At 36.5% G+C, this 144,179-nt stretch overlaps 1 protein-coding gene and 3 pseudogenes across 7 annotated transcripts; 1 reads left to right on the top strand and 3 right to left on the bottom strand.

The window, feature by feature from the left end:
* Positions 1-35,132: 35,132 nt before the first annotated feature.
* On the bottom strand, positions 35,133-35,618 carry LOC306651187 (myosin light polypeptide 6-like; annotated as a pseudogene). The gene has a single exon. The product of its transcript is annotated as a myosin light polypeptide 6-like (transcript).
* Positions 35,619-75,146: 39,528 nt separating this feature from the next.
* On the top strand, positions 75,147-125,317 carry PHF6 (PHD finger protein 6). 4 transcript variants are annotated; one of them, XM_079124607.1, is made up of 11 exons: positions 75,147-75,309; positions 79,229-79,412; positions 79,654-79,755; positions 94,728-94,861; positions 95,117-95,160; positions 109,753-109,922; positions 110,081-110,224; positions 111,424-111,528; positions 114,529-114,662; positions 121,707-121,836; positions 122,671-125,317. In XM_079124607.1, exons 2-10 carry the CDS (start codon positions 79,275-79,277, stop codon positions 121,834-121,836), a joined length of 1,101 nt encoding a protein of 366 aa, XP_078980733.1. In that variant the 5' UTR covers positions 75,147-75,309; positions 79,229-79,274; the 3' UTR covers positions 122,671-125,317. The 4 variants fall into 4 exon arrangements, with proteins under 4 accessions (XP_078980733.1, XP_078980732.1, XP_078980731.1 ...); XM_079124606.1 differs by having other exon boundaries at positions 122,620-125,317; XM_079124605.1 differs by having other exon boundaries at positions 122,168-125,317.
* Positions 97,352-103,110, bottom strand: LOC306651786 (ATP synthase F(0) complex subunit C2, mitochondrial-like; annotated as a pseudogene). Its single transcript has one exon. The product of its transcript is annotated as an ATP synthase F(0) complex subunit C2, mitochondrial-like (transcript).
* A 5,938-nt stretch (positions 125,318-131,255) lies between the features above and the next one.
* Positions 131,256-132,032, bottom strand: LOC306651017 (large ribosomal subunit protein eL29-like; annotated as a pseudogene). Its single transcript has one exon. The product of its transcript is annotated as a large ribosomal subunit protein eL29-like (transcript).
* Positions 132,033-144,179: the final 12,147 nt, after the last annotated feature.

The following is a 144,179-nucleotide window of genomic DNA, read 5'->3' as shown; positions in this document are numbered from 1 at the left end:
AGTGAGAAGCAGCCTTGACTTGGGCTGGGGGTCCAATATTTATAGAAGGACTGCATCAGGGTCCAGACTGGAGGTGGATTCAAGGTGGAGCTGCACAATATGGAGCCATTTTTCCTGCACTTATATATTTCCCTCATTTTACGAGGGCGTGGGCCAATGTTTGCAACTATGTTTTCTGCATCTCAGTGGCTTGATTCTGCATTTCAATGACTTGAGAGTGTTTCCCTTAATATTCTGTACTTCTCTCTCCTGATCCTAAATCCCTATCTCATTCCCCACCCCCCACTCTGATCCCTTAATCTTAAGGGTTGGTGAAGGGTGATGATCTGTCTTCTATGGCTGCTTCGGGCTGACAAGAGGTGATAACCCTGCCTAGCCAGGGATCACAAGTCTCATCCTGACTATTCTAAAGGAGATAGACACTGGTTTCAGTTGTAGGGATATTCTTATGTTGCCATTTTCTTACACTAATTTAATGGAAGTTATTTTTGTGACAGAAGCGTCCAGAAATGAAGATGCAAAGAAACAGAGAAACCAATATATTTTTATGCTTATGTTTGATGAAGAGAGGATGGTCATTGGGACACAGGGTTGGAAGGCAAAGGGGGTGACCTAATGGTAATTAACTGGAACAAACTTAGCCAGGCCTCTTTATTCAGAATCTTCAGACCTTTCCTCTAGGTATAGGGAGGGTTCCTCCAGAACAAGGCTTTGATGACCTCCTTCAAATGAAGAGACAAGCGGAAGTTGAGAGTAACCACTGCCATTTTTTTTCCCTCTGAGGCACGGGGGATTCGAACCACGACCCTTGCAGATGCAAGGCGAGCACTCTCCAAAGCGAGCTATTTCTTCATCCCCGCACTGTCCACTTTTTACTTACACCTGCATACTGACCCAATCCATCCATAAATCAAACTTTTCCCTCCTCCTCCAGTTCATCTGATGAAGTCCCAATAAAGCTGTAGGCATGAACCGAAGGAGGGACACTGGTACAGCACCAGGAACACCAGGACACCTGTTATTGCCTACATCATGATTCTCCCATGGGGGTCTGCTATGGATTTCATAGTACATATTTTCTCACCACTGATATCTCCAACATCATATGATCTGTTGGATTGTATATCTCAAGTGGCAGGGCAGCTTGTATGGAAGCCTGGACCTGATGCATTACCCCTTTACTTCTCTAGGACCCAGTCATAGCTGGCAGCTTTTCTTGTCACCTAGTATAAGAGACAGAGCTGCACTTCTAGGTATGGGATACATGCCTCTAGAACCTGAAGAGATCCACCAGGTGTTGATTCCTTTATTGTTGAAGAAGGTGCAGTGTGCAAGGATTTGTCTTTTACTTTAGAGGGACTACCCCAGCATGCTCCTGACCACTGGAACTCTCAAAATTGAATGGGTATGATAAGCCTCTGAATCTCTGTGATGTTTATCTCCTACCCTCAAAGTATATGTGTCATCCTAAGATGTGGCATGCTAGTTGCCTTTTGCTCTGTTCTGATCAAATAGGTTAATATGATGCTCTGCAGGACATCTAGATGGTTCTACCTCTTCAGACAAAATCACGACATGGTAAGGGAGTGTTTTTTTTTTTTTTTTTTTTTTTGCCACTGTGATCAAAAGACCTGACAAGAACAATTTTAGCAAAGGAAAAATGTATTCAAGTGCTTATGGTTTTCAGGGGTCTCAGTCCATACACTGTCAGCTCCATTGCTCTGGATCTGAGCTGAGGCAGATTATCATGATGGAAGGGTGGGGAGGAGAAAAGCAGCTCAGGACATGGTAATCAGGAAAGGAGAGTTGCGGGGGAGTGCTATTCTCACTAGAGACAAAATAAAAACCCCAAAGACACACACCTCAGTGATCTGCCTCCTCTAACAACACTCTAGTTACCTACAGTAACCATGCAGTCAATTCCTGTCTGTGGATTAATGCACCTATTATATTAGGTTAAGGCTCTCATAACCTAATCATTTCACATAAGCTTTTGGGGGACACCTCATATCTAAACCATAACAGGGAACTAATACAGCCCTGGGGCAAAAGTGTAAACATATACTCTTTTTATTTATTTATTTATTTTTATTGTAAACAAATGGGGTACATCTTGTTTCTCTGTACATGAAGTAGAGACATACCTATATACTCTTTTCTACTCCATTTGAATGCTCCTTTTTCTAATCCTCTTTTCTGATAGGGAAAGAAAAAAAATGAATTGGCAAAATCAATGGCTGCACAGCATGTATTTGAGGCTACATTAATCGGTTCTCACAAAGATACCACATCTGACTGACTGATGAGACCTACTAGCTTGTTGATCTTGCAGTAGTTTACAGTCATCTCCCAAGATCTCTCTGATTTTGTAAACACAAGACTTGAAATGAGAGATATGATGAGAATGGACATCCCTTACATTTCTTAGATACTTAAGGGTGGCACTAATCTGCACACATCCCAAACACAGGGAAATGTGATAATTTACTATCTTGGCCAGTAGTGCTAATGGCTTAGTATTAGAGGTTTCTGCTTGACCTGTTATAGTTGGTATCCCACTAGTGAAAAATCACAAAATATTGATTGTGCCAACCACTTGTTTGTCCACTTGAAGACTAGGGTAAGGACCATTACTTCTGGCACCCAATGGACTTCTCATGTGATGGATGTTGGTCAGAACGCTATTTATAACTTGGTCCCCTTAAGTTCCCACTCCCACAGTGGACCATGATGATGTTTTGGATCTCTGGTTATCTATGTCAACTTAGATTCTAAGTCCAAAATAGCCAAGAATTCTTTGTCCACTGCAAAGTTACCCAAATGAATGTCAGTAACTACATTTGCTAAAGAACATTTGAAGAAAAAGGGGAATCATGGCGGGGTCCTTTCTCTTAGGGACATAATCACCTTTTCTATCACTGGGTTCTAAGTTTGAAAACTGGCTCAGATCTGGAAAATATACAAGGAATCATGTTTTTATTGAAGTGACTGCCCTAGGTCTTTCAGGCTTTTCTGCTATTACAAGCTAATGCCCCTTTTAGCTACCCATAAAATCTGCCCCGGAAGATACCATGTTCTGTTAGCCATCTCCATAAGTCTCTTGGATCAGGCTCTCTTGACTTCTGCAGAAACATTGTCCTATTATAATACTTGCAGCCTCCTGACTTCTGGCTATTACTGTCACCTGGTCTCTGTTGTTTTGGCCTCATCACCTACAATGTTATCAGTGAGGTAAGTTCATAGTAGCCTTTTCTACTGTCAGTCCTAGCCTACAGATGAGGTCACCACTGAATTTTCTTTTATTGAAAAAAAAAAAAAAAGACTACGCTAGCCTCGAACACCTGGACTCAATAATACTCCTGCCTCAGCCTCCCAAGTAGCTGAGACTACAAATGTGCACCATTCAGTCCAGTATACCACTGAGCTATATGCCTCCAGCCCTTTCACCACTGAATTTTTGAGTGATAGAAGTGACCTTCTTACTAGTGCATTCCTGATGGCTTTGTTAAATAGTGTACTCCCTGGATCTTCCCACGGAGTGGAATGTTTGGGTGTGGCTGGGGCTGTACATGTTAATATCCATTCCAGCTTGCCCACTTCCCTACAATCCCCCCTCTACTATTTGCCATTCTTTTTTTTTTTTTTTTTTTTTTTTTTTTTTTTTGATGTTGGGGATTGAACCCAGGGTCTTGTGCAAGTGAGGCAAGCACTCTACCAAATGAGCTATATCCCCAATCCCTGCCATTTTTACTATTCCCAATTATAATGTTTTAACTTTCCTCATCATAGACTATCACATTTTTCTTACTTCTTGGTGCCATCCTAGTGGGAAATTTGACCACTTCCTGGTGTCCTTAACAGAGCATTCGAATCCTATGTCTCAGCAAATCACTCCCAAGTCAATACTGTTCTAGGTGTATGGTTTATCTCCTCCTACCCTCAGAATCAATACGTATTCCCCTTTCTCCTGCTGGTACATGTTAGTTACTTCTTTCAGTTTCTTTGGAGTATAATTCTTTTCCTTGTTTATCAGGTCGAGCACATTCCTAACTGGATTACCCCTACCAATGACTAGCATCCTAAAAGAGACATGGGGGTGGGTCATGAGAGGGAGTATATATTGCCTTGTGAGGAGAGGTCTCTACATAGCTCTTAATAGGGATGGGGTGGGCCATATCTACTAACTCTGAAGGTTTAAGGCAGTATGAGGAAGTCAAAATTCTTGTGAGCAGTCACCTAGATGACCCCATCCATATGTGAGGGTGCCAGATTTCCAAACCAAGGCTATGTAATAGACTGTGGACATGCCTCCCTTTCCATTAATACCACTTTCTGCCCTCTCGTTCTGTCCTTGGAAGGTAATTTCAAGCCACTATAAAGAAGTTCTATTCTTAAGGCCTTGCTCAAAAGTGCTACTTCCTCTCTAAAGGCTGGGCTTTAAGGAATTTCCCCTTTCTTTCCTACCAAATAAGTTCCTTGAGTGTCATAGCACACATATTCAATAATATTTGTTGACTGATTGAGTAATTGAATGAAATATTTTTAAAAGGCACTAAAAGGGGGTCTTTCTTGCTGAATTGAAGGCTCATTTGTCCCTACTCTGTTGAATGTGCTGATTCTGAAAGGAATGGAGCTAATTTTCACTCTAGGTTTTCCACAAGTGTGATAGAACTTTCTGTAGAAACCATTTTTTCTTTTTTGATAATTTCAGTTTTATTTAGGCTACTAGTTTAATGCACACAAGTGTATATATGTATATATATAAATATATGTGTATATATAAATGTATATATGCGTAATGTACAAAGCTGCTCTCCCGCCCTTTCCGTTGCAGCCATTTCCCCGCCTCCCAACTATTGTCAATCTGTGGCCATCCTAGCTAGCTATTGGTTCATCAGTCAGCTTGCAAGTATCCTTCTCCGTTATTGGTCCCCTGTTAGCCCGGCGGAATTCACCTGCTTCACGGTAGCTTCCCCGCCATCTTTTCTCTTGCTTTTCTCTCCTACACACTTGCTTACTTTCTCCTCCTCGCTTTTCACACTCTTTCTTGCGCGAGCCCTTTCTCTTTCCCTTTCTTTTCCTCTCATTTTCTCTCTCACCCTGCAGGGAGACTCTGTTTGCTTAATAAACTCCCCTATGTGATTTCTCGAGTCTGGCGTGGTTTTCGTGGGATTCCTTACAATATGTGTATATTTATATAGTCCATGTTATAGTCAATACATTCATGACTTTTTTACCTAAGTTTTCTATACAAAGTCATTGCCAATAAATATACCTGTTAATGTCATAGGCCTTAAATAATAAGAATACATTTTAAAAGCAATAGTTGTGGTGGTTTGGGAGGCTGATGCAGGAGGATCTCAAGTTCAAAGTCAGCCTCAGCGAAAGCGAGGTGCTAAGCAATTCAGTGAGACCCTGTCTCTAAATAAAATACAAAATAGGACTGGGGATGTGGTTAAGTGATCTAGTGCCCCTGAGTTCAATCCCCATTACCCCCTCAAAAATCTATAGTTGTGGACCCTTCCCTCCCTAAAACTGAATAATTAGCACTGTCATGTCTTGCGTGCATAAAAAGTATCTGAAAAGTTACATCTTTCAATTTGAGTGTAAAAATACTATGCCACCTACTTTGAATTGCAATATTTCCATTCTCTGTACAGTATTTAACATAAAATTTAGTAGCTTCTGAAACACTATTTACTTATGGTTACCTTTGTAGAACAGTGTGACAATTTAGAAACTATTTTTCTTTATTATGGAAACTTTCAAGTATATACAAAGTGAAATAATATAATGAAATTCCACATAATATAATGAACTTCCATACACACATGCCACTCAGTTTTAATAATTACCAACTCATGACTCCACTTGTCTCCTCTATATTCCCTTCACTCTTCTGAACCCTACCCTACAACCTACCATAACCAGAGTTGATAGGATCCAAGTTCAAAATGGTCTTCAGTGCTAGCTCCAATCACTCAGAAGCAGAGTTACAAAGACTAAGAGGTGAGTCTTCCACTCATCCAGTCTACTGAACTAACAGGTGTTTTCTGGCTACTGTGTGAAATATGCTCATTAATACTTGAGGTTTCTGCAGGCGGGAAGGTAGTTTTCTCTCAGAACAGTGCTGAGTACTTGTCTCCTCCATTTGAGTGATATGCCTTCTACAAGTCAGCTAAGTCAGTCCTCGAATGTGGTAACACCAGTTTTTGTAGTCATAGATGGCCCCTTATTTATAATAACTCAATGTAGGATTTTTCAACTTTACCATGGTATGAAAGCGATACACAGTCTGTAGACACCATACTTGATATTTTGAATTTTGATCTTTTGCCTGGCTGGTGATCTGTGGTATGATACTCTCTGGTGATGCTTGGCAGTGGCAATGAGCCACAGTTGTGAGTTAGCCACGTAATCACAAGGTGAAACAACCTGTACTCCACAGTGTACTGTGTGGCCAAAATTCTCTGGACATTGTGCTCCGTGTTTTCCTATCTCATCATATCTACAAAATACCCATCTGTACCTCCTGCTGTATATGTAAATGGTGAATACCCATACAACCATTTTGTTTTTTACTTTCGGGAAAATACACAATAAATTATATGAGATGGTCCAAACCAAAGGATGAATGATCTCACTGATAAGTGGATGATGATACATAATGGGGGGTGGGAGGGGGCAAGAATGGAGAAAGGAGGGACTGTATAGAAGGAAAAGAGGGGTGGGAGGGGTGGGGGGAAGGAAAAAATCACAGAGTGAATCAAACACCATTATCCTATGTAAACATATGATTACACAAATGGTATACCTCTACTTCATGTACAGAGAAACACTTTATTATAAAATAGGCTTTGTGTTCTATCATTTCACATAACTATAGGCTGATGTAAATGTTCTGAGTGTATTTAAGGTAAACTAGGGTAAGCTGTGATGTTTGGTAGGTTAGGTGTATTAAATGCTTTTTAAACTTTTTGATTCAGTGTTTATTGATTGATGTATCCATTTCTTAATTTTTGCTAATTTAAATTCTTTAGATAAATATAATTCAAGCATATACATACACTTACATACATATTTAAGTATATATTTGTATACTATATATATATTTAGTTTATATTTGTAAGTTTGTTAGAACATTTGAAGGTCTTACATTTTAAAGGCTTCCCCCGCCCATTGCATTTTCTATTAAAGGTAGCTGTGAAGCCAGGTGTGGTGGCACTCACCTGTGACTCAGGAGACTGAAGCAGGAGGATTACGAGTTCAAGGCCAGCCTCAGCAATTTAGTGAGACCCCGTTTCAAAATAAAAAATTTAAAAAGGCCTGGGGATGTGGCTCAGTGGTTAAGTCCCTCTGGGTCCAATCCCTGTACCCCCCACCCTCCAGAAAAAGAGAAGAAAAAGAAAAAAGTGTATGTGAAAAAAAATGGGTTTTCTTTATATATATATATATATATATATATATATATATATATGCCTTTATTTGAGTGCATAGATAAAAGTACAGGGTTAAAAGAATAATATTGAAGATCACAGGTTACAATGACATAGTAACAGTAATGGTAGGCTTTTCCATGATGTGACACCAATAGAGTATTTTTAATTTTATTTTTATACAGAAGTATTTATTATGTTAGATGCATTTTTGACTTAAGATATTTTCTTTTTTTGGGGGGGGGCGGGTGCTGGGGATCGAACACAGGGCCTTGTGCTTACAAGGCAAGCACTCTACCGACTAAGCTATCTCCCCAGCCCCTTAAGATATTTTCCACTTAATGATGGATTTAATGGAATGTGACTCCATTTTAAGTCAAGAAGCACCCATTCACTACTGTATGTCTAAATATTGCACAAATTGAGAAGATATGGTAATTTTATTAAAAATTGAGTTTAATGCTATAGAAATTAATAAAAGACTCAGTGGGTAAAAACATCATTATCAACTTAGTTGTAGTGGAGACATCTGAAAAGGTGGGGGAAAGGATAAAAATCTAGGATTCTGCTCTCAAATTTCTTTATCCATGTCTCTAAGGTCTTTATCCATTTTAAATAAATAAAAACTGGAAATGACATAAAGCATGAATGTGCTGTTTATATAAGAAAGATGAGGAGAAAAGTTCATCAGCATGTTCGTAGTTGGAGAAAAGTGTGAGCCTTAAATTAGTAGATTGCTAAGTGTACAGCTACAGGTTTTCAGATAGAATAAAAGTTTGTGTACAATTTTTCTTTTTCCAAATAATTTCATAGTTAGCATTTATTGATCTCCTGCCCTCTTTTTTTTTTTTTTTTTTTCCGGTGCTGGGGATGTGAACCCAGGGCCTTGTGCATGCAAGGCAACCACTCTACCAACTGAGCTATATCCCCAGCCTCCCAGACCTTTTTAATATTTTATTTAGAGACAGGATCTTACTGAGATGTTTAGGGCCTCACTAATTTGATGAGGCTATGGGCTGGGGGTGTAGCTCAGTTGGTAAAATGCTTGCCTTGCATGTACAATGCCCTGGGTTCAATGCCCAGCACCACTAAATAAATAGATAAGTTTCAGAGGCTGGCTTTGAACTCACACTCCTCCTTTCTCAGCCCCCTGAGCTGTTGGGATTACAGGTGTACACCACATCCAGCTATTGCTTATATCTTATCAGTTTTTGTTCTGCTGTTATTTCAGCAAGACAGTCAAAGGAAGTAGTTGGTCTTTAACAGGTTTTGTAACTTTCTTTCAGCTGCAGTCCAGATTCCTGGCCTCTCTAATTTCCGGTACTATTGCCTGAGTAATCTCCTTTCCTGAGCTGTCCTCACAAAGATGTGCTTGAGTTGCTTTGCTCAAGATGGTTTTTCTAACAGGAACATAAAAGGAACTGGCTGGATCAGCCAACAACTGACCTGCTCTATTCTCTTCCTACCTTTACCCCAACATGAGCACAAAGCTCCATCTTTACCCCAATTCTAAAATCCCCTATTTATCCACAATACCACTTGAGAAGAGGATGAGAGGAAGATAAGGGAATGCATAAAAGAGCCATTCTGGGGTAGGTTGGCACAATAGAAAAATATTGAGTAACTTCATGCCTCAACTCCCATCATTAAGCTCCAACCTCTCAATAAGACTATTTAGGTTTTACCCATTTCCTGTTAGTGAATCTTTGTCTCACTAAAGTTTTATCATAGACATTTTCTTAGACTGTCTAAACAAGCAGAACACAAACTGGATTTGACAGATACAATGATTATCCTGGTAATTCAGGGTTCTTAAGTAAAATGGAAATTGTTGTGATTAAATTTTTCTATACTACCTAAATACAAGGGCCTTCTAGGCCTTCAGGTCTTTTAGTAAATAGAATCCAGTTGATAAAATAAGACTTTTACTAAACTCCTCTTGATGTTAAGCAAAGCAAAGTTTCATAAACATAGCAGATAATTGCTTGACTTTTTATTTTACTTTATTTTAGAGTTGTAGTTGGGAGAATTCTATTAAAACAAAGTGAATCTTAACAAATAGAATCTTGAAATTTGATCAAAGCAAAGTTTCAATTTAAAAACAAAAAGCATATTCCTCCCAGACATGTGTCTCTGTGTGTCTGAGACCACAATGACTATAGTTTACAATGAACTAGTCATTAGAAGTCACCATGATCTATTTTAGGCCAGGCTCTCTTCTTTTGACTCTCATGGAATCTGAAAGGTTAAAAACTTGTATCATACATACTACAAAACACTAGAAAAGCAGGACCTTTATCACACAGTTCACTTTTGGTTTATTTTTTTTCTGATTATAAAAGTTATACATATTCATCATGGAAAATCTAGAAAATAGAATGTGCTATTTGACCCACTGATTCCATTTCTAGGAATCTATTCTTGCACATGGGCTTGATGATTTATTATGGCCATGGGTGTTTAGTATGGCATTGTTTGTAACAACAAAATACCAAAAAGTAACAGAAATGTCCATCAAAAGTGGAAATAGTTTAATTACTGTATCTCACTGCTATGGAATATATTCAGCAGCTTTAAAAAGTAACATTAAGGGACTGTGGCTGTTGCTCAGTTGGTAGAGAGCTTGCCTTGCAAGTACAAGGCCCTGAGTTCAGTCCCCAGCACCACAGTAACATTAAGGGCTGGGGAGATAGCTCAGTTGGTAGAGTGTTTGGCTCCTGTGTACAAGGCCCTGAGTTCAATCCCCAGCACTGCAAAAAAAACAGTAACAATCTATATGAACTGATATGGAATGGTTTTCCAGCACGTGAATTTCTTCATGATGAATTACATCTTTATCACAACCAGACGTTGCTCTTCCTGGTGAAGAGGCTGAGTCTTGATTGCTCTAGTAAAGTACATAATCTTAACCCAGAACTAAGGAGACAGTTTGGATTAGGAAAGATGACAAATAGTCCCTCTCTTTATACTTATTAGTTTCTACTTTGTGCCACCTTTTTGCTGGGATAGGGGGGTTGAATATTCTATTTTAATTTTAAACCAAATAACACAAGCATCGGGTTAAAAAAATGTAATTGTCCAGGATTTTAACAAAATGCAATATGCCATTTGCATGTGACTCCTCTTCATTTTTATACACACTTCCTAAAAGTAACCATTTTAAATCAGTACTCTTTAAAATTCTTCCAGTTGTTATCAGTCAATGCTAAATAACATGCACATGATTTAAAATTTCAAATTGTACTAGAGTTTTTTTTTTTTTTTATGAGGGTTACCAGAGATTGAACCAAGGGGTGCTTAACCACTGAGCCACATCCCCAGTCCTTTTAAATATTTTATTTAGAGGCAACATCTTACTGAGTTGCTTAGGTCCTTACTAAATTGCTGAGGCTGGCTTTGAACTCACAATCCTCCTGCCTCAGCCTCCCAAGCTGCTGTGATTACAGGCATGCACCACTGGACCTGGTTACACATTGCTTTTAAATTTTTTTATTTTTTATTTTAACCAACACAAGAAACATAAAAATACCATGTAATATTTGTAATGTTTGATGCATGTATACACTGTGTAATGTTTTAAAATCAGGTTAAATGTATTTATTTCTTGAAATATTTATCATTTCTTTGTGGTAAAAACTTTCAAAATCCTTTCTTCTAGTTTTCTTAAATGTATAGTAGATACTATTACTGTGGTCACCGAAAGGTCATGCTACAGAACCAGAACTTCTTGTTCCTGTCCAACTGCAACTTAGTAATCATCGATCAAACTTTCCCTGTTCCTCTCTCTACCCTACTCTCCCCAGCCTATGCTAACTACCATTCTATTCTCAACATCTATGAGATCAACTTTTTTAGATTCTATATATTAGTGAAATAATAAACTATTTATCTTTCTGTGTCTAGTTTATTTCATTTAACATAATTACCTCCAGTTCCATACATGTTGTCACAAATGACAGGATTTCATCCTTTTCATGACTGAATAGTATTCTACCATGTATATGCACCACATTTTCTTTATCCTTTTATCACTTGATGGACACATAGGTTGTTTCCATTTCTGGACTATTTTAATATTGATTCAATGAATGGGAGTGCAGATGTTTCTTTGATATACTGATTTTATTTCCTTTGGATCTAAACCCAGCAGTGGGATTGCTGGATCATATGAAAGTTCTATTTACCATAATGACTGTACTAATTTATAGTCATACTCTCAATATTTAAGGATTCCCTTTTCTTGTCATTCTCACCAACATCTTTTATCTTTAATCTTTTCAATAATAGCCATTCTTATTGGCATGAGGTGATGTGTCATTGTGGCTGCTCTAGTTGTGGACCTTATCTGTTAATCAATAGTTTATACAAATCAAACATAAAGTAAAACTACAGTTCACAGAATGGGAAAAAATACTTGCACACTATTTACCTGAGAAGGAACTTCTATCTAGACTGTAAAAAGAATACATTAAAAAAGTAAATACTTCTTAAAACCTAGTTTTAAAACAGAAAATAATCTGAAAGGACATTTCTCCAAAGAAGAAATACAAATGTCCAGTAAATACATGAAAAGATGCCCAACTCATTAGCCATTAGGTAAGTGCAAATAAAAATCCCAATAAGATACCATTTCATACACACTAGAGTGTTTATAATTTAAATAAGTTCTGTAGTGTGGTCGGGGGCATAGTTTGGTGGTAGAGCACTTACCCAACATTTTCAAGGCCCTGGGTTTGATTCCCAGCACTGCAAAATAAATACACAAATTAATAAATAAATAAATAAATAAATAAATACACAAATAAACAAAAAACGACAACTACTATTGATGAAGATGTAGAGAAATTTGAACCCTCATACATTATCAGTGGGACTATAAAATGGCATACTCACTTAGGGAAAAGATTTGGAAATTTCTTGAAATACTAAATATAAACCTACCATATGACCTAGTAATTGCACTCATTTGAAGGTATCCTAGTGAAATAAAAATATATGTTCATACAATAACTTGCCTGTGAATGTTCAACACAGCATTATTCATAATAACCCAAACATGAAATCAACATACATGATCATCAAGTGTAGAATGGATAAAGAAAACGCAGTGTATTCAGACAATGGACTCCTACTCAGCAATAAAAGGAAGCAGAATATTGATATATGCTACAACATTGATGAATGTCCAAAATGTTATGCTAAGTGAAAGATGCCGGACACAAAATGTTATATATTATATGACCTCATTGTTAGGTAGTGTCCAGAATAGACAAATATGTAGAGAGAATGTAGATTTGTGGGGGACTAGGTTTAGTTGTTAGGGTGAATGGGTTAGGACTGCTTTTTGGGCATGAGGAAAATATTCTAAGATTACATTATGATTATTATACAACTTTATACCAAAACAACTGAATTGAAAGTGTGACATCAAAAGGTGATAAAATAAGAAGTCCTTCTAGGGCTGGGGTTGTGGTCAGTGGTAGAGCCCTTTCCTCACACATATGAGGCACTGGGTTTGATCCTTAGCACCACATAAAAATAAATAAATAAAATAAAGGTATTGTGGCCCTGTACAACTAAAAAATATTTTTTTAAAAAAAGTCCTTCTATTCTCCTTCCTTCCATGGACACATTATACAATACACAGATTCTTTGTGAGCAAACCAAGAATGAGTGAAAAGGCTCTTATACACCTGGCACAATGCCGCATGATCAGGAAGAAAGTCCCACCTTCTTCCTGGAGAAGGAAGAAAAGCACTAGACCATATGTTCAACATTCTGACTTCTCTAGAGACTACCTACAGACTAATTTCTGCCTTGCCCAAATCTGAGCACTAACAGGGAATGATCTCAGGCTGGGAACTTCTGAGAACAAGTTCATGGATTCAGACTAGCACAATGTGCTCACTATATCCTTCCCCTCCTCGAACTAGCACAGACAAAGTGGGCAAACTATCCCAAATCCATGATTCTCCTTGGAGAAAGAGATACTTGGACTGGCACCCAACATTCCAATTTTTCAAGGGCTGCTTGAGGGACTGGCTTCTGCCTCGTTTGCCAGGGATCCTTGGTGGACTCTGCATACACTAGACACCCAAGTACCACTGAGAACAAAACTGAAGGATTGAACCAGTGTGTACTCAACCCACCAGATCCCCTCCCTGCCACTCAGAGTGGCATAATTGGTACAACTACCAGCTCTTGCCTTATTAACCCAAAGAAGGGAAATAAACGATTAAGATTTACAGCCAACATCAAACCTTCGTAGGTAGCTGGTTTCAGTCTTATCTGTCTCAGAGAAAAGAATCAACATACTCCACCAAGGGCCAGTAAAAGCAAAAATAAGAACCAGGGGCATATTTAGCTCCAGGAGACCTACAGAACAGCATAGAGCACCACAGGGAACAAGAGATTATGAACTCTAGAAAAAATAAACCAGCAAGTCCCTTTTGCTGGGACAACATAAACACATGTTATCCTGAAGAGAAGCATGCGCAGAAAAGGTTTGAGAGGCCTCCAGAATCTCTAGCCAGGCTGATGAATAAATATGTTCTCCTATACAGTGCCAGTCCATGAAGACTGAAAGAGGTGGTGATATTTCCTAATGCACAGATACAAACACAGATTCAAGAAAAAAAAATCAAGAAAGAGGGAAACATGGCACTCAAAAGTGGAATGAGATACATCTCCAGAAACCAACCTTAATGAAGAAAGGTGCAGAATGCTTAGCCAAAGAAACTCCCCAAATCTGGAGAAGAAAATAGACACCTAGATCCAGGAATTACATGATAGAGAAATCAAAGTGCCTACCATAAGGATGTTCAAAGATCTTGAGAGAACATAGAACATAGAACATACATGAATGAAGTGAGAAGTTTAGTGAAGAAATAGAAAATATTTTCTTCTCTTGTCTTACTGAATACCTTTAATTCATTCATTGCCCTCTCATTACTATTCTATAGGTCCTTTAAACTTTCTTTACTCTTTTTCATTCTTATATCTCTGACTGGATGATTTAAAATGATCTGACTTTGTGTTCACTGATTCTTTCTTCTGCTTGGTCTAATTTGTGGTTTAACTTCTCTAGCAAATATTTTCAGTGGAAAAACTAATTAAATACACTAGTTAAGGCAATGATACCCAGTGGTCATGGTTTGAATGATTTAATATTGTTAAGATGTTATTACTACCTAAATGGATCCACTCGTCAATGCAATCTCTATTAAAATCTCAATGATTTCTTTTGTAGAAATAGAGAAATAATCCTAAAATTCACATGGAATCTAAAGGGTCCACAAGTATCCAAAACAACCTTGAAAAAGGACAAATTTGGAGATCTCACACTTAAACAATGGTCGCACAACAATGTGAATGTACTTAATGGCACTGAATGGTACATTTATGATGAATAAAGTGGTAAATTTTATGCTAAATATATTTTATCAAAATTTAAAATTTTTTCTATAGATCTCAACAGATATTTCTCTCAAAGAGACCTTTGCATGTGTTCATTGGCCATTTAGATACTTAATACCACTAGTCACTAGGGAACTATAAATCAAATCCACAGTGAGATACACTTCATACCTACTAAGATGACCATAAAAAACATGGACTATAATAAATGTTGATGAGAATATGAGGAAATTTGATCACTTATACTTTGCTGATAGGAATGTGACTTGGTGCAGGCATTTTGGAAAACAGTCTGGTAGTTCCTCCAAAATTAAACAGAAATGTAGTATGACTCATCATTTCTACTCCTAGGTACATACCCAAGAGTAATGAAAACATACATTTACATAAACATTTGCTTGTTAATGTCCATAACAGTATTATTTGTAACAGCCAAAAAGTAGAAGCAGCTCAAATGTCCATTACATGACAAATGGATTAAAATGTGATAGAATAATACAGCCATTAAAAAAGGAAATAATGGTACATGCTGCAATGTCTACAAATCTTGAAAGTATCACAGTAAATGGAAGAAAGAAATCAGACACAAAATGCCACATATTATATGATTCCATTGATATGAAATGTCCAGAGTTGACCAATCAATTAGCGAGAAAATAGAGAAGAAGTTGTCAGGGATTAGGGGAGGAGGGATTTGAGGTAATAGATAAAGGGTGTGGCGTTTCTTTGGGGTTAATGGAAATGTTCTAAAAATAATTTGGTTAATAATGTACAACTCTTATGTAGTAAAAGCCATCGACTAGTACTCTTTAAATGAGTTACTTGTATCTCAAGAATGTAAGGAAAAATATGCTTCTAATGAATGAAAAGTTAGGAAATCTTAGCACCAAAGTACAATGTACTAAAATGAATCAAGTGAAAATTTTATTATCTGAAATTTTAAAAATTAAGTGAATAAGCTAATGGTAGTTTGTAGATAACAGAAGAAAAGTCCAGTGCACATAATAAATAATAAATTAATAGAAAGGATCTAATCTGAGGATGGGAAACAATTTGAAAAAAATGAATAAAGACTTAGGATCCTGTAGAAAAATGCCAATAGCTCTTCCATACTTGTCGTTAGAGTTCAAGAGTAAGATTAGAGAAAAAATAGAGCATAAAATAATGTCTGAAAATCCCCCACATTTGGAGTAAGATGTAAAATTAAAGGTACATCACATAAAATTGCTAAAAATCAAAAATAAGAAAATTAAAGAAGCAGAGAAAAATGATAACTTGCATAAAGGGTTAAAAATATATGAACTTGTTATCAGAAGACATGAGACCAGAAGAGAGATGAGCAGCATGTTTAAATTGCTAGGCAGAAAAACCATCAATCCATATCCTTTTATTTAATGATAATATCCCTTAAAAATGAAAGGAAAACAAAGATACTTTCAGAACAAGTAAAATTAATATAATCCATTGTCAGGAAACCTGAAATAGAAAAAATAGTAAGGAAAGTTTTTCAATAAAAGGGGAAATAAAACCAATGGAAATTCAGACCTTACAAAAGAAATGAAGAACTTCAAGAAGTGTAAATATTTGAAAAAGATTTTAAAATATTAAAGAATTTTTTCTCTTAAGCATTTAAATATACATATGATTGTTCAATGCAAAAATTCAATTAAGAGGATTCTATATAAAAATATAGACATGAGAACTATTTCATAAATGATGGTGAAAGGCACAAATAGACTTAACATGGATACGAATATTCTATATTTTATATAAAATGATAAAATAAAAGCCCTAAGTGTACTGTGAAAAGTTAACATTATTTTACACCCCAGATTAATGACTAAAAATAGCACACAGAGGTATACTTTAAAAGTCAATAGATTAATTAAAATGGAGCTATAAAACAAATTCACTTAACCGAAAAGAATTCAGGAAAAGAGAAACAAAGGAACAAAAATATAGGGGAAAATCAGAAAACAAATAATAGAAAGGCAAATCTACAACTCAAATAATATGCAACTATATATTTACCAGGAAACTTAAAATGAGAAGGATAATAAGAATTGGGAAATAAATGAAAGCAGCTCAAACTCTAATACACCAGTGGTATGTTTATAAATTGCATAAACGCTTTGGAAAATGGCTTAATAGTATCTAATAAACTGACCATATGCAGGCCCTATGATCCAGCAATTTCACTCTCAAGTATAAACCCAACAGAAATGTCTTTATGTGCTTACCAAAAGTATTATACAAGAATATTCATTTATAGCAATCTTTCTAGGAATCAAAACCTGGAGACAACACAAATGTTGATCTAAAACAAAATGTATACATTATGAGATTGTCATAAGATGGAATACTGTCATGGTTTTGTACTGTGTCACCTTAGATTTTCTGTAATTATATTTCCCAGATTTTCTTCCCCTATATGGTTATAGGTTAGGATTGGTCAGAAAGGAAGTTGCACAAGAATTGAAAAGCAAATTGAAAGAGCATCCATTTTTTATACTGTGAAGATCAGAGCAGGGTGCCAAGCACTGTAATTTCTCAATGGCATTGTCACTAATATGCTGACTCATGTTGTTGGGAAGAGAAAGCACATAGGTCAACATGTCCCCTAACTGCAGGGAGATATCGTCCTTCCTTCAACTTCTGTGAGTTTGGGACCAGGTATGATGCAGCACCATGGTGAAGAACACCAAGTTGTCATTGTCACTTTGTTAACAAGGTTAGAGGTGAGACAGAGACAAAAGGTCCAGTATGACGTGGGAAATCCAGTTCCTCCTCATGGATTCCAGAGTGTCCTGGCACTCCTGACTGCTTTCCTTTTTTAAACGAACTTCGTTAACATATAATTTTAATCTCACAAAATTCACCAACTCTAAGTGTACAAGTAAATGATTTTTTTAGTGGATTGAGCAATTATTGCTACAATTCAGTTGTAGAAATATTCTCATCACCCCATAAGATCCCTTGTGATCATTTAGAGTTCATAATTTGTTCTTGTCCTCAGTCCCGGCAACCTCTAATATACATTCTGACTGCAAAGATTTTTAAACACTTTATTGAGAAATAATTTACACATCATATGATTTAGGTGCTCAATTCAAGATTTTCAAAAATTGTGGTAAAACACATAATGTGATTTATCCTTTAAATTTTTCAAGTATACAGTATAGTTATTAATTATAAGCACCATGTTTAAAGACGATCTCTAAAACTTGCTCATTTTATATAAAGAAATTTTTCACCCCTTAACCATGGTGACTACCATGCAACTCTCTGCTTCTATGAGTTTGACTATTTTACATTCCACATAAATGAAATCACACAGTTTTGTCTTGTCTGTGCCTGTATCATTTCATTTATCATAATGTTCTCAAGTGTCATCCATATTGTCACATATTCGTGCTATTAAAGGTTGGATAATAGTCCATTTTATGTATATACCACATTTGCTTTATGCATTCATTCGTGGATAGACATTTAGCTTATTTCCATATCTGGAATATTCTGAAAAATGCTGTGATGAAGAAGAGTTCAAATAGCTTTTGGGAATCCTGATTTCAATTATTTTGGATAAATATGCAGGAGGTGGATGGCTAGATTGTATTTCTGTTTAATTTTGGAGGAACCTCTATTCTGTTTTTCATAGCAGGTGTACCATTTTACATTGCCACCAAAAATGTACAAACATTCCAATTTTTTCATGTCCTTGCCGATACTTGTTACCGTTTTTTTAAAATAATGACTCTCCTAACAGGTGTGGAGTGATAATTCATTGTGATTTAGCCTTGCATCTACCTGATGATTGGTGACATTGACCATCTTTTCATGTAACTTTGAACACTTGTCCTCTTTCAAGAAATTCAAGTTATTTTTTTTAATCAGGTGGAATATGATTTGGAAAAAAAAATTTCCTTCATCCAAAGGTTACCCTTTTACTCGTTTCATTTGCCACAAGGAAACTTTTTAGTATTATGTAGCCCCTTTGTCTATCTTTGCTTTTGTTTCCTGTGCTTTTGATGTCATATCCAATAAATCATTGCCAAGATCAATTTCATGAAACTTTCTCCCACTTATTCAGTCAGTTTACACACTCAAAACCCCTTGAGTGATCAGGACTCCCCTGGAGGAAGGACCCTGGTACAGGACTGGCGATTTGTATTGTTAATCTTTCTACCAGTCTTCCATCCCGTTTTCATGATGTGGTCTTAATAGGTGTGATGGTTGATTTTATGCATTAACATGGTGGTGCACAGGGTGCTCAGGTTATATATTATTTCTGAGTGTTTGTGTTAAAGAGTTTTGGATGAGATTGGCATTTGAACCAGTGGTCTTAGTAAAGAAGATTGCCCCTCCCAGTGTGGGTGGGCATCATCAAATCCTTTAGGGGTCCAAATAGAACAAAAAGATAAAGACCAATTTACCCCTTTTTCTTCCCACCTCCCAGTCTTCTCCTAAAGGACCTATGGTCTTTTATCAGAGTAACTGTACATTGGGGAAAAGGAAATAATTAAAATTGGGGGGCTAACGAACACTGGTTCTCAACTGACACTAATTCCAGGCAACCTAAAACATTACTATGATCCAGCAGTCAAAGTAAGGGCTTACATAGGTAATCAATGAATTTTTAGCTCAGTTGCATCTCACAGTGGGTACAGAGGCATCCCTGAGCCAATCCTGTGGTTATTTTCCCAGTTCCAGAACCCATAATTGGAAGAGACACGCTCAGCAGCTGGCATAATTACCACATTGGTTCCCTGACCTGTGAGGTGAGAGCTATAACGGTGGGGAAGGCCAAGTAGACATTACTAGAATTGCCTCTATCAGAGAAAGCAGTAAACCAAAAGCAATACCACATTTCTGGAGGGATTTCAGGTATCAGCACATCCATCAAGGACTTAAAAGATGAAGGGAAGTTGATGTCCATACATCCCCATTCAACTCTCCTCTTTGGCCCGTGCAGAAGACAGATGGATCTTAAAGAATGACAGTGAACTATCATAAGCTTAACCAGGTGGGATGTTGATCACAGTTGCTGTAATTGTGCTTTTATTACTTGGGCAAATTAACATATCTGCTATGCAGCTATTCATCTGGCAAATGCTGTTTCCTCCATCCCTGTTCATAAGGCCATGAGAAATAGTTTGGCTTCATCTAGTGAGGCCAGCAATACACCTTCACTGTTCAACCTCAGGGGTTTTTCAACTCTTCAAGCCCTATGTCATAATTTAATTTGCAAGAATCCTGATTGCCTTTCCCTTCTGTAAGTTATCACACCTGTCCATTACCTTGATAACAGTATGCTCATTGGACCTAATGAGAAGGAAATAGCAACCGCTCTAGATTTATTGGTAAGACATTTGCATACCAGGGGTTGGGAAAAAATCTGATGAAATTTCATTAGCCTTCTGCCTCTGTGAAATTTCTAGGGGTCCAGTGTTACGAGGCATGTTGAGATATCCCTTCTAAGGTTAAGGATAATTTTTTGCATCTGGTGCCTTGTACAACTGGAAAAAAGGAACAATGTCTACTAGGCCTCTTGGGGGTTTAGAGGCAACATATTCATCATGTGGGTGTATTACCGCAGTCCATTTACTGAATGACCCCAAAAGTTGATAGTTTTGAGTAAATCCCTAAACAAGGTCCAAGCTGCTATACAAGCAGCTCTGCCACTTGTGCCATTTGATCTGGCAGATTCAATGGTGCTCAAAGAGTCAGTGGCAGATAGGGAAGATATTTGCTATCTTTGGCAGGACACTTGTAAGTGAGTCTCAGCACAGGCCATTCAGATTTGAACAAAGCCCTGTCGCCCTCCACAGATAACTATCCTCCTTTGAAAAAACAGTTCCTTGTCTAATAGGTCTTAGTGGAAACCAAACATTGAACCATGGACCATCCCATTACCATGCAATCTGAGTTGCCCATGACGAACTGGGTGTTATCTGACCCACCAAACCATAAAGTTGCGTGTACACAGAAGCATTCCAAGACTTCCAAATGAAAGTGGTATATATATGATTAGGCCCTGAAGTCCCTGAAGGCACAATTAAAGTCACATGAAGTGGCCCAGATGTTCATGGCCTCCACTCCTGCTTCTCTCTCTCTCTCTCTCTCTCTCTCTCTCTCTCTCTCTCTCTCTCTCTCTCTCTCTCTCTCCCCCTGACTTTCTCTCTGTCTCTCTCCCTATGGCCTCATGGAGAGCTCCCCATAACCAGAACAAGACTCAGAAGACTCAGGATGTGTTTACAGATCATGGTGCACCATATTCAGGCACCACCTGAAAATGGACAGCTCTAGCACTTGAGTCCCTCTCTGGCCTCTCTGAGGCATCCCTGAAGGACAGTGGTAAAGGGAAATCCTCCCAGTGGGCAGAACTTGGAGCAGTGCACCTGGTTGTGCCCTTTGTTTGAAAGGAGAAATGGCCTAATGTATGATTATATTCTGATTCATTGGCTGTGGCCAATGCTTTGGCTAAATGGCCAGGAACTTGGAAGGAACATGATTGGGAAATGGGTGACAAGGAAATTCTGGGAAGAGGTATGTAGCTGGACCTCTGAATGGGCAAAAAATCATGAAGATATTTGTGTCCCACATAAATGTTCACCAAAGTATAACCTCATCAGGGGAGGGTTTTAATCACCAGTGGGTAGGAAGACCTATTCTGTATACACCAGTCAGCATCTTTCCCCAGCCACCCCTGCCATTGCTCAGTGTGATCATAAGCAAAGTGGCCATGGTGGCATAGATGGTCCTGGCCTCCTTTCTGTTCTATAACCAAATACTTGAGACTGGGTAATTTATAAAGGAAGATAGTTTATTCATTTGAACTCTGGAAGCTGAAAGTCAAAGATTGGGTGGCTGCATTGACTTGAGTTTCTGGTGAGCATCTTGTACTACTCCATGCATGCAAGAAGAGTAGAAGGGTAAGTGGGTGTGTGCAGAGACAAGGGGACAAATGGGATCAGATGTTTCATAACAACCCACTCTCACAAGAACTAATTCAGTCTCAAGAGAAAGACCTTAATCTTTCTCAAAGGCCCCACATCCCAACACTGCTACATTGGCAACCAAATTTCAACTGCAGTTTTGGCAGGGACAAACCAAATCCAAACCGTAGCAGAGGTTATACATGAGCTCAGAAACATGGACTTCCTCTCGCCAAGTCTGACTTGGCTGCAGTCACTGTCGAGTATTCAATTTGCGGCAGCAGAGACCAACAATGAATTCCCAATATAATACCATTCCCCAGGACGATCAGTCAGTTGCTTGATGGTAATTGATTACATTGGACCACTTCTGTTATAGAAGGAATAGAATTCTGTTCTTACTGGAACAGACACTCTAGATACACATTTGTCTTCCCTGCATGCCACATATCTGCCCAAATTACCACCTTTGGACTTAACAGAATTTCTTAATGACCATCATAATATTCTACAGAGTATTGCTTCTGAGATATACACCTGAACTCCAAGAAACTCTCTTCATGCAAAAGAAGTGCAGTAATGGGCCCATGCTCATGGAATTCACTGGTCTTACCATGTTTCTCATCATCCTGAAGCAGCTGATCTCACAGAATGGCAGAATGGCCTTTTGAAGACTCAACAGTTAGCTAAGTAGCAATAGCTTGCAAGCTTTGCAGGAAACACCTCAGTTGTACATGGTTTTCCACCTTCCTTCTTGAAGAGTCTGTCACACTAGAAGTCCTGTTGGGATGGGGTTGTTTTAGTCTTCCATTGACCTTATCATAGGGCATGGGAATACTAAGAAATGCATTAAGGTGTTACCTGCATTCTAGAAATACTCTTCCTTGCCTTCATTGTGGAGTAGTAGTCAATTTCTCCTAGGTAGCCAGGACCAATCACCTTAACCAACACTGTAACCCCTCCTTAGCCTGTTTGTTCAGAGGTATGAGGAGTCCAGGGTGGTTAGATGGCAATTCTAATTTCTAGTTCAATAGAATCACTGTGTCTCCTGGTGGAAGCATCTGAAGGCAAAAGGAATACATAAGGGATAGTAGAAGACAGATAAATACTAGCTGTGACTATATGATCACTTAGAAAAGAAGACTGTAAATACCACAAATCATGAATTTTCTGATGAAAACATTTGTGCAAATCAGTATCTATATCTAGGCATATTTTTGTTTTCTTTCCTCTCTTACTCCCTCCTCTGGTGGCATAAGATATATTGACCTTATAATAACATTTGGTGTTGGTATTTTTACTTCATAGTATTTAAGTTATGATTCTGGGAAAGGAGGTACTGCATTTTATGGTTGTACACATTATAGTTTTATCATATTGGGTGAAATTATAACCTTTTATCATATTGGGTGAAATTATAACCTTTTCATTGTCTTTATTTGGAGATTAGATAGGTTTAAGGAGATTCATATGGGTGCCAAATTGACAAGGGGTAGACTTATGAAAGTTTATATTTGTCAAGTTGATTTCACCCTGGGATTTCCAAATGTAACATTATTTCTGGTCTTGTCTCTGAGAGTGTTTCTGGATAGGTGAGCATTTGAATTGCTGGATTTAGTAGATTACCCTCTCCAATGGGGGTGGGCATCATCCAATACATTGAGAGCCTGAGCAGAATAACAAAATGGAACAAAATGAGGGCCTGGAAGAAGGAGGAATTCACCCCTTTCTTCCTGCTTTCCTGCTTGAGCTGGTCATGTCTTCTGCCATTGAATTGGGATCATCATTGGATCCCCTGGTTTTCAGGTCTTTGGACACTACTGGAATTACAGCACTGGAATTTACTGGGCATGAGTCTCCAGATTTCAGTTGGCAGATTGTGACACTTCTAAGCCTCCATAATCATGTGAGCCCATTCCTCATAACATTTCCTGAGATACACACACATCTCTCTTCTATTGGTTCTATTTCTCTGGAGAGCCCTCAATAATAAATAAGTTGCATATATCTAGGAATTTATCCATTTCTTCCAGATTACTAATTTTATAATTATTCATAGTATCTAATGATCATTTTTATTCCTGTAGCATCAGTTGTAATGCCTCTTTCTTCCTTATTTTATTCATTTGATTCTTCCCTCTTTTTTCCTAGTTGTCCTAAAGTTTTATCCACTCTTCTTATCTATTCAGAAAAGATAAAATTTTAGTTTCATACATTTTTTCTATTGTCTTTCTATTCTGCTCTAATTTTTATTATTTCCTTCTACTAGCTTTGTGCTTAGTTTGATGTTCTTTTTCTAGTTCCTCTAGGTATAGTGTTAGGTTGTTGATTGGCCTGTTAGATTGTAGTGTTAGACTGTTGATTGGAGATCTTTCTTCCTTTTTAATATAGGTATTTGTTGCTGCAAACTTCTCTCAGTGTTTTTGCTAAACCCCATGAGTTTTGGTACGTTCTGATTCCATTTTCATTAGTCTCAATATATTTTAATTAAACTTTTGATTTCTTCTTTGACCCATTGGTCGTTCAGGAGTGTATTGTTTAATTTCCACTTATTTGTGGATTCTCTAGTTTTCTTCCTGTTAATTGACTTCTAGTTTTATAGCAGTGTGGTCACAAAAGATACCTGGCATAATTTCAGTCTTCTTAACATCTTTTTTCCATATTTTTTTCCTTAAAATTGTTAAGACTGGGGGCTGGGGAGATAGCTCAGTTGGTAGAGTGCTTGCCTTGTAAGCACAAAGCCCTGGGTTCAATCCCCAGCACCACAAAAAAAAAAATTGTTAAGACTTGTTTTGTGGCCCTAACATATGATCTGGAGAATAATGGAGCTCAAGTCCAGTGCTTTCTTATTGATTTTCTGTCTGGGAAATCTATCCAATGTTGAAAGTGCAGTATTGAAGTTAACTTTGTCTCATACAAGTCTTGTCATTCCTGTACTCTTTTGGTTGCCACTGTTACTCGGAATATCTTTTTCCATTCTTTCATTTTCAGTCCGCGTGTGGCTTTAAAAGTGAAGTGAACTCAGGAGCCTGAGGCAGGAGGATGGCAACTTCAAGACCAGTCTCAGTATCTTAGTGAGACCCTTCTTAAAATAAAAAATAAAAAAGAGCTGGTATTGCTTTATTTTACTTAGCACAATATTCTTCAGCTCCATCTATTTACCAGCAAATGCCATAATTTCATTCTTATTTAAGGTCAAGTAATATTCCATTTTGTATATATACCACTTTGTTAATGCATTCATCTGTCATCTCCACAGTTAAGTTTATTCCTAGATATACTATCCTTTTTTGTACTATTGTAATGGAGTTGTTTCCCTAACTTTCAGATAGTTCATTGTTAGATATACATAGATATATGAATGGATTTTGAAAGGTTGTGTATACATTCAATGGCATATCGTTCAATATTAAAACAGAAGAGGTCGGGCGTCTGGGCGATGTTGCAGTTGCTTCAAACACTGAGGCAAATGTTTTGGAATCTAAAGGTAATCTTCAGGTTTGTCTTCGAATAAGACCATTCACACAATCAGAAAAAGAACATGAGTCTGAGGGCTGTGTGCATGTTCTGGATTCACAGACCATCCTACTTAAAGATCCTCAAAGCATCCTTGGCCGGTTAAGTGAGAAAAGCTCTGGACAGATGGCACAGAAATTCAGCTTTTCCAAGGTTTTTGGCCCTGAAACTTCACAGAAAGAATTCTTTCAGGGTTGTATTATGCAGCCAGTAAAAGACCTTTTGAAAGGACAGAGTCGTCTGATTTTGACTTATGGGCTAACCAATTCAGGAAAAACATATACATTTCAAGGCACAGAAGAAAATATTGGCTTTTTGCCCCGAACTTTGAATGTATTATTTGATAGTCTTCAGGAAAGACTGTATACCAAGATGAACATTAAGCCACATAGATCCAGAGAATACTTACGGTTATCGCTGGACCAAGAGAAGGAAGAAGCTGCTAGCAAAAGTGCATTACTTAGACAAATTAAAGAGGTTGCTATGCATAATGACAGTTATGATACTTTCTATGGAAGCTTAACAAACTCTTTGAATATCCCAGAGTTTGAAGAATCCATGAAAGATTGTGAACAAGCTAGTTTGAATATGGATAATAATACAAAATTTTCTGTGTGGGTTTCTTTTTTTGAAATTTACAATGAATGTATTTATGACTTGTTTGTTCCTGTATCATCAAAGTTCCAAAAGCGAAAGATGCTACGACTTTCTCAAGATGTAAAGGGCTATTCTTTTATAAAAGGTATACTAATGAGTATTTTTATTTTATTGCTCCATAGTTGTCTCCTAGGCTTTGTGATAGGTACAGAAAAGCAAACCAAATTAGGAATTTTTATACTCATTATAACCATTAAGAAAATAAGAGAATTTTGTGTTTTGGAAATATGTTTTGGTGTGTTTGTTACACTTGAATGTAAAAAGGTCTAGACCTATAGTGTGTTTGCTTGAGTATCTTTAATTGGGTTTTTAGTGATGGGAAAAACTGGATGTGTTGTTATTTACATTATTCTGCTATTTTGTAACACTGACCAAATTTTGTAACTAATACCATAGTGGTATTTTTCACACCTTTTAAAACCATTACAGTAAGAAATACATATTAATAACATCATGACCCAGTACTTACATATGTATATATATGCAGAATTCAGAAGTTTCAGTAATTATGCTTATCTTACTGCAAGTATGTCCTATTATGTTTTCTGTATTGTTTCATTTTATAAAATTCTGGTTGTAACAAAAAAAATAAATAAAAATAAAACAGAAGAAAATTATGCAATACTTGAAAAAAAGATCTGGGGATCCCCAGTATAAAAAAATGAAGTGAGATCTTGTAGAAAGCATATAGTTAGGTCTTTTTTAAAAAAATCTATTCATACACTTCATGTCTTTTGATTAGAGAATTTAATAGATTTACATTCAAGGTAATAATTGATAGGGAAGGATTTACCATTGCAATTTTGTTCATTGTTGTTCTGGTCTTTTTGCAGATAACTTTGTCACTTTCTTCCTTTGTGATTTGATGAGCTTCTGTAATGGAATACTTTGATTCTTTTCTTTTTATCTCTGCATATCTACCACATTTTCCCCTTTTGTTATTACCATAAGGCTTACATAAAACATCATACAGTTATAACAAGGATATTTTAAGCTATAACTTTAATCACATACAAAAACCCCACTCTTTTACCCCCACATGCAATTTTATATTTTTGATGTCACAATCTATGCCTTTTTATGTTGTATATCTACTAACAAATTATTGTAACTACGTATTATAGCAACATTTAATTGAGAATGGCAGTTCTCCAGGACCCTGTAGGACAAGTTTTATTAACACTCCTCTAATAGGTAGTCTAGTAATTTTTCCAGAAACTTATGCAGTACATTTTTTCCCAATATTTTTTCTTAAAAGAACAAAGACATTTAATGTTCCATGTTTTGGCCAAAGGTTATCAATGTATAGGTTGTTCTAGAAAGTCATTTTCATCTCCAGCTAGGCTTTAGCTATGGCAATGAGTTTACCATATCTTTGGCAAGAAGCTGAATCTCACACAAATTGCTAGTTTATGAAAGAAGAGGATTGATGCAATGTCAGTTTAGTGAGGTGCTCTAGTTTGATTTAGATTCCATAGACTTGTGATTTTAGCATTTATTTTTACACTGAGATAGGAATATGAGTACTTAGGTTTCTGTGTAATGATTTGGCCTACTATTTCGCCAGTCAGTCAGTAGAAAATTCTTACTTATCTGTTGTGAATGCTAATGGGCTTCCTGCCAATTCAATACAATTACCACACATTGTCATCTGAAAGAATCCTGCTTATGGCAGATTATGGACAAATGTTTACTGCATGCATGAGTGATGTGTTTTTCTTGTCTTTTTTTTTTCAGGGAAGGTAGAAAATCATGAATAAGTATAACATGGCTCAGTAATCAAGAAATTAGATCCATCATCATTTAAATGATAAGTCAGATGCTAAGTCACAGATGAACAGTAATATGAATGGGGGCTCATATGAACATGAATCATCTTTGTTACTAGCCAAGAGCATGGGACATAGGGTCTAGACCAAAGAACCAGGCAAGAGTGAGGGTTAGACCATAAGAGGTAGTAGGTCTTGTGCTCATTCTCTTTATTTCCCTCTCCAAACAATTAACCTCCACTTAACACCATTTCCTAAATAATGTCTTCATATTGAGTTGGAGTAGTTCCTTAAAGAAGCCTCAGTTATTACTCTCTGTTGCCCCTTGTGGATGGACCCAGCGATTGCAACATGAATTTCCTGATAAAGGAAGCAGGAAACAGCTTCAAGAGGTGCAATTTTAAAAAGACAAAGATAAAATAATGAGAAGTTGAAGACTCTTAGCAACGGTGTTTCTAAGTAACTGCTTAGCAACTTAGCAGTTGGTGAGCAGGAAAGGGTCACTTTTAAATCTGGAAGTTTTATTTATTGATTTCTTGAGGATAGTAGTGGTTTGGACTATTGAGCTTCTTGCCCTGGCTACTTTGTCTTACATTATTTCCTAGACTTTGTCAGCCCTGTTTTTCACAACTGACGATTAGACAATGGTGCCTACTCCTAACAACTACCCATGGAGTTACTGGATAGTCTTTGCGCCAGGTTCAAATCATTCTTGCCACAGTCTTCCTGCCATCTAAATTTCTCACCTGAATTTGGAACCTTGTGTGTATCTTTATCATCTACTACACAATATGATCTGGTCCTCGGTCACTTGCACTACCAAGTTTTGATATAACTTTTTTTCATCTTAAAGTCTAAGTCTGCTCCTAGGCATACTTGGCATCAAGTTTTTTTCTGTGGACCTTGTTTGTGCCATGAGTGGTTTATAAGCATTGTAGTCATGAGATTTCCATGCTGGCTGACATACAACTATCATCATAGGTATTATTCAAGAAAAGAAGTGATTTGGGATGATAGACCCCGTCCCAACTCCCTTCCTCCACCTGCAGAACAGCTATACCCATAATTCCAACTGGGAAAGCCTCTATACCTAACAGTGATGATAAAAAATGATGAGTACCACTTACTCATGGACACTAGGCACTTGTCACTTAACATAGAACCCTACAAGATAGATATTAATAGTCTAATTTTAGTGTTGAAGGACATGAAACTCAGGACACAATACATGTAGAAGTTTATATCGCTAGCTTGTGGCAGATGAGGGATTCAAAAGTAGGCCAATTTTGGATCAGTAGCATCAACGAAATGACAGAATAATAAGTCCTACTGCATGTCTACCCACAGAAACAATGAAAAACTGTGACAGTTGAGCCAAAATACCCTTGAGAATTCCATAATCCAGGTTAGAAGTTGAAATATCTCCGATGAGCACAAAACTGAGCAAAATTGGTTTGAAATAGGCAAAAGGAGCAGTTTTACCTTATCCATGTTGATCCCTTTCCCAAGCCAGCATAGCTCAGTGCCACAAGAAATCCATCTTGCCCATGATTTCTGTCTCTGGAAAAGAATGAGTGAAGCATGGATCCAGGATTCCCAGCCTTTAAAGGTACTACCCAAGAAACCAATTTCTGTCTTACTTCATAGTGCTGAAGCAACTAGCATAGTTAAAATGTCTGGGAGCAGTTAAGAAAAATGAAAGGAAGTAGAAGGCTCTGACCAGCCAGCGGGGCTCTGAAAGTTGAAAGCAGGCACATAATCTTGAGACTTCTCTTCAAGAGAAAGGGAGAGAATTGGAGCTTGAACCCAGTCTCTCAGAATTCCAGTGTACTCCCTCAAGAAAAGAGGGTGGATGAATCTCAGTAGACTGCAAGGTACTGTGGGATTAAGAGAAGGCTCACGATTATGAGATTTCTCTTTTAGCAGGAAAGTAGAGAAATGGAACTTCCACCCAATATACTGGCATTTCAGCACCATCCTAGGGAAAAGAGGCAGGTGGCAGGCTCTGTTTTAGTCAGCTTATTTTTTAAAAACATTCAAAATTCTCTCTTCTAGCTATTTTGAAATCTCAATATAATATTGGTAACCATAGTGACCCTACTGTGTAATAGAACATTCAAATTTATTGCTCTTATCTACATGTAACTTCATACCCTTAACCAATCTCTTTATATTCCCCCACCCTCCTTGCCTCTGGTAACCAGGTTCTACTATCTACTTCTGTGACATAAATTTCTTTAGATTCTACATATGAGTGAAATCATGTAGGGATTATCACTCTGTGCCTGCCTTATTTCACTTAACCTAATATCCTCCGGATCATCCGCATTATCACAAATTGCAGGATTTTGTTCTTTTTTTATGAATGAATACTATTCCACTTTGTATATATACCACATTTTCTTTGCCCATTCATCTGTTCATAGACAGGTTGATTCCATATCTTGGCTATTCTGAATGGTGCTATAATAAACATGAGAGCACAGATATCTCTTTTGACATACTGATTTCTTTTCCTTTCCCAATAGTGGGATTGCTGGATCATATGGTAGTTCTATTCAAAAAAAATTTTTTTAGAAACCTCCACACTGTTTTCCATGACTGTACCAATTTACATTCCCACTAACAGTGTATGAGGGCTGGGGTTGTGGCTCAGTGGTAGAGCACTTGCCTAGCACATGTGCGGACCTGGGTTTGTTCCCCAGCACCACATTAAAAAAAACCTAAATAAAAAAAATAAAGGTAAAAAACAATGTATGAGAGTCCCCCTTTTTCCACATTCACATCAGCACTTTTGTCATGTACTATACTTTTTAAATTGCTTATACTCAGTAGGAAGAGCAAATTCAAGAGATCTAGTATACTGCATGGTGATTATAGTACAATATATTATAATCTTGTTTTCTATGGTATCAGGGATTGAACCCAGGAGTGTCTATTCACTGAACTACATCCCCGGCCCTTTTTATTTTAAATTTAGAAACAGGGTCTTGCTAAGTTGCTTAGAGCCTTGCAAAGTTTCTGAGGTTGGCTTTGAACTCATGATCCTCCTGTTTCAACCTCCCGAGCTGCTGGGATTATAGGTGTGAGCCACTGCACCCGGCTGTATACTCTTTTTTTAAAAACAAACAAACAAACAAACATGTTTTTAGTTGTTGATGGAACTTTATTTTATTTATTTATTTATTTGCACGTGGTGCTGATAATCAAACCCAGTCCCCCACACATACTAGGCAAGTGCTCTACTGCTGAGTTACCACCCCAGCTCTTGTACTCTTGAAAATCTCTAAAAGAGTGAATTTTTAAGAGCTCTTATCACAAAAAAGGTATGTGAGGTAATATGTAGGTCAATTAGCGGGATTTAGTCATTCCACAACATATACATATTTCACAATACATTGTGCATAATTAATATACAATTTTATGTACAATTTTTATCTACAATTTTATGCATGATTCCACGTATATGAGTTATCTAAGATAATTATGCACATAGAAGCAGGGAACAGAATGGTGATTGCCAAGGGCTAGTGAATAAGGAAATGGGGAGTTAGTGTTTAATAGGTATAAAATTTCAGTTATGCAAGATGATTGATTTCTAGAGATCTGTACAACACCATGCCTAGAGTTAACAATACTCTATTGCCTGTTAGAAATTTAAGAGAGTAGATCTTCTGTTAAGTGTTCCTACCATAATAAAAATTATTTTAAAGAGATTGATATGTACATTTTTAAGTTTTACAACCAGATGTTTTGGCACTGTGAGATAGAGTCTTTAAAAATGCAGAGAAAATTTTGAAATGGAAGCCAACAATCTGGACTTTATTCTCATTTCTGGATTACCTGATAATAGTATCAATAATTCTGGGGCCTGAAAAAATGCATACCAATTGGGCTAACCTCATTTTCATTTGTAAGTAAATTGCTATTCAACTGATTGACAAACATTTTAGTAGATTTTGTTATGGGATTTTTTTCACTCACATTGATTATCTTTTTGCCAAAATATAATTCATTTTCAACATGCTTCTCAGGAAAAGGCACATGGGCACATACATAGTAGATGGCAAATTACTGAACAGTTCATAAATGAAAATTCTCTCTTTTACAACTCTATATTTGAATAGCTATGGAGAATAAAATTGGCAGGCAGTAACAAAATCATAGCTGAGAAAACCATGGCAAAGTACACCAAAACCACTTCCCCTATCGCCTTTTAGATTTGTGCCACAAAATATATAATACCATCTGATATGCTTATGTAAACCTCATTGTTTAGAAAAATGTATTCAGTCTGCTTCTCTTTCAATCTTCACAACAATCCTATGAATAGATAATACTATCCAGATATCACAGTTAAGGAAACTGATATATAAAGAATTTATATGAGTTGCCCATTTATCTCACTAGGAAAAAAGGCAGTTCCAAGACTTAAATATAAGTTTGCTGTGGTCTCTTTACCACCCCAGAGCTGTTGTCCATTATTTCCTAAAGACAACCTTGTAGCAACAGTCTATTGCTCCATTAATAACTAAACCATCCCCTATTAAAGTCCAAATGAGATATTTCTTTCTTCTTCCCTTCCTTTATTTCTTTTTCTATTCTTTTTCCCTTTTTCTCTTTCTTTTTTTAATATAGGGTCTTCCTATATTGCCCAGGTTTTTATCAAACCCGTGGCTTCAAGGGATCCTCCTGCCTCAGCTTCCTAAGTAGCTAAGACTACAGGTGTGTGCCACCATACCAAGCTCAAATGAGACATTTCTTATGCTGAATTTCTCTCCAGTGGAAAGAAGTATAGTAAGTGTGACAATTTAAAAATATTTTGAAATTTTAGTTATGATGTCCCAGAATGTGTATTCTGAATGTGTATTCAGAATGTGTGAATAAGAACAGATCAGTTATGTGGTTGTCTGGTCTAGGTAAATAAATTAGGCATTAAGCCCTATAAGTGTTTTATTTGTGGAAGAAGCAATATATCATAAATATATGATTTGTGTCATTGCATAGTAATAATTGTATGCAATAATGATATTGCTTATCAGATATTGAGCATCTACAGTATGCCTAGACTCTGTTGAACACACTATATACAAGGTATAACTTACAGAGGATTCCATGAGGAAGTGTAGAAGCTCAATATCTGATAGGCAGATATCAGAATGTGTATCTTCCTATGAGTAACTCACTATTACTCTCACTTTAGAGATCAAATATTCAGGGTCCAGAGAGATTAAATAACTAACTTGAGACTGCGTAAGTAGTATATGGAAAAGCTGGAATTTAAACTTTATTTATGGAAATGAAAAACATTAGCATGATTTCTAAAGTTAAAACTATAAAATGCAAACAACCTAGGTGTCCATCAATAGATGTATGGATGAAGAAAATGTGGCCTATATACATGATGGAGTTTCATTCAGCCATAAAGAAAAATGAAATTATGTCATTTGCAGGAAAATGGGTAGAACTTGAGAACATTACGTTAAGTAAAATAAGTCAAACTCAGAAGGTCAAGGGTAGTATTTTTTTTCCCTCATATGTGGAAACTAGAGAGGAAAAAGGAAAAGGAAGGTCATGGAGAGGAGGGAATCTTGTGAAAATCAGAGGAAGATCTGTAGAGGAAAGAGACTGGGGGAGGGAGGAAATACTGGTGTTTTAGTCAGCTTTATGTCACTGTGACAAAAAGACCTGACAAGAACAATTTAAAGGAGGAAAAGTTTATTTTGGCTCACAGTATCAGAGGTCTCCGTCCAGGGTCTGCTGACTCCATAGTTCTGGGCCCAAGATGAAGCAGAACGTTACATTAGAGGAGCTCGGCAGAGGCAAGCAGCTCAGGAAATGGCAACCAGGAAGCAGAGAGAGAGAGAGAGAGAGCTCTGTTTACAAGGGACAAAATAAAAATCTGAAAGTCACCTACTTCCCTCAATGACCTACTTCCTCCAGCCACATCCTACCTGCCTATAGTTACTACCTAGTTAACCTGAATCGGTTGACAAATCTGATTGGGGTACAGTTCTCACAACCCAATCATTTTACCTCTGAACATTCTTGCATTGTCCCACACATGAGCTTCTGGGGGATACCTCATGTCTAAACTGTAACAACTGGGGAATGATATTGGCCAAATTATATTGTTATATTTTGTGCAGGTATGAATATGTACTAATAAATCCCACCAGTATGCACAATTATAATGCATCAATAAAAATATGGAAGAAAATAAAAACCACAAAAATGTATATTCAGAGATGTAGTACACCCTCCCTCATGCCTTCCAATCTGTACCCTCACCTCAGAAAAAAAGCTTAAATAATACATGGTTTGCATCCTGACAAAACTCAACCTTACCCAGCAAAATCTTATTCCTTAGCATTTAATTTTCTAGAGAGAGCAATTAGAAATAAATGTCTATAAAGTCTTTTTGTGAGGCTTATCACAAAAAAGGTTCAAAAGCACTATAATAATCTATTCCCCATAGGTTATAATTTTGTCCTTTTAAGAATGTAAATAAATTGAATTATACAACATTTAACCTTTTAGGATTTGATTTTTTACCCAGCCTAATATGCTTGATATCTATCCAAGTTTATTGTGCATATGAAAAATTCTTATTTACTTATTTATTTTTGCAGTGCTGGGGATTGAACCCAGGGCCTTGTACTTGGGAGGTAAGCACTCTACCAACTGAGCTATCTCCCCAGCCCTTCTTTTTTAATTTTTAAGGAGTATTCCATGGTATGAATATACCATTTTATTTAACCATTCATCCACTGAAGGCCTTATGGGTTGTTTTCAGTTTTTTTGGGGGGGGTGCTGGGGATCAAACCCAGGGCCTTGTGCTTACAAGACAAGCACTCTACCAACTGAGCTATCTCCCCAGCCCCTGTTTTCAGTTTTAAAGATTATAAACAAAGCATCTACAAATATTTCTGTGCAGTTTTGTGTGTGTGTGTGTGAAAATATATTTTCATTTATTTGTTATGTACGTGCCCAGTGCAATTGCTGGGTTGTATGGTAAGTATACGTTTAAGTGTGTGTGTGTGTGTGTGTGTGTGTGTGTGTGTGTGTGTAAAGAAAGCAAGTTTGGTGAATGCTGACATCAAACGTGATCCAAGAAAGACCAGATAGGAAAGGTGCTTTGACAGGGAGCTTCAGAAACATTCAGAGCCACATGCAAATCCTACACAGGCTGGGTGAGGTGGCAAATGCCTGTAATCCCAGAGGCTAGGGAGGTCAAGGCAGAAGTATCTCAAGTTTAAAGCCAGCCTCAGCAACTTGGCAAGGCACTTAGCAACTTAGCAAGACTCTATCTCTAAGTAAAAATTTTAAAGGGCTGGGGATGTGGCTCAGTGGTTAAGCACCCCTGGGTTCAATCCCTGATACCAAAAAAAAAAAAAAAAAACTCACATAGTGAAAGGTACAGGCTCAGGGGCTACCAGGAATGTCCTGTCATTCACTGCCATCTGGATGAGCTCATCATAGTTGATACAACCGTGGGTGTCCTTGTGCCCTGACACCAGTGTCTCTACTTCTTCCTCTTTGGTATTATCATCCAGTGTGACAAGGACATGGTGGATTTCAGTGCCCATGATAGTACCATTCCTTCCTTGCCAAACCCCTGAAGACCTCTGGCATAATCGTCATAGATTCCCTGGTCCTTGTTCTTGGTCACAGTCTGCAGGATGGGCAGGAAGTGCTCAAAGTCCAGCACCTTCACATTCCTCTCATCATTCTTGGGGTTCCCCAGGACATTGAGCACCGCAACATTGTTGGCACTTGCAAAATCCCCACCCTGACTCTACAGGACCTTGTCATCGTACATTTGGTCAAACAGCTGGGAGGCCTCCTTGAATTCTGCAGTCTGGTCCAAGACGTGTAAAATCACACATCTTGAGTGCTCAGCCAGGTGCATGTTTAGTTTTATAAGAAACTGCCAAACTATTTTCCAGATTGTCTACATTTTAGATTCCTGCCAGCAATGTACAAAAGATCTACCTTCTCCACATCCTCAACAGCATTTACTAACACCAGTATTTTTGTTTTATCCATTCTGATAGGTTTTAATTTGCATTTCCAAAATGGATGATGATGTTTAATGTCCTCGAAGATGCTTATTGGTAGTTTTTAGCACACAGATCTTTTATGCTCTGTTAGAATTATATCTAATTATTTCATTTTATTTGATGATCATAAATAGTATTGTTTCTCATTCTAGTTTCCACTTATTCATTACTAGCACATACAAATATTGATATTTAAGCTGGGCACGGTGTCACTTGCCTGTAATCCCAATGGCTTGGGAGTCTGAGATGGGAGGATGGCAAGTTCAAAGCCAGCCTCAGCAAAAGTGAGGCACTAAGCAACTCAGTGAGACTATTTCTCTGAATAAAATACAAAATAGGGGTGGGGATGTGACTCTGACACAGTGGTAAAGTGCCCCTGGGTTCAAATCCCCAGTACCAAAAAAATTGATGTTTATGTATTTATCTTATGTCCAGTGATCTTGAATCTTGTAAGATGATTCACTTATATGTTCTTGGTACTTTCTTATAGATTCTGTGGAATCTTACATTTATGCAACATGACATCTTCAAATAGGAAAAATTTTATTCCCTCCTTTCTAATCTCTGTGCATTTCATTTTTCTCTTGCCCTTTTGTACTATCCAGGAAGGACTTCAAGTACTATGATGAATAGGTGGTGAAGGTAGACATCTTTGCCTTCGTCTTGGTCTTGTTCTAGGGAGAAAGCATTTGGTATTTTACCATTAATTAAGAAGTTATCTATAGGTTTTTGTAAATGTTCTTTATCAAGTTGAGGGCATTCTTCTTTATTCTTAGTTCGGTGAGGGTTTTTATAATGAATTGGTATTAATTTTGTCAAATACTTTTTTGTGAATCAGTTAATATATATGTTTTCTTTAGCCTATTAATATAGTAAATTAATGGATTTTTGATGTTGAACTATTCTTGCATTTCTGGAGTAAGCTCCACTTGATTGTGGTATATAATTCTTTTAAAAGGTTGCTGGATTAATTTACTAATATTTTCTTGAGGATTTTTGTTCCTATGTTCATATGATATACAGGTTTACAGTATCCTTATTTCATTATTATTTTTTACTACCTTTGCCTATTTGGTCTCAGAGTACCACTGGTCTCACAAAATGTGTTGGGAAATGTTCCTTCTACTTCTGTCTTCTGGAATAAATTATGTAATTCTGATGTCAATTCTCCAAATGTTTAATATAATTTGCTACCTCATGCTTTGAAATTTCAAATATCTTTTATGAAAGTTTAAAATTACAAATTCATATTCTCTAATAGTGATAAAACTATTAAATTTATGTATTTCACTCTGGGTGAATGTTGGTATTTTGCAGGGTTTGAGCAATTGATCAATTTCATCTATACTGTCAAATTTCTGTGTATAGAGTTATTCACAATAATCTTTTATTATCTTGTTAATATCTACAGTATTGGTAGTGATATACCTTCTTTAATTTTTCATGTTAATAATTTGTGTCATCTTTCTTTTTCTTCAGCATACCAAGAGATTTATCAATTTTAGGGCTGGGGATATGGCTCAGTTGGTAGAATGCTTGCCTAGCATGCACAAGGCCCTGGGTTCAATCCCCAGGACCACCAAAAAAAAAAAGAGAGAGATTTACCAATTCTATTGGTCTTTCCACATAACCAACTTTTTCATTCATTGATTTTTTCTGTTGATTTTCTGTGTTCAATTTCATTGACATCTGCTTTTATCTTTACTATTTCCTTTGTTCTGTATACTCTGAGTTAATTTTTCTCTTCTTTTTCTAGTTTTTTGTTTGTTTGTTTGGCACTGGGGATTGAACCCAGGGGCGCTTAACCACTGGGCCACATTCCTAGTCCTTTTTTTTATATTTTTATTAGAGACAGTCTCACTGAGTTGCTTAGGGCCTTGCTAAATTGCTGAGGCTAGTTTAAAACTCATGATCCTCCTGCCTCAGCTTCTGGAGCCACTGGGATTATAGGTGTGCATCACCACTCCTGGCTTTTTCCTAGATTTTTGAGATGAGACATGGACTGAGAGCTCTATTTATTGCTATACATTTCATGCAGCTGAACATTAGCTGCATCCCACAAATTTTAATATGTTGCCTTTTTTCTTTGGTACTGGATATTGAACTTATGGACTCTCGAACACTGTCGTGAGCAGTAAGAGAGGAATCAAGTTTGGTTCCAACAAGTGGATTTTATTCATGTAATGCACACTCAACTTAACATTCCTAATAATAGCAAGTCACAAATACATTGAAGATTCGCTCCGTCGTTCACCTAGAGTCCAGTCCCCATGGACTTACTCAATGCAACGTCTCTTAGCCAAGAAGTCAGTCAATAAGACCGAGGGGATTCTTCTCAGCTGCAGCCTCTCTCAGCTCCTCAGATGTCTTTGGATGTCCTCGGGTGTGATGAGTCAGAGGCTGGATGGCAGTCATTGTTGTGGGAGCAGTGGTTAGTCATCTGGCCTTGGTGACAACGGTCGATCAGTAATCAGTGATGGAGTGGACAGCAGCCAGGGCAGTCAAGAGACAGAGCGACGTGGAGTCCTCTGGTCATGGTGCTGCTGACTGTTTGCTCCAAAAGTCCAGGGGTTGAAGTAGCGATTTTCAGCCAGTCATGCTCTGGTCTTCATTGATAAAGACCAGAACACGACTAGACTAGGAGCCCCCACTCAAATCATAGATAAAGGTTCACATCAGCATTGTTCAGGAGTGTCATCCTGCCACACAACGCGTTTGTCACCAGGCGCCTTTTTTTTTGGGGGGGGGTGCTGGGGATCAAACCCAGGGCCTTGTGCTTACAAGGCAAGCACTCTACCGACTGAGCTGTCTCCCCAGCCCCACCAGACACCTTTTTTGATTTTAGTTTTACAAATCCAGGCAAATACCAAATACAGCTTATTATTACTACATAACATACAACTATAGCAATTCCTATTATTTCCTTGTCTCATTACAAACACTGAGCCAACATCCCCAGCCCTATTTTGTGTTTTATTTAGAGAAATGGTCTCACTGAGTTGCTTAGTGCCTTGCTTTTGCTGAGGCTGGCTTCGTGATCCTCCTGCTTCAGCCTCCTGAGCCTGTGGGATTATAGGCATGCACCTCCGTGCCTGGCAATATGTTGCCTTTTCGTTATTATTCCATTCAGCATAGTTTTGATGTTCTCTGAGACTTCCTTTTTTAGTCATTAGATTATTTAAATGTGTACTATTTAATTGCCAAGCTTTAGGAGATTTTTCCTTTGGCTCTCCATTGTGGATTCCTAGTATGACATCATTATGGTCAGAGAACAATCTACTGTGACTTTAATTCATTTAAAATGTTTGAGGTTTTTAAAAATTACCATGACCTAGGATACGGTCCATTTTGGTCAATGCGTCATGTGCTTTCAGGAAAGAATGTATGTTCTACTATTGTTGGGCAGAGCATTAGATTCAGTGGTTAATGGTTGTACTAGCTTTCTATGGCAACTATAAAAAATAACCACATACTTAATAGCTTAAAACAACACAAATTTATCATCTTACAGTTCTGTTATTCAGACATCTAAAATGGATCTCACTAAGCTAAAAATAACAGGGCTGCATTCCTTTCTGGAGACTCTAGGGGAAAGCCCATACCCTACCCTTTCCAGCCGTCAGAGGCCGCCCTTGTTTGGCTCATGGTCCTCTTGCTCCATCTTCAAAATCCGCCATGGATTGAGTTCTCTCCACTTCACATCACTCTTACCTCCACTCTGTCTGCTTTTTCTACATTTAAGGACCACTGTGATTACATTTAGCCTGCTCAGATTATAAAAAATTATCTCCCTATTTTATGACCAAGTGGTAAGCAACCTTAACTCCATTGGTTACTTTATTTTCTCTTTGCCAGGTAATATAAAATATGCACAGGTCCTGAAAATTGAAGCATGAGTATCTTTTGGGAGCTGTTTTTCTGCTGACCACAAGGTGGTTTTTGGTTCTTAATGTATTCATGCTGATATTCTATCTAGTATTTCTATCAATAGCTGAAATGGAGATTGCTAAAATCTCCAACTATCATTGTGGATTTGTCTGTTTCTCCTTTCATTTCTATCAGTTTTTGCTTCCTTTATTTTGAAGCTCTGCTCTTTGGTGTAAAAATTTAGGATGACTGTTTCTTATTAGTGTATTGAACCTTTTGTCATTATGCAATATCCCTCTTTATCTCTGGTAATATTTGCTCTGTGGTCTACTTTATCTGGTTTTAATATAGACACTACTGCTTTGTTTGACTAATGATTACATGATATATCTTTTCCTTCCTTTTACTTTCAGTCTTCCTATATTGGTATATTTGAAGTGAGTTTTTGTAGAGTATATAGTGGGGCCATATTAATTTTTCTACTCTGCCAATCTATCAATAGATGTGCTTAAATTTACATTTAATAACATTAATACACTGGGGATTAAGTCTTCAATCTTATTATTCGTTTTCTTTTGACTCATTTTCTTTTTCTTTAAAATCAACCATTTTGAAGTATACAATTCAGTGTCATTTAGTACATTCAGTGTTGTGCAACCATATCTGTATGTAGTTCCAAAATAATTTCATCACTACAGAAAGGAATTCTGTGTCCATTAAGCAGTCTTTCTCCATTCCCTCATCACCCCACTTCCCCACCCCAACCTCTGATAAACACTAATCTATTTTCTCTCTTTGTGAATTTCCCTATTCTGGGTATTTCAAATAACATGTGACCTTTTGTGTCTGGCTTCTTTTACTTAGCTTGATGTTTTCCAGGTTAATCCACATTGGAGCATGTGTCAGTCCTTCATCCCTTTTTAAAAATTAAATTACTATTTCAATAATTACAATAGATATGTCAACATATATCTGCAGACCAAGTAATTCTTAAATTGTATGTTTCAGATTTAATCAATTTCATAACAATTCTTTGCGAACTGCTACATGCAGATTTCAACTACAAGATTCCTACTTTGCCTGTTTTTCTTTCATTTCTTACTTCTTTCAGATAGAGTTCAATGTAGAACTTGACCTCCTGCTAGTTTGTTCTCTGCTCTAAAAGCAAGATATGCTGCCTCATGGTCAGATACAGTGCTGTCTTAGTGTGAAACATCCTATCATTATAAAAGTCTCAGAAAGCCTTCTTATGACTTCTTTTATATCTTTATCCTCACATGTTGTGTTTTTTTCACATTAAACTCATTTATGGAATACCACAGTATTGTAATACTATTTTCAATATCATCAGACTACCAGTCTGACAATGCAACAGTAGCCTTGCTCACCATTTTGAAACAAGAGGCTAAATTTTTATTTTTAATTCCCAAACAATTGTATATATCTATGGGGTACAATGTGATGTTGTGATACATGTGTACATTGTGGAATGTTTATATCAAACTAACTAATGCATTTTCTACTTCACATAAGTCATTTTTGTAATGACATTTAAAATTTATTCTTTTAGCAATTTTGAAACAAATGACGTATTATTTTCAACTATGATCATTATGCTATGTGATAGATTGCAAACATTTATTCCTCCCGTCTAACTGAAACTTAGTACCCTTTGGTCAACATCTCTTCATTTTCCAATTCACCTGTAGCCTCTGATAACCACCATTCTACTCTCTGTTCCTACTTTTTTAGATTCCATATATGGGGTGACATCATGGAGTATTTGTGTCTCTGTGCCTGCGTTATTTAACTTAATATAATGTCCTCTACGTTCATCCACTTTGTTGCAAAGGACAGGATTTTATTATTTAGGGCTGAGTACTACTCCATTGTGCATATATCCTACATTTTATTTACCTACTCATCTGTTGATACTCACTTAGGTTGATTTCATGTTATTGTGAATAACACTTCAATAAACAGGGGAATGCAGACATCGATCTCTTCAAAATATTGATTTCCATTATTTTTAATACATACAAAGAAATGGGATTGTTGGATCATGTGATAGCTCTAAGTTATTTTGAGAAATATCTATACTGTTCCCCATAATGGCTACACTAATTTATATTTCCACACAAGCTTGCTAACAACTTTCTTCACAGCCTCACAAGTACCATGCTGTCTTTCTATTTTTAAAATATTTTAGTTGTAGATGAACACAATATCTTTACTTTATTTGTTTATTTTTTAATGTAGTGCTGAGGATGGAACCCAGTGCCTCACATGTGCTAGGCAAGTGCTTGACCCCTGAGCCACAACCCCAGCCCCATACCATGTGTTTTGATTACTGTACTTTTTTTTTGTACTGGGGATTGAACCCAAGGGTGCTTAACCACTGAGGAACATCCCCAGCCTTTTAAAATCTTATTTGGAGACAGGGTCTCACTGAGTTGCTTAGGGCCTCGCTAAATTGCTGAGGCTGGTTTTGAACTTGTGATGCTCCTGTCTCTGCTTCCCAAGCCACTGGGATGACAGGCATGCACCACCATACCCAGCCTGATTACTATAGTTTTTTTTTTTTTTTTTTTTTTGGTGGTGCTGGGGATCGAACCCGGGGCCTTGTGCTTGAGAACTCTACTGACTGAGCTATCTTTCCAGCCCTTCTAGTATATTTTGAAGTCAAGTAGTGAGATACCTTCAGCTCTGTCCCCACCCCCAACACACACAAGGTTGCATTGGTTGTTTGAAATTTTTGGTGGTTTCCTACAAATTTTAGGATTTATTTTCTATTTCAGTGAAAAAGTGCCATTGGGATTTTGATAGGGGTTGCATTGACTCGGTAGATTGCTTTGGGTAGTATGGACATTTTAACAATATTAATTCTTTCATTCTGTAAATTCAAGATACTTTTTCATTTATTTTTGTCCTCTGATTTATTTCATCAATGTTTTATTGCTTTCACATGCAGATCTTTTACTTTTTTGGTTATATTTATTCCTAAAACTTTTTTGTAGCTATTATAAATAAGGTTTCTTTTCAATTTCTTTTTTGGACAGTTCCCAGGGCCTTATGCTTGCAAGGCAAGCACTCTACCAACTGAGCTACCTCCCCAGCCCTACCCCTGGTTTTTGTAGGTTGATTTTTTATTCTAAAATTTACTGAATTTACTAGTTCTAATTTTTTTTTGGTGGAGTCTTCATAGTTTTCTATATATATGATTATGTCATCCGCAAACAGGAACAATTTAACATCCTCCATTACAATTTGGATGCCTCTTTTTTCTGGCCTAATTGCTCTGGTTAGGAATTCCAAAACTATAGAAAATGGAGTGGTGAATGTGTGTATCCTTGTCTTGTTCCTGATCTTAGAGAAAAAGCATTCATTTTTTTCCCCATTATGATGTTAACCGTGAGCTTGTCATATATGATCTTTATTGTATTGAAGTGTGTTACTCTATGCCTGATTTGTTGAGGGCTTTATCTTAAGAAGATGTTGAGTTTTGTCAAATGCTTTTTTGGCATCTATGGAGATGATCATGTTTTATGTTCTTCATTTTGTTAATGTGTTGAATCACATTTATTGATTTTCACATATTGAACTATCCTTGCATCCCAGGGATAAATTCCACTTGATCACAGCATATGATTTTTAAATGTGTTGTTGTATTCAAATTACTACTGTTTTATTGACAGGTTTTTGCAATTATGTTCACTAGGGATATTGACCTGTAATTTTCCTCTTTTTTGGCTTTAATAAAGTTGGCCTTGTAAAATGAGTTTGAAAATGTTCCCCCTGCTTCATTTTTTCTGAAGAATTTTTAAAAACTGTCCTTGAGAAATGAAGGAGAGAGAAATACTTTTCATGACAAACAAAAGCTGAGTAATTTCATTGCCCATCAACCTCTTTTTTTATGTGTGTGAGACTAGTGTATGTCAAAGAGTCATTTAAATTGCCTGATTATTTGCAATTTTTTGTGAACAGTTGAGCTTCCCTCTCTTAAGGATAGAGTACAATTACAATTTATTTATTTATTTATTTATTTAGTAGATTCACAGAGTGACTTTGTTCTCTAGGGCATCCTTACTTTTTCAGAAAGTAATGGTACCTTTTTCTTGAAGCTTTATGTTGGGTTAATTCTGTTTCACATTTTATTCCAAATGACAAAAAAAAAAAAAAAAAAAAAAACAGGACATTTGGGTCATTCACTATGTAAAAACTTCCTGACTCAAGTTTTCTCCTTATGGCAGTTATAACATATGAATTCCTAAGCACTAGCCTATAAAAAGGATAAAAACAGAAAATTTTATTATTCATTCTGAGCTCTTTCAAAAACTCTACCAAACCTTACATTTTGTTCTCAGGTACCACTCTTAAATCTAAAAAATTTCGAGTTAACTTCCCTGCACCAAATAACACCTATTTAAAAAGTACTTTGGAATATTTCAAAGTTTTCTTTAATAATGCATTAGACTTCCTTTAGCCTCTATATCCCAGGAAGTCTAGACCACTGTCTTGCTCAGTTTTTATACAAAAGAATTGGAGTACAGGTTGGTGTATCTGAATGATGTGGTTGTTACAGTCACTTGTAAACTTAATAGCTGAAAAGGAAACAAAGTCTTCCAAATCAATCTGCATTTGATTTCAATTAATTCTGTTTAGGTCCAAATGTGACTTGATGAAGAAATTGGAAGTAGGTGGGAGGTGTGTAGTCTTCACATAATCTCTTGGGTAAGAAAAAGCAAAAGCATTTAATATCATCATAGACTTCACATCTTGGAAGAATTAAGAAGACATAATGGTCATCTAAAATCAACCCTTATGGGGCTGGGGTTGTAGCTTAGCGGTAGAGCAATTGCCTAGCATGTGTGAGGCACTGGGTTCGATTCTCAGCACCACATATAAATAGAATAGAGGTATTGTTTCTATCTACAACTAAAATTTTATATATATAACATAATATATATTATATATATATATAAAATCACCCACATGATTCTAGAATCTCCTTTACAACACTGTCACTGAATTTTTGCTTAAATATCTGCAATGACAGTTAGTGAACACAATTCCATTTTTCTTACATTGATCCAAAATCTGCAGCTTGCACCCATTATTTCTACTTCTATTCTGTGAAGCCATTCACAAAAAGTCTAATGTCTTTTCCACAAATATTTGAAGTCACCTCTCATATCCTCCACATGATAAGCATCTCTAGGCTGAATATCTCTTGTTCCAAGTGCTCCTCCTGTGACAGTGGAGGTGCTTAATAATATTTGTGAAATGAAAGGATGAGTAGTTAGTTACTCTTCTCTGAAATATTAGTTTTCTACATCATTTTAAAAATTAATATTTGTAAAATAGTTACTTACGTGTTTCTTCCTTTAATCTTCACTATTTATTATGCTTGTTTTTAAGGAAATTGATACATGTAGAGGCTAAGTCACTTGTCCAAAATCATAGATGTAGAAATAATGAAACTGGAATTAAAAGTGTAGCAATAGGGGCTGGGGGTGTAGCTCAGTGGTGAAGCACTGGCCTAGCACATGTGAGGCACTGGGTTCAATCCTCAGCACCACATAAAAATAAATAAGTAAAATAAAGGCATTGCATCTGTCTACAACTAAAAAATATTTTTTAAAAAAGTATAGCAACAAAGTTCATATTACACTATTCTGCATTCTTAAAACTGTAGCTCAGAAAAGAGCACCAATATCTTAGGTGTAGAACAGAGTAAAGCAAGACTATCTTTAACTTTTTAGATGTTACTTCCACAAACATAGCCTTAACATCAATTTAATATTTGGGGAGACAATTAACGTTTTTAACACACTTTGGGCTTCCTCTTTTAAAGTGACCTATACTCATGCAGTTAGGATTTTTAACTCAAATGTACGACCTTACATTTTGCCCCTGTGAAATTTCATCTTTTTTGATTCAGTTCATCTTTCTGACTTGTCAATCTTTTTGAATTCTAATCTTGCTATCTAATAAAGCCATCATTCCTCCATGTTTGTGTCAACTGCAATACAAATGAGTCAATAATACTTTCTATACCTTCTTGAGAAGATTGATGATCAGGAGAACATTGCAGAAAGACACCTGTGAAAAACCACTAGAAACTTCCTTCAAGGATGCCATAATTTCACTTATCAGCACCCTTTGAGCACAAGCACAATCATTCAGTCAGTTGCCAGTTCATCAAATTGGTTAAAAAGTCAGTCCATTCCTACTTGAAAGGTAGAAACTACACAAATGTCCATCAATAAATGAATGGATAAGCAAAATGTGATATATGCATACAGTGGAATATTATTCAGCTTTAAAATGGAATGAAATTTCAATATATACTGCAATATGGATGAGTCTGGCAAACATGCTAAGTGAAATAAAGCAGCAACAAAAGAACACATACTGTATGATTCCACTTATATAATTTCTAAGGTTAGCCAGATTCATAAACATGCAAAGTACAGTAGATGTTATCAGGTACTGGAAGGAGAATAAAAATAATGAGCTATTGTTTAAAGGGTGCAGATTTTATATTTAGGGTGATGAAAACGTTCTGGAAAGGGATAGTTTTGATGGTTTCAGAGCACCATTAATGTATTTAATGACACTGAATCGTACATGTTTTGTTATGTTCTATATATTTAAGTATAATTTTAAAAAGCATCTCATATTTCACTATTTGTAAAACAACTCTGTCAAATTATTTTCCTAAGTCCAGAGACACTATGTCTACATTTTATGATTAACCAGTTTGGTAGTCCAATCTTCCTAAATGATCTCATTCATGAAAGAAAAGAAATTAGTCTGATAGCTAGATCTATTTATCTATAAGTATATAATTCCAGTTGGTACCATCTTTACCCAAGTATGTAAAAGCATTTTTAATAATCCTTGCTAGAATTCTATTTTGTATCAACAGGTTAATTTTTAAGAAATCTACCTTTTTGTCTTTGGGGGGAAAAAACCTCTATCATGAATTAATACATGATAATAATGAATATTAATCATTATTCAAAGCCTTTCCTTCCATGTTAAATATATCTTCATTTTATACATTGGAAAAAGTGAGGCTTAGAGAATTATTTATGTGACTTAACTGAAGCCACACATTAGTAAGTGTCAGATCCGGGATTCATCACAACACTATCTAGTTCTAAAGTCCTTGTTATTCCTCCAAGCTTCTTTGTGCACTTCTACTCTTGCAGGACATCTCTTTTCTCCAATCAGAGAGATAAAGGAGCATAATCAGACTTAGAATTTTGCCTTCTCTATGTCATCCATCAAATAGCATCATTAGTCCTAAACTCTATGTATATATCTTTCTTAATCTCCTCCCTCTAGCTGCTCTGAATATAGATTCCCTAAGAATCTTTTTTGGTTTTCAGCATTTATTGCAAGCCTCTGATCATTTAGAGGTCTTTATCATCACTATTCATGATTACCTGTGTCATCTGCTATGTATTTGTCCTTGATCTTATATTCTTGCCTTCTTCTTTTCAATTATTCATTCAATCAGAAAATTGTAACTGAGTACCATATGGGTTAGGCATTGAGGGTATGGTGGTAAGTACGATGAACGTGGTTCCTGTCCTTATGGAGTTTGTAGTCAAGTGAGAAAGGAAATTGAGAAGGCAAGATATTACAATGTGGAAAGTACTAGATAAAGGTGAAGCACTGAGTTCTGTGAAAGTTCAGAGGAGGGAAAACCAAGGGTGCATGATGGGACAAGTGGTAAGAGAGAAAGCAGGGCCATAGAATCTTCCTGGAAATGACACACGAACTGAATTCGAAAGGATTAATAGTAGGTCTGGAGAAGAGGACAGGGAAAGGATCACAGCACAGGAACCAGTATGTTCAAATCCCAGGAAGGAAAAGAGCTTGATGGCTTCAAAGAATATGAATAATGTGGTGTGGTTGAACTTTAAGATGAAAGCAGAGGAGCGCTCTGGTTGGAGGTGGAAATCGCTAGCTGGATCAAGGCCATGCAGCACCTTGTAAACTCTGCTAAGGCGATTACACTTTATCCTGAAAGTTCTAAGAAGTATTTGCTTGATTTTAAGCAGGGAAGCATGTGGTAAGATAAATGTCTTATTTTCTAGATATTCTGGAAGGAAAGTGGAGAATAAACTGCGTGAGGCTATGAAAAATTAAAGTGTGAGGGTCAGTGAAGAGGAAGCTACATGGGGTGTGCATCTGAAAGCCTAAGGGAAAAACTTAGAAAATCAAAGCAGGGTTTTCTAGTTTCCTAGTGCTGAGGAATCAAAGAGCAGCATTAAGGACTCCCCAGGGGGTGGGCCTTGGCAAATGTTGCATACCCTGGGGGGCTTTGCTCAAAAACAAGGGAGAACCCAATCATCCAAACAGAACTCAACTGCAACCCACCCTTCATTGGCTCAGACTGACTGGGCCAAGATGGCTGTTCTGATTGATGACCCTTTCCATCTTCCTGGCAGATAAAAGTTCTAAGAAAAAATAAATACTTCCAGAAGGAAAACAGAAAACAACTGCAGGAGTCAGATTCTCTATATTTTTATATGTGATGTTCCATGTTTAATTAAAAATTACTAGGTGTTCTACAAGGAAAAAACAAACAGGGGATCCAGAAATTTGAGTTAACAAAGACTTGAAAATATTGATGATTATATGGGTTTAGTGGCACATGCCTGTCGTCCCAGCACTTGGGAGGCTGAGGTAGAAGGATCACATGAATCAAGAAGTTTTGAGACAAGCCTGGGAAACTTAGTGAGATCCCACAGAGTCTCTCATCTCTTTTCACTCTTCTACATATATATCTTATATACTTACATACTTAAAACTCTATATAAAACTGTATATACTTAAAACTATATGTATGTACAAATATACAGAGAAGTGATTTATGTGTTGAAGAAATGTAGAAAATAGATAATAAGATGGAGACTTTCATCAGAGAATTTGAATCCATAAAAAATCATCAAATAGAAATTCTAAACTGAAAACCAATGTCTGAAATTAAGAACTAAATATAAGCACTAAACAAAATAGACCTGGTAGAAGCCAGGATCAATGAATTGGAAGACAGGTAAATACACAGCCTCCAATCCAAAGTACACAGAGAAAAAACAGACATGTGGAAAATATCTAATATATATGTAATTAAATCTCAGAAAGGAGAGAACAAATGGGCGGAAGTGGTATTGAAAGAGATTATGGGGGCTCAGTTGATAGAGTGCTTGCCTCCCAAGCACAAGGCCCTGGGTTCAATCCCCAGCACTGCAAGAAAAAAAAAAGAGAGAGATTATGGTAAATACACACACATCAAAGACAAATTCTTAAGAGCAGTCAGAGGCAAAAGGACAAATTATCTTCAAAAAAGTAAAGTATGTCTTAAAACGAATTTGTCCACTCTCCCTCCAAACATTTTGAAATCTACTAACCTAAAGTCAAGGACACATTTTTAATGATGCCTTCAGCTCTTTTCATTACAATTCTGATTTACTGTTAATACAATCACTTTCTTTCAGTGCCATCACCATTACCATATTATCAAGGGTTTCTCCAAAATGGGCAGCCATTACAGTACGGTGGAGATAGCACAGTTCTGTCTCTACCAAGCTGTGTGACCTTCAGCAGTTTAGTTAATCTCTGTAGACTTTAGTGACATTACTATTCTGTAAAATTAGTGTCCACTTTGTGGGGTTAGTGTGGTAATTATGTGAAAATTGCTTTCAGTACAATATACATTGTGGTATAGGAGTTCTTAAAAAGCAGGCAATATCTTCTTTTTGTTTGCTTTGTTTTGTTTATTTTTTTATGGTTTTGTAAAATTTATTTATTTTGATTCATTGTGCATAAATGGGGTACAACTGTCTTTCCTTTGGTTGTACACGAAGTAGAGTGGCGCCGTTTGTGTCATCATACGTGTACATAAGGTAATGATGTTTGTCTCATTCTGTTATTTTTCCTTCCCCCACCTCTTCCCCATGTTTTGTTTCTTAAAGACTTGTTTAAAATGACATTTTAGGTTTCACAGCAAATTTGAGAGGAAAGTCCAGAGATATCCCATATTGTGGCCTACCTGCCCTCACGCATGCACAACCCCCAGTATCCACAGACCAAGTAGAGTTTATCTGATTCTTTCCACTAAAGTAGAAAGGGAAACAAGTTCCATCAACTGATGGCAAAGAGGGTGATGGTGCTGATAATGACTTATCAATTATTTGGAGCACTCACTATGTGCCTGTTTTCCTTCATTTACCCCTAACGGTATCCTGTAAAATAAGTTCTATTATCATTCTCATTTAACAATTAGGGAAACTGAGGAATAAGGAGGTCAGGCATGCTTAAAGTGACAGAGCCCAGATACAAACAATATGTATCTGGCTCTGAACTTTGTGTTTGGGGTCTTAGATGACCCCACCACCACTTGTTTATGCCAGGTTGGCCATTGTCCTTAGCAAACTTGTTCACACACTTCATCTGGAAGATTTGTGTTACACACCTCAGTGACACTACTTCCATGCCTCTCTCCATTAGCCTGACAGTTTTCCCTGTGCTTTCTTCACTCTCTTCTTCGTAATTTGTACATTGATGCCTCTGAAATCTCAAAATAAGACATTTCCCTGTGATTTTGTTTTTCAGTGCAGTTACCATTCTACTTGCTGAATTTCCCTTTCCCACTTTGTGTTTGCTCCATAATGTCTCAGTTTGTTCTCACCAGTTCTCTATCTTCTTCAGTGAGTCACAGTTTCATCTGAGTAGTTAACATTCGTTTGGGCTGATTTCTCGCTTTGATCTTTGATTATATCCAAAATTCTCTGCTGTCTGGACAGTGAAAAGTACTCAGCATGGGCCTAAAGCACAGTTGGGAGTTTCCTTCTCCCTTGTTCTCCCTTCCCTCTTCACTGCACTGAGGCCTTTCAAGTTGGGATAGGAAATAGGAAGAGGAAAGTGAACTGTCATTTTCTCTATCTATGGAAGGTTTCTTTCCCCTACTTATGGGTCATAATTATAGTACAGTCCATAATAATGATTCCCAAAATGGGCTATATACACCCAGGGGAGGTGCAAGATGATCCACTGGGAGCTATAAGAAAATATTGGAACTTCTACCTTTAACTTTTTCTGATCCAAAGAAAAATTTAAGAGTCAGCTTCACTGATGTTTAATGTACAAATTGACATCAGAACCCTCCCGGGATTCATATATCAAGTGGTTACACAAAAGGCTTAGGGGAATTCTTAGGTAAGTGGGGGGGGGTTCTACAAAGCAAATGGCATACCATGAGTACTCACCCACACTCCTTGGCTTTTAGTTTTTCAATTTGCCTGTGGAGAGTTGCCATGTCTTGAATGACAGTATCTCCTCCAAAATTCATACTGAAGCCTAAGTCCCAATGCAACCAAATTAAGAGATATGGCCCCTGGGTGATGAATAAATCACAAAAGCAGAGCACTTGTGAATGGGATTAGCAGCTTTAATAAAAGTGCTCAAATTGTACATTAGTACAATCACTATAGAAATCAGTATGAAAGTTCCTCCAAACACTAGGAATGACGAGCTGTACCACTTCTGAGTATTTCTCTTAAAGAATTAAAGTCATCTTACCACAATGATATGTGTTTACCCATGTTTATAGCAGCACAATTCACAAGAGCCAAACTATGGAACCAGGCTAGCTGTCTGTCAGTGAATGAATGAATAAGGAAAATGTGGTATATCTACAAAATGGAGTTTTATTCAGCCATAAAGAATGAAATGATGGCATTTTCAGAAAAATGAGTGGAACCTGAGAACATAATGTTGAGGGAAATAAGCCAAACTCAAAAGATCAAGGATCATATGTTTTCTCTCATATGAGGAAGCTAGAGAGGAAAAGAGAAAACCAAGGTGGGGGTGATGCATGAAAATCAAAGGGAAATGAGTTGAAAAGGAAGGGGACCAGGGAGTGGGAGAAGGGGAGGGAGAGGGGACATGCTGGGGAGGAATATTGGCCAAATGATACTATTATTTTTGTGTACACAAATGAGCATATAAAAATGAATCCCATAATTATGCAAAAGGATAATATACCAAGAAAAATATGGAAAAAGTAAAAGTTCTCAAGGTAGAATGAATCATTTTCTTTCCCTTCCCCCTTCTGCTTTGTGAAAGCACAACATTCCTCCCCCCAGAGGATGCAGCAAGCAATGAGGCATGATCTTGAAAGTAAAGACAAGGTCCTTACCAAACAGCAAAACTGCCAGTGCTTTGATCTTGGACTCTCAAGAGTCCTGTGATAAGTAAATTTGAGAACTGTGATAAGTAAATTTCTTTTCTTTATATATTATCCAATTTGGGGTATTTTTAATAATGTCTCAAATGAACTAAGACACAGGTTAAATGTATTTATGCATAATCTGATTTTGGCTAATCAACACTGACATAATGTAAAAATTATCTTATAGGTTCTATGCAAAGAATCCATGGGTTGAAGTAAATGTCAGTAATGCAAAGACAAAGAAAATGGCAGAGCATGTGTTTCTCATTCCCTCAGTACAAGTACTTCTTCATCTTTATTTCACAGTTAACATTGAATCACTTCAATCACATATGAAAAAAGTCAGTCCAAGTTTTTCTAATTATCAAGAAAACTATTCAAAATATGGATTTATAATGATATTTTACCTCAAGTTTGCTTTACCATGTAGTTCAATTCTTTACACTTCAAAATAAATAGTTGAAATGTAATCACTCTCCAGATCCATTCCTGTTGCCTAGTTTCTTTGTTTTCTGATACAATTAAAATAGGTGGATGCAAAAAAAAAAAAAAAAAAAACGGATTTGCCAGGTGTGATGGTGCACGCCTGTAATCCCAGCAGCTTGGGAGGCTGAGGCAGGAGGATTTCAAGTTCAAAGCCAACTTCAGCAAAATTGAGGCACTAAGCAACTCAGTGAGACCGTCTCTAAATACAATACAAAATAGGACTGGGGATGTGGCTCAGTGGTTGAATGCCCCTGAGTTCAATCCCTCGTACCAAAAAAACCAATCTCTAGTACCAAAAAAAAACAAAAACACAAAAAGAACTGACTTTTCAACAGATAAAATAAAAGCTGAAACACAAAGGAATGGCATTGTCATACTGTGAAAAAAATGACCACAAAAGAAGACAGCCATAATCAGTAAAAATGCCCTTAAAGATGAAGCACCATAAAAGCACATCAGACAACAAAATCTGAATGAATTTACAGTCAATAAGCCTGCATTTAAGGGAATTCTTCAGACAGTAGGGAAATAATCCCATATGGATACTAAAAGATGTAAAAAGGAATGAAGACTAATGAAGAGGTAAATATATGGAAAGAGGCAGATTAATTTGATTGTAGAAAACAATAATAATAAAATTTAGTATGGTTTAAAATATACATAGGATTAAAATGCTTGAATTTACTGATTCAGAAAGATTTTTGGAAGGTAAAGTACATTACAAAAGGAAAGGTTCATATGTATTAATTTCAGTCCCATATCTTTCCAAAAAATAAAACTTTACTGAAAATTTAAAAATAAATCAATAAAATACATGACAGCACTATGGAGTTTGGGTAGGCTTGCCCAGTCTCCAACTTCAGGGTTGGGCATGTGATATACACCTGACCAATAAAATATCATGATTGGTTAAGTGGGGTCTATGACCAAAAATGGATCCATAAGAATCAGCAAACTCTAGCTCTGAAACTTTGGCTGAAGTGTTATGGTACAGGCACTCTTGTTTCACAAGAGTTTCTTAGCATTGGGATTAAGTCTTGAGATTCCAAAGACCATTTTATCTGAAACTAATCCAAAACAGAAGGAAGCAGAGATGATAAATGGAGAGAGATGTTGGGTTTAAACTCCTAGAACCAGTCAAATCCAGAACTAGTCGTGTCTCTGGTATTTGCAAGTTTGCATGTCAATGAACATTTCCTTTTTTAAACATTAAAGTATGACTATAATAAGACAACATGGGAATGTTCAATTAAAAGAGTTAAAGAGCTTTAGAATTATAACATTATCAAGAAAGTGGAAAAGAAGTAATTTGTCTTAGACTGTAATAAGAAGGCATGTGTACGGCTGAGGATGTGGCTCAGTGGTAGAGTGTTTGCTAGCATGTGTGAGGTCCTGGGTTTGATCCTTGGCACCACAAAAAATAAGTAAATAAATAAAATTAAAACAAAACTTACATTTGGCATTGTCCATAAAATTTTTTTAAAAAGAATGCATGTGTAATCTTTAAGGTAACCACTAGAATAACTAAAGAATGTATAACCATCCAAGATAATACAACAGAAAAATTGAATAACAAGAAAATATTGATCTAAACAAAAGAAAAAGAGAAAAATAAGACAGGCCAGTCAAATATAAAAAAGTGGGAGTTAAAAATCCACATATTGCTAATTTCATGAAATGTAAATGGACTGGTGATGAAAATGTTATAAGATATTGTGATGATAGTCACATAATTCTATGAATATACTAAAAGTCATTGAATTGTATACTTTAAGAGAGTGAATTGTGTGGTATGTGAATTATATCTCAATAAAGTACTTTTAAAAAGTGAATAAACTATCATTACCCTATGTACATGTACGATTACACAAATGGTATGACTACATTGTGTATAACCAGAGAAATGAAAAGTTGTACTTCATTTGTGTACAATGATTCAAAACGCATTCTGCTGTCATGTATAACTAAATAGAACAAACAATAAAAAAGCAAAATATGAGTAGACTAAATGTACTAAATTGTCAGAAAAAAATAATGCTCAACTACATAAAATTTACAAGAGAATAGAGAAAGATATATCCTGTTAACACTGACCACAAGAGAGCTAATGTAGCTGCACTAATATCATCCAAAACATGACTAGAGATAGAGAAGAATATTTCATAATAATAAAAGAATCAATCAACAAGGATAATATAACAAATTCTAAAGCTATGTATATCCATTACAGATAAAAAACAAAAATTGACAAAATTCAAAGGAGAAATAGACACATCCACAACTTATAGTAAGAGTTTGAACATAATTCTATTAATAATGAATAGATCAAGAAAACAAAAAATCATTAAAAAGATGGAAGATCCAAATAACGAAATTAACACACTCCCTCCCCTCCTTAATTCTGCTTAGAACACTCTACCCAGCAACAGAATATATATTCTTTTCAAATGCAAATGTAACATTTACAAAAAAATTGACCATATACTGGATCATAAAGTCAGCCTCTAAAAATTTCAAAGGATTCAAATCATTTAGATTATGTTCTCACCATAATAAAGGTAAGCCAGAAATCCATAACACAATGATGATTAGAAAACTCTCAAATGCAATCATGCATAACTTAACAATGGGGATATTTCTGAGAAATGTGTTATTAAGCAATTTCGTCACTGTGTCAACACTATAGAGTGTAATTACACAAACTGAGACAGCTATGACACCACTAGTCAATAAAACCTCGTGGGACCTCCATTGTATATGTGGTGTGTGATTAACTAAAATATCATTATGCAGTGCATGACTGCACTTGGAAAGTAAGCAACATATTTCTAAATAACTAATAAATCAAAGAAAAAATCTTAATAGAAATTAGAGAACATTTTAACTGAATGATAACAAGCATTCAATATTTCAAAATTTCCAGAATCATGCAATGTTCACAATGATATTTATAGCCTTAACTGCATAGTATAGAAAAGAAGAAAAGCTGAAAACCAATGGAAGGAAATAATAAAAATGAGACCAAAAATTAATTAACTAAGTGTCCAAATGCAATAGAAAAACCAACAAAGACAAAAATCGTTTTTCTGAAAAAAAAAAATGTGTATCCCCCTAGAAAGATTAACAAAAAAGAGATAAAGTATCAGTTATCAATATGGAAATTTAAAAGTTTATATCACTATAGGTCCTAAAACATGAAAAAAATAATATCAGAATATAGTGAACAAAAATTTAGACCAATGAACAAGACATTTTTTTTTAGTTGTTGGTGAATATTTGTTTATTTATTTATTTATTTACATGTGGTGCTGAGAATCAAACCCAGTGCCTCACACATGCTAGGCAAGCACTCTACCACTGAGCCACCACCCCAGTCCTGAACTAGACAATTCATATAAAATGATTAATTGTTCAAGAAACACAACTAACAAAAAGTGTCTGCTATAGCCTGAATATATCCCACCAAATTCACATGTTGAAACTTAATCACCAATATGATAGTATTAGGATGTGTGGCCTTAAGAGGTGATTAACTCATGAGGATTAGTGACCTTATTAAAAAAAAAAGCTTCAGAGAGCTGCCTGGCCCTTCCATATTTTCTCCCATGTGAGCCTATGATGTTTGTTTCTTTTTGCCTTTCTGCTTTCTTCCGTGAAAGGACAGCAGATGTCATCTTGAAAGCAGAAAGTAAAATTTCACCAGACACTGAATCTACCAGCATTTTGATCCTGGGCTTCCCAGCATCCAGAACTGCGAGAAATAAATTTACACTTATATATTACCCACTCTGAGGTATTTTGTTATAGCAACAAAAATGGACAAAGACAGTGGTACAAAAAGAAATAGAAAATCTAGTCATTATAGAAATTGAAGTACTTATTAAGCACCTCCCCAAAGAAAACCCCAGGATCCAGGTGACTGTATTCATGAATGCTTCTAGACATCTAAGGAAAAAAAAAATAGTCTTTGCAAATAATTCCAGAGAATAGAAAAAGTGAATACATACAAACTCCTTTTATAAGGTCAAAATGATTTTTTTTTACAAAATTTGACATTAAACATCATGATTAATGATAAATTATTGAAAAACTTCTTTCCTGGGATCTGGGAAGTGTTATCACTATTTTTACCGAATATTATACTCAGTGTCCTGGCCAATGCAATAACTCAGGGAAAAAAGTAGTAAAAAGCATATGGTAGGAAAGGAAGAACCAAAACTCTTCCTATTTGTCAACAGTGTAATTGTGCACAAAGAAAATCCAGAAGACTCTACAGAAAATCAAACAGAATTAACAATCAAATTTATTGAAGCTGCTTCATAGAAGGTGTATGTAAAAAATCAAGTTAATTTTTATATATCAGCATCAAATAAACATGAAATAGAAATTTTAACTATTTGCAATGGTATCACAAACATCAAATAATTAGGAACAAATACAACAAAAGATGCCTAAGAGCTTTATACTCAAAACTACAAAATACTGAGAAAATTCATTTTAAAAGAATTTAAAAAGTCAATTAAGACAAAAATAAATACCATGTTTATTAATTGCAAAAATCAACGTGGTGGGGCTGGAGTTGTGGCTCAGTGGTAGAGTGCTTGCCTAGCATGTGTGAGGTACTGGGTTCGATTCTCAACACCACATATCAATAAATGAATAAAATAAAGGTTTATCAACGACTAAAAATATTTTTAAAAATTCAATGTGGTGCAGAAAATCTGATCAAATGTTTTCTCTCATATGTAGAAGCTAGAGCAAAATAAGGGTGAGAAAGGGAGAAACCAGATATTACAGACACAGGGAAGATCAGTGAAGAAAGAGGTTGAGAAGGAGAAAGGAGGAATGGGAAAGGGGAGGAAATGTGGAATGAATTTAACAAAATCCATTATATGCACACAGCATTTATAAATATGCCACAGGGAATTCCATCTTTATGAATATATAAAAAGCATCAACCAAAATAAATGAGTGAAAGGAAGATCAGTAGAGTAGAGGAAGAAGAATAAGGAGAGGGAAGAGAGGAGGAAAGTATGAAAATGGGGACTGGAAGAAGTACATGAAATCCCATGCATGTACGACTTTGTCAAAGTGAACCCAACTACTATGTCTAACTATAATACTCTAAAAAAGTTAGTGTGGTAAATATGTGAATTCTCCCCAAGTTGATTTATAAACACATTGCAATATCGTCAAAATCTCAATAGATTGTTTTTATGCCATTTTAAAATGACACGTTGCCAGGCACAGTGGCACACGCCTGTCATCTCAGCAGCTCAGGAGGCTGAGAAAGGAGAATCACAAGTTCAAAGACATCCTCAGGAATTAAACAACTTAGTGAGACTCTCAAATTACAAAATAAAAAGGGCTGAGGATGTGGCTCAGTAGTTAAGTGCCCCTAGTTTCAATCCCTAGTACAAAAAATATTTTTTGACACATTGATTCTAACATCTATATGAAAATGCAAAGAGTCAAGAATAGATCAGGGGACTGGGGATATAGCTCAAGTGGTAGAGTGCTCACCTAGCATGCACAAGGCTCTGGGTTCTATCCCGAGCACCACCAAAGAAAAGAAGAAAAGGAAAAAAGAATAGCCCAGATGATCTTGAAGAAGAACAATATTGAAGGACTTACATTATAAATATACCAATACCTATTATAAATCTTTAGTGATTAAACAGTGTGACAGAAGAACAAATAGATTAAAGAAACAGTAAAGGACCATAAACACATTCACATATCTATGGCCATCTGGTTTATGATAAAGGTGCTAGTGAACTAAAATGGGAAAAAAGAAGATCATTTTAGCAAATGGTACTAGATATTTTGGATATTCCTCTCTACATAAAACAAATGACTCTTGATACCTTACCTCACACCATGCAGATGTGTTGTGAATCTAAATGAAAATGGTACATCAATAAAACTTCTATAAAAAAGCAAAGAATATTTTATAACCCCAGGAAAAGTTATTTATTTTTTTCCAGATGGCAGTTTTGTGGTTTTAAGTATAAATTAAATGTATGCATGAGCCATGTTTATATTTTTTTCTTCTCTGTGCAATCTGCCATTAGTATTAGTAACTCTGGCTGCTTTTTCCATGATAGCTTCACTGATCTTGAAGAAAACACTGAGCAATCTCAGCACAGTAAGATTTATTGTGCATCATTAGCAATTCCAGCTCCTGGATATTGTGGACCAGGAATTTCCAGAAGTCACTGGGAAGCATATGCTCTGTTTTCTTGTTGCTCCCATAACCAATGTGTAGCCTCAAAATCTGGTCCTTAAATCTTCTCTGCACCAGGTTGTTAATATCTCCAGCTTTCCACTAGTTACACTTAATTTTGACATATGGGTCTGACTGGTGCTAAATTAAACTTTTATTTGTACCAGGAATTGAACCCAGGGGCACTTAACCACTGAGCTGCATCCCCAGCCCTCTTTTACTTTTTATTTTGAGTCAGGGTCTCACTAAGTTCCTTAGGGCCCCACTGAATTGCTTAGGCTGGCTTTGAACTTATGATCCTCCTGCCTTGGCCTCCCAAACTGCTGGGATTGCCAATGTGTACCACCATGCACAGCTGGATTAACTTCTTGATCTGGTTTTTGACAATCTTGGGCTTCACAAGAGGACTGATGGCAGCCTTGATTCTGAATAGGAGATGACTGCCACCTTCATAGGAAGCACTGAAGAAGAGCAATGATTTCTTTTAAAAGACCAGAAGACATTAACCATAGGAGAAAAAAGCTGACAAACTATACTGTATTGAATTCAATTAGTTCTGTTAATTAAGAAACACTAAGGGAAGAAAAAGCAACTGGGGATGTAGCTCAGTAGTAGCGCAGTTGCCTAGCATGCATGAGATCATGAGTTCAAACCCAATACTCCAGAGAAAGAGAGAAAAAGAGGGAGAGGAAATAAGAAGCAATGCACAGAGTCAGAAACTATATTGTAAATTACATAATTGACAAAGGTTTGCTTGTATCTAAAATATATAAAAATCCCTACAAATAATTAAGAATGGGATAGACAAACACATAGAAAAATGGTGTGGGATTTGTGCACAGAAAGACAAATACATTAGCAAAGCAAAAAAGGACCAGAACACACATGAATGTATGCACACAATTTCAAAACTTCTGTACAGCAAAGGAAACAACATAGTGAAGAAACAGCCTATATAGGGGGAGAAAATCTTGGCTGGCTACTCTTCCAATGGAGGGTTAATATCCAGAATACATAAAGAATTTTTAAAAACTTAGCACCAAAAAAGAATCCAATCAATAGTGGGCAAATTAACTAAACAGGTATTTCTCAAAAGAAGTACAAATAGCCCACAATTATATGAAAAATATGTTCAACACTTTTAGCAATCAGGGAAATGCAAATCAAAATTATACTGAGGTTCCATCTAACCCCAGGCAAAATGGCAGTCATCAAGAATACAAAAACCAAGAAATTCTGGTGAGGATGTGGGGAAAAACAAGTACTTATATACTACTAGTGTAAATGTAAACTGGTACATCCCCCATGGAAATAAAAAAAACTAAAAATAGAACTACCATGTGATCCAGTTATTCCACTCATGTTCATATACTCAAAGGAATTAAAATCAGCATATCATAAACATACCTGCATGTCCATATTGATTGTGGCACAATTCACAAGAGTCAAGCTATGGAATCAGCCTAGGTGCTCATGAACAGATGAATGAATAAAGAAAATGTAGTATATATACACAATAGAGAATTATTGTGCCATAAGGAAGAATGAAATCATGTAATTTCCAGGAAAATGGATAAAACCAGAGAACATAAACTAAACTGAAGTAAGACAGATTCAGAAAGACAAGTATCACATGTTTTTCCTGGAATCTAGGAAATCTAGGTTTGGGGGAGGATGACATGAAATTAACAGGTAGACAAAGAAGAGGCAGGGGATGAAGTGGGGAGAGAGGTAAGAGGAGATGAAGGGTGGATATGATCAAAGTATATTGTATACATGTGTGAACATGCCACAGTGCAACCCAATATTCTATATAATTTAAATGCACTAATTAAAAGTAAAGAAGTGATGTGTTGAAATGTTGCACCGGATTGTATTAATGCATACAATTAATGCATGTTAATAAAAAATGAAATAAATATATTTTAAAACTGACACAAGTACAGGGAGAAATTAGATGATTCAACAATAATAGTTGAAGACTTCAATACCCCATTTTCAATAATGGATAGAAAAGTTAGATGAAATGTAAAAAGGAAATAGAAAGCTTTTTAATATTTAATTTTTAATTTTTATTTTTTGGTGCCAGGGATTGAACCCAGGGGCGCTTAACCACTGAGGCACATCCTTGGTCCTTTTTATTTTTTTTTTAATTTTTATTTTTTTGGTACCCAGTATTGAACTCAAGGGCACTCAACCACTAAGTCACATCTCCAGCCCTATTTTATATTTTATTTAGAGACAGGGTCTCACTGAGTTGCTTAGAGCCTTGCTAAGTTGCTGAGGCTGGCTTTGAACTTATGATCCTCCTGCCTCAGCCTCCCAAGCTGCTGGGATTACAGGTGTGTGCCATCGCACCTGGCCACCTTTTTAAATTTTTTTTTTATTCTGAGGATCTCACTAAGTTGCTTAGGGTCTTGCTAAATTGATGAGGCTGACTTTGAACTTTCAATCCTTATTTCTCAGCCTCCCAAGCTACTGGGATTATAGGCACGTGCCACTACACCAAGCTGGAAATAGTAATCTTAAATAACACTATAAACCAACTACAACTAACAGCAAAAAGTAGAATATACATTCTTTTCAAGTGCAAATGTAGTATTTTCTAAAATACACCATATATTAAGCCACAAAACAAGCCTTAATACATGTAAAAGAAGTGAAACCATACAATGTATGTTCTTTGCTCAAAAGGAAGTGAAATTATAAATAAATAAGATAAATTGGAAAATTCACAAATATGTAGAAATTAAATGCCACATTCCTACATAAACAATGGGTCAAATAAGAAATCTCAAAAGAAATTATAAAGTATTTTGGGAGGAATGAAAATATTAGACACAATATATAGAAATTTATGTGATACAGCTAAAGTAGCATTTACAGGGAAATTTATAGCTATAAAACACCTATATTAAAAAGAAGATTCAGCTGGGGCTATAGTTCTTGCTTAGCATGCATGAGGTCCTGGGTTCATTTTCCAACACTGCAAAAAATAAAAATAAAAAAGAAGATTCAAATGAATAACATAACTTTCCACCTTAAGAAACTAGAAAAGGAAAGCAAAGAAAACCCAAAGAAAGTAGAAGGAAATAGTAAATATTAGAGTAAAATGTTAATAACATAGAGAATAGGAAAAAATAGAATGTGACCCAGGTATCCCACTCCTCAGTATTTATCCAAAAGAACTAAAATCAGTACACTATAGCAATACAGCCACTTCCGTATTTACAATTTCAGCACAATTCACAAGAGCCAATTTATGGAATGAATCTTGATGCTCATCAATAGATGAACAGATGAACAGATCAAGAAAATGTGATTTATACACACACACATGATGGAGTTATACTTAGCCATAAAGAAAAATGAAGTTATGGCATTTGCTAGTATATGGATGGAACTGGAGACCATCATGCTAAGTGAAATAAGCTAGACTAAAAAAGAAATCAAGAACCAAATGTTTTCACTTATATGTGGAAGCTAGAGTGAAATAAGGGAAAGAAGTTGGTAGGGGAGAGGATAGGATATTTATAAAGATACAGAGAAGATCAGTGGATTAGAAGGAGAACAACAGGGCAGGGGGGAGAAGGGGAAGAGGTAGAAATATGGAATGAATTCAACAATAGCTTCTTACATCCATATATAAATGTACCAACAAGAATATATATGCATATATATATATGGAAATTACCATCAAAAATAACTAAATAAGGGAGTGAAAGAAAGATCAATAGAAGAGAGGACAGAAAACAGGGGAAAGGAGGAGGGAAGCCAGGAATGGGGATTGAAATCAAATTCCCTGCATGTATTATTTTGTCAAAATGAACCAAATACTATGTATAATTATAATGCTCTAATAAAAAAGAAAGAAAGCATAGAGAACATCAGTGCAAACGAAATTTGACATTTTGAGAAGATCAAGAAAATTGAAAAACATTTAGTTAGATTGGCCAAGGGGGGGAAAACTCAACTTAAAAAAAAAAAGAATGAAAGAAAGGGCATTACTACCAGTCTTTCAGATACAAAAAGGATTATAGGGGAATACTATGAACAACTGTATGTCAACAAATTAGATAAAATAGATGAAATGGAGAAATTATTAGAAAGACACAAACTAGGGCTGGGGATATAGCTCAGTGGGTAGAGTGCTTGCCTTGCAAGTACAAGGCCCTGGGTTCGATCCCCAGCACCACCAAAAAAAAAAAAAAAAAGACACAAACTATAACTGATTTTGAAATGTCCTTTCAAAAGTATCTGAGCATGGATTTTACCAAGTAAAAAAACCAGGCTTTTGGGGGCTAGGGTGCAGCTCAAGTGGTGGAGTTTATGTCTCACATATATGAGGCCCTAGATTTGATCCTCATTACCACAAACAAATAAAAATCAGGTTTTTAGATTTGTAGGAATTAGTTTCCAGCTTTTGGAAAAGGTCCATTTACTTGATATATTTGGGCTACTTTTGGTAGACCAGTTGTTTGCCAATTGGATCCTTTTCATATGTAAATTCATCAGATAGGTTTGTTCATATCTGGAATGTCCATTGTTTTTAAAGACTACAGAGCCCATTGGATGTCATTATAAGTTAACTCTCTCCTAGAGAAAAATGGTTTTAAAGTACAGAACTTGAAATTGTGAGATCAAACTGGATTTCAGTTAAGTTAGACTTTTAGTAAAGAAATTAAGAAAGTCCTATTTAACTTGACTGCCCTTTTCTGTTGATTTTTTTTTGAGTTCTAAAGTTGTCTGATTTCCAAATTTTACATTTTCACTGTCTGCTGAATATGCAAATAGATGAGCAAAGTTTAGTTGTACTTAGGCAAGATATCAACAATCATTCTTGTTTCATATTTTTGGTAGTTTAATTATTATTTTCATAAAAATTAAGATGACTTGAAACTTACTTTTCAAATCAATGTACCTAAGATATAGGTGATAGTGATTTCATACACCAATTTATACACCATAGAAAATATGCCTTGATAAGATCTGACAGAATCAGCTCTATGCACAAGAGGTCAGCACATCTTGAATCAAAATTTTCCCCTTTATTCACTCACTGGACATCTTAGTTGTAAATTCTCAATCAGGAAACATAACTTTATTTGGTTTCATAAAGCAGGCAAGGGAATTAGACAATAATGCATGTTTGTTCAAGTGGCATGCCAAGGCTAAATTAGTGGCTACCAATTTCTAATGAATAGTTGTTGATTGTTTCTTTTGTAAAACCAAAGATTTTGATGGATTTATAAGTATTTATCTGTGTCATCTTGGAACTGTAAAATTTAGTTTCTGTAGGTTCTTTCATATCCCTTTGCTGCCATACTAAGTCCAAAATTGTTTTCTGCTTATTGTTCAGTATATTTATTTTATTTTTTTACCTCTCTACTTTAGTTTTAGGTATCCTTCCATCTGTCATTAAAACAACACGGCCATTTAGCTTTCTCTTTTGTGTGATTTCTGGGTCAAGCTGGAGTTGGTATGGTAATCGTTCTCTTTTTCTTTATCTGAACATTTAAAACACATGGTCATCATATTCATTATGTTAAGAAGTAAAGTAGCACTATCTGTAAACAAATCATAATAGTTAATCCACAGACAAAGTCAAAGACCAAGTTAAAGCTCATGATTATGAAGCACTTCAGTTGCACATTCAGGTTGCATCCCTCAGAGTACTCTATCCAGAACACTGAAAGGATTATTTTTGACAGTTTTGTTCAAATTTAAGGTTGCTTTTGGAGGAGAAGATTGATTAACTTTTTTTTTTTTTTTTTTTTTTTTGGTACTGGGGATTTGAACCCAGGGCCTTGTGCTTGCGAGGCAAGCACTCTACCAACTGAGCTATATCCCCAACCCCTGATTAACTTTCTTAATTTAAATCTCTGATACTATACATATTACATATCACTCATAATGTATCTTTCTGGCTCACTAAAATGTAAACCCCATGACAATAGGGGGTTTGTCTGTTTTGTTCACTTCTGTATTCCCTATGCTTGACATATAGGAGGCATTCAATAAATATTTTTGATGAATAAATGAATTAATCCCTTCTGAAGAAGTGTGGAAAATAGATTGGAGGCTGGAAATATTGAATTGGGATAGTCTACCAACTGAGCTATATCCCCAACCCCTGATTAACTTTATTTGCCACCTACTGAGACTGATGACACACATTTATCTCTCCAGCCACTATCTCTCTAGCTAACATCTCTCCTCTGAATTCTAGGATCAGATATCCAACTGCTTTTTTTTTTTTTGCTACTGCTGATTTGAAATTGCTTAGTCATCTCAAACAATATGTCTGAAAGAGAATTCACGATCTTCTCCCTGTAAATCTGGTACTGATCTACAGTTTTCTTACTGAAGAGCACCTTGGTCCACCCAGTTCTGCAGGTTAAGATCCTCTACTTCACTCTCCTCACTAATCTCTCCTCCATCATTAATCATGGGAATTTTGCTTCCTAACTGTCTCTTGAATAAGTCCATGTTTCATTATTTCCAGCACCTCTCCCATCACTAATCTAGAGCACTCCACTAGCTTACTGACTAGACTTCCAGGTATTCTCCAATTTTTCCTTAGGAAATATTTTCCCATCTTTAAAGATGCATGTTTCACGGCAGAGTTGGATGTCCATTGGTTTTTTAGTTTTTTTTTTTTTTATTTTGATTAAGGGTGATTATGGAGGGGGATGGTTCTGAGTTTTAGATATTTATTAAATTCTGCATGCTCAGCACTGTGCTGGGTGCTATGAAGAATATGAGATATATATCATGCTTTCTCTTGAGGAAATTTCAAAATATTCAATGGAAGAATGGTCTGTTAAAATTGGAAGACACCTTAAAGATCACTTAGTCTGATTCTTTTGTGTTTTACAGAATAGAAAATTGTGCCTCTGAAAAATGAAGTGACTTTCCAAGTTCAAAATGAAGTGAAAGAGATCAGATTAGAATCCAGGGCTTCTGATGTCTAGTCTAAGTAAGTGCACTGCTTTTTTTCGCTAAATCGATCATCCTCTCAAAAAATATTTCTTGAGTTCCTATTATATAAAGGTACTTTTCCAGGCACTTGTGATAAATCTTCCTGCTTTTTCATTGGCATTCACTTCTGGTGACTAATAGCATTCACAATGTCCTTCATATTTAGTAAGCAGAGTTCACAGACAGTTGGGTGTGGCTTCCAGCTGGATCATCCACTTTCAATTTATAATCATTTCTTCTCTTAGTGCCTGAAGGAAGAGGAAATAAGTGGTAGATTAACATATGAAGCAATTAGAGAATAATATAGTATACGGCATATAATTAAATGCTAAATTGCATTGCCTGAGTATAAGTGCAACAAGGTGGTACAAGATCCAAGACTCAGAGTACAAGATAGCAACCTTAGATAGGAAAGAGTCTTCCAAAGCAATGACTATCACATGTTTACATGAGAAAGTTCAGCAAACATTTATTGGGCAGGCACTGGGCTAGGTGCATTGATATAAAAAAGAATAAGATGTGGATCCCTCTCCCAAAGAGCTCACTGTCTAGAAGAGAGAATGAAGTACATATAATTTCTATATAATATGGTAAATAATGAGATATTGGTCTGGTCAGGATGGTATAGAAACAAAGAGGAGAGCTTTACCCAAAAGGATAAGGGAAGACTAATTTGAAACTCAAGGCTAACACCTGAACTGAATATTGAAAAGTTGCTAGGTCTTACGTAGTCCAAAAAGTTGTAAAGCAGAGTTTTTTAAATATATTTTTTAGTTGTAGGTGTACACAATACCTTTAGTTTATTTTTTTAATGTGGTGCCAAGTATTGAACCCATGGCCACTTGTGTGCTAGGCAGGCACGCTACCACTGAGGCACAAACCCAGCCCAAGCAGAATTTTAAGAAGCAAGAAAAGCATGAATAAAGAAACAAAGGCCTTTCATGTACTCCACTTGTCAGAGTAGCTGTGGACAAATAAGTACTCCTTAAGTGGAATAAGATAAAAACTACTCCATATCACTGACGATATATAAAGTTAGCTCTATCAGCTAATATTTATTGAGATCTATGGGTCAGGTACTATGTTAAGTGCTTTATCTGGATTTTCTCACACCATCCTCATAAATATCCTTGAGAAAGATACTCCCATCATTCTCAGTTTACAGATGAGGAAATTGAGACCCTGAGAATTTGATCTGAAACTCAGGTTTCTGCACAAGTCATTTGGTTCTTTGCATCCCAGTCTAGATTATGTTATTGTGAATATTAGCTCCCCACAAATTTTTATCCATATGTAATCTCTTTAGCTTTTCATATTATGATTATAATACTTGAAAGTACTATAGATCTGTCTGATCATATTATTTAACCAATAGCCAAAATAGTGCCCCCCCCCAAAAAAAAGACGATCAAGATCACCAGGGACACAATAGCAAAGCCACTTATTAGTATGTGTCCTCACTAAAGTATATGTCTAGGAATGATGTTAATCAGAATGTGGTCTTGGGCAATCCAATGTAAGTGATGAGACACCAAAGTTATAATTTTTTTTTACTTTTTACACTTATTAACTGTAGGTTATAGGATCTCAAACTTTTGTGTACTGTGAACCACATTCTTACCTAGGGAAGTTTGTTAAATATACAGTTACTGAGCCCAATTTCACACTTATACTAGAATCTCTGGGATAAAGGCTTGGGTTGTTATATTATTAACAAATTTCTACTTGGGAATGGTGGCACATGCTATAGTGCCAGCTACTCTGGAGGCTGAGGCAGGAAGATCACAATCTCAGATTCTGCTTGGGCAACTTATCGAGACCCTGTCTCAAAATAAAATTAAAACAGCTAGGGATGTAGGTCAGTGATAGTGTGCTTCCACAGCATGCATGAGGCCCTGGTCTCAGTCCCCAGTAATATCAAATAAGATAAAGTCCTGAAATTATTCAATTCCATTATAGTTCCACTTTTACCCATTCTCCATGGTCTTATGCCATTAAACATTCATTGAGTACCTACTATGAACCAGGCAAAAAGTTCTAGGGGCTGGGGATAGAACAGTGAGTGACAAAACAAAGCTCCTGCCCTGGTAACACTTCTTTCCAGCCAGGAGATGGATGAAATTCACAAACAAATAAGTAAGAGGTGGTACAACATTGTATTTAAGAGCCTGGGTCCTGGTGATAAAACAAATTGTGTAGACTTGAAACATGGTTCTTCCTTTTCCTAACTGTCTAACCTTAGGCAAGTTACTTAATTGCTCAACAATTTCTTCCTCTGTGAAATGGAACTAAGCATTCCCTCATAATCCCCTCAGGGCTGTCGTAGGATCTGACAAGGTAACATACTTTCGAAGGATCTGACAAGATAATGTACAAAAAGTAGCACAGTACAGTAATTGTCCACAGTCTGAGCTAACTCATAATTTTGCAAGCACTAACGCTATGAGGTTTATTTACTTCTCTACTATTGTCCATCAGTATATCAAATTAAGCTCAGTTTCTATGTTTATTCAACTTTGAACAGACAATGTTAGGGGGATGTCTATGGATCTGTAAATCACTTCTCTACCTATAATCCCAGAGGCTGGGGAAGCTGAGGCAGGAGGATCCTGAGTTCAAAGCCAGCCATGGGGGGGTGGCGGGGGAAAGCCAGCCTCATCAATTTGGTAAGGCCCTAAGCAACTTAGCCAGACCCTATTTCTCTCTCTCTCTCTCTTTTTTTTTTTTTTTTTTTTTTTTTTTTTCCAGTGCTGGGGACCGAACCCAGGGCCTTGTGCATGCAAGGCAAGCACTCTACCTACTGAGCTATCTCCCCAGCCTCCAGACCCTATTTCTTAATTTAAAAAAATATTAAAAAAGGGCTGGGAATGTGGCATGTGGCTCAGTGTTTAAGCACCACTAGGTTCAATTCCCAGTACCAAAATAAATAAATAAATAAAAATTATTCTTCCATCAGAGATGCTTGTTTCCTGGGCAGCAGCTATATATACCCAACCTCAAATTGCCAGACACAGAAAAGATCTCAACAATGTCTACCGGGACTCCTACCTCCTTAATCAGGCATCTGAGTAGCTCCATAGGCTGGACAGAGTTAGGAATGCTAAAGCCTCACCAATATCCAGTGAAAGATTGAAAATAACCAAAACTAAGGAGAATAACATAGGGGCCAAATGATGAGAGCCAACTCTAGTGGAGAGGTCAACTAGATGATATGAAATAAGGATACAAACAAAAATAACAGTTCATATTTGTTAGGGCAAAAACATTCACATACATCATTTTCTGTCTTCATGCCCCATAACAACCTTGGGCAATATTGTTATTGACCAATGTGTAAATTAAGACTCAGAATACTCAAAAGAATAGCCCAGGGCTGGGGACATAGCTCAGTTGGTAGAGTACTTGCCTTGCCAACACAAGGCCCTGGGTTCAATCCCCAGCACTGCAAAAAAAAAAAAAAAAAAAAAAAAAATATATATATATATATATATATATATAGCCCAAGGTTATTCTGCTAGTTAGTGTTAGGCCAACAGTTCAAAACCAGTCTTTTTTCTTACGCTGTATTACATACAAATAAATGCCATTTTCCCCACAAAAGTATTTAAAATACTAATCTGTCAACTTTAAAAATAAAAAATAGAAAATAGAGGTTGTGTTCATTATACAAAATGGGAGTAGATTTTAATTGTTTCAATTATGTAGTAACACTCCTTTTTGAACTTGTAACACTTCTTTTTGAACTTGTCATGGTTACAATTTTACATTTGTTTATATGATTATTCTGTCTCCCCTACTACATCAAAATAAACCATATCCATTTTTACCTACTACATAGTTGGAGATCAATACATATTTGATGAATGAATGGTTGATCCATTGGTGTTGATTACAGCCACAAGGTCATAGGCACGTAGGTGACTTTAGCCCTTGGTTTAGGCAGAAGTAGTAAAAACACTAGTGGTGTCTTGTACAAAGATACTGAAACTGGTGAACAGGTTACTCAGTTGTCAGAGAGGATGAATTTGTACTGGACTTGGTGATTTAAGGTCAAGGGTATAAAATATAAGGTCAAGGATATAAAAAGAGCAAATGCAGTAACTAAGCAGTTGTTTATAGAGTAGTGAAAGTCAAGAGATTGTGTCAATTTTCAAAACAAGAATGAAGGACAATATCTTAACTGTGAGTTCCTTTTCTGTGGTCCTCAACAGATACCTGGGTAGTTTAAGGAGACATATTCCTGGACCCCAGGAAGGGATGCCAGGAGAGGATGCAAAAAATTGTATTTTTAACAAACTCCCCAGGTAATATTCACTTCCAAGGTTTAAGAACTGCTGGGGCTGAGGATGTGGCTCAGTGGTTGAATGTCCCTGGGTTTAATCCCTGGTACCAAAAAAAAAATGAAGATGGAGAAAAGTTTTTGAATATTGTAAAAAAGATCCAGTGTGGCTGGTTTATTTATTTTTTTTTTTTATTATTTTTTTTAATGTCAGCTTTATTACTGCAGTGACTAAAAGGCCTGACAAGAACAATTTTAGAGGAGGAAAAGTTTATTTGGCTCACAGTTTCAGAGGTCTCAGTCAAGTCTCAATCGATAGACAGCTGGCTCCATTCCTCAGGGCTGAAGACATGATGATCAGGAAACAAAGGGACACTCCACTCACTAGATACAAAAGATATACCCCAAAGGCATGCCCCCAAAGACCCAACTCCTCCAACCACACCCTACCTGCCTTCTGTTAGCACTCAACTAAACCCTATCAGGGGATCAGTTCACTAATTGGGTTAAGATTCTCATAACCCAAACATTTCACCTCTGAATGCTCTTGCATTGTCTCACACATGAGCTTTTGGGGGACACCTAATATCTAAACCATAATATTGCACCCCAACCCCCCAAAGTTCATGCTCATCTCACAATCCAAAATACATTCAGTCCATTTCCAACAGTCCCCATAGTCTCAACAGTTTCAAGATTGCCCAAAAGAGTCCAGATCCAAAGTCTCCACTGACTCAAGGCAAACTCTAATTGAGTCCCTGGTGTGAGCACATGGCATCATGATACCCTCTCCAAAAGGTCTGTGTAGCTCTGCCTCTCTGTCTTTGTTGCTTGCAACCCACATGGCCTTTCCGTTGGCTCGTCTCTCCTCAATTCCTGCAGTTTTCCTAGAATGATCCCCCAGGTTACTGGCATTTCTTAACCTTGGGGGTTTCCACTGCATTTTCGGCTTCCTCCTCACATCTCCATGCATCGCCGGCTCAGGGGCTGCCTGCAGGGACTCAGACCCTGCTGCACTCTGCCTGGCCTCCCAGGCCTTCCTTTGAAATCTCGGTGGAAGCCTCCATGACCCCCTAACTCCAGCCTCCTGCAATCCTGCACCACGTGGTTGGTGCCCAGGTGTGCCACCATCCTGAGCAGCAGACAAGCCGCCAGGGACGCTGGCTGCGGCAGAGAGCCTGGGTGGTTGAGCCTGTTGCAAAAACTTGCTAGGCTGCCCTGTGCACGCAGGGTGCCCCACTGTTTTCTTCTCAAAGGAATTGTTACTCCCTTGAGATGGGTATGGTCTTGCCAATTCCTGAGATGTCCTCAAGCCATCTTTCTTATTGTCTCCAGGCAAAGTCTTTAGCATTTCTTTAGTTACACTGATGTTTTTAATCTGCAACTTCCTTAGCCCCAGTTTTACACTGGCCTTTCAAGTCCAAATCTTTCTGCTCTGCTTTCTGCTTCTGAATATAACAATAAAATTGGCTAAAGGCCACCAGCAATATCCAATGCTATGCTGCCTAGAAATCTCTTCCAACAGATTAAGAAGTCCATCACTTTTAAAATCGGCCTCACAGAGTCTCAAGACATGGGCAACATGCAGACAACTTCTTAGCCAGGATGTAACATGAATGGTCTACAGTCCAATTTCCAATTGAGTCCTCCTTCTCTGAAACCTCATGAGTTCTATCACTGAACACAGTTCTACATGCATTCTAGTCTTCTGAACTCACACCAGAATTGCCCATTAAGTTCCACTTACAGCAATTTACAGCTTTTCTAATTTACATTGCTAAACTTTCCAAAATTCCTCCCACAAATTCAAAAAAATTTCAAATGCTTCTGAACCACATGATCGGGTTAGTCACAGCAATGACCCCACTTCTCAGTACCAATTTCTGTTTTAGTCAGCTTTTTCACTCCTGTGACTAAAAGATCTGACAAGTACAATTTTAGAGGAGGAAAAGTTTCTTTTGGGGTCTCATGGTTTCAGAGGTCTGAGTCTAGAGAAGCAAGTTCTATTCCTCAGGGCACGAGGTGGAGTAGAACATCATGGTGGAATAGTGTGCTGGGGGGAGGGGCTCACATGATGATCAAAAAGGGAGGGAGACTCCACTCACCAGATACAAAAATACACTCCAAAGTCATGCCCGCAATGATCTACCTCTTCTAGTCACACCCTACCTGCCTTCAGTTACCACTCAGTTAATCCCTATCAGGGTATTAATTCTCTAATTGGGTTAAGACTCTCATAACCCAATCATTTTACCTCTGAATGTTCTTGCATTGTTTCACACATGAGCTTTTGGGGGACATCTATTATCTTAACCATAAGAGTGGCCTTTCAGCATATTTTTAGTATAGTCATGATGACAGAATTCAGATTTTTGGGGACACTGACCAGTCCTTTAGTATTCAACTTGAAACAATGCCAGAAACCTCATGATCCCAGAGGTTTGGGTTTCCACCAGATCTCCACATTTTTTATATTTCATCTTTTTGGGTTACCCCTAGATCTCCACAGAGTCCATCAATACTTGAGGTGGACAGAGTCCATCAATCGTTGGGGTATGTAAATTTGCAGTTCATCTATTGTACTGAAATTCTTTTTTGCCTGTTTCTCTTCCTCATTTAGACTGAGAATTTCTTGAAGTTAAGAGCTACTTTCATCTTTTTTCCAGCCTTACTGAGATATCAGTGATAAGTAAAAACTGTATATATTTAAGTTCTCCAACTTGATGTTTTGATAAATAGCCATATCTCATTCCTTTTCAAATCTCCAGAGTCTGGCATAATACAGGAGGTATCTGTTAATGCCTAGGGAATGAATGGCTGGAAAGCAATTGGAGGCAAAGGGCACAGTCTAGCAGTCAAAGTAGATGAATCTTACGTTTGAAGGAAAATGAAAGAAAAGCAATTGATGCTGCTGGATCAGGGAATAATAGGGAATCTGTTCTTTCAGAGCAAGGAAAGATGCAATTAAAAACAGGTTTAGACTTAGAAAGAAGGAAGGACAACTCTTTCTCTTGAGTTTTGGAGAAAACATGAGAGGGTGGGGTACAAGATGAAGTGGCCCTTTTCCAGTAAGTCATGAAGTTAAGGCCTTTGCTGAGAATGAGGTACAAAAAGTGGAATCTAGAGCCTAAAGAAAAAGACGACAAGAGTATTAGTTGAAGTGTACTGGTGAATCAATAAGAGATTAATAGATCCCCTGCTGTATTCTGGGCATTAAGAGCATGTTATCACAATCAGACTTCTGTCTGTAGCCTGTGAACTAGCAGGCTACATCTGTAACTCATGCTGATTGGGAATGGTTACCATACCTGGGGCCTGAAAGTAATTGAAGGCACTGATCTGTCCCTCTCCTGAATTTTCTGCACTTTTCTTTCACATCTAAGTTTAAGAAACTCACTGCAGTGAATCTAGTATTGTAGCTATTTGTCTTTCTTACTAAACTGTAAATAGTTGAAAACAAGGGCTATAATTTATTCATTTTTGTGTTGTACCTTAGCATAGTGCTTTGTACATAATGGGCAGAAGATTCTGTATGGGGCACTCATCTCTAATACAGCACTTATCACATCATACTATATTTGTTTTCTTGTCGGTCTCCCCTTTAAAACCATGAGTTCAAGGGCAAGGACAGTTATATTGGTTTACATCTCCCTTGTGTTTAGAGCTTAGTTTTGCAAATGTTTGTTGATTCTAATTTTGTCAAAATGACTGCATGGATGAAAGAATGAATAAGATAGAAAAATGTGAAGATCTGGGAGTAACCCAAAAAGATGACACACTGCACAGGCACTGCATTTTTGTCGCTTACATAATCACCTCTCTCACCCTGACATCAGTAAGTCTGTGAAGCTGGTGGGAAATGATGCTGGGGGACCTGTTTTCACATACACTGCAAATGTTTGGAATACACATTCCAGATCTTCTTATGCAAATCCGGACACTCCCTTTTACTGCACAGAGCTTGGGGAAAAGGGCTGAGGGTTCCTTGCAGCTCAATAACTGATTTGTCCACCCTTATTGTGTACCTATTTGAATGGAATCAATGTTACCCTACTATGGCCACTGTTTTCTTGTAGATTACAATTTAAGGTTGATATTGCAGAGACAAATTGAAAGATCGGTGAAACAATGTAGAAACAGCACTGAATCAAAACTGGAAATCCACATTCACTGCAGGAAAAATAGTTAACTTGAAGGGTATCTTTAAATGTTCACTGGTTAGGACTTTCTCCTTTTTTAAAAAATAAGATTGGCTTGCAGGCTGTGAGGCCAATAGAAAATAACAAAAGCTGACCCTTACCTACAGCATACTATGTGCCCTGGCATTAGTCTATGTAAATTACATGTTAACTCATTTCTCACAACCACCTTTTGAGATGGATACCAGTATGATCTCCATTTTGGACAAGATGAATCTGAGGGACAGAGAGGTAATAAATAACATGATCAAGGTCACAAAGCTAGAAGTGACGGGAGCTGAGATTCAAACCCAGTCTGGCTCCTACACACCTAAAAGGAAAGCACTGGTTTAAGCGTTTGGTTCACCTGTGTGAGTTATAAAGAAAAAACACTTATCTTTTCTGACTATGGTGATCCCAGCATTTATGCAGAGCCTGTTACATGCCAGGGATGCTAATATGCGCTTTAGTTGCATTCTCTCATCCTTTCTCACAATAAGCCCCTCAGGTACTATTTTATCCCCATTTTAAAGACAAAAAAAAAAAAAAAAAAGATTTAAGGTTTAGAAGTTAAAATGATTCGCCCAAGGATTGAAATGCAGGCAGGCTGATTCCCTACGAGCTTCTCAGTCTTTCCTAGCCATAAAATGAGGCGAACGGAGGACCTCAAAGGGATGCCACGAGAGTACAATGAAATAATGGATGTGAAAAGGCCTCGGTGAACAAGTGCAAGGGATAAGGCCTACCCACTTGAATCTCTCTTGAAAACCGGTTACACAGGGCCCCTGTCCAACGGTTTCTAGTCCCAACCCTGCCCCTTCTTCGCCCAACACACAGCGATATCTTTGAATCTCTTTCTCTATCTCCTCGATCCTGCCCCCAAACACTTGGCGGAGCGGCAGAGCGGAGAATAGAAGGTACGCGCGCGAGCAGGAGGCGGAGCCTGCCACCCCGATCCGTACAGGGGGTGCCCATGCACATGCGCCATGGCCCTGCGGCTTCAGCTGCCCCGTCTCTGCGACCAATCAGGGCCCGCGGCGCGCTCGGGACGTATCAACGCTGTGTGGGTCGTGTGCGTGGAAGGGGGGCGACGTAAGGGCGCTCCGCGAGCCCGTCTCTCCTCGAATGAAAGGAAACAACCTCCGGCGACAGAGCCCCGCTCTTAGGCACTGCTGGAGAACCGAGACCGACTTCTTTCTCTTTCCCCTCATTGGCGCTTCCCTCCTGCCGTCCGCCTCTGGGCCCGGCTGGTGAGTACCCACGGAACCCAGGGGCCCCCATTCTCTGCTCGGCGGGAGAAGACAAGGAGGATGGCGGTGGCCAGGCCGCCGCCCCTGCCCGTTGTTAAGGGGGGGACTCTTGGTGGTCTCGCTTTATTGTCAGGGACCCCAGAAGCGCCGTTCATTGTAGGCACTTGGCAGAGAGGCTGCTGAGAAAGTGCTTTGGAGGTACGAAGGGAGAGGGTAAGCTTAAGCCTTGACTTCGGGGGAGGGGGCGCAACATTAGAGGAGGGAAAAAACTGGGAATTTTTAGTCTTTGCTGTTGCTTAGGACATATTTGGGAAGAAGGGAGACTCCCAGTTTGGGAAGAGTGAGAGGAAGAATCGTTAGGATGGGAAGAAGGTTAACCTTACGGAATGAGGAAAAACTCCGGGGTGGGGGAATTAGGGGTGAAACTGATGTATAAGGCGAAGCTTGCAGCGAAGACTGTTAGAGGAAGATCTCCTGGGGGAGGGGGCGTCAAGAAAGTGGTAGGATGATATTTTCCTGGATTCGTGAGGATTGGAAAAGGACGATTAGGGGACCCTGACTTTACGACTGAAAGGAACCTGCCGAAGTGTTTTAGAGGAAGATAGTTTTGCGAGTTTATCTAGCGCTTGATTAGAGGGAGATCTGGGAGTCTAGTGTGAACTGGGGACTAAATAACGGAGAGGATCCGGTATGTTATGTGTACCATTTTTTATTATATGGATGAACCAGCCCGGTATTCTTTTTGCAATTTCCATTCGCTTCGATGTTCTGCGTGGAAGTTAAAAAAAAATCTTTTGTTTTTGAACAACCTTTTATTTTCATCTGCTTACTACATAATATCAGGTCTTATTCATACAGTTCAAATTCTTTCTGTACCCTTGGGTTTGAAACAACTGGAAAATTCCTTTAGTTTCCTTTTGAATAACCGCAAAAAGCAGTGCGAAGCATGTAACAATATCGTGCAACCAAATTCAGGTGCCCTTCCGGTACATCTCTTATTCGTTTATTTCTCTGCACTGTAACTTTCCTGATAGAAATACTGCATCTTTTGAGGATCGCCTTTATATATTTTAACCTGTATATTTCAACTTGCTTGCGTGTGGAATGTTTCAATCTTCTGGAACTGCAGTTTTTGTTTTGTTTTGTTTGTTTTTCTGCGAAAATGCTTTTCCAGATAGGCTTTGGATGAGCTCTCGAGTTGGTTCTTGAACGCTCTCCTTGAGGTTTCAGGTTATTTCTACCTTGGTGCTTCACAGCATCTTGTAAAATCAGAAACATGATTGCTTCTGCTGAATGAGTCTGGCTTTTATATTTTTCAGATATTTAAATTGCGTTTTTCACACAGTTATTATTGCTTCTTTATTTCTGCTTTGTAAACATAATGATGTTTTCTTTTACGGAAAAGGTTTCATTGTTGGGTGAACGTATCAAACTTTGATCTCTGCATGCCCTGAAAAACCTTTTAGACTAAAATTAAAATGCCCTATAGCTGTGGATTATGATGAACCCCCCCCCCCCCCCGTATTGATCCTTGGAATGCCCTTCTACCTAACTAGAGACCACAAATGTGATGACAGCATTAGATAAAAATCTGTATTTTTATGATAAAGACATTTTTGCCAGAAGTCATTGTTTCCATAATGTTTTCCACTTCATGTTTTATAAGAAGGCTGTAAAAAAAATTAGCAAGATATGCACAGATGCATTATTTGAATTATAGTGGAAAAATCCATTTAGTCATTGCACATTGGGGAAAGTTTTTAATTGGTTTGGTTTGTTGCACTTTTTGTGTGGTTCTGTTCACTTTACAAATTAAATTTAAACTGATTACATGAAAAATACACTAGAATACTTCTTAAGGAAAAATAAAGTGTACCATTTTTCTCTTTTAGATTTTAAAGTCTTTAATATCAAGAAACTCAGGTTCTCAAAATTAGGATGAAAAATGTACCTGTTTATAAAGTCAAAAAGGCAGAATTTAACATGGATGGAATTTGGGGGGATTCCATTTCCCAATTTTGAGAATAAAAAGTGATTTTCCACTCTAGGAATTTCCTTTATCCTAAGCCAGTTTTATAGCCAGTGCTAGGATTGTATAGAAATTACACATTAAAGATGTCTGTACAGATTAGATTTATAATGTGCCATCCTTTCAACTAGCCTGGATGACCGGGAGAAATGCTGAATACATTACAGTGACTTCAGAGTGCCTATTATTCATTGCATGGTAGTAAAAAAAAAATAATTTAGAACCCAAACAGCATATTTGGTGCTGTTTATGAATCTTGACATTTTGTATAGCTAATTCTAAAGATTTGGGCAGCTATATTCTTGATAAAGCAATTGAACACATACTTGCCTGAGCAAATGAAACACACTTCCCCTTTTGTTTCTTTTGTTTCTGTTATGTCCTTTTTTCCCTTTAATCCTGAAAGTATTTGCTGCCTGTTTTCAATCAGTTTCACGGTTTATAGGCAGTGCTATGAATTCCGTACTATTGTAAAGTATCTGATGCCACTTGGAAGACTGAGGTATTTAAAATTATAGATAGCATTAAGAGTTTAATAAATCCATCAAAGCAAAGATTGTCAGGGTCTTTGAAGTTTTGTTAAAAAGAAAACCCTAGATACAAATGAGTGAGATGACATGTTTTCTTTGTGGCTTTATGTTAAATTTTGATTAAGTATCTGAATTTTTATATTGAATAGTGCCAAATGATTTGTAGATACAGTGTTGCTGCTGCTACTACTATTCTTGTTGGTGAACAGATGCTTCTCAGAAAACTACAGTGTAGTGAGTCAGTTTTTTTAATGGTGTTATTAAAATGTTTGAATGTATAGAAAATGGAAAGAATTTGATAAATTAATTTGATAAAGACAGCAGTGTGAGATTTTATTGATTGTGATGATGCATGTTATGGCAACCAGGGGGTCCTGAACTGCTTAGTCCTATTGACTTGGGAAAACACAAATCAAATAACTGATTTTTAAATTTGTTTAGTATTGTTCTAAAAAATCCATGTTGAAAATGATGACCTAAATCTGAAACTTACTGTGTTAGAGCTTTTCTTCCCTTTTTCTGTTTGACTATACTGCCTATTATTATAACTTAATCAAATTTAAAGCTCATTCAGAAATTTTTCCTTCCATTACACAATACTCATAATTTACATATGGAAGTAACTGCACTTAGATTACCAGTGTCAGTTTGTGAGTTTAATTAATAAGCAGACTGTAGTAAATCACAATCATATAAGTGGTTTTATAAACATTGGGGTCCTACAGACTGCATTTTTTGATATATATTATTAGAAACTTAACTTTTTCTTGAAAAAAGAAATAGAATAGCAAAAATCAATTTATTAAAGATCATATACACTTTTTTAACTTGGAAATAATTCAAGCTTTAAAAATAATGTTCTACAGTTATGGTTAAATAAATTTAGATTACTTTTATTGTTTTATCAATATGTGGACTTGAAAAATTTGTGCAGTTATAGAATTCTGTTTCCTCTGAATATTTTGTACTTTTCTCAGTAGTTTTTGCTCTGTTCTTATATATATAATTCTTTGTCTCCTTGAAGGGGCACTGAGCCATACTTGAAAAATATTTTTCATTAATTACAAAAGCAAATGATGATTTAATATTGTACAATTTTTTTTCCACACAGAAATCGTTCTAATTATTTCACATATCCCCACATTTGGGAGAAGTTTGATTTTTCTCATTAGACTAGACTTTATTTAGTTCCATCTGTCTCTGTTGTGTATAAAATGTAGGCATCTTGGGTTTTAATATTGATTTATCTCTACTAAGTAACTCTTAGTATGTACTGAAACATTAAACTACTTACACAAATATGTATAAACTGGTATTAAAATGAAATTAACTATTTTGTTGCCATTTTTATCCTCTGTAGCATTTCTTGAGACTTAAAGTGGCATTCTAAAGGCAATTTAAAAATCATGTCAAGCTCAATTGAACAGAAAAAAGGGCCTACAAGACAGCGCAAATGTGGCTTTTGTAAGTCAAATAGAGACAAGGAATGTGGACAGTTACTAATATCTGAAAACCAGAAGGTGGCAGCACACCATAAGTGCATGGTAAGTATACAGGCAGCCAACCAAGAGACCTTGAAACCATTCATGAGAGAATCTTAATAACACATGCATATTCCTGAGTACTTTTAAAAAACACTCAGTTAAATTTTTAAGAGATGACTTAACCCTAATGCTATGCCATTTTTATTAGAAAATTTCTTTTTAAATTTAACAGCTTTTTTCATTGTTTTACTATAATTAATTCATATATGAACCTTAACTTTATTTTAAATGTGATTTATAGCTCTTTTCATCTGCTTTGGTATCATCACACTCTGATAATGAAAGTCTTGGTGGATTTTCTATTGAAGATGTCCAAAAGGAAATTAAAAGAGGCACGAAGCTGGTAAGTTGGTATTTCTGCCTCTTGAGTATAAAAATTACTTTAAACTCATTAAGGAGGAAATTGCTTCTTTTAGAGTGTATTGCATTATTAACTGAGTATAATTTTAAATTGCAGACTTTTTTTCTGAGCCAGCAGAATCCAATGCTAGGTTTAATTTATTTACCACTCAACAAAAAAGAATGAATCAACATTTATATTATTCAACTATTTTTTTTCTTTTCTAAAGAAATTAAAATCTTCTTAGAAGCTTTGTTTACTTAGAAAACAAGCAGTTTGCTTAATTTGCACGTATCTTGTATTAAAGTCGTCATTCAAGTATATTTTTCATAATTCTGGTATGTTTTCCTTTTCCCTCATTAAAATTATTGTGGTCATTACAAATGAAGATGACAGTGTCCCCTCAACAGGGAAATGTTGGCACTTGCTGAACAAAGTATTTTACTGTGGCTCTGCTATATGACACAGCATTTATTGCTTTGGATAACTTGGTGAAATTTACAGATTTTCTAGACTGCGCTAGACTAATGCTCCTGTAGTTGTCTTTACTATCAGTAACCAGATGGGCAAGGATTTGTTTCACTGTATTGGAAAAGTACTGTTATCTCAATTGGTGTTTATGACACATGGTTTATTTTAAAACATTTAATTAATTGAAAGATTTATTTTCATTTGATTCTTTTTCTTATTTAAGCTCTTTATTGAAATTACATCCATAAATGTACCTTCCGGATCTTTACTGTTAAGTGTTTTATTATTTTAAAGATGGTTTTGGCAGAGCATATATCTGTGTTCTTAGTCACTGATAATCTAATTCACAAAGAATCTGAGATATTCAAATGAAATGGTTATGGGAAGAGTTTTGATGGTAGGGATAATGTGTTTTGTGAAAAGTAGCCTTTAATATTGGGGTAAATCAAACAACATTGCCCTATGTAAATTTATGATTTTTAATTAAAAAATATTGGGGTAAAATCAATATGAAGAAATATAAGTTCAAAGAAAACATTTTCTTTAGGATAAGTAGTCTCAGGTCCTAGTATCAGTATTGGTACAAATGAGAATTCAGGGGTCATACCATTATTGTTGTAGTGAGACCTTAACTGAAAACCTTTATCTTCCCTACCCCTAAAACTGTAAATAGTAATAGAAAGTTCCATTTTTTTATATGTGATTTTTAATTGATAGTTTTCTGTTTCTTCATGTTACCATTATATGCTGTTTTTTAAGAACCAGAACACCATGTTTTATTTCTTGGACCTTAAAACAAATTCAGGTTAAAGAAAGAACACTATTAACTTGAATTACTACTGTAAACCTCATTACCTGGTTATTTATTCCTTGACATTATGAATATCCCTGGAAAATCTTGACTTGTTAGCATTTTGGTCATTTAACGTGGCTCCTTGGAACAGGAACAATTTTGGTCTCTTATGTTGAAATATTATTAACAAATGCAGTGCCTGGTTTTGTATGTTATATGATGCAGCAGCATACATCTGGCAATATTGCTAAATTCAGTGGAGATTTAATTTATTTGAACCTGTTTGTAAAGTCAAATATCAGTACTTCATAAAAGTCTCACTATCAAAAATTTTTGATTAACTCTTAATGTTATAGTGTAGGCTGTTAATTTTTCCCCCAAGCATAGAGTTTTAGAAATAACTTGTTCCTTGATCTAGAGAGTGAAACAATGTTGAAGGTTAAGAGCACAGGTAAAGACTTGGGTTTGAATCCCAGCTCTGTCATTTATAAGCTGGGTGACCTGAGAAGGTTATTTCTTTCTTTCCATCATGTTTCTCTTACCTGCAAAAAAAGGGATAATGACAGTACTTACCTCATAGAATTATTGCCAGGATTAAAGGAGAGAATATATAGGACTGAATATGGTGCTTGGCACAAAGTTAGAACTTGGTAAATGGTGGCTACCACTGTAGTTACTGCTTGTAATTAAAAATAAAATCCTGTTACTATCATTGTAGGCTAATGAGAAACATGATAGTCTGACAAGTCATGAGGCCTATTTTTTTTTTTTTAAATTGGTACTGGGGATTGAAATCAGGGCCTCATCAATGCTAGGCGTGCACATTACCACTGAGCAACACTGCCAGCCCCAGGGCCTATTTTTTAAATAACTACTAAGAACATATTATATAACCTTATACAAGCCATTAACTTATTTGCCTTTTCACCAACTGTAAATAGATAATGCTATATCACTGTTCACTACACAGTGATGTTATATGTTACCTTAGAAAAACTGTTTCAGAAGCCCTTTGACATCACTAGCATGTAGCACTGAGAAACACAGAAGAAGGGGAGCACTACTGAACCTGGGCATATCAGTTTGTTTCCTTTCCTACCCCCCAAATGTCAGAATTTAAATGACTTATTTAGGGGATAGGAGGACAGCATTTATATATGTTGTACTTATTTTTCTGTGGGATTAAGCTCAGGGGCACTCTGTCACTGAGTTACAACAACCTCAGCCTTTTTTATTTTTAATTTTGAGACAAGGTCTTACTAAGATGCAGAGACTGGCCTCTAACTTGTGATCCTCCTGTCTTAGCCTCCCGAGTCACTGGGATCACAAGCATACACCCCAACACCCAGGATGTATTTCACCTTGGAATAGTTTTTAAGACTCATTTTAGCCTTCAATTTTGCTCCTTCCATTATATTGTTTATTTAAAAAAAAGTGATACCAAGTAACCAAAAGTCCACATTTAGTTTTTTTTTTTTTTTTTTTTTTTTCGGTGCTGGGGATTGAACCCAGGGCCTTGTGCTTGCAAGGCAAGCACTCTACCAACTGAGCTATCTCCCCAGCCCCACATTTAGTTTCGTACTTTACTTTTCCCTGTATAGATTCATCTAAGCAATAGAAGGGCTGTAAATCAAATAGGAAGAGAGAAAAATGAAGAGCTTTTTGTATCTGGATGAACTACATATAAACTAGACAAGCAACTTCCTTAATTGACTTTTTAAGGCATTTTATCCTGTGAGCCTGTTTGCCCTGGTTCCTCTTCATCTGGATTTCTAGGTGAAAAGTAGGTCATGAATACCCATTGAAAATAATCAAAAACAGGAACATTGGTTCCTGAATACTTTTGAGACAGATTCCACTTTGTACGTGGTGTTGGTTCCAAAGGTGCTTATGCCCCAAAGATAAGGACAGAGAGAAGAGGTGAGGGCTTACAGGTGAAAGGGTCTAGGCAGCCAGTTGAGTCAGACCCTTGTAAGGAGGGGAGCACTCAGTAAGGCAGGGGGTACAGGTATGTAGTTCTTATGTTCTTGCAGCCATAGGCAGTTTTCCAAAGTTCATGTCAACCAAAAGGATCAGAAGAGGAAACGTATTTTGCAGGAACATATTCATCATTTTAAAATATATAGCACCAAGATGGACCAAGAAAAATTTGGATAAGGCTTTTATCATTTGAAGTCCCGTTTTTGGAGTTTAGACAAATACATATTTTTCCAGAATGATTTCCAGTTCATACTGAAACCATATGGCGATACCACATCTGTACCATCTATTCTTATTCTCTAGCCATCTAGCCAAGAAATGCAAATTTCCAAGTTAAATTATGAGTTACCATTGCTTTTTTAAAATTTGTCTAAGGAGATTCTTGAGCAGCATATTTGAAGAACATAAACTCTGAGGATGAGGCTATTTGGTGAAAGCACTAAGAATATTGACATTGGATAGCAACTCTTACTAATTGGTACCAGTGTCAGATATATCACAGATTGCAAAAACAGAGAGTTCAGGAGGCCATTTAGTTCACCTTCCCTACCCCTAGGCAAGTTTATCTACAAGCCATCCAAGATAAGATTTTTGTCTGCCCTGTTCTTAAATACATCAGGAAATTGTGATTCCACCCAAGTAATCTGAAACAGGACCAGTAATATATAACATTCTTTAGAGTTGAGAAATTCATCCCTGTGTATAACTCAAATGTCTCTTAATTTAAAGCCATTTATTCTAGGTCTGTTTCTTTCCATTAAAGAAATAGTTGGGGTTTTTTCTTTCTTACTAAAAATTCTTGATATGCTTGATGATCATCCTTGTGCCACTCCTAAACTTTTCCTTTTTCAAAGTAGATTTCACTCACATATCTTTTTTTTAATTTTTATTTTTAAAATTTTGATTCATTGCACACAAATGGGGTACAACTTTTGTTTCTCTGGTTGTACACGAAGTAGTCACACCTTTTGTGTGATCATACATATACATAGGGTAATGATGTTTTTCTCATTCTATTATCTTTCCTTCCCCCGCCCCCTCCCCACCCCTCATTTTCCTATATACAATCCACCCTTCCTGCATTCTTGCTCATCCCCACCCCCATTATGTATCATCATCCACTTATCAGAGAAATCATTTGGCCTTTGGTTTTTTGGGGATTGACTTATTTCACTTAGCATGATATTCTCCAGCTCTATCCATTTACCTGCAAATGCCATAATTTTATTCTTCTTTATGGCTGAATAATATTCCATTGTGTGTGTATGTGTGTGTGTGTGTGTGTGTGTGTGTGTGTATGTGTGTATCACAGTTTCTTTCTCCATTCATCTATTGAAGGGCATCTAGGTTTCACTCACATATCTTATGAAATCCTCTGATCATTTTCTCTATTTCTGGTAATACAAATAGCTAATATTTATTGAATACTTAATATGTGCTAGGGACTAGGCTAAGTATTTTAAATACATGATCCTATTTCTTTATCACCATCAGACTGTGAGATAGGAAAGTATTCATTCTCACATTATACAAGGAAACTGAGGCTCAAAGAAGTTAAGTAACCTGGCTGTGGTCATATAGCTAGTTAGTGGCAGAGTTGGGATTTAGATCCAGGATTAGTTAATTCCAAAGCCAGAACTGCTAATTACCATATTATACTGACTTGTTTTTTAAGCTGCCCAACCGACAATCACATTTTTAAAAAATGTAATGAGTAGTGCTGTGAATGCAGCTCAGTGGTAGAGTGCTTACAGGAGGCCCTGGGTTCAATTCCCTGCATCACCGAAAAAGAAAATGTAATGATTAGAGCTCAGCAGTTTTCTAATAAAAAACAGAAATAGTGCCAAATTTAGGACATACTCAGACTCCTATTAGTTAATTAATATGTTGTGTTAATAGCATTTTCTCGTTAATTTTTTTAGAACAAAAACCCTATACAAACACTGCATAAGATTGTTCTGATACCTAACCTCAAGATTGTTTTTGAAGCCTCTGAAAATGAAAAGACTTAGTTCTGCACATTCTTTATTTACCCAGTACCAAGGGACATTGAAACACTCCAGAGTAACATGGTTAATAGGGTGTCTGACTTTGAGGTAGATATTTTTTATTTTTGCCATGCTGGGGATTGAACCCAGGGCTTTTGCACATGCCAGGCAAGCACTCTACTACTGATCCACATCCCCAGTCCGTGAATCTGCACGTAAGATAGTACATAATATGTACCTTTTTATTCTTCTGTTAGGAAGGGGTCTGGCCTATTTAGGAATTTAAGACTGTTACCTAGAGATAGTAAGATTTTTAAAAAAGTGGAATGAATGCAGGAAATAGGTGAGTCATATCCCAAACAGGTCATTGAGATAGATGGTAATAGATTAGAGTAGTAAGGTGAGAAGATTGCAGGGTCATCAGAAAGGAATTTCAACTCAGATAAGAGGGAATAGGGAAGGGCAAAACAGGATTTTTCAGGAGAAAAGTGACATACAATAGACAGTGTAAAGAGCGAAATATGATGGCAGCATATTTGTCTGCTCTGCATAGATGTCCTGCGGGCATCTTAAACTTAACCTGTCTAAACCAGTATTCATAGCCTCCTGCCTTGAAACCTGATTCTCTTTCTGAATCTTTTACCTTCAGCTTTTCCTTCTTCCACAGAGGTCAAGTCGATTCTATTTTGGGGATGACTCTGCCTTCTTTCTTAATATGACCCTTTATCCAGTCTTCCTCTTCCCATCCTTGACACACACACTACTGGTTGTTGCTTGATTTCTGCTTTTAAACGCTACTATCACTCCCTAACTTAAAGCCTTAAATGATTTCTTACCACCTACAAAGTAATATCCAAAAGCTTTCAGCCTGCCCGTGATAAGTCCTGTCTTAGTACACCTTTTCCATCTGTATCTCATTCTCTCTTCTTTTTCCAAACATCCTCTGTGTGCTTGTGCCCCTTATTGTGCATGTACTAATGTGCATCTCAGTTTATAGTTCCCTTTTCCTCATAGCTGCTTTGGAGAAGTTCTGTTTTCTGGGGTTCAGCTCAGAATCAGACTTGCCTCTGCCATACAGTAAGTGCAACACAATAAGCATTGCATTTGGTACACGTGCACAAGTCTTTCTTCCACAGTGTGCTGTGGACTCCAGGAGAGTAAGGCTGTATTCTTTTTGCCTACCATAGGATTATGTGGGGGTAATTTGTGGGGAACACTTAGCGTGGTGCTTGATGCCTCCTTTGTGCTCAGTAGTATTCTAATAAGTAAGTGGCCACTCATTGTTGGTTGAATTTCAAGAAAGAAAGGACTTCAGTTGCATAATAGTGTGAAGCCTTAATGAAGGGCTTGGTGAAAATTGACCGGGGAAGTCATGGCATAGCATAAAATTCCTGTTTTGGTTAATCACTGTTTTAGTGTTGTTTGCAGCTTTCAGTAGTTTGAAAAGGGAGGAGAGAGATATAGGTGGAAAAATTAGCTTGTTATTTTTTCAGGATGGTGGAGAGCTACATATGAATCAATTATGAGGGTTTCAGGTTTCTTTACCCATCACTCCCCAAGTATGATGTTATTTTTGTTGTTTCCTTAGGCATTATATTTGTCAAATCTTCTGTATATAACAGTTCCAATTCATGTATCTATTTATCAAATACTTGAGTGCTACTGTGCACTGAGCACCATGCTAGATACATTGGATATAAACATGAATAAATACAGTTTAGCCTTAAAAGTTAAAGTATGCTACAGGAGAACTGAGAAAGAGGACCACAACTCACTCTACTTGAGAAGGCAGAAGGGTCCATAGAAAGTGACATTTTAAACATGTTCCTTCAAGAAGACTGGAACTCACTCTACCTGAAAAGGCAGAAGGGTCCCTAACAAGTGACATTTTTTTTTTTTTTTTGTGGTGCTGGGGATCAAACCCAGGGCCTTGTGCATGCAAGGCAAGCACTCTACCGACTGAGCTATCTCCTCAGCCCCACAAGTGATATTTTAAACATGTTCTACCAGGAGAGTGATGTTAAAGAAGTCAAAGGGGTAAGAGTTTTGAGGAGAAGGAAGTGGTTAAAAACATTAAAAATATGCCAGGCACAGTGGTGCACGCCTGTAATCCCAGCTGCTTGGGAGGCTGAGGCAGGAGGATCTCAAGTTCAAAGCCAGCCTCAGCAACATCAAGGTGCTAAATAACTCAGTGAGACCCTGTCTCTAAATAAAATATGAAAAAGGGCTGGGGATGTGGATCAGTGGTTGAGTGCCCCTAAGTTCAATCCCCATTAACTCCCCAAATTAAATTTTTTTAAATTTTAATTTATTTTTATTGTAAACAAATGGGATACATGTTGTTTCTGTTTGTACATGGAGTAACAGCATACCATTTGCATAATCATACATTTACATAGGGTAATGATGTTTGATTCATTCTGTTGTTTTTTCCTAAAAATATTTAAAAGTACTAAATTCCAGTGCTATTTAAAGTATAGAGTGTATGGCTCATTTAGCATTCAGACAGGGCAAAATGAGGTGCCCACAGTGTAGGGAGTGTTGCCATTTGCTTTCTCCATATACAGAAGCAGAAGATAACAGGTGACCATTAGTGCTACTAAATCCTTATAGCATTTTCTCTTCAGATCGTATAAATCTTTCGCCTTTTATTAAATCCTTATAGCAGTGGTACCTAACCAACTCTGCTAAATCAGAAAGAGAGCCAAAGGGGAGTTTGCAGTCAGTTATCTTTTGAAAAAGGTTCTCAGGTGACTTTTGATGTATGTCCTTGGTTATACACCATTGCCCTAGGACAGGGTTGGCAAACATTTTCTGTAAAGCACCAGATAGTAAATAATAAGGATTTTTGAACCTTGTGGTTTCAGTTATAATTCTGACAATACACAGAGAAGTGAACACAACTGTGTTCCAATAAAACTTTATTTACGAAAGCAAGTGGTATACTGGAATAGGTCCAAAGACACCTGCCATAGGATATTTGGAAGGAAAAGAGGTACATTTTCTTCCTGAAATTTTGTTCATTACCTGTGTAACCAAGCATACGTGTGTTGGAAATGTATCTATATAAATGTAATTTTTTAAAGGCTTCAAGTAGGGTTAGTGGCATAATACTTGCCTAGCATGTGCAGGGCCCTGGGTTCAATCCCCAGTACCAAAAATAAAATTAAAAGGCTCTAGTTATGGCAAACATTAATTTTGATGTATATAGATATTTTACCTGTCATTTGTATTAAAGGAAACTCTGCTTTACTTTTGAGGTGATTAAGCAGAATGTAAGTAAGACCAAAGAGAAACTTCAAGTCTGATGATGGAGAAATTGAGTCTTTGGCTACTAGTGAATAAGTTTGCTTGTTTAAGTGCACAATTTTTTTTCTTTGCCTTCATTTACTACTTATTTTGAAATTGGAAATACTATAACTTTGTGATTACATAACTCATTTATCTTTGCTAATGCAGAAGAACCAAAACCAATAATATAATTTATGTCTGGTTTGGGGGATTGTCCTGAACCTTATTTAAACATGGCTGTGTATTTGGTATTCTTCACGGATTATAGCAAGCAGCATGACAGTGTACAGTGCCCTCAACTGGAAGGACCCATGACTGTGAAGATCTGAAACAAAAATACCTGGCTTAGAAAATGTCTGAATCGTTCAGATGAAATAAAAAGAAACACTAGCACCTCTAATAAGAGAATTTATTTTCTGCATCAGTCATGATTCAGAAAGTTGAATGGAGGTGGAGTATGTGATACAGAGAGATCAGGAGATTGTTAAGCAAGAACTTGATAAGCTTAGTTCATTTCCCTCCAGTTTCCAAAACTTTGGAAGTGATCTCTTCAGTAACTGCTTAGATTTAGTCTGTTACTCTCCAGTAAAAATAAGTGGTCCTCATTTTTAGAAGCACATGGAATTTAAGATCCTGATCTAATTTTCTAGCATCCTTTCACTTTTCAACGATTTTGACAGCTTTCAGGTTTCTTTGTTTTCTGGCTTTCCATTTAGACCTCATTCACATTAAATTTGCGTTTATAGGAGAACTAACAAAATGCCATTTAAACAAATGATAGTAGCTTCAGGATCAGAGTGTTAGGAGTTCATGTTTCACCCTCCCATGCAGTGGCACTCATCTTAGGAATTTTTAACAAATAAATTGGATAGCTGTCTGTCAACCAGATAGTGCAGAGGCTACTCTGCTGTCTCACTATGTTGGACATGTGTGACTTTACATAAAAGCAGTGAACCTAGAGTCATGTAGCATTTGGGGACCATTCTCTGAAAACTTGCCCCCAGTGCACTGTCCAGCTTTTTAGTTCTTATTGGAAATAAAGATAACTGCTTTAAAACAAAGCAGAAAGACAAATAACTGTAAGGTGAGCTGCATCTACTTATTTTGACTTCTTCTGTGAAAATATCCTTGGTACTCTGTCCCCTTCTCCAAGTGCTTTTGGTGTTTTTTTTTTCTTTGCCTTACAGACTCAGGAATATGACTGCTTTTTGCACCCTCCTTTACATGCTATGTGCATTTGTAGACATTGTCTTGAAGCAAAGTGTCTCCAGAGTTGTTAAGTACAGTACTTTGCTGTGAAAATTTAAACCTATACCCTGGTAGTCAGTTACAGACATGCATAGTGCATATTGAGCAGTAGTTCTGGATAAGTTAAGCTGTAGAGAGCCCTTCCTCCATGGGTTCCATGTGGCTCTATTTCCCACAAAATTTCAGCTTTTCCAAACTCAAAGCTCTCTCTTTCTGCCTGTATTAGAAGTTGGCAGCCTCATTTTCTGTTTACTCCCCTATTGCTACTGAGAAAGCAGTATACTTCCTTTTGTTCCTTAAGACTTTTTGCAAACTGAATTTCAATGTTGGCCTAGTTCAGTTGACTGAGGAGGAGGTATGTCCCAGTGTTTGGTTCCTACTGTACTTAGCTAAGTCTTAGTCCTCTGAGTTCCTTGTGTCCCCTCTCATGCATGACTTAGTTCCTCTTTCATCTGTGGTTCAGCTTCTTAAGATTCTGATTATGTGGCACGACTTAACCTTAAGTTAGTGTAGCTTCTGACAGTACTATAGAGATATCACACAAATATCTGTAACAGGATGGTCCTATTATTTCCTAATTTCCTGAGATTGGAGCTGGTGATTAATTATTGTGGTTTACTAGATCTACTAGGTAGCAAACTAAATAAGGGAATAAAAATAATAGAAAATCATTATCAGTGAAGAAGTTTTCATCTCTCTTTAAAACAAACATGTGAAATTAGGATATGAGCAGGATAAGCTGAGATAAGCTGTTTGTATCTATGTGAAGGAAATTAGCTCTGAAGAGAATATTTGAGAGATGGGTCAGTCAGACCTTTTTGGGGTAGGCGAGGAAGTCTGCCATTGTTCTTGAAAAACATGTTCCTGTCAGGTTAACTTTCATTTTTTCACATTTGAGGGAGCCATGGGTACAGTGCAAGCATGATGATAAATGGCAGCTGACAGGGATTCTGCTGAGGGGCTATAGGGACTGTGGAAAATTGAAGAGCAAACCTTTTTATGAAAAGTGGAATACTAGATACCATTACTTCGATGCAAACAACAGATGCCTTGCTAGAGTAGTGGTGTTTGGTGGGAGTCTCCATTTTCCAATTCTTTTTTCAAGGGAAGGCCTCTTTGTTTTTGTATTATTTCATGTAACTTTTGTGTGTGTGAATGTGTAGTACTGGAGATTAAACTCAGGGTCTTGCACACGTTCAAGCACTCTACCACTGAACTACATCCCCAGCCCTTCTTTTTATTTTGTTTTGAGATGGTCTCACTGGGTTGCTGAGTCTGGCTTTGAACTTGTGATCCTCCTGCCTCAGTCTCCCAGGTTGCTGGGATTGCAGGCATGTGCCACCATTCAATGGCTTATATCATTAAAAAAAAAAAAAACAAAAACAAAAAAAAACCCTCTATTAGCCAGCTGCCTGCTTTCCTAGATTCTTTAATTTTTTTAAATCTTAGTTCTCAGTTTTGTTTCTAGCAGAGCTAATATTCTCCCCCCAAATGTTCTTGCCACCACTCATGCTGTGGGCCTTCGACTGGGTTGTTTTTCCCAATTTCACATTTCCCAATCCCAGATCAGACAGTTTATGAATATTTTTAGAAGTACCTGAAGATAATTATGTAAAATCTGTAATTATTAGAAACATGAATGAAAAAGATATGCTGTAAGATATTAAAACTTCAATAATAGAGTAAACTTAAAATCAACCAATTTATTGAGCTCTACTTTGTATGGCACAACATTAGTCTTCAAAGTAATTCAGTCTACAAGGAACTGATGGGTAAAATCTACACGTTTATAAAAATAATTAGCCATCTGTAGGAGTAAAATGGTAAAAACCAAAATGAACTCACTGTATCTTGTCCCATGGGAGTTCAAGAGAAAAGCATTATTTCATGGGTTAGAATATAGTAGATTTAAAGATAAGTTATTTTACCTTTTTCACTCATAGATAAGCAAGCAAATGTAAATTTTGCATAATAATTTTATTATGCATATTTTTTGCTGTTTGTTAGTACTTTGCCAGAAATTTGACTGCTTATATGTGAATGCTGCATAAAGTAGATCATATGAATTCTAATTAAGCAAAATTCTTACTACTAATCTTGAGAAGATTTTTATACTCTGAAAATATTTTATTGGTCTGTTTTCCTTTTTCTTCTCTAGTGGAACTGACAATAAAAATAAAGTGAGCTTTTACTTTTTTAAAAAAATTATCCCATGTTGTTGTAGTTAACTGGTTATTTACAAAATGGGTTTATTGCACCATAGCAGTTTAAACCAGTTGCTTTGGGCAGATCTGGTTTTATAACCTGCCAAGAAAATATTTTGGGCTTTTGGTTTCCTTCTCATTCTCACCACACTGAAAGAGAGGTATTGAAAGAGTTTACTGGAGTATTCCAAGTATGGGTTTGTTTGTTTGCTTTTTTGTGTGTGTATGATACTGGGAATTGAACCCAGGGCCTCATACATGCTAGGCAAGGACTCTGCCACTAAGCTCAATATGCCCAGCCCCAATGTGTTTGGTTTGGGTTTGTATTGGGGATTGAACCCAGGGGTGCTTTACCATTAAGCTACATTCCCAGCCTTTTTAATTTTTTTATTTTGAGACAGTGTGCTAAATTGCTGAGGCCAGCCTTGAATTTGGCAATCCTCCTGCCTCAGCCTCTCTAGTTGCTGGAACTGCAGGTGTGCACCACTCACTGTACCCAGCTTTTTTTTTAAAGTATTTTTTGCATAACAAAGTACTTTTCCTGTTGTGGAAAAATCACAAAATGCAGGAAATTGTGAAGAAAACTAAAACTAACCACCCAGAAATACCCACTTAGCATTTTGCTATATTTATTTCAACTGCTTTTCAATTACCTCTGTCTCTTTTTTTTTTTTTTTTCACTTATACATAAACCTTTCCCATGCCTTTAAAATTTCTTTGAAAAGAGTGGCTATAAAATACTCTTTCGTGGTTGTACTATAATTTATTTAAACATTTTGTAATTTATTTCAATAGGCTGTTTTACATTTTGGGCTCATTTCAAATAATTCTGTAATGAATATGTTTACATACAAATTGTTTGCACCTGATTGCTTTATTTCCTAGATTTATAGAAGTAAAATTATTGAATCAGAGGACATAAACTTTTTAATTGGTGCATTATAATTATACATAGTGGTAGAATTCACTATGCCATATTCATTCCCCAGTACCTTCCTTTCTGCTCCTCTCCTCCCTCTCCCTGATCTCCTTGCTCTACTCTACTGATCTCCCTTCTCTTATTATTATTTCATTTAGTGCATTATAATTATATATAGGATTCACTGTGGTATATTCACACATGAACACACCATAATTTGGTAGATTTCATTCCCCAGTAATTCCCCCCTGAGGATATAAACTTTTAAAAAACTATGTTAAGTAAGGCGAATTTCTTTCCAGAGAGTACGTACCAATTTCCAGCGGTCTACAAGAATGCCCATCTCACTGTATCTTTGACAATGTTGAGCCCAGTACAGTATTTTTAATAGCACCTATCCTTTCAGTTTTGCTCGCCAATTAAAATAAGTATTTTTTTCAAAATGGATCTGTTCAAACCCATTTTGGATATACTTTCAAGATAAGCTACTTATGGTAAAGTTCTTAATGAAATGGGGTAATGTTTAATTTATTAAGTTAAAAAATTAGGTTGCAAAATAATATGTGTAGATGTAGAAAAAAATATTCACCAAAAACATTGCAACACTGTAAGGTATTTCTGAGAGGTGAGTATGAGTGATTTTTGAAGTTTTCTTTGTTCCGTTTTGTGTTTTACAAAAATTTTTGTAATGAGTATGTTTTCAGACCAGAAATGTAATTTACTAAAATAAAAAAGCTTTGTAATTAAGCTGCAGTACAAACGTTTCACCTTCTTAAGAAATTTTAAGCCATCCAAAAACTTTCTGTGCTTGGTATTTTGGCACAATTTTTCTTTTTAACAGTAATACTTTGAAGTTTCTATTTTTATTTGAGGAAGTAGAGTATTTGTCGAGTATTAATAATGGGTACTAGCTTTCATGTATTCTGGGAAGTACCTGTATTTGAGAATATTTCTGTTTTTGCCTTGTATGTGAGATATGTGAGTATTTTTTAAATGAAAGCTTGAGAGAATTTGAGTGTTTGACTTGCTTAGGGAAATGTAAGAATTTTTATTGGAATTTATATTAGCCTTTGGTGCACCAAAATTGCTTAGGGCCAAGTAATCCAAAAGTTAGAATGGTAAGTGTTCTTTATGTTCAAATTAATAAAGGGGAATGAGAGCAGCTTAGAACAAAGTATCTAGCAACCAGTGAACAAATTAACACTTGTTTAGATTTACCTTACTGTGAATTTATTTTGGTACGGCATTTATAGCTTAGGAGATAGCCTCATTAAAAGTCCACTGGGTACAGTACACTATGATATGTGAACCAAAACCATTAACAATCATTGTTATGTACTTTTTAAAAAGATTTTTTTCTATATATAGAGCATGAGGTAGTTAATCGGTATGAATTACCCAATAAATTCAGGTAAGGTGTATTAAAACATGTTGAAAGAATCTGTTCTTTTGTGTTTGCCTGAATTCATAATGCAAAAAGTAAGTAACAGATTAAATTGAAGTAGATGAACATATTTTCACAGTATGATGAACTTGGCATCACAGAATATTCTCAGAGCTTGGGGTATATAAAAAACTACTTAATTATTTTATCCTCTCGACTTTCCTCAATTTAAATTGATTTTACCATGTTCCTAAGGAGCATGTGAGGTTTGTTCCCCAAAGTTTCTCATCAATTTGATTCAGTGGAAATTTTAAGGAAAAATTTTTTTCAATATGAGACATTTTTCCCAGTGATTCTTATCCAGGAAGCTCTGAAATGCAAAAAAGGTCTCTTTTATACTATATATATAGCTCTTGTCCCTGATTTACATTATTTCAAATTTTTTTGATCACAGTAAAATAATAGTTATTTATGTAATATTCCATTTTTTCCTCAGTTTTTAACATGGGGGAAAATACCCCTAGAATTATTTTATTCAATTTATTTCTAGGAGAGATAATAAGAAAAATAATATTAATCATGAAATTTTTCAATAACCAGTTTCTTTTTCTTGACAGAAATTGATATGCCTCTAACCTGATATCATAATCTTAGCCAAATTACATACTAATAATATTGTCTTGTTGTTTTGCTGTAGATGTGTTCTTTGTGCCATTGTCCTGGAGCAACAATTGGTTGTGATGTGAAAACATGTCACAGGACATACCACTACCACTGTGCATTGCATGATAAAGCTCAGATTCGAGAGAAACCTTCACAAGGAATTTACATGTAATTATTTAACTTTTCTTTAAGTTGTTTTCACAGTCATTCTTTTTTAGACTTTTGTAAAAAAACTTTTCCTGTTTCAGAGCATTTCATCATCATAAGGGTGTTTTTGATAAGGAATGCTTAGAGAAATGGTGTAGGAAGTTTTATAAGAATTTTTGAATCCAGCTTGTGAGTGGGGTGAATGTACTGTTCATTTTCTTAATCTGAAAAATTTGTTTGCTTACTTGATAATTTATTATTTCATTTTTTTCATAGGGTGTATTGTCGAAAACACAAGAAAACTGCACATAACTCTGAAGGTACGCCATTCAGCCATTTTCCAATTCAAGAAGGAATACAAGTAAAATATGCATATCGGGTCCCATATTAATTTTTGCCACTTGATGTATATCAATATTAAATAACATTTAGGCGAATCGAGGAAAGCATTAGAACAAACTAATGTACAATAGTGGAAAAGATACAATCAGACCCACGGGCACGTAACCACTGAGTACATCCCCAACCCTTTTTATTTTTTATTTTGAGACAGGGTTTGACTAAGTTGTTTAGGGCCTCACTGAGTTGCTAAGGCTGGCTTTGAACTCATGATCCTCCTACCTCAGCCTCCCAAGTTGCTGAAATTAGAACTGTGTGCCACCACAGCTGGAAAAATAGATTTTTATGAAAACTTTTACTCCAAAGTTCTTATAAAGTATACACTGAATTTTTTTTTTCTCTTTAGAAAGAAATGATGCTAGGAGTGACATATTTCTATAAGGGTAATAATTAGAATACTTGCTTCCATGAGATATTACAGATAATGTGATCTTAGGAATACTAGTATGTGTTATGATAGACTTTCTATTACATTTTTACTCACATTATGTTACCCTTATCCATGATTTCACTTTCCATAGTTTTACTTACACCTGATCAACCTTGGTCCAGAAGTATTGGATGGAAAATTCCAGAAATAAATGATTCATAAGTTTTTGATAACTTTTATTATATCATTATAATTGATCTATTTTGTTATTATTGTTATCCTCTTACTGTGCCTAATTTATAAATTAAATTTTATAAGTATGTATATATAGGAAAAATAGTATATATATACTATCCACAGTTTTAGGCGTACACTGAGAGTCTTGGAACATGACTACTGTACTTTTTTTAAAAAAGAATACAGACATGTTTATAAGTAACCAATTTTAAAATAGAAACTTTTAAAGTTATTCCATAGTTTGTTTCCACTTAAATTTATGCAAAACATGTTAGCCATGTTTATACATACGTGTGTGTGTGTGTGTGTGTGTGTGTGTGTGTAAATAACATATGGTTAGCTAAGTTGTACTTTTCTTTAAAAGTCATGAAGAAGTTCTTAGGTTGAATTCTGACTTGTTTCAAGTTTTTTGAACAGATGGTTTTGATACTTTTACTAGCAGTATAAAATGGCTTAGATTTAATCTGAGATTGTTCTATTCCTTCATTTAGAGAACTTTAAAATTGTTGTTAGCTTCTGAGAACACACTACTTAAATTTAAAATGGATCGAGAACTGTTGTTTTAGGAAGTTGTTTCTTTTACAAAGAATTAATTATTGGTGTTAACATTAAAATTATATTAAATGGGTCATATTAAAATGACCCTTTTTGATCTCTTAGGTCTTTTATTATACAAAATAGTATTCATTTCACATCTGAACTCCAGATTAATCTGAATTCTTTAAAGTTCTGGTTAAAAATACAATCATGTTGTGTACATGTGTTGAAATATCATGCTATACTCCATATGTACAAATATTATGGGTTAATCTGACATTTTTAAAAGAAATGTTTAAGGAGCTAGAAATGCTAATTACCCTGATTTGATCATAATGTACTTATATCAAGTTATTACTGAACCCAGTATATATGTACAATTAAAATAATTATTTAAAAATAAAAATTAAAAATCATTAGTCTTTAGCAAAAGCTACTCTAAGGTAAATAGACTGGATAAATAATAAGATCAAAATGCTTTTAAGATCATAAAGTGTGACTGGAAAAAAAAAAAAACCTTTATAGTTCTTTCCTTCTGTTTTTTCTTAATTCTAGAATTGAATCCAGAAATCCTTTGGGAATGGTTACAAGTAGGGACTGGGGTTGTAGGTCAGTGGTAGAGTGCTTGTCAAGCATGCACAGGCCCTGGGTTCCATCCCTGGCACAACAACAACAACAAAGTTGTAAGCAAGTCTTTCTACCTTTCATTACTTTAGATTTTAAGTGTATTTATTCAGTACTCTTGAGATTGTAGTGGCCATATGTCAACATCTGAGGATTGAGACTCATGATTTAATTAATATAAATATATGAACATACTGGGACAGGATATTTGAGATATTTAAGAAGGATGATTAATATATACTGATTAATATAGCCGGCTCCCATTTTATTCCCTAGATTTCTGAAGCTGATAGTACCATCTAGTGGTAGAGAAAAATCACTGCAGACTATATAAAGTACGTAGAATAATTTTGACCACCTTTTTGCTCTGTCAAACTTATTAGTGAGAGAGATCTAATTTTATATTTTTCAAGAAAACTTTTAATGTAACTGGAAGAATTACCTACATTTTCAAACTCATGATACAGTTGATTTGAGTTTACGGTTCAATGTATACTTCTGTATAATACTAGAACTTCTTATATCATAGGCATATAAAGTGTGCTTATATTCGTACTGTTGAATTTGAAGTGCAATCTAATATTTTTAAAATAGTACAGTGTGTATTTTTATTGTCTTTTGGCTTTTATCACATTTGTCTGCCTCAGCCTTATTTTATATTGAGTGTTTTGTCAGAAACAGAACTTCTAGTTGTTCTGATGGGAAACATATGTTCTACTTTATGATTATGATTTATGATGGGGTTTATAGGATTGTATTTCAGGGACTATTTTTGAGAATTGTACTACACTAGTCTCTAGAGCAATACCTGTGGTAAATTTCTTGATTATATGCCATCTGTGGCTCAAGAGTGCTGATATTTAATATAAGATAAATGCTATATAAATTCGTCTGCCATGTTAACTTTATATAATATGAACTGTTTTGAAATATTAAATTCAAGAATAATATGGCAATTTAATTTTCCCATCTTCAGTAAAAGATTATTTACTATTAAATACTTACAACCCATGTCATCAGTATGATTCAGGAAAAAATGGATTGTGAGTTTACACAAGCAATTCTTTTCTTTAATCTATAGCCCAGTGTGCTTAGCTGTTTGAATGGAGTTTTGAGATATCACTATGTCACTAGATTATTGAAATGCCAATCCAAGGAACTATATGTTTACCTCTTATGGGATGGCCTTAGATAGGCTGCCTGTAAAATGACTTGAAATGTGCAAGAAAGCATTTCTGATTAAAAATAGTTCCCCTATAAATGGTAACAGGTGACTGAGTACAAGGTCCCTCTGGGATTATGCCCAGGTTGATAGACTTATTTCACCCACAATGCATGAGGCCTGTTATATGATCGATTATGTAGAGATAAAGTAGATGGGTTTCTGTACCCCAAAAGCTTAAAGTCTAATTTGAGTGATGTTCATTAAATAAATAATTGCACAATTAATTGTTTACCATTGTAAACCTTTATGTGGGAGAGATGAAAGACACAGAAAAGAGGATTCAGCATACAAGCAAATCAACTGACCTCTGATATGAAGACATTTCCATTGTAACAGGAGGGAAGGAAGAAGATAGGTGGCTCCTATCTGGTTGATTTTCTCTGGAGAAATGTAGGCAGAGATATAAGATTTGAAAATTGAAGGAGAGAAAATGTAAAAGAATAACTTTGAATACAAGGAGAGGAAGTTTGCCTAGAGAAATTTAATGTTTCCAGACTAAGTTGGGGGCCCAGTTGAGGCTGGTATTCATGAATTTAAATAATGGTACCCAATAGTTAGGTCATGTGACTTTTCTTCCAGCAATTCAGGGTCCTGGGTGTAGCACAGAGAAAGTGGTTAGCTGGTTAATTTAGAATTGGGATTTTGACAAATGGGTTCAAATGAGGAAGTAAAGGAATGAGGGAATTTAGTATATTTATGGAGAGAAATCTGAGCTAGATAGGGAGGGAAGTGGAGATAAGAAATAAGAAGAAAAAGGAAGGAATCAATTGAAAGGAGGTCCTGATAAGATTAAAGAACAATGAGAATAAAAATACTTTGGAAAGCAAGCATTTTGGTCCCAAAGTGCGATATAGGGATTTCAGAGGTAGAACCATTTAAGGTGATTGTAAGGTATCAGGGTGTAAGTGAGTGATTGACAGGAGATGTCACTGAAGATCAAGGAACTGAGTGGCTTGTGTGGCTTGGATTGTCCATATGGACAGTTAAAATCACCTAGGTGAAGACGGATTTGAGACACAGAAAACATTTGTGAACTGTGCTAAAGAAAATTTGATTCATAAGGTCAAATGATTGAGAATTGTTAGCAACAAGGAGGGGAAATAAGTAGCATAGCTTCTTTCTGTTCAAGAGTGTAGTCAGTCTGTGGAGCAGCAGAATTGACATTGTCTGGGAGCGTGCTAAAAATGCCGAGCCTTACCCCTGCTTACTAAATAGGAATCTTCATATTAACTAGATCCCTGATGGTTTTTATTCACTTTAAAGTTTGAGAAGCAGTGGCTTAGCTGAATGGCATGGACCTCAAAGAGGTGGGGCTTTTTGTAAGAAGGTAGAGAATGAATGCTTGACAACACTGTCTTGTAGAACTTTCCTTGAAAATGGAAAAGTTCCTTATTTGCATCTTCCAGTGTGGTAGCCACTAGCCACATGTGGTTATTGAGTACTGTGACTTAAATGGTGTCATGCCTTTCTAGTCTTAATGGAAAATTTATACTTTAAAAATGGGCAGGAATAACCAGAAATAAATCCTGCATTTGGGGATTGGGTGTATCTCAGTGGTAGAGTGCTTGCCTAGTATGCACAAGAACCTGGGTTCCATCCCTAGCACCACCACCACAAACAACAAAAACCCCTATATTTTAAGTGTTTTTCCCCATATATGTGTAGTTAATAACTACATTATTTACCATTTTAAGGCAGTATTTTAAAATATCTAGTATTGATAATAGCAAATTGCTAAATTGTTCCAGCTTATTACTTACACCAGTCTTTGTTTTGTACCAGTATTTTATTAGGGTAGCTTATCATCACTAAACATTTGAGCACCTGCAAGGAACCATGGTTAGGTATGAAAATGGTTCATTTAAAATCATTTTCATTATTTTGGTTTTGGGGATTGAATCTAGGGGCACTTAACTACTGAGCCACATCCCCAGTCCTTTTTTTTTTTTTCTTATTAATACAGTATTTATTTGTCTTCCCTCTGTCAAACCCTGAGCCAACCACTTGCCCCAGACTCCCCCAGGGAGGTATAGGAAAAGGGACATATAAGGCAGACCAGATACGGGAGAAAGAATTTGAGGAGGAAACTGCTCCTTCCCATGGCGAAGAGGATGAGAAGGACCACCATCAGGCAAAAGAGCCCCATGGCCTCTGAGAGGCCAAAGCCCAGAATGGCATAGGAGAAGAGCTATTGCTTCAGAGAGGGGTTCCTGGCATAACCAATGATAAGGCTTCCAAATACAGTCCCAATCCCAGCCCCAGAGCCAGCCACCCCATCTGTGGCAGCCCCAGCCCCAATGAACTTGGCTGCTGTGTCGATGTCCCTTGAAATGGTGCTGGTTTGGAAGCTGCAGCTAGGGATAAGTGAAGTCGGGGGACATGGAACTGTCGAACTGCTGAAGCTCTCATGTCAGTGTCTCTGATCGGTTCAGCACCACTACACATAGTGGTCGACTCAGCAGCTGAGAGGTGCTCCTGACCAGGGAGTGGGTGGAGAGGAACTTGGAGCAGGCATACATTTTCAGAGGGTGAGGGACCGTGGCAAGAGAGCTGCTCCCAGTGCAGAGAAGACGGGCGGGGTGGGGGTGCTTATTTTTTGTTTTGAGACAGATCTCGTTAAGTTGCTGGGGCTGAACTTGAACTTGTGATCCTCCTGCCTCAGTGGAATTATAGGCATGTACTGCCATGACTGGCATATTATTTTTCTTAAATCACCCAATATAGCATATCTTATATGGGATAGGTACTCAAAAAATGTTCATAGCATCTTCGGTTTCTTTGACTTGAAAGTAAACACAATATCTAATGTGTCACTTATTTTTGAGTGACATTTCTTCTCTTACACCAGGCATTAGTAAAACAAGATGAATTAACCAAACATAATTTCAGTTATGGGGGCATGGAAAAAGACAATTAAGTGACAGACATATGACTGGCTGGCACAGTGGTGCATCCCTTTAATCTTGGCAATCTGGGAGACCAAGGTAGGAAGATCACAAGTTCAAGACCAGGCTAAGCAGCTTATTAAGAACCTATCTCAAAATAAAAAGGGCCAGAATGTAGCTCAGTGATAGAGCATTTGCCTGGCATGCCTGAGACCCTATTTTCAATCCCAAGTGCCATAATGAGTCGACTGACTCATTAAAGTGGTGGTGCATGGAACTATTTAGAGATAAATTGGGCATCATGTCTGTATTTTAAAGCTTTCAGAAAAAAAAGGTATATGTATATAGAGAATGAATGATACAACAGATGTAGTAAAATGTTAACATTTGTGGAATCTGAAAGGTATTAAGTCTGAAATTAAAAGATACAGTAGTAATAAGTGCTAGAATTACAATGACCATAAAACCCCATGCTTTCTGAGACAGGGTGAAGGAATCTTTGGTGTCTAACCTTGGAGACTGTGGTCTTGATTTTATTCAGGGACTTGTGTATTTCCTGACGGACAGATCTGCAACTTTATATTAGAGATTGCCTGTTAAATCCTGTAACTACTTGTATGTTTCAGGAAATAGGTCACTGTAGTTAAATCAGAATTAAGTTGTAAGAGTGTTATAATTTATATAAATTTGAAATCTTTGCCTGCTATAGTATTCACTTAGTGTTTTCTTTTTTCTTTTTTCTCTAGAATGCACCATAATTTCTAGTGTCTAGTACTTTTATTAAATGGAAACTTAGGGAAAATTTAATACAGGTATTAAAATGTCACGCTGGACTACATAAATATGGGTCATTACTGTGTGTCAGTTAAAAATAAAAATATTTTAAAAAATCTTTAGTACCATTGAATATGTTTATAAAGTACTGGGAAGACGTATCATACTGATTAGCAGTGCGGGCTTTTAAATCAGATCTATATTTGAATTTTAGCTGTTTTTCCTAGTCACTTGATCCTGGGCACATTAATTGATGTTTCTCAAATGAGAGCCTTAGCTATTATATCTGTAAAATGAAGATTAAGAAAACAGGACTGGGGATATAGATCAGTGGTAGATTTCAATCCCCAGCACTGTAAAAACAAACCCCACCTATCTCATAAAGCTTTTAGCAGTGTTCCTGGCACCTAATAGTGGCACATACTATGTTCTGTATCTTCGTTGTCATTATTATTCCTTTAAAACTGCCTACTTTTATTACCACTCATCTTTTCATATGTTCTTCCTTGAAAGACAGTAGAATTTAAATTGTATTTCTGATTTAACTTGGAAAATCTTAGTAACATGTTCATATTATGATCTTTATACCACGTAGAACTAACTCACTCCATATTCTTTTGTATTCACCAGATTTATTGACCACCCATGTGCAAAGTACTATTAGGCATTATATATGTTCATTTTCATTTAGTACATTACAGACTTGCATTATAGGAAATTTCAAAGTACATGAAAGTAGAGAGAGCAGCATAACAAACTCCCATGTACCCATCACCTGGCTTTAGCCAATCTTGTTTCATTACCTCCCATGTGAATTATTCTGAATTAAATCTCAGACATCATATTTCATTTTAGCATACTTAATTAAGAATAATGTTTTGGATATATGCTACATATTTGTATATGCATATGTAGGTACCTAATGCATTTGCATAAGACACATAATTTATCTGATATCTTTCCTGAGAAAACAGAAACCTGAGTTCACTAGCCAAACAGAGCATGCAGAGTAAATGCATATCATAGTTGCACTGGAGGCAGGGCAAGTGACCACTAGTTTTCCTTTTGTAGTAGCCATGAAGATTTACAGCAGAGGTAGTGATGCTCCAACCATTAATTAATGCCTTCCTTGTTCTTTTTTTCTAATCCCAGTGAACATTTATTGAGTGTCTACACCTCAGGGAATTTAGAAAAGAATCCTTTTTTGGGCAAAGAGCTTGGTATCTAGGCGCTATACAATAAGAGTAATATGTAACAAATGAATAGAACTTTGTAGTTTAAAAAACATGCAAGTAAATTTTTAAAATTATTTATATATATATTTTTTTAGTTGTCGATGGACCTTTATTTTTATTGATTTATTTATATGCCATGAGACTCAAACCCAGTACTTCACACATGCTAGGCAAGCATTCCACCACTGAGCCACAACCTCAGCCCTGCATGGAATTTCTTAAAGCAGTTTTGTGAGGAAGTTATTAGCTTTAGGCCCATCTGATATGTGAGGAAACTGCTTTGAAATGGTAAGTAAATTAAACAAGTTAAGACCTAGTATATGGCAGTTAGACTTTGTGTCCAGGGGTCTTTTCTGCTCCACACTGTTAACTAATGTGAGAACAGAAGACAGAAATAGAACATAAACCAGGAAGGACATGAGGAAAACACTGATTAAGAAGGAAAAGAAACTAATCCCAGTGGCTTGGGAAACTGAGGCAGGAGGATTGCGAGTTCAAAGCCAGCCTCAGCAATGGCGAGGTGCTAAGCAACTCAGTGAGACCCTCTCTCTAAATAAAATACAAGATCAGGCTGGCGATATTGACTCGGTGGCCAAGTACCCCTGAGTTCAATCCCTGGTATCGCCCCCAAAAAAATTTTAAAAAGGAGGAAAAGATAAATCAGTAAAAGGACATATAGAGCTTTACAATACTAGGAAGAGGAGGGAGTTGGTGTCCTGGTACGTTGGCCTCTCCTCTGCACCATACCAGAGGCAAACCAAAGGGAAACTGAAAGGGGTCTGGCCATTCTAAAGTCACATAGACATTTGAGAGCTGTGCTCATAAGAGGCTGGGAATGTTGGATGACACAGGAGGAGAAACAGTCTTATCTTGTCACCTACCTTATCAACTTGGATTTTTAGAAATTACAGCTGTGTCACATTCATTTGTTTGAATAGATACATCAACATTGCACAAAGATCACCGGTACAGACAACTATATACTTCAAGGAGTCTTCTGCCCTTCCTGGCTCTTATAATTCAGTTTCTAAATTATTTTGCTAAAGGCAGACAGTACTTCCAGTTTCTCCAGTGTCCTTCCAGAGACATTCTATGCATACATAAGCATTCATAAACAGTTATTTTTCTAATTTCAGGAGCATATTGAAATGTGCATTTCTTTGATGAGTATTACCATTTTAAAAGTATATCTGTAGTTACTCATTGACATATATCTATTTCACTCTCTAGCTTTGTGTCCTTGGCCAAAATTATTTAATCTTCCTGAACTTTCTTATCTGTAAAATGGGGGGATGGAAGGTGACTGATAGAACTTTATAGGATTGTGAGGTTTGAATGACCCTCATATAATGCATGTAAACTGCAGAGCACATCTGGCATAGTAAGAACTGAAAAGCTTATTGTATTTCTAGCATGTGTGTATGGATTTTTTTACAATTGAAAGTTAAGATATTGTACAAGTGAACAAAGATAAATGGAGAAAGATGTTCATTACAACATATGTAATAGCAGAACTAATGAAAATAACTCACAGGTCATATAATGGGGGCTGGTTAAATACAATGGATTATTCTTTGCTCTTGCAAGGAAAGAAGTAAATTTGCACAAACTAACATGAAAGGTTATCAAGCTACATTAAGTAGAAAATGAAGGGTGTAGAATACTATGTTTGGGATGCCATTTATTTCATGTCTGTTTGGGGTGCTACTGGGAATTGAACCTCGGGGTGCTTTACCACTGAGTCACATCCCCAGACCCCTTTTTATTTTTTGAGACAGGGTCTCACTAAGTTTCTTAGGAAGCCTTGCTAAATTTCTGAGGGTGGCTTTCAATTTGTGATCAATCCTTCTGCCTCAGTCTCTCAAGTTGCTGGAATTACAGGTGTGTGCACAGTGACTGGCTATTTGTTGTATATTTTTAAAAGACATTTGCACTCAGAGAAAATAATAGCTAACATTTATTGAGAGCTGCTTATATGCCAGGCACTGTTCTAAGTACTTGACATGAACTAACTTATGCAGTTTATTCCAGAACCTTTTGAGGTAAGTCTCAGATTGAAGGACATTTCATGTCGCAGGTATGAAGTTCAAACTAAGGCACTTGACTTCTTAGGCTGAGAAAGGGAGCTGCCAACAGTGGTTGCCTCCCAGGGAGGGAAGGAAAGAGAGAGGATGACTAGGGGGTCAGCTGGAAGCAGAGAGCAGGTGGAAGTAGAAAGTAGAAGGAGGATTTTGACTTCTTTTATACAGGTAAATCTTTTGCAATATGAAAGGAAAACAATACTTTGTTTAAATGTTTTAAAAAGTCAAACAATTTTGAATTGTGGAGAGAAAAGCAAAAGAAGCAGTAGGTTGCAACCATGAAAAAGTTTAAAAGAGGTGTTGTGACTACCTTTTCATTCACATTTTCATGTGAATTTTCATTTACTTTTTAAGATAAAGTCCTACAACTGGAATCACTGGGTCAGAGGAAGAAGACTATTTCAAGTTCCTGATTCACATTGCCATATCACTTTACAGAAAAATTGTGCTGGGTTATAGTCTCATCAGTGATGGGTGAACATTCCCCCCTCTTTACCACATTGGATATTAAAAATTATTGTAATTTGAAAAGTAACACAGTGCTTATTGTTTAAAAATTAAATAATAAAAGAGTACTATTAAAATTAGTTTCAAAAGCTCTCTTCTCGCCCTCAAATCACATTCTCTAGGAGTAGCTAGTAATGATAGCTTACACATTTTTTCCCAGAGATTTTTACATACAAATTTACATATACATGCAGTTGCACATTTTTAATACATTGGCATTATGTTATATGCACGTAATATTATACAACTTGCTCTTTTCATTCTGTGATATATTACAGACCTCTCTCCTTGTCAGCATACAGATCTGTCTCTTTTTTTTCTTTTTCTTTTGGGTACTGGGGATTGACGCCAGGGGTGCTTAACCACTGAGCCACATCCCCAGTTCTTTTTGTATTTTACTTTGAGACAAGGTCTCATTAAGTTGCTTAGGGCCTCACTAAGTTGGTAAGGCTGACTGTGAGCTTGCAATCCTCCTGCCTCAGCCTCCCTAGCCACTGAGATTTGCATGCACCACTGTGCCCAACCCTACCTCATTCTTTTTAATAGTTATATTCCACAGAATAAGTGGAACCATAGTTTGTAGATTTTTCTATTAAGAAAAATAGGCTGTCTACTTTTTCATGATTATAAATAATGTAACAATCTTCCTTGTACAAATATACTTATGTACTTAATACAAGTGACTGTGGTGGGATAGTCCTAGAAATGGGGTGACCAGGTCAAAAGTTGTGCTTTTAACGTTGAAAGAAGTATAGTTACATTACTTCTAAAACCATTTTTCCAGTTTATACTCCCATTAGCAGTGTCTAACGCCATACACCTGGCTGGATATTATCAATCTTTACTTTTTGTCAACCTGATAATCTCATTTAATTTTCATTTCTGTAATCACTATTAAGGTTGGACTTTTGTACATAATTTTTAGTCATTATTTATTCTTTCTGTGAATGACCTGTTCCTGTCCTTTGTGCATTTTTCTCTTGGGATTGTTTTTTTTGTTGTTGTTTAAATTGAATTGTATAGCCAGGTGTAGTGGCACTGGCCTCTAATCATAGTGATTAGGGAGGTTGAGGCAGGAGGATTGCAAGTTTGAGGCCTGCCTTGGCAATTTTTAGTGAGACCCTGTCTCAAAATTAAAAAATGAAAAAGGACTGGGGATGTAGCTCAGTGTTTGAATCCTCAGTACTGTGAATAGAATAGAATAGAATAGAATAGAATAGAATGCACTCTATAATCTAGGTGTTAATTCTCCATCACTATATGCAAATGATTTACCAATTTATTTGTCTTTTTTTTTCCCATGTTTGGGATGGAACCCAGGGCCCCATGCGTGTTAGGCAAGTACTGTACCACTGAGCTACAACCTCAGCACAGTTTGTCTTTTAATTTAGTTTATGGTGCCTTTTGCTATACAAAATTTGTTAATTTTTAGTCACATCTTCATTCTTTTCCTTTATGGCTTCTAAGGTGTCCCAAGCTCAAGTTTATAAACAAGAATTCTAGAGCTGAAAAAATAGCTTACTTAGGAGAGCGCTTGCCTAGCATACGCAAGGGCCGCTGTTCGAATCCCTGGCCCCTCATAGGAAAAAAAAAAAGAATTCTGTTTTCTTCTATTCACATTTGTAGTTTATTTTATGATTATATTTTAACACATTTGTAACTTTTTATATTGTATAAGGAAATGAATCTCATTTTTTAAAAAATGGGTAGGCAGTTTTTTTATCATGTTTTTCCCCACTCATCTAAAATGACACCACTCTTAACATATTCTCGTTCTCACTATGTATACTGACCTGTTTTGAAACTTTCTGTTCTCTCCCACTGATATATGTCTATTCTCATGCTGGTATTTTCAAGTGCTGTTGCTTTATAGTATATTTTTAGATCTTCTTTTTAAGGATATCCTTCTGTATTCTTGTCTATTTACTTTTCCAGAAAAATCACAGAAATCAACTTTAAGATCTATTTTATTGGAATTTCATTAAATTAGCTTAGCCAGAACTGATTTTCTAATGTTTACCCTGTTCTTCCAGAAGCATGGTCTATTCTCTCCATTTAAAGGGAACTTTCATATTTTTATTTCAAACACATTTTTTGGTTCATTTTAATTTTTATAACTATTTGAAGTCTGCTGTGTTGATAGATGAAAATGATATATCACTTAATTTGTACTTTGATTCTAGAGAAGATAAATATGTTTAAAGTATGTTTATTAACTTCCTATGTTCTATGAATTTTTTCATCAGCTCCTTGATCTATTTTCCATTGGGGTCTTAATCATATATGAGCTGATTGTATCATAAGGATATTAATCCTTTGTCAAGGATACAGGAGATCTTATTCCACCTTTGCCTTTTAACTTACCACTTTTTTTTACTCCCCAGAGATTTGAAAGCCTAATGTAGTTAAGTCTATAAATCCTTTGTGATTTTAATATTGCTGTTAGAAAGTTCCCTAAATTTTTTGCTGAATATTCCATATTTAGGACAAATACGGGATTTGGAAAACTAGTCATATTGGGCTGATAAAAGAATAACTTCTTAAATAGTTTCTTTGTAGATGTTTAATAATATAGAATTATGATATTAGTAATATTCATTTTCATTATAGACAACTGAATATGTTGTATGTGTATATATGTATGTACATGACAAATGTTTTATATACACACACACAAATATATCTGTATGATTGGAACATTTGGTTATGATTTTTCATTTTAAGAATTTTAATTTTTGGCAAGTACAAGTAATTCTAGCAGCTTTAATGAAATTCCATATCTTATAAATTCTTAGTTTGAATATATAAAGTAGGCAATATGCTCTGATGTGATATTTGATATAGTGTTAAGGTCAGAAAACATTTTAAATGGACTTTTATGTCTTCACAGGAAGTTATTTGCATGAATTTGTTCCCTATTAACTTGTACCTCTTCCCTTTTACTCCTTCTAATCCAAACACAGTTATGTCAATTTGCATTCATATGTATTTTTATTATTTTACACTTATAGTTTTCCTGAGCTTATATATATTCAAGTATAATAATTGAATTGCCCTCTTCTTAAAATAAATGTGCTTTTATTTCTGAAAACCAAAAATCCTTTAAGGTATTAGAAAGACATCATCTGAGAGTAGGAACAGTTGTGCTTTCTCATTGAGAAATTAGTCTGTAGAATAATAACCAGTAACATGGTAAAAGAAGATTCAGTACAGGAATTAGAAGGCTGATTGAAACATATAGTTTGATCTTAAGATAAATTAACATTTTTTTTTATATCTTCTCAAACACTAAATGCATTATTTTATATACAGAAGGTCGTTAATAAAATATTTGTAGTGAATAACTGAAAGAGAAACATCTTCTATTAGTGGTAGAAATCCTTTTCAAATTGCTGGGCAGTGCAGTTCTAAAATTTCTACATAAGTTTTGCTGAATCCATTAAAGTATACACAATTAACTTGCAACATAGCTAGTCAGAAATTTCTTTTGTACTTAATACTCATTTAATTACTTGATCTGTTAGTTCAATTATAGAGAACTTCTTTTCTGAATTTGTTCTTTTGGTTTCATAATGGTTGAAAAAGCTAGAACAGTGCTATTTAGTAGAACTTTTCTGCAGTGACAGAAACAGTCCAAACCTGTGCACTCTAATACTGTGGCAACTAGATACATATAGCTGATTAGCTCTTCAAATGAAGTCAGTGTACCTAAGAAATGGAATTTTTTATTTAATTTTGTTAAAATGGACTTAAAAGTATTTAAAAGCCATACAATAAATATCACAAAACTCATTTTTACAGGATTACAGATTGAAAGGAAATACATAAGGTTATAGTGATTATCATAAAACTATATTTTGTGTTTGATTCTTTTGTTGAATTTATCTGAAACAGTAGGTTACTATATTGAATATAGCATAAATCATTTCTCCTTATTTCTGGATACAGTTTCAGTCTAAGGAAAAGTTTGTGTCCTAAGGACCTTCAAATTATGCTCTTTTTAAGACAGACCATATAAAGCTTTTGTTCATTTTTCAGCAGCTGATTTAGAAGAAAGTTTTAATGAACATGAACTGGAGCCTTCATCCCCAAAAAGTAAAAAGAAAAGTCGCAAAGGAAGACCAAGAAAAACTAATTTTAAAGGGCTGTCAGAAGATACAAGGTCCACATCTTCCCATGGAACAGATGAAATGGAAAGTAGTTCCTATGTAAGTGAAAACCTGTTGGATTTTTACTTTTTGTTGCACCATGAATATTCCATTTAAACTTTTTAAATAGGTAAGGTTTATCAGTTGAAATGTTAAATAATCTTGAAATACTGATAGCATTTCTTAAGTGTTTTTTTTTTTTTCTTTTACATTTGCAGAGAGATAGGTCTCCACACAGAAGCAGCCCTAGTGACACCAGGCCTAAATGTGGATTTTGTCATGTAGGGGAGGAAGAAAATGAAGCAAGAGGAAAACTGCATATATTTAATGCCAAGAAGGCAGCTGCACATTATAAGTGCATGGTAAGCGGGGTTCTTTTTATGTGCCTAATTTAAGCCCAAGCTTTTGTGAAAATAATTTAGCTAATAACCAAATGCGGCATATTTTCCCCCCAAGATTTATGTTTTAGAGTTATGAATAGTAATATCTTATAATCTCAAATCTTAATAAACTTTAGATTTTAAAAAGTAGTTTTTACATTTTAATAGGAGTTGAAGTATGCTAATTATAGTTATATTGCAAGATAATCCATTATTATTTCACAACTGTAAGAATTTCACCTGTATTAACATGTTCTTTACTATAGTCTAATAAATACTGCTGTTATACTTAACACACTATATTGCAACTATTTATTTATGAGCCTATCTTCCCTAATAAACTGTGAAATGCCTAGAAGATAAAAATAAGATGAGGACAAGTCTTTATCTTTATGTGCTTAGATCCAGGCCTGACTTTTAGTGCACCCAAATGTGAGTTAGATTGTATTGAATTATTCATCCCATTATATGATTAGTTTTTTAAAAAATTATATTATTTATATCAGAAGTTCTTGACTAGAGTGCATATCAGATTTACCTGGAGAGCATTTTCCAAATAAGTGTACCTTGGACCCCTGTGGAATAGATCCCACACATGTCTGTTTTAAAACAATAACAAAAAAAAACCTGGTGATTCGATCTGTACTGATAAAAATTTATCAATTTAAACTATTAAAACTATGGAAATGGGCCATCCCCCACCAAAGATGTAACCCTCCATTGCTAAATAAGGCATTACTGGTCCATGAAAAAAAAAAAAACTGTGAAAATGTAAAAAGGTTGAGATGACAGGGTGATATTGTTGACATCTTCATTATTTGAAGCAGGGTATTTAATCTTGGCCCCACGGTGGCACTCTTAGGGTCTTAGGTTTTTTTTTTTTTTTTTCAATGTCTTTTTTTTGGGTTGTATTTTTTTTTTTTTTTTTTTTTGCAGTGCTGGGGATTGAACCCAGCAGGGCCTTGTGCTTGATAGGCAAGCACTCTATGAACTAAGCTATATCCCCAACCCTTGCATTGTGTTTTAATCAAATATATGAATATATTAAAATATTTGTTGATATTTGATTATTATGGAAAAATAATTTTTTCTGTGGAAATTAATGCAGTACATTTATTACTATCTAATTTCTTTGTCACAAGAACTCTGAATGGTAATGTTCCTGCGTTTTTCTTCTCTAGTTGTTTTCTTCTGGCACAGTCCAGCTCACAACAACATCGAGAGCAGAATTTGGAGATTTTGATATTAAAACTGTACTTCAGGAGATTAAGCGAGGAAAAAGAATGGTCTGTGATTTTTATATTTGTGTTATGCAACATTACTCTTGATTCTGCTTTAAATTAAGAACACACCTCAAATTTATCCAGTCATCAAGAAATTTAATATAAAGTAGTTCATATGTTAAAGCACAGTATATATTGACTTTATTTGTAACACAATAAAGGATGCTGATGTTACTGAAACTTACTCTTTCTATGTAACTTCATTTTTTCAAAGATTACATGGAGTAGGTTTACATTTCAGGGTATTTAGTTCTTCCTTAATAAAATAAATGAAGATATGAATGTGACAACTTTATTAAGTTTAAGATGTTATATTGTATAATCTTGCTTAATGAAAAATTCCATAAGCCTGATATAGCATTGAAAACCTACTCGTGTTGTTAATAACTTTTTCTTTTCTTTTTAATGAAAGGATTTTTAGGGCCTTCTTTAATGTACATATAAACAGTTATGTCTCTTAAAAGGTTTGTGATAACTTTAAAGTTTCCTTTATAAAAGTATGCTTTAGTCTTATGGTTTTTTTTTTTTTTTTTTTTTTTTTTGGTACCAGAGATTAAACCCAGGAGCACTTTACCACTGAGCCACATCCCCAGCCCTTTTTTATATTTTATTTAGAGACAAGGTCTCACTAAGTTGCTTTAGGACCTCACTAAGTTGCTGAGGCTGGCTTTTGAACTCGAGATCCTCCTGCCTCAGCTTCCTGTGCCACTAGGATTACAGGCGTGTGCCACTGCGCCTGGCTAGTCTGTTTTTAAACATACTGAATTACTAATAAGGAACTCTGAGAAATATTGGCATCTTTATTGATCACTTATTCCTTTAAAACTTTGGAAAGTGGAATGTCAGTGGAACACGAAGTCTTTTAAGATGGCAGTTATCTCCAAAAATGAATTAATGACAATTTTTTGTTTTGCAAAATTTTTAGACATCAAAATTAGAAAGACTAATAACATTCATTACCTAGATTCATCAGTTATCAAGGATTTGCTGTACTCATTTCATCTGGGCCTTTAATTCTTGTTGCTTGAAGTATTTTAAATCAGAACACATATAATTTCACCTCTACCTAGTGCAGTATAAATCTCTTAATTTATACAGTTTCTTAACAACAATGTCGTTACATCTTATAAACTAACAATTAATTCTTTGGTGTTACTTAATACCCACTTCATATTTATATTTGCCCACCTGTCTCCAGACTCTCTGTAATGTTGATTTATGTGAATTGGGTTCCAAAGGAAGTCTGTGCATTACATTTTCTTCTTCTTGTTTTGTTGTTATTATTTCTGCGATACTAGGGATTAAACCCAGGGTTGCTCTATCACTGAGCATTACATCCCCGCCCTTTTTTATTTTTTATTTTGAGACAGGGTCTCACTAAGTTGTGGAGGCTAGCCTTGAACTTATGATCCTCCTGCCTCAGCCTTATGAGTTGCAGGGTGGTGTGCACCACCATGCCTAGCTCTACGCTTGGTTCTTATATATCCTTTACATAATATACAGCAGTCTCTCCTCCCTCTCGCTGTTGTTCTGGGTTTTTCTTGTATGCTATTGGCTTGAAGAAAATGAATTAATTGTCCCTTAGACTGTCCTAATATTTTATGTGTTTGCTTTTTCATGAAAATATTTGTCTCTCTATCCTCCATATTTCCATTTAAAGTAGGAGATGCATCTGAAGGCTTGATTAGATTCAGTTTCAACTTTTTTGGGGGGGTGAGAATACTTCAAAGGTAGGACTATATCATCCGTACCCTATCATATCAGACAGGTCATAATGAATGACCCTTAGATTCAGGTGGTGAGTCTGATCCCTCTACTGTGAAGATCCCCTTTAGACTTTTGTGTAATGGTTTCAGACATTTATCATCTTTGTCTTACTCCATTAGAATTGACCCTTTCTTTGTGGAGTTTCTTTTGAGGTGTGAAAACTGCTGTTATCTGTTCCATTTAGATCCAGTTCAGTTTAGTAATAAAGAGAACTCATAGTACCTAAAAAGAAATAAGAGAAAATCACTTTATCCTATTATGCAGCAATGTTGTGTCATAAAAAATCCAAATAAGTGAGTAGGACAACAGTTCAATTCTCTTGATCAACTTATTGTTTACTCCTGCACTGTTGAAAGGTAGGGGAGATGCTATCCTAGCATTTCCCCCATGGTGCTCCTCCTTGCTGCTCTGAAACTAAAACGGCATCTAGAGTTCAGTAAATTTGAAAACCATCTACTATATACCCATTCCTGGAGAAAACACTATGAGAAGTTCTGCAATAAAGCAATCTGTTTAACCCTCTGTTTCTCAAACTTATTTGAGTATGAAAGTTCTTTTGCAAGAAGTACTTTTTATCTCAGAACATTCTTTAGGTGAGGCTGATCTAGGTGAGGAGTTTTGGAAAGATTTCAGCCCCTTTAATTTCCCTCTGCCCTTTTGTCTACTTGGTGGTGATCTCTGAAAGGATTGCTTTCCTGTTTCCTCATTCTTTCTCCCAGTCGTAATAGGAAAGGGTCTGATCTCAAGGAGGAAAAGAAGTCAGACCACTGAAATATACCGTATTATTCTTTTTGTGTTTGGCAATATCAAGGAGTGTTGAAAGACCAGGGAGATATCAGATCTCCCATGGTTAGTAGTTTTTCTGACAAGCAGGCAGTTTTTAATTGTTAAATAATGGAACTCTCAGGGGATGACTTAATTAGAAGGTTTAAGTTGCCAGCAGTATTATTCTTTGGTTTTTTTGTTTGTTTTGAGACAGGGTCTCCTGAGCACAAGTGATCCTCCCACCTCAGCTTCTTGAGTAGCTGGGACTACAGGTGTGCACCATTCCACCTGGCCACAGCATTGTTTTAATTATGTATTGTGTAATAAGTACAATGTGCTCTCTTCTTCAATAGAATATTGCTATTTTCTTTGTAAACTGGAAAATTTGACTAAAATATGACTAAAATAGAATAAATAAGATTGCCTACACTTTCAAATTCTGATGATCATTGTTTCTCTTTCTTGAAACAGAAATGTACACTTTGTAGTCAGCCCGGTGCTACTATTGGATGTGAAATAAAAGCCTGTGTTAAGACCTACCATTACCACTGTGGAGTACAAGACAAAGCTAAATACATTGAAAATATGTCACGAGGAATTTACAAGTAAGAAAGCAATGTTTGTCCATTTTCCTAAACATGTCAGTAAGTAACTGCACTTAAGTAGATGATACTGGTTACCTCTATCTCTGATTTTGGTGGCATTTAGTCAAGGATAGAATATTGAGCATATTATATAAGGAATGAGAATTGCAATTGGCCTTTTCCTGTGACCATATATCCCTAGCTTAGCATTCATTCATTCATCTAGTATTATGTTTACTCTGTGCCAAGCATTGTGCTGGGAGCTGGGCATACACTAGTGATTAAGACAGACACAGACTATGTCCTTATAAAGCTTACAGTCTATTGGAAGAACCCTATTAATTACATGATCAGACAATGAGTACACAATTACAAACTGTGTAAGCACTCTAAAGTTAGAGTGCTATGAGAACATATAAGACAGGAGAACTCACATTGTCTGAAGTAGGGAGTGTTTAAGAATTGTCTGAAGGAAACAGCACTTGAGCTGAGATGAAGGATAAAGGTGAACACAGGGATGGTGTTCTAGGCAGAGAGAAAAGTAAGCGTGCAAGACTTTTGGGTGGGAAAGAAGCCAAAGGAGAGATGGGGAGATGAGTTACAAGGCTATTGCTGATGATCCAGGTGATATTGTTGGTAACTTAGACTAGGATGTAGTTGAAGATAGAAGTCAAAAGATTATCTTGAAAAGATAATTAATGAGTGGGTGCTGGGATGGAGCTCAGTGGTATAGAATGTAGAAGACCTTGGGTTCAGTCCCCAGAACAGCTAGGGAAGAAAAGTAGGATTTGGAGGTTATAGATTGCAATATCACTAACTTGTTTATGAGTCTTCCACTATGTTTCCTTGGGCTAGTGGTATTTATAATGATTCCATTTGATTAATCAAATATAATAATTTGGTAGGGATACCTGAACTTTTGATTTGTCTTTTTTTTTTTTTTTGTGGTGCCGGGGATTGAACCCAGGGCCTTATGCTTGCAAGGCAAGCACTCTACCAACTGAGCTATATCCCCAGCCCTTGATTTGCCTTTGAGAGTTGTAAAACACTTCTGTATTCTCACATGCCTAGTATGCAATAAACCAATAACTTCAGGGTCTGGTATTATGTGTAAAAAGCAGTGAGCAGTCAGTCATCAGGTCATTTTGGGTGCCTCCATAAGGTACTAATGCTGTATTATAAAATTGACCAAATTTTGTTTAATAAAGGCATGAATATTTTCAAAGGAGTTCTATCAAGCCTTTAAGAAACAGATACTTTTAGTGTTATTTGAAAAGAGCTAACACATAGCAAGAGATTGGCTCATTCTGTAAATCATGCTTAACTGTGATACCAGAGCTGACCTGACAAAGATACATTAAAAGAACAAACTGTAGACCAAACTTAATTTTTTATAAATGTATATACAAAAATCTAAATAAAATATTAGTAAATCAAGTGCAGCTTTATCTACAAATTTAAAATGTTCAAAATTAGGATATAAGTCAATGTGATCTATTATAACTAAGGGTAAGAAAAATCCTGGACCTTCCCAATAGATGGTGAAAAGACATTTGATAACATTCAGTATCAACTTATGAATCTTTTTTGGTACTGGGGATCAAACCCAGGGACGCTTAACCACTGAACCACATCCCCAGTCTTTTTAAAATATTTTATTTAGAGATAGGGTCTCACTGAGTTGCTTAGGGCTTCACTAAGTTACTGAGGCTGGCTTTGAATTTGCAATCTTCCTGCCTCAGCCTCCCAAGCTGCTGGGATTACAGGCATGTAATACCATGCCCGGCCCAATTTTTGAATTTTAAAGTATCATGAAAAGAGTGCTCTTGGCAAACTATGAATCTTAATAGGGTGATTAGGGAAAAAAACCTAAATAATTTAGAATTAAAATAAGGAGCAAGGGTGATCCTCAGAATTGCCTGGGGTGGATGGAGCTCTCTTTAAAAACATCCATGCTTGGGCCCCACCCCACAGAGATTGAAGTTCATTAGGTCTGTGTTGAGGCACAAACCCTGTATTTTGATAACTTTCTGGGTGATTCTTTTTTTAAAAAATATTTTTCCTAGTTGTCGATGGACTTGAATTTATTTGTTTGTATGTGATGCTGAGAATCAAACCCAGTGCCTCATACATGCTAGGCAAGTACTTTACCACTGAGTCACAACCCAGCCCTTTGTGGGTGATTCTTATCTTCATCTCTAACAAAACCATTAGACTAAATGCACTTTTATTCAGATTAGGAGGAGACAAGGGAATTACTTAACCACCATTATATTCAACTTTCTTCTCATGGGTTAAGCTAATGTAACAAGAAAAGAAAGAGGGGCTGGAGGTGTAGCTCAGTGACAGAGTGCTTGCCTAGCATTCAAGAGGCCTTGGGTTTGGTCTCTAGCACTGCAAAAAAGAAAAGAAAAATGTATAATAAGTAAAATGATCAGTATCAATTATTCATGTATACCAAGAAAATCCAAAGGAATTAATTCTGAAGTTATTAAAATTAATGAGCTCAATAATGCACAATATGAAATGACTTTTAAAAGCAATTCCAGTTAGAAAATGCAAAGGATTATGTTCATCACCCATAGACACAAATTAAAGGTGTATCTTTTCCCTCTTTTGGGACTTGAACCCAGGACCTCATGCATGCTAAGCAGGCACTGTACCACTGAGCTTTTGAAACAGGGTCTTCCTAAGTTGCCCAGTGTGGCCTGGAACTTGCCATTCTCCTACCTCCACTGCCTGAGTAGCTGAGATCAAAGATGTGTGCCCAGCTTAACTTTTCTGGCTTTAAAAAAAATGCATTTTACAAAGGACTCAGATAAATGGTGAAATATATTATGCTCCTTCATAGAACAGCATTGAAAGATACCTATTTTTACCGAATTAATCAAGGCATTTAATCTAATTTTAACCAAATCCAAAATGTTTGACAGTTTTATTTAGAAGAAGTGTCTTAAAAATTTCTACTTTTGATCATTAGGTTTACATTATATAACGGGAAAAAAATATCAGCTTCAACAAGGTAGTCGTTTCTTAGGTGGGCAGCAGAAAGAAGTCTAGATGTTGGGAGCAGTTTGTCAGTCTAATCAGTGATCCACATTACCTATCATCTTTCTGCTTATTATTCATCCTTGGAACGTCCTTCCACATATGTGTGTATATATTTTTGTATGCACAGGAAGATTTCTAGAACACATTCAGCAAAATTAATGGTTACTATCTACCATTAATTGCAAAGAGATGGAGAAGAGGCCGGTTTTACATTTTCCACTGTCCGATTCTGTGGTGTATGATGAACTGTGCACTATTAAGTAGACATTAATCTTTTTTATTTTTGGGTACCTAGGATTGAGCCCAGGGGTACTTAATCACTGAGCCACATCCCCTGTCCTGTTCATTTTTTATATTTATTTATTTATTTATTTATTTTATTTTATTTTTTTTTTTGTGGTGCTGGGGATCGAACCCAGGGTCTTGTGCTTGCAAGGCAAGCACTCTACCAACTGAGCTATATCCCCAGCCCTCTTTTTATTTTGAGACAGGGTCTCACTAAGTTTCTGAGGCTGGCTTTGAACTTGAAATCCCCCTGCCTCAGCCTCGTGAACTGCTAGGATTATAGGCATGTGCCACTGTGCCCTGCAGCCATTAACATTTTAAAAGAACAAGCCCATTTTAAACATCTAAAATCTGATATATGAAAAATTACTACATTTACATTTTGACCTTATTAAGCTATTTTTATTATAATTACCCATTTTCATTTTTTAAAAAATGGAAAACTGGGTAAGAAAAAAAGAATTAATATCAACTTTAATTCTGCCACCCAGAAATAACAATTTTAAATTTTTTGGAATATTTTCTTCTTGAAGTTTCTGTCATTGTGTAAATGTGCATATTTATAAAAACAAGATTCTTTTTTTTAACTTTTTAAAATTTTTTTGGAGTGCTAGGGATTGAACCCGGGGCCTTGTGCTTGTGAGGCAAGCGCTCTACCAACTGAGCTATATCCCCAGCCCAAAAAACAAGATTCTTATATATACTGATTCATGATCTGTTTTCCACTTACTATATCTGAGACATTTTTTAGTGTGACATTAAAGAGTTTTATATGTATTTTAATGGTAGTATTCCATTGTGTGGGTATATCATTTTGTTTCATTGGTTCCCTTTTTAGACATTTAGGGTTTTTAAAAAACTTTTTAATTATTAGAAAACTATGTCTCAGTGACCATTTCTAAGTAAAAGTATTTGCACAAAGATCCATGGTGATTTGAATTTTTCACATTAAAATGCATTTCTTAAATTTGCTTGTAATATGGGTTGCAGACAGAGACTTGAGTTCAAATGAGAATCTATATGCAAGTAGTTTGGGGAGAAAGGAATGGGAAAATAGGAAGAAATGCAGAGGGATATTTCTGAATAAATGGCTTCCTTAACTTTTAAATATGGCTTTCCTTCCTTTACCAGCCCTTTCTGGATTCTGACAATATATTCATATTAAAAAGGCACAGGAGATGTATATTTGTTGTCTTGTCTTTAAAATGATTTAATATAAATTTTTTAAAGTGTCAGTCTCTCACCATAAAAAAAGTGAGTTCTGTGACAGCAGGGTTCTGGTTTGACCAGTTGACACCTGTTACCCTGGTGCCTAGACTGGTAAAGGACACTTAAGGGACTATGGACAATACTCTGTAAATAGAAAATAATTCCATAAAAAGATTAAAAATTTTCTGACAACAAAGGACTTGTTCTTTTAGATGAAACTTTCTATTGAAAAGATTTTTCAGGGCTGGGACTATAACTCAGTGGCAGAGTGCTTGCCTAGCATGTGTGAGGCTCTGGGTTCTCTCCTCAGCACCACATATAAATAAACAAGTAAAATAAAGGCATTCTGTCCATATTACAACAAAATTTTTTTTAAAAAATAAAAGATTTTTCAAATGTACAAAGAAATAGGAAAGTATGATAACTTTTCCTATCAGCAGTTATTATCAAGTTATTACCAGTTTCTTATGTTAAAGCAGAATACCAGCTCTCTTGTTCTTATCTCTACATACTTTAGTATGCGTTTCTTAAAAATATGGGTATTTCTTACACAATCAGTATTCCAGTATCACATATTATAAAATGAACAACTCGTTATTAGTATCATCTCATACCTAGTCCATTTTCACATTTCCCCACTTGTCTTGCAAATGTCTTTTTAGATTTGATTTGTTCAACTCTTGGATACATTTAAGGTCCATTCACTGCATTTGACCTGTCTGCTAAATCTGTCTTAAAATGGAGCAGTCCCTACCCACTCCACTTTTCTCCATCTCCTTGAAGAACCCCAATAAGTTATCCTGCCAAAGTCCCACATTCTAGATGTCTGCTTGCTATTTCATGTTGTCTTTAACTTGTTTCTCCAACCATTCCCTCCATATTTTGTGTAAATTATGAGTTGATTCAAAGGCTTAATTTGAGTCAGGTTATATTTTAGGCAAGGTGCTTCATAGGGGCACTGTATAAGGAATCTCATTCTTGACATTTGAACTTGTGATTAAAAAATAAATGAGGTAGATTCCAATGTGCATCATTTGAAGAGTAAAAATTCTATAGCTCTTTGAAAGTTACTGAAAATGTCATAAGACTCAAAAATAAGAAAATAGATGGAAATAATTTGTTAATGTTGTACTTCGAACCCCACTCTTGGCCTTCATTGTACTTAAATATTAGACCTACTTTAGATCATCTATTTGACATGTGAATTCCAATATAATCTTTTATCCATTATTGACCACAAGAGGGCATCCAGTGAACATTTTCTAACCATTATTCCATTGTCATTTTATGTGTAATTCACCTAAAACTGAGCTCAAATCAGCCCATATTTCTCTGATTATCCAACACTTATATTACTGTTTTTTTTGGGGGGGGCGGTTGCTGGGGATCGAACCCAGGGCCTTGTGCTTACAAGGCAAGCACTCTACCTACTGAGCTATCTCCCCAGTCCCATATTACTGTTTTTAATAAAAACTTAAATGAATTTCAGTTGGGAGATGTAGCTCAGTGATGGGTTTACCTAGCATACATGAGGGCCTGGGTTCAATCCCCAGCAGTGCAATCAATCAATCAATAAATAAATAAATATTTCAAATACGTAGCATATTATATCCAAATAAAAGGTTGTTGCAACAGCATGATACCAAAGAATCACCTGAAGGGTTTACAGTGGAGAAATCTGGCCTTCACCACCACCTTAACCAAATGATCAAGCATAGGCATCACTAATAGTGGAACAGTTTGAAATTACATGCCTCCTGCAGTATTCAGGATCACCCCCAAAGTGTCTTGACTGAAAAACAAAAGTTAAACCTAAAGCTAACCAAATCCTAAGATTCCCACTTTAATATGAAATATAGGGTGAGAGAACCGAGTAAAATAGTATAGATCAGTGTGGAGAAGTTGACAAGCTGTCTGGTCTGATCCTGTCAGAAAAGTCAATGTCATGAGACAAAAAGAAGTTGGAGGGATCAGCCTAGATTAAGAGAGACATAGCCTAAATCAATGGAGGAAAATTATTGGATGATCCATGAAAGTATTCTAGTGCAGTCTAGGGACACGAGTGATAAAAAGGCATTTGAAGATTTTGAGAAAAATTGTTTTATTAAATGTGAGCAGAAAATATCAGTAAGTAAAGAATATATCTTGAAATGTGACTGCAACTTATATATATGACACATACCCATAGAATTTGATTATTCCTTATATACATACCCAAAAGTTATATTTTTGAGTTGATCAAACACCTTGCTTTTAATCTCATTGGTCAAAATTAGGAATTGCCTTATGATAACTGTCATCATAAATTAAAGGTTTTGAGATGAATTTGTTATGTCAATAACAGTGTACTTTCCTACTTTGCAGATAGAAATAGACCTGTAAATAGTGGGGTATTTTTAAGTGTGAATGAGGAAACTTGTGCTTTATATGGGTGCAAACCTTATCTGCTAAAAATGACATGAGTGTATTCTCATTGACAATGACAAGAATTTTGAGATTTTTTGTCTTTTGTCGTTGTAGACTGTATTGTAAAAATCATAGTGGAAATGATGAGAGAGATGAAGAAGATGAGGAACGAGAGAGTAAAAGCCGGGGAAAAGTAGAAACTGATCAGCAACAACTAACTCAGCAGCAACTTAATGGAAACTAGGTATGAATGTTAATTATATGGGATCTGTTGTCAGGATACAATACACACTTGATAAATAAATACACAAGTAATGGTATGCAGTAAGATATTTTAATCCTATTATGTTTAGTTAAGAGCATGTTACTGGAATGCTGAGGATTGTGTAGGCTTGCATAGTTGTTTTTTTTTTTAACTAGCCAATTTTGTAACCATAAAAACAAGCTATCTACTTTATCAATAAATGTAGTTATAATGTCAAATTAGTAAGATATTCTCACTCCTCAATAACATTATGTTGATTGTATTCCCCTCAAGCATCATATTTTACATATTTTTATCATCTTTTAAACAGGTTCATGGGACAGAGTTAGAAAACTGGGAATGAATAAGACATCTATAACTACTATTCTTTTTTCAATGTTTTCTAAAATCAAAAAGGGTTTGTAACTTTTTACTGCCCAACTCTTAGATCCTTCATTGAACTGCCTAAAAACATCTTGTTTGTTTTATGAGCCTTCACTAGACGGCGAGTTTGACATGTTGGTATTACGTAGATGTAGTTTGCAGTTTCTGGGAAGCAATTGAAACACTATTAACCCTGTGTATAGTGTCAACAGTTAAAGCAGACATTGAAATGAAGTAAGTTATATTTCTGGACTGAACAAAGGTCTACTGTTTAGAGTGTTTAAGTTTGTTTAGTGAATTCATGCTCAAGGGAAACTATAAGCAAATTTTACTTTACAATGCAAACATGCCATTGGTGGCAACACATGGTAATTTGTGGATTTTTTTTTCACACTCAAGTAATGGAGGCTAGAAATGAAGAGAACCTTCTTTTTCTCTTGGCTTTGACAGCACATGCTAAAAATCTCTTCCAAGAAGTGTGCTGAAGCTTTTCATTTGGTTCCTGTTAACGTTGTTCTCACTGACCAGCATGGACTCAGGCAACTGGTGATTATAAGCTATGAGCTCCAGTGCTTATGCCAAAATTCTCTCGACAATACACTTCTTCTCTTTCCATGTCATACAAAGAGCTTCTGGCAAAGTGATTGAATCCTTTCACGTTTAAACTAATATTTGGCAACAGCAAATTAAACCTCTTTCAGATTTAAGGGGTTACTACTCGCTAAGGACTTTAGACACCATGTCTGAAACCCATTCCTCCCAAGTGCCCTGTTGTGTGAACACTTCACATATTGGCCCAAAGTATGTAAGGAGGTCTCGTGTGTTGTAAGAGTAAAAACAGTCTTTGCATAAAACAGTATTTATTTTTAATATTGTGACCACTATTTTAGAAACTTTATTTAATATTTGTAATGTTTTCAGTCATTGCCTTTGTTATCTATTAAATAGGCTTTTGAGCCCTGCATTTTTTCTGGCAGGACTCAGTGTTCTTTTATTCATCATCACAATTGTTGATGAAAGCCTAAGAACCCAGCTTTTTAGAAAGGATTTTTACACTGGCATTTCTAGCTAGTGATATTTTCTTCCACTTCTCTGCTGAAGCACATTTATATATTTCTTTATGGCAAAACAAAACAAAACAAAAAAAACCTTTAGTTGAGGTCTGCCTGATATTACCATAGCACCTCAATACCAAGGGTAGGGATTCTGATTTCTGAATTATTAGTTAACTTACCACAATAAAGCAGATTTGCAAATAAGAAATAACATGCTAACTTGATTGTACATTGAGATATTCTGCAGCTGATAGATCAGCATTTAAGAAAATGTAACAGGTGGAAAATTACACTGTGCTTAATGACTGAATTTTTTAAATTGCTAGTCCCTTAAGATCATGTTTGTCAAGTGTGTATTTACACATTTACTTAAATCAAGGGACTCTACGTGTGCTTTATTTTAACCATCTTTGTTATTTTTAGAAGGAAACTAGCTTTAGTAGTGGATTGCCCTACATGTTTTCTCTTTTTGCTCTTAATCTGCCATCATGTGTATGTGATTAATTTTCAAAGTTCATCATGACTTGAAGTGCAAGGACAGATCTAAATGTTTGTTTACCAAGCTATGTGACTTTTCCCAAAGGATCTGTACTTTATTTCCTTACAACGGCTTGAAAACCATTATTTTTTAAATCTTTAAATCACTGTGTCTAGATCATTTTTACATTGTGTGCCATAGAACTTACCCATGGAGAAACAGAGCTCCTTCATTTTTGGACAACTACTATATTGATTTTTTTTTTTTTTAGGAAAAATGGAAGGTGCCAGGGGTAATCATGGCCAGTCAATAATTATATAAAGGACTTCAAATACTATAGCTGTCAGTTGATGGATTTGTTATGTAGTAAAATGTATGACTTTGTATGGGTTCTTTCAGCCCTTTCTCTGCCACTAGCAACCAGAATAGCACTTTACCTTTTGGTTGGCTAGATAAGTGGCTGACTACCTGTTTTTCTCACTGTGGTGTGATTGGCTAAATAATCTTTCATTAGAAATTGAAATGTAAATTGCAGTCACATGAAAAATCACCTTGGGCTGTAAACCTCCAATAGTTTGATTCTCTATCCATGTTTTCATCACATGCTGAGTAAAAGTGCCTCACAATGTAAAAATTGTACAGTACTTATGTTCCCAAGTAGCATCATCATCTTCTGGGTAGTAATTCCATTGTGGTATTAATATTTAGGTAAATGGACCTCAGCAGTGTATTTACTGTACATCTCTTAAGTCCTTAACTGTAGTTTTAATAAGCATGACATTATTTGATAAGTATATGACATTTACATCATTTCCAAAAATACTGCCATTACTGTCTTTTATGCATATTTTAGCCTGAAATTTTGAAGCATCTTTTTCTTTCTTTCCCTTTTTCTTTCTTTTTTTGTTTTATTTTTGTTATTGATATTAAACAGTGTAATCTCTGCAAGCGTATATTGAAGATTATTCTGGAGCATTTATTGCCTTACCAGAAATGTTAGTAAGAAATGTTCTTTAGAGTAGAAAGATAGACTTGAGTTTCTATACTTTAATAAGAGCTCTTTGTTCCTGGTGGGAGGCGGGTGGGGGGTAAATTTTACTTTCATCTCAATTTATTAAAAACCTACAACTGAAATAAATTTTATTTCAAGGATCAACAGTTTTAGACTTTCAGATAGTAAATGCTCAGAAGTACATGCTACTCAAGATATTAAGAGAATAACCAAGATCTGTAGTTCTACTATTGAATCAGAATCTATGTACTTGAACAAATGTGTGAATCACAAATGTCTCAAAGCAAAAGAAAAAGTGTTCTAGAGTGTTGTTGCTTTTTTAAAAAGCACTAAAGTTAGACCAAGGTATAGTTTTGTTCTGACAGACATTTAGGTTAATTGTACAGATAAGGAATGCATCATGGGTCAAAAATCAAACATTCCTCTCATGTTATGTATATTTTGTTCCTGTTATATTGGCTTTATTTTCAAAATTGTAGTTTGTAGTATTAGTTTCCTTTTATTGGTATTCTTGCATATACTATTCATTCAATAAATGAGTTATGACTTTCATATTTGTATGTCTTTTTTGTGAACATGTATCATGAAGTTTATTTGATAACAGCTATAATATTGTGTCCCTTTTAGTCTTGCTTTATTTCAATGTGAAATGCCATAGGGGCTGGGGATGTAGCTCAGAGACCCTTGGTTCAATTCTCTGTACCACCAAAAAAAGAGAGAGAGAGAGAGAGAGAACACCTACCTCAAAAAACAGTTGTGGGGGGAAAATATGGGAAGAAAAAAAAGTGAATTCAAATTCAGTTCAAACTTTCACAATATAGAGCTTTTTTCATGGAGAGAAACAGCAATTTTTTAAGTACAATACAACTGCATTACATCTTGGTTCTTCTAGTACATGATTCAGATTCTTACTGCTTAAAATAGGTCCTCTGGAACCTAGTCAGAAGATGATTTTGAAAATAAACACACCAAAACTCCAAGTACAATTTATCCAACAGGTTGCAGGGGTGAAGAATTAATATCCTCATCATAAAGGAATTCTACCTCATAGGCTTACACTTACTCCCATGAACCATGGGCAGCTTGCTGCTGGTACAGTGCACCTGTGTTGAGATTGGTCATGTCTAGGTAGAAATCAAAGTTTTAATTAGTGGAATATGCTCATTGCATACACAATTCCTAACCTGCATTCTTACTCAGCAGAGGGGAAAGATCAAGTAATAGGTTCTGATTAATGCTAGAACATAGAACATAGGATGGCATGCTTTACTGAAAATGCTACCTAGTAGCACCTGGCACATACATGTGTATGTACATTTAAAATTATAATTAAGTCACATTTTAATTACCATAATAAAAAATATGGAGATGGGGAATTATGTGGTTTTTCTTCAGTTAATTGAAACTATTGACAACTTGTTTATTGTTTTGTTTTTCCAGCTGCATTCCCTAGCAATTGCCAAGGTCATTCCAAAGCATAAACCTGGCAGAACTTCCTAGGAAAAGTCTATGGCCAGCAAATGGCCAGTCCACTTTTTTAAGAGAAAAAAATGTCCCTACAGTCCCTCTTATATTTATGTATTAGAGTTTTCCATAATGGAGACAAAGTATTACTTTGTATATCAACTAATGTTATATAGCTTAGCCTTGTTCAGATAATGAAGTTTTGGACATTGAGAATGTAAAGCAAAAATGTATTCTTGATTTATATTCAGAAGATGAAAATTTTAAAGTACTAATATCTGAAAGTTTTTGAAGATATTTGGAGATGAGACATGTTCTGCATATGGGCAATGCTAAAGTCAATCAACCAGACCTAGGTCCTTGTCAAAAAGCAGCTGATCCTCAAACTTCTAGATTGTGCCTTTGTCCATACCTCTCCTATGACTGGGTTTTTTATGACAGTGGTGAGGAGATAGGGAAAATAAAAGGCAGTAGGGCAAAGAGCTAACAAGGCCTACTATGTGAATGAAAATATTCTACTAAAAAGACATACATGAAAACAAAAATGCTGTTTGAGGGAGTAACCATTTAAATGGGACCACAAAGATTAGATATTTAAGAAAGTGTTAAGAGTGATGAGACAGGACTGGGGATATAGCTCAGTTGGTAGAGTGCTTGCCTCACAAGCTACAAGGCCCTGGGTTCAATCACCAGCACTGCAAAAAAAAAAAAAAAGTGATGAGACTGTACTATAATATGGATGCTGGATGTAGAGCTTTTGTCTTTGAATTTTTATAAAGTGATTTGTACATAAGGGGAAGATGTTTCTGAGTATTTTTTAACATCAGAACTATACACAGGATTTTATTTATAAAAGTAGTATATAGCCATTAAATGGGATGAATTACTGATGAATGCCACAATGCGAATGAACCTCGAAGAAATGCTAAGAAGTCAGACACAAAAGATCACATATGATATTCCATTTTTCTGAAATTTCCAAAGAAATCCATGGAGAGAGAAGGCAGATTATGGTTGCCTGAGGCTACAGAGATGGGGGATTGATAAACTATCTGGAATTAGATAGTTGTGGATGGTCACACAACTTTGAGAGGACACTAAAATTCATGAATTTTACACTTTTAAGAGAGTACATTTGGGCTGGGGATATAGCTCAGTTGGTGGAGTGCTTACCTTGTAAGCCAAAGCCCTGGGTTCAATCCCCAGCACTGCAAAAAAAAAAAAAAGTGCATTTTATCTTGTATGAATTTCACCTCAATTAAAAAAAAAACTAATATATGGCCATTGCACAAAATTAAAAATACACAAAGGTATATAAAGCAAAATGTGAAAACACTCATACTTCCCCCTTTTCCACAAGCCTACTCCTCAGGAGTATTGTACATGTATCTTTCTACATGTTTCTGTACATTTACAACATAGTTTTCTTTAACATTAATAAGATCATGCTATTAATGTTACCATGCTATTAAGTTCTGTTCCTTGTCTTTTTTACTTGAACACATTACAAACTGCCAGTATATCTAGATTTCTCATTCTTTTAAGCAGCTCTGTGGTGTTTTAACATATGCCTGTCTAGTTTCACATACGTCCCTACGTTCTTATGCAAGTAAGTTCTTAGGCTAAACATCCAGAAGTGGAGCTGATAAATCGAGTGTATGTACAGTTAAAAGTTTTGGTAAGAATCGCCATCCACAAAATTTTGTACCAAGTCAACAGTCCATCCACAGGGATTAAGCTTGTCTGCTCCTCCACCTCAGAAGAGTGCTTCTTAGTGAAAAGAGGTATGATCCCTTTTTAACATACACACTCCATGGGGTTTTGATTTTATTGTGAAAACTCATATAGACTGTATCTCAAAGTGATATATGAGCTATCTTTGGGAAACCAGTATCTTTCATCCGTTAAAAAAAAAAAAGTTCACTCAAAAGATTTGGTTCTGGGACTGGGGTTGTGGCTCAGTGGTAGATTGCTTGCCTAGCATGTGTGAAGAATTGGTTTCTATTCTCAGCACCACATATAAATAAATGAATAAAATAAAGGTCCATCAACATCTAAAAATACATATATTAAAAAATTAAAACATTTTTAAAAGTTTAATTTTTTTTAAATAAAGGTTTGGTTTCATATGTATGATGAACAGTAGTCAACGGGCAATCATTTCCCTTCCTCTTGATTTCTGAAAAGTAAGAGATTGCTCATCACTGTCCACTGATGCCAGGTGAACCTGCTTCTCTGTGTCCAGGGCTATCTATGGCTCAGGTCAGTACACCTGAAGGGGTCATGTACTGTTTTGTTGCAGAACTTCTATGGATCTTTATCTGTCATGCAATGGTTCTTATCCCCACAATTATGACCTTGTCTAACAACTGGTCAATTCTGGGAAACAAGAAAAAAAATCATTTGAACTTTTTGCTTTTCTTTTCAACTACTTGTTTTGGCCTTACATGAATAAAGTCTAAGACTAACCTGAAAAATTGATTTGATGCTTTTGGCTCATTTGCTAGGAAATGTTTTTTTTTTTTTTCAGGTAGAAATTTCAAGCAACAGTTGCCTGCATGTCTGAAAAGAAATCACTGGTAAAAATAACATGGATACTCAATTATGCTGGTCAGCATGGAAGTTTCTAAAAAAAGAATAAGTTGAATGTAGTCAAGGATGAATCATGTCACATGAAAATTTTTCCCTAATTCTCAAAATCACATTTGTGCTAATTAATATTTGTAACATTAGTGAAACTATTTTGAAAAAGACAGATGTATAACATTACAAAATAATTTTCAATGTTTTACTTGTAACCCAACCTTTGATCATGTTTTGTTCCACTGATTCTTCATAGGTTTGATAAATGATTAAGTCTTTAAGGAGGAGCAACAAAGTAGGGTGACTTCTTTAGAGAGCTCTTTTTGTAGCTTATAACTGCAGTAGTTATGTGAACTGCTATCATTTTCATTTTAGGAGTCAGCTAGACAATTTAACACAAAGGCTTATTTTCAAATGTTCCTGATCCTTAAATCCAATAGGCTTATGTTCTATATTTAGGATTGATTTAGTATTACCAGGAAGTAATAATTCTTTGGACTCTGGTCTCATATGTTCTTGATTAGAGAGCAAGCACAAAAGATAAGTGGTTTCTGAAAAGTTTACAGATCAGAGAGCTGGAATTTTGGCATTATCCTCAAATACAACATTCTTTCTGAACATCCCTTAGAAGAGGGATTCTTAAGCCTGTCAACCTACCCCATGTACCCCAGTGGCTTAGGGCAGCTAGCCAGTGTGCTGGGATCGCAAGGAGAGATCGTTAAACATCTTCCTAAGATGTTGCTTAGGAAGAAGGCTCAACAGATTTTCTTTCTCCCTTGGGAAGAGGCAGGGTAGAAGACAGGCCTTAGGAACTTCTACTATGGTCTTTGGAACACCTTTAATAGCTGGGTCTCTCTATTCCATGAAACTTGGAAACATAGCCAATAGTTTATAGGCCACTTCCTAGAAAGATCAGCACAAAACTTGAAACAATCATTTCTTCATTCATTTTTTTTTTCTTCGATGCCCTCCTGGAAATTGTTACTTTAAGACCACTCCTTGTGGCACACACCTGTCATCTCAGTGGCTTGGGAGGCTGAGGGAGGAGGATCACGAGTTCAAAGCCAGCCTCAGCAAAAGTGAGGCCCTAAGCAACCCAGTGAGACCCTGTCTCTAAATAAAACACAAACTAGGGCTGGGGATGTGGCTCAGTGGTCAAATAACCCTGAGTATAATCCCTACTACCCCCCCCCCAAAAAAAAAACACTCCTTTTTCTGACTTGTCCCTACCCCTAATCTAAGTGTTCCTTGGTTGTGTTAGTCAATCTTTATCACTATGGCAAAATACCAAAGATAATTACATCTGTTATAAAGAGAAAAGGTAACCAGGCATGGTGATGCGTGCCTGTAGTCCCAGATACTCGGGAAGCTAAGGTGGGAGGATCACTTGAGCCCAGGAATTTGAGTCCAGTCTGGACAACATTATAAGACTCTGCCTCAAAAAAAAAGTTTATTTTGGCTCAGAGTTCAGAGGGTCAAGCCTAAGATCAAGTGGCACATTGCTTTGGGCATCTAATGAGGCAGCAAACCACAGTGGTAGTACATGATAGAGCAAAACTGCCCAGCTAATCAGCCAGGAAGCAGAGGAAGAGACCAGGGTCCCACAGTCGCCTTCAAGGACACACCTCCAGTGACTTAATTCCTCCAACTGGGCCCCACTTCCCAACAGTAGCACCCTGGAAACCAAGCTTTAACATGTGGCCCCTTAGGGGAATGCCAGGCCATGGCATTGGTATTCTGATCTTTGCCATATATTCTCATCCATCACCATGATGTGCTACAAGCTGTAATCTGTGTGTTCCACATGGATACTCTTCACTTACTGAAGCTCCAAAGCTAAGTCTCAACTCCTTCAGGACATTTCTATCCAATCCACTGGCTACCTAAGCATGAGTCCCAAACTAAATTTTCCTGATCTGAGTTTTAGCTATTCAGTAGTGACACTGTTGGTCAATAAGGTTACAACTGGTCTATTTTGATCTCTACATTCACTTGCTGCGAGGTTTCTCAGATTCTATTGAATCTATCCTCTCTATTACTGCTGATAAGCGAGGGTAGATTCTACTTTCTTATTTTAACCTTTGGCCTAACTTCCTAATTTCTCTCAGGGCCTGTGTTCATCAGAATTTTAGTCACTTTTATTTTGTTTGTTTGTTTTGCTTTATTGGGCAGTTCTTGGACTCCCTTCTTTGTCTATTCAGTCTGGATGTAATGGTAAATCACCTCCATTGCTTTTCTGCTATTATTTTTGGCAGTGCTAGGGATTGAACCCAGGGACACTCAACCACCGAGCTACGTTCCCAGTCTTTTTTTCTTTTTCTTTTCTTTTTTTTCCTGCCTTTGGATTTATTTATACAACTAGTACAGGAGGACACCAGTCCCCATTGACAGGGGCTCAGGGGTCACGCCAGTCCTTCTGTTCTCACATTCACAGATGTTTTTATTATGGAGCCTTTGCAAGGACCTGGGCACCCTTGGGGACCTGGGCACCTTTGGGCATGGGAGCCAGAGCTGGAGCTGGAGCTGGAGCTGATGCTGATACTGGAGCTGGAGTTGTAGCCTGGGTCTTGGTTTCAGCTTTGGCCTTTGGCGGGCAGAGCCTGCACTCCCTGGCCATGTGGGCAAGAGCACACTTCCCATGCAATCAAGTTTGCAGCTGGCACACTTTGGCATCTTGGGCTTAACCTCCTTAAGCTTTTACCAGGGCCTTGATGGCCTCAGCACGTGCACTCATGGCCTTGGCGTTGTTTGCCTGCATCTTTTTCAGGCCCTTCTTGTGCTTCTTGGCAAAATGCATATTTCTCAGGAACTTGGGGTCTACCCCGTTAAGAGATTGATATCTCTGTGATCGGGGTTTCTTGATGCCATTTCTGTGCCATTTTCGGGTTGGTTCTGTGTGGTGCGGTTCTTGGACTTGGCCATGTCTGCACCGTAAGCCGCTGCTCCCAGAGCTGTTGAGACCGGAAGAGCTTTTCTTTTTATTTTGATACAGGGTTTCACTAGGTTGCCCAGGATGGCCTTGATCTTGCAATCCTTCTGCCTCAGCTTCCTGAGTAGCTGGGATTACAGGTGGGAGCCACCACACCTGACTCTCCAGTACCTCTTGACACTACTGGCCTCAACTTCTCACTTTTCTCAATTTTCTTCCCCCCTTTTACACTACCGCCCCTATTCCTAGCGTTCAGCCTGCCTTTTCATCTGGGGAAGGTGACTTGTTAGGGAAACACAATAATGCAGACTAATGCCACAAGTAATTGGTGTTCAGTCTTAGGTTCCCCACATGGGTCGTTAGTCCTTTACTTACTTGCCTTTCCCACTGTACTTAGAAACTATTACAAACACAGGTATGTAGACTCTAGATTTGATGACTGGGGCTCAAATTCCACATAGCTTTATTGATTTATTGAACCTCTCTACCTGCATATCTCATTTATAAAATGCAGATAAAATCGGACTTAACAGAATTCATCCTGGGCAAATTTACAAGACTCCTCAATAACAGAAGTATAACTCAGTGGTAGAGGATTTGCTAGCATGCATGAGACCATCCGTTCAATCTCTGGTACCACAAAAACCAACCAACCAACCAAAAAAAAAAAAACAAAAACAAACAAAAAACCGACTTTACTCAGACTTATGAGGATCTGAGGAAAAAACACAGACTCAGAACTCTCCCATCCCCTAAACTCTCCCTTGTACCTGTGTCCCCAGTTCTAGCTTTTACCTCATTTCTCTCATTTTCTTGAAAGCCCATCCCACTTGACATTTCCACTTGGTTCCTCACCCTCTGTTCTTGCTTCTATCCAGCCACCTCCACTTCTCAACTACACTAAAACTGCTCCAATAAAATTTGCCATGAAGGTTACAAAACCCAACAGGTCTCCGTTTGAACTCTCTTTGACGACCCTGATAGTCCAAGTGCTGTCACTTGGTCCTCTGCTAATCTGCTTTTACAAGTGACCCAAGAATAGAAGGGACACAGCAGATGATAGGAACAATACTGATGAGTTCCTCTTTCAGATGGGACTTTTTTTTTTTTTTTTTTTTTTTTTTTTTTTGCGGTGCTGGGTAAGGAACCCGGGGCTTTGTGCTTGCAAGGCAAGCACTCTACAAACTGAGCTATTTCCCCCAGCCACAGATGGGACTTTTTTTAAAAATATTTTTATTAGTTGTTGATGAACCTTTATTTTTTATTTGTATGTGGTGCTAAGAATCAAACCCAGTGCCTCACACATGCTAGGAAAGCATTCTACCACTAAGACACAATGCCGGCCCCTCAGATGGAACTTTACATGGACTATCTATCTATACCCTTAACCTCTAGCAGAGATTTAATAGGAATCTTCCCACAATCTGATACTTTCTTGGCAAAGGAAAGACCTCCCAGATGTAAGACAAGGGTGAACTGTAGGTGTCCAGGTGGTAAAAGGGTGGAAGAAAATAGAGAAATGGGAAGTTGAGGCCAGTTATGGAAAGGAGTAATGGAGTTGATTAACCAACTTGTTTATGGAAAATACTCTGTGGTAAAGACAACTCAAAGCTTGAAGCATATGTGAAAGCAGAATGTATTTATGTACATGTATACATTTGTAATTCTTGCCTAGTCAAAAAAAAAGATAAAACTCATACCTACTTATAAAACCTATGAAAATCACCAAACATTAATGAGACCAAAAGCTGGGGAGTTGTATTCAACATTCCAAGCCCCATCATCGTTCTCCTCCAGGACCCCCTTCTGCCACATCCCTGAATGACATCTGCCTTCTACTCAAACACTTTTAGGTACAGAGAACTCGACCCTTTTAGGATTGGCCAGTATAGTGTTCAGAAAATGTCCTCCTTGGATCACAAGTTTGAGACCAGCCTCAGCAATTTAGCAAGGCCCTAAGCAACTTGGTAAGACCCTGTCTCAAAATAAATAAAAAGGTCTGGGGATGTGGCTCAGTGGTAAAAGCTCCCCTGGATTCAATCCCCAGTACCAAAAAATTAAAAAATGTCCTTGCAAATTTCACCTGTTCTCCTGGTTCTGCCCTCCAGGAAGGGTACATGTGAGCAATGTATGGTCGGGAAAAAAGGACTTTATGGTCTAAAAACCTGGGTTTGAATTTTATTGTTTATACTAATAGCTAGTAACTCTTGGAAAGGCATCTTCCCTCTTCTCTCAGCCTCAGTCCCCAACCATCTGTCAAAACGGGGGCAATATCCTGTAAACCACTCGGTTGTCTTAACCTAGTATAGAAGATAAAGTGATTATAAGTGAAATTAGCTGGTTCACAGCAGATAACAGTGTTTTTTATCTTTTTTTTTAACAAAAAAGTAAAGCTCCCATAATCCTACTACCAAAGGTCACTATTGTACATTTTGTAGAATATTTCTTACATTTCTCCACCTATATATAACTATATGTAATTTTTTAAAATTTGGACTCTTATAAAGATTAATTTTTTCCACATAAAATTAACTATAAATTTATAAAAATTTAACTATAAAAAACAGAACTATCTTCCCAGGTCAGTAAATATACTCTGTCATTCTTATTGACTGAATAATAGTCCATTTTGTAGATGTATCATACTTTACTTAATTATTCCCTATCATTGGACAGTTAGTTTCCAGGTTTTATGTTGTTATTTTTCTGTTGGAAGTAATACTGATCTAATCATGAAGAAACAGCAGAGGACCCCCCGCCCAAATTGAAGTATATTCTTCAGAATGACTGGCCTAAACTCCTCAGAAAAAGAAAAAAAAGACTTGAAAGATAAAGACTGAGGAACTGTTCCAGATTAAAGGCGACTAAAGAGACAACAAATAAAAGTAATGCTCAATCCTGAAAGGGATCCTGATTCAGGAAATAAATTTCTTTTTTTGCTGAAGGATGTTCTGGGGACTATTGGCTAAATGTAAATGTGGACTGAATATTAGATAATATTGTGTCAGTGTTAGTTTCCTGGTTGTAGTCACTGTCCTGTAGTTAAATAAAAGAATATCCTTGGACTGGGGGTGTAGTTCAGTGAGAGCACTTGGCTAGCACGTGCAAGGCCCTGGGTTCTATCCCCAGCACAGAAAAGAAAAAAAAAAAATATGTCCTTGTTCTTAGAAAATACATACAAAAGTGTTTAAGAACAAAGGGATGACCAGGTGTGGTGGTCCACACCTATAATCCCAATGGCTTGGGAGGCTGAGGCAGGAGGATAGAGAATTCAAAGCCAGCCTCAGCAACTGAGTTGGGCCCTAAGCCATTTAGCGAGACCCTATTTCTAAATAAAATATGAAAAAGGGCTGGGGATGTGGCTCAGTGGTTAAGCGTCCCTGGGTCCAATCCCTGGTACAAAAAAAGAAAGAAAGAGAACAAAGGGATATTTTATTTCTGTTATCCTAATTTTTTTTAAGTTAAATATAGCAGCCGAAACAGCAGTTCTTCCCCAGGGTGTCTGAAGAAGGTCCAAACCTAGGGTCAGCAGACTTAAGGAACAGGAGTAATCCTTGGGTGGCCATCAGGACATATAAAGAACCACATGTAGAGGTAAGAGTATAAGCTACTATTTTGGGATCAGAAAGGTTAGAGAAAACTCTATCCCTCTTCAGTTCTCAGGGTTATTCTCTACCTTTTCCACAGAAACATGCCCAAAATAGAGGAAATTGACTTTCTGAGCTATTTTACTCCTCAGCTGCCTCTTTTATTTTGTATTTTATGTCTGCATCATAGATTCCTTTTTTATTTTGTTGAAATAACATTTCTCTTCTTTTTTTTTTTTTCTTAATAAGAGGCAGGGGTCTCGCTATGTTGCCCAGGCTGGCTGGCCCTAAAGTCCTGGGCTCAAGTGATCCTCCCACCTCAGCCTCCCAAGCAGCTGAGACTATGGGTATGTGCACTGCACTAGCTCAACACTTTTTTCCCTTATGAGACATACACATGGATAGTAAGTGTCTAAAAATAATGCTGAGCTGGCCATTGGTGTACTTACAGCTTCTTCCTCTTGTTTACTTCCTTAAGATAAATTTCTAGGACAGAAATTCCTGAGTCAGAGAGTTTTGTGCACATTTTTAAAAAGCCCATTGTTTCATGTTGCTAAATGCTCTGTAGATAGTTTTTACCATGAACATGTTACTCAATTTCAACAATTATCAGTTAATTTCCCATCCTGTTTCAGATGTACCCCTGCTTATCCCTCCCCAACACACCATGATATACTTTGAAGCAATCCCCAGAAGATATCATTCATCCTTTACCTCTGAAATACAGACTTTAAAAAATACAATCACAATACTATTATTGAGCCCTCTGATTTTTAACAATAGTCCCTGATTGTTTTAAAACATGCAGAGTTTAAATTTCTGCAATGATAAATGCTATTAATTGTTTGCTACTAACTACATTTGCACAGATGGGAGAGCATAAATACATATCCATGAGGCTTTGTTGAAAATCATCTTGAGGTCAAAGCACTTTATATATAATTACTATTTATATATTATATGCTGCATATATTTTAGGCAATTCTAATAGACTGTCTAAAAACAAATATGTTGATTAATCTGGGTGTTTTAGAGAGTTTTTTGTTGTTTTTGTTTGTTTCTGGTACCAGGGATTGAACCCAGGGGCATTTAACCACTGTGGCACAACTCCAGCCCTTTTTATTTTTTATTTTGAGACAGATTCTTGCTAGATTGTTTAGGCCCTCGCTAAGTTGCTGAGGCTGGCCTAGAATTTGTTATCCTCCTGCCTCAGCCTCTCAAGTTACTGGGATTAGAGGTGTGTGCCACCAGGCCCAACTCATCAATGTAGTTTTATACTAATTTAATCATACCTAAAACACTTAAGAATATTGAAAAATACAACCAAAATAATGGAAATAAAATACATTTTCTAAACTATTATTAGAAAAATGATCGGATATTATGCCTTTAAAAGTCCACACATAGGATTGCTGGGGCAGCTCAGTGTTAGAGCACTTGCCTAGCACGTACAAGAACCTGGGTTGCAACCTCAGCACCACACACACACAAAATAGAAGTAGAAACATTCCTGTATCACGTTTTTAAAATTTTATCTGTATTTAGCTAAACAAGTTATTTGGCAATTGAGTTACTTTAAAAGGGCTTAGGCCAAATGTTCATGAGTCGCCTAATCAATTGTATTCTTTGTTTTTGGTGCTGGGGATTGAACCTAGGGCCTCAAGTAGGCTAAGCACATACACTGCCACTGAACTACATCCCTAGCCCTAGTTGATTGTTTTTTAAATTTCTATTAGATGGTGGAAATTAGACATAATCACAATTATACAGTACATACAGTCATTATTAGCATTATTTATATTCATGCTGATGTTATTCCTCTAAACTAGCTTCTTATATTAAGAAGGTATTCCCAAATGTAATGCCATAACTCACTTGCAGTGGTATCTCTTTCATGTAGCCTATGGACCTGAGGGTACTAAATGCTGTTGGTGCCCTGCTCAGGTCCCTGAACCAGCTAGTGTCCCTGGCCCACATTTGCTTTAAGTGCACTTTACCCTTTGACTTGGGTATTCCCACTCGCCTAATGGCTATACTCTCCCTCTTCCTACGCTCCCCCTCTTCCTACACTTCCCCTCTTCTTGGCTAGGCAATGATTCTAGGCTACAAAAGTCCCAATCCCTGCCTCAGGGCAGTGCTACTATAGATTGCCCCACTGTGGATCAGGCCAAGACTAAACTTTACCTGAAACCATAACCTTGCTCAGCTCTCTCCCCTTCCCTATCTTTTTCCCTTAGAAGTTTTCTTTAAGAGCACCCTCTCCACAAAATAAACATACTGACCAAGGACTAAATCATGCTTCTGGGTTAGAAGTTTTAAGTTTAGGCTGGAGGTCCATTGGTAATGAATTTTTGAGAGAATGTTGTTCTCACAATGGCATTGAGAGGTTGGGGGCTCAGTGGCAGAACACTTGCCTAGCATTAAGTGAAGCCCGGAGTTCCATCCCCAGCACTGTAAAAAACAAATAAATAAACAAACAAATAAATAAATAGCCATAATAGCTTTGACATGTAATGTAAACCCAGGATTGGAAGTGGAGTAAAAAAAAATGGGGCTTTGTCCATGACTGTTGGAAAATAGAACATAAAAATAATTCCCATAAGATTCTCAGACAAATCACCACAACTAGATTTCCTCCTATCAATCAATTTTTCTCAGTCTTGTTTTGTTTTCCTTGTGTAATAGCAGTCTATCTTCACAAAGCCATCTGCCTCTGGGCTAAAACAGTCCTGGAAATCCCTAGTCTTAGGTGCACTAGGAAACAGTCTGAAGCAGTCTGTCAGTTTTATGCACCTGGCAACAGGATCAGCTTACACTGAGCAGCCTGATTCTAATATAACCCTTCCTTCTGAGGCTCTGAGCTTGTTCTTTGTCATTCCTTCCAGAAGACTCATTTTCTAACCCAGAGCTGTACAGAACTTTATGCGATGATGGAAATGTTCTGTTTACCACTGTCCCATACAGTAGCCACTAGCTACAAGTGGCTATTGAATATTTGAAATGTGGCTAGTAGAACTGAGGTACCAAATTTTAAATTTTATTTAATTTTAATTAATTCACACTTAAATTTAAATAGCCACCTGCATGGTTAGTGGCTACTATCTTGGACAGCACAACTCTATCTAATTTGTAGTTGGGACCTTCAGTCAATTGTAAAGGGAGAGCAGAGGCCACCTATAGAAAGACCAAATGGGGGCTGTTGGTAGAGCAAGGCAAGCACAAGGCCCTGGGTTCAATCCCCAGCACCACAAAAAAAAAAAAGACCAAATGGTTCTGGCTCATTAATTATAATAACCAAAAATATTAGAATGGAGGAAAGTAGAATACCCTATTAGGAAATAGTACATGAGTTAATGGCCCTGCCTGTAACTATTTAGTGTATGGTAACCCTGAGGGCTAGAAAATATTATCAACAGAGAAGGCATCATAAATCTCCTGGGTGTTAAAATCTGTCATGTACAGTATATGCTATAAGTGCCTGTCAAACAATAGAGGTATTGTAAACATAGCAATAAAATCTTCCTTACAAATCATTTTGTTAACTGTTACCTTGTTAACCCTTACACATGAACATGAATTTGTCACTCCCCTGCTTGAAAAGATATAATTCATTACAATAGCAGTTTACCTACATAAAACTAACCTGTAGTCAGGCACTGTGGAGCACCCCTGTAATCCCAGTGGCTCAGGAGGCTGAGACAGGAGGATTGCAAGTTCAAGGCCAGCCTCAACAACTTAGTGAGGGCTTAAGCAACTTAGTAAGACCCTGTCTCAAAATAAAAATTAAGAAGTACTGGGGCACAATTCACAATAGCCAAACTATGGAACCAGCCTAGGTGTCTCTCGACAGATGAATGGATAAAGAAAATGTGGCCTATATACACAAGGGAGTTTTATTCAGCCATAGAGAAGAATGAAATTATGTCATTTGTAGGAAAATGGATGGAACTTGAGACCATTATGTGAAATGAAGTAAACCAAACTCAGAAGGTCAAGGGTTCTGTTTTCTCTCATATGTGGAGGCTAAAGAGGAAAAAGGAAAAGAAAGGTGGCAGGGCAGGGATCTCATGAAAAATAAAGGGAGATCAGCAGAGGAAAGGGACCAGGGGGTTGGAAGAGTGGAGCGAGAGGGGAAGTGCTGGGGAGGGATATTGGCCAAATTATATTGTTATACCTTGTGCATGTACAAATATGTAACAACAAACCCCATCATTATGTACAACTATAATGCACTCATTAAAAATGTGTAAAAAAGTTATAAGGAAAGAATAAAAAGGGCTGGGGAAGTAGCTTAGTGGCAATTGCCACTGGGTTGAAACGCTGGGCAAAAAAAAACACTATAGTTTTAAAACAAGAACACAATAAATTATAGTTAATGAACTATTGTTTTAAAACTATAGGTTAATGCTGGGTGCCGTGGTGCATGCCTGTAATCCCAGCAGCCTGGGAGGCTGAGGCAGGAGGATCACAAGTTCAAAGCCAGCCTCAGTAACATAGTGAGGCCCTAAGCAACTCAGTGAAACCCTGTCTCTAAATAAAATATGAAAATGGCTTGGGATGTGGCTCAGTGGTTAAGCCCCTTTGGGTTCAATCCCTGGTACCAAAAAGCAAAAACAAAACTATAGATTAGTTTTATATAGGTAAAGTCTACTGTTCATTAAGAATATATGGAGCATAGTTACCATACTTAAGTCTTCTCTTTTTTTATTGCAGTGCTAGGGTGGAACCTAGGGTCTTGCACGTGCTAGACAAGTGCTCTAGCACTGAGCTACATCCCTAGACCATACTTAATTATTCCTAAGCCATGACCCATCCCTTGGTTTTTGTTTGTGATTCTATAATGTGGGTCACAAGGGAAGGGAGCAAGTCTTTGGTACTAGCATCCATCTAGGAGAGCACTAAAGATGGTTTGAGTGTAAGATATTGTACTAGGAAAAAAACAATTTCTCCTTCTCACTCAACATAGCACATAGAACACTTTTGATGCCAGATACATGCAGGTTTTTCCACATATATCAAGAGATTCTGTAGCAGATACCAGCTGGATGGTCCATAACTTGAGATAGCATCAGGCCCCACAGATTAAGGGCTTGTTCCCACAAGCTCGCCCCCTCCCACTTCAGATGCCAATTACAAGTCTCAGGTTATAACCTGTACTTCTCAGCAACAAAAGCAAATGGGGAGTTTCCATTATTCCCTCCTCACGTTCAATTAATTTGCTAGGACATCTCACAAATTTCAGGGAAACATTTACGTTACTAGTTTATTATGAAGGATATTACAAAGGATGCAGCCAGCCAGATGGAAGAGGTGTACAGGGCAGGATAGGGGAGGGAACATGGAACTTTCATGCCCTCTGGGCACACTACCCTCCCAGTGCCTCCAAGTGTTCAGCAACCCAGAAGCTCATCAAATCTTATTGTTCAAGCGATTTTATAGGGGCTGGAGATGTGGCTCAGTGGTAAAGTGCTTGCCTAGCATTTGTTCCCACATTCAATCCCAAGCACTGCCTAAAAAAAAGTTTTCATAGAGCTCAAACTCCCCACTTGCCAGAGGTTGGTTGATTGGGGGGCTGTGAAAGTTCCAACTGTCTAACCTTCTATTAACTTGGTCTTTTTGGTAACTAGCCCCATCCTGAGGTTATCTAGGGGCACCACCCTAAGTCATCTATTAGCATGAACTCAGCTGTGATCAAAAGGAGCTTCTCAGAGGACTGCAGCTACAGATCAGTGGTAGAGTGCATCAAGCACATGTCGGGGGCCTGGGCTTGAGACCCAGCACCAGGGGAAAAACAAAATTGACTTAACCTGGCGGTGGCCCCCAAATGCCATCACCTCCTGTTTTACCAACCAGATTAACTCTAACCAACCCAAAAGTGACAACTACTCCTTATGAACACTTCGCCTTTGAGCCTGGAGTAAAGAGAGAAAGAAGCAGTGTGGATGCCAATGGATGTGGTTCAAGACGAGTTCTTCAATCTCTTTGGACATTGATGGTTTGACCTGATCTTTTTAAGTGCTGAGAGTGGGGTAAATGAGGATGAAGACTCAGAGCATTACTGAGGGGAGTAAGTGAGGGGGCTGACCAGGGACTTGGAAAGAACTGTGGAGGGGTGTTGAGGACCCAGCTAAGACTGAAGACTATGAATCTGTAGAGGTTACCAGTGTCCATGCTTGTGGGATTTTCTCCAACATTGCTCAGTAGCCTAGTAGACAAAACAGGCTGTGGAGTTAAGACAGGGTGTGGTTTAGCCATCTTGGCAGAGCAGACTCAGAGGAGTACAAAGGACTTCCAGGAGATGGGGAGACAGTGGTTCAGGAGGGATCCAAACACAATTCTAAAGTAAAGGAAACTGGAAGCAGGGTGGTAGACCATAGAACTGGAGGTCTCCATGTGTCTAAAGCACAATTAGAGTGGTCAGTAAGAAATGGAGAGGTAGTAAATTGCGATCAGATTAGCATCCTGCACTTTAAGAGTAGCCATGAGCAGCATTGGAAAACATCCCCCATCCCAACCTTATACCACTGTAGGAGGATTATGCGTCCCAGTTTTCCTGGCATGGTCCCAGTTTGTATCTGTTTTTTCCAGCCTTTTGTCATATGTAGCATTTGTCACAGATTTTTTGATTTCTAAAGAATTTAAGAATTAATATAATGGTTATATTGAAATAATCCAGGATGGGTCTGGTGGATCACAATGTTTTAATTCCAGTTTCTGGTTTGGTCTTATCTGCTGGCTTGGGAGATACATATACAGAGAACCAGAGTTCTCACAACAGGGTTAAACAAAGACAATAGTGATAATTCTTCTCCCTTTTCCTAATCTCCAAATACAGTGTAATGCCTCCCTCTCAAGAACAGCAGCTGGGTGTTCACTGATAACAGAACAAGGACACTCAAGACTCTAGGGGTAAGGGACAAGTAACTCATTCCATTTCCAGAAGGGAGTGAGGGAATATTGCCCATTGTGGCCCTTGCTGAATACCTGCTGTACCAGCCAATTGTACGCATGCCAAAGCCTGCAAGATAAAACTGCCAGGCCACTAGGCAGTAGGCCAGTGGATGAAGGAAATTATAATTTTTACATGTACATAAAATATTATCAGGAAATACAGGCAGAAGAGTCAGACCATAGAACATATAGCTGGGAGTCTGAATGCTCTTAGTTAAACCAATGGTCATGTCATTATTTATATGGTGCAAACCTACATTCCAATATTTGATTGTTTGGTAATGTTTTTTTTTTAATTTTGCAGTCAAATCTTTCAGCACATGAGTTCAAACACTGAAGTGCATAATTAATGAAATATTAACCACCGAATCTGTTTCTTAAGAAAGTTGGTGATGGATGAGTACTGTGCATAAAACATTTGTCAGCATTATCATCTACTCTTGGGGCACAATGATGTCACCAACCACCTGAAAACCAGAAAACATAAATCTTCCAAGAGAAAAGAAAGCATCAGCATCTATCTCAAAAGTCTATAGTTATTTTAAGAAACCCATACCCAAAGATGATGGGGTTTTTTTTTGGTATTGGCTATTGAACCCATAGGTGCTTAACCACTGAGTCACATCTCCAGCCCTTTTTATTTTTTATTTTTGAGACAGGGTCTCACTAAGTTGCTGAGACTGGCCTCGAACCTGTGATCCTCCTGCCAAAGCCTCTAGAGTAGCTTGGACTACAGGACTTCATCACCACACCCAGCCAAGATGATGATTTCAAGAGAGGAAATTTCTCTATGGCTCTGTGAATCACTTCTGTGATAATCCTTGCCCATGACAAAAGTGAAACAATATTTTTAATGAGTAGCTCTATTAGCAGAAGAACTTTACAAGCAGTTAAATGGTGCCAGTTATATATTGATATCATTAGATACTTCATTTAGAAAATCAGTTCTATCAGTTGAAGTTTTCCACAGAAACAGAACAGGATGGATATGCATACATACCTAGATATATCTATTTCTACATTGAGAGAGAGAGATTTTTAAAAATGGACTCACCTGGTTGTGGAGGCTTGTCGAGTCCTAAATTCGATGGGATAGGCAGCAGGCTGGAGATTCCAATCCAGTCAGTCTGCTGGCAGAATTCCATCTTACTCAGGGGAGGTCAGTCCTTGTAGTGGCCCTGTGCTGATGAGGTCCACCCACACCATGGAGGGTAATCTGCTTTACTCAAAGTCCACTGATTTAAATGTTAACCTTATCCAGAAAGCATGTTCACAGAAATGTCCACAATAATGTTTCACCAAATATCTGGGCACCAGTGGTCAGCCAAGTTGACACACATAATGAATCATCTCAGTTAATTCCAATAATGGTTTCTATTTTTCAAAGCTATGGAGACTGATTCTGATGAAGGTGAAACCTCTGACATTATTGAGACAGCTATTGTCAATTCAGTTTTAAAATTCAACATATGATAAGTATTTTTATGGTGATAACTTTCGTAGAAATACAAATTTTGGAGAAGCACAGCAGCATGATAAAAACATGTTCTTTATCAAGAAACTTGTGGAGCAGAAATATAGCCGGAATTGGTTGTGGTGCACAAATAATTGATAATTGTGTTCAAACAAGTAGGTTATAAAATTGTTTCTGGAAAGCAGGAGTGAGGAAGGAAAATATTTTGTTTTCTTCTTTTTGCAGTGCTGTGGTAAACTTAGGGCCTCACACATGCCAGGCAAGTACTGTATCTCTGAGTTACATCCTCAACCAGAATACATTTTTGTGTGTGGGACAGTAGTAGGGATTTAACCTAGGGGCAATATATCACTGAGCTCCATTCCTAGCCCTTTTTGTTTTTTATTTTGACACAGGGCCTCACTAATTTGTTGAGGCTGGCCTTGA

This window comes from Sciurus vulgaris (assembly GCF_902686455.1).
Source record: "Sciurus vulgaris genome assembly, chromosome: X".
NCBI classification, from domain to species: domain Eukaryota; kingdom Metazoa; phylum Chordata; class Mammalia; order Rodentia; family Sciuridae; genus Sciurus; species Sciurus vulgaris.
This window is presented reverse-complemented; position numbering and strand designations above follow the sequence as displayed.

Coding starts and splice junctions, on each gene's coding strand:
- PHF6 (XM_079124607.1), top strand. CDS start 79,275: ATGTCAAGCTCAATTGAACAGAAAAAAGGGCCTACAAGACAGCGCAAA. Junction 110,225..111,423: donor CTGCACATTATAAGTGCATG/GTAAGCGGGGTT, acceptor TTTCTTCTCTAG/TTGTTTTCTTCTGGCACAGT. Junction 114,663..121,706: donor ATGTCACGAGGAATTTACAA/GTAAGAAAGCAA, acceptor TTGTCGTTGTAG/ACTGTATTGTAAAAATCATA.